This window comes from Panthera pardus, unplaced genomic scaffold (genome assembly GCF_024362965.1).
Source record: "Panthera pardus isolate Hobbes unplaced genomic scaffold, ASM2436296v1 HiC_scaffold_24, whole genome shotgun sequence".
In the NCBI taxonomy this organism is placed as follows: Eukaryota; Metazoa; Chordata; class Mammalia; order Carnivora; family Felidae; genus Panthera; species Panthera pardus.
This window is the reverse complement of record NW_026526810.1, coordinates 12021467-12128135: the sequence shown is the minus strand read 5'-3', so window position 1 is coordinate 12128135 and position 106669 is coordinate 12021467. Positions and strand designations below refer to the sequence as shown.

The window sequence follows — 106669 nt, the reverse complement described above, 5'->3', positions numbered from 1 at the left end:
GTTGGCTGGCTCTCAGCTGGCGGCAGGTGAGGGAGGCCATGTGTTTCTCAATCTCCAACAGCCTGGCTGGGCTTGTTCACATGGTGATTCAGCTCCAGGAAGAGTGTGCCAAAACTTTCCAAGTCTGTTTGCTTCACATTTGCCACCATCCCATCAGCCTAACCAATTCCTAAGTCCAGGCCCGATGCAAAGGTGGGGGAAGACCTCTCAATGGAAGAAACAAAAACCATGTAGAAGGGTGTGGAAGCAGGGAAGGGAAAGAAACTGGCCATTTGCAGTGGGAGTATGGTAAATCCTCATGGGTTTTCTAATACCAGTCTTTCAGTCTTTGAAATACCCAATCTGGATCAAGGTTCCCCCACTTGATCCTTGAGGACCATCCCCAAGATTTGTAATCAAGAGAATTGCCTAACAAATAGGAAGAATGCTGCTCTGGTAAATATGTCACACCCTGATCCCAAAAGGAGCCTAGAAAATACCCTGTTAATGGTTAGGGTCCAGCAGGAAACATGGCTTACTCAAACCAGTTGATGGAGTAAGTACTCAGTAGAGAAGCTAACTGCATAGGTGTAGTAGGGGTTTAGGGAAACCAGTGAGAGAGGGTACAATACCAGGGGCAGCCAGCACCACTGGGGAGGCATTGATGCTTTCCTCCCCACCCCACAAGCTAAAGATCTGCAAAGAGACCAGTCACCAGAACCTGTAGAGAGGGCCTATGTGGGAGAAATCCACCTGACAAAGACGGCCTGCGGTAGAGAGAGCCAACCCGTGCTTCCCAGTGAGAAGGAACCAGAATAAGTACTCTGACCCCACTTTCCCACCCACCAGTCTGCCAGTGCCTCACTGGCTGAACTCAGCTGAAAGCTAGAGCTCGTGGGGTCAACATAATACCAGCTAAACTGGTCACCTGATGCCCTGGTGGCTGTTACGGGTTGAAATCTATCCCCCAAAAGATATGTTGGAAGACCTAACCCCTGGTACCTGTGAACGTGACCTCATTTGGAAATAGCATCTTTGTAGACGTTATCAAATTAAAATGAGTTCATTCGAGGTCATGCTGAATTAGGGTAGGCCTTAATCCAGTGTGATTAGTGTATTTGTCTGCTGGGGCTGCCATAACAAAGCACCATAGACCAGGTAGCTTAAACAACAGAATTTCTTATCGCAAGATTCTGGAGGCTGGAAGTCGAAGTCTGCAGGCTTGCTTTCCTCTGAGGTCCCTCTCTGTCTTGCAGATGGCCACCCTCTTGGTGCCTCTTCCCGTGGTCTTTTCTCCTTTCTCTGCATGTCCCAATCTCCTCTTTTAAAAAGATCCTTTGGGGCAACTAGGTGGCTCAGTGGGTTGGACGTCCGACTTCAGCTCAGGTCATGTTCTCATGGTTCGTGGTTCGAGCCCCGTGTCAGGCTCCGTGCTGACAACTCAGAGTCTGGAGCCTGCTTCAGATTTTGTGTCTCCCTCTCTCTGGCCCTCCCCTGCTCACGCTCTGTCTCACCCTCTCTCAAAAATAAATAAAACATTTAAAAAAATTTAAAAAGACCCCTCAGTTTGGATTAGGGCCCACCCTGAAGGCTTCCTTTTAACATAATTATGTCTTTAAGACCCTATCTCCAAATGCAGTCACATTCTGAGGTACTGGAGGCTAAGGCTCCAACATGTGACTTCTGGGGGAACAGGATTCAGCCCATAACAATCGGTGTCCTTACAAGAAGACGAGACACACAGACTGAAGACAACCCTGTGAAGATAGAGGCAGAGACTGGAGTGATGCAGCCACAAGCAGAGGACTGCCTGGGGCTACTAGGACCAAAAAAGACAAGGAAGGATCGTCCCCTAGAGGCAGGGAAAGAGCACGGCCATGCCAACACTTTAACTTTGGACTCTCCTTTAGAACTATAAGAGAATAAATTTCTGTTGTTATAAGTCACCCAGTTTGTTGTAATTTGTTACAACAGCCAGAAGAAGCTAATACAGTGGCCTACAGTGTACCCCTTAATGATACCGTCCAGAAGTGGCCTTGAGGACATCCCTTTATCAATGCACTAAAAATGGTGCTGGTGAGGAGGCATCAGTGTTCATTATCACTATCAAGGATAGTGACAGTGACAGTGCTGGGTAATTTCTGTTTACTCCTCCACATCCACTCTCCACTCCATTCTTGCCCCAAGAAGCTGACCTGTATGAACTGCAGGGAGCCATATTTGGCAGTCCATTCAAGCCAGCATCATGGGGAGCTGACTCTAGGCCACTTTGACCACAGGCTTCAGATAAGGAATCTAGTGGACCTGAACACCATTCCCCAGCCAACACATTAAACCCTGAATTCCATTTTGAGAAGTTCAGCTCCAGTAAGCCTTTTATAATTCATTGTCCTTCTGGGAGCCTTGGAGTCCATTACTATGATTCTTCCCAGACTCCTGCCAGCACAGATGGATGAGGCCCTGCCAGGGCCTGTTCAGCTCTGCCCTTCCACTACCGGCATGGTACTTTTCCATCTGGCATTTGTTGGGATCAAACTCTTCCTGTGGCCTGGAGGCACTAAGGAGGAGAATGGGTGAGTCCTTGAGGTTGTAATTGGCGTCAGCAGGAGAGGTAGCTGCCCCAGGTGTGTTCATGGAAAGGTGTTCCTGCAGGGGGAGGCTGGCTGGGCTGAGGCAAAGGGATTTAGAGGTCAAAGTTTTCAGCCTCCTCTGCATCAACCCATAGCTCAAAGTCCCACTCTTTCCCATCAGTGCCCTTAGCGTGCAAGACTGGATAGGGCCAAGCATTTCATTGGCAATGCAACTCTGTAACCCTTACAGTCCAGCCCTGGACAGCCATTTCTCCCCTGCAGCCATAACGAATACAGGAATTCCATCAGAGCTTTCTGGTTTTCCACTTAGGTTCTACATTGACCATAAATAACTACCTTCAGTTTGTCCTTCTCCCTGTCCTCCCTATACACTTGGGAGCCCATCAGAAGTAGCTAGGTGACCTCACTGTCTTTCCAGTTCCCTTTGTTGCCACAAGTACTGTTACTCAGACCTTTGATCTCCCATTGCTTTGCTCTCCTAGGATGTCACCAGTGATACTTTGAATGCCTGAGATGCCACTGCATGCTATGTATTACCAGTGTCCCATTGCTCGCTTCTTAAATATGTGAGCAACACAGTCCCCTATCCCATTTTGAGGGTCTGTTTCCCAGACCCACTGCCCAGACATTCACTGTATGTAGCAGACGGGGTCCTGGCTAGAAATAGATGGCCTGCATGAACTGGGTAATCAAGAAGAGCCTAATAAAGGCCTACAAAGGCAAGGTTTAGGTGGATGAAGGGTGGGGTTCAGTGGCCCAGGGCTGGCAGCTCCAGGGAGGTGATAGCCACCACCAGACCTGAGGCAGCAAGGGAGAGTAGAAAGCTAGAGCCTTCCATAGAGGTAGGGGGGCACCCCATGGTACCCTGGCAGGGGACCCAGATAGTGAGGCCTGTACCATGTGCTGCAAATGCTCTGACTTTGAGGTGGCTTATAGGAAAGGATATGTGTACAGTGAGGTTAATAAAAGAGCAATATAAAATGAGGACAAAGAGAGGAGGGAAAAGACATCATACAGTTCCTGTTATCAAGCATTTAATTTTGTTCTGAGTTTCTTTTTTTAATTTTTTTTAACATTTATTTATTTTTGAGACAGAGAGCATGAACGGGGGAGGGGCAGAGAGAGAGGGAGACACAGAATCGGAAGCAGGCTCCAGGCTCCGAGCCATCAGCCCAGAGCCTGATGCGGGGCTCGAACTCACGGACCGTGAGATTGTGACCTGAGCTGAAGTCAGATGTTCAACCGACTGAGCCACCTAGGCGCCCCTGTTCTGAGTTTCTTAGTAGCCAAGGCAAACAGGGGGAACCACAAATTGTTTGCTTCTCATTGCTAGAAAAAAGAAAGATGTCAAACATTTTGGGAGGAGAGAGTTTATCCTGGCACTAAAGTTTAAGACAAAATTCAGACATAGGACTTTAACAGAGGAGAAACAAATACTAGAAGGCATAATAAATGTGCCCCAAAACAAGTTTATAGTAAATTCAAATGTAGTTTTGAAAAACAAACCAAGGACGCTGGTCTTTCTTGCAAAGACAAACAGTATAAGTTAAGGGTATCGCACCATTGCACAAATCAGTGGAGACAATACTTGTAATGGGTCAAGCCCAGAATTCCCAGTAGGTTTCATCTATTATTGGTAGGTTCTGGCTGCCTCAACTTTTTTGTATTGAGAATCACCTGGCTCAGAGGGCTATGATGGATTAGATGCTGCTGTAGGCAGGGATTGGAGAATGGAGGTATGCCTGGAGGAAACATGTCAACCTTGACCTAAGCTGATATAGGCCACTGGTCATATTAAATCTTTGAATCTACAGTACCCAGCAGAGTGATGGATAGGTTATCTTTTTTTTTTTTAAGTTTATGTATTTATTTTGAAAGAGTGTGTGTGCATGCACAAGGGGGAGGGTCAGAGAGAGAGAGAGAGAGAGAGAGAGAATCCCAAGCAGGCTCTGCATTGTCAGTGCAGGGCCAACGTGGGGCTGGATCTCATGAACCATGAAATCATGACCTGAGCTGAGATCAAGAGTTCGATGCTTAACCAACTGAGTCACCCAGGTGGCTCCAGATAGCTTATCTTTAACTTTTTTTAATGTTTATTTTTGAGAGGGAGAGAGAGAGAGAGAGAGAGAGAGAGCAGGGGAGGGGCAGAGAGGGAGGGGGACACAGAATCCAAAGCAGGCTCCAGGCTCTGAGCTGTCAGCACAGAGTCCAACATGGGGTTCAAACTCACGAACCGTGAGATCATGACCTGAGCTGAAAGAAGTTGGACACTTAACTGACTGAGCCTCCCAGGCACCCCCTCCCCATTTTTAAAAAATTTCTTAATGTTTACTTTAAGATAGCTTATCTTTATCAGAGATTTTCAATCTTCTAAGGCTTCACCTCAACATTGCTTGCCAGCACCCAGGAGCACACCCAGCATTACCCACAGTCCCCCAAATAGCAACTGTAACTACACACCTTCTTCACTCACCCCAGAAGCCATAAGGGAGTGGAAGCAATGTCACAGCAGGGATAATGTCATATCTATTTTAATTTCTAGTTTTAGAAGTAAATTTGTAGATTCTGGGCTTTAGGTCATGTTTAGAAAGACTTTTTCTACTTTCAGATTCTCTCATTCTACCAGTACTTTCTTCATTTAAACCTTTGATCAAAGGTTTGTTATTTAGAATTTACCTTGGTATCAAGAAGAAGAATGTGATCCAACTTCCTTTTTTTTTTTCCCCAAACTGCTATACAGTTGTTCCATCTTTCCTTCATTTTAATAATACACCAAATCCCCAAATATATTTAGGCTTATTTTTGATCTCCATTCTATTCTCTTGACATCTATCTATACATTCAAATTATGGGTTGAATTGTGTCCATTCCCTTCTACGCTGCCAAAAGATATGTTAGAGGGGCACCTGGGTGGCTCAGTTGGTTGAGCGTCCGACTTTGGCTCAGGTCATGATCTTGCAGTCTGTGAGTTCCAGCCCCAAGTCAGGCTCTGTGCTGACAGCTCAGAGCCTGGAGCCTGCTTTGGATTCTGTGTCTCCCTCTCTCTCTGCCCCTCCCCTGCTCATGCTCTCTCTCTCTCTCTCTGTCAAAAATAAATAAACATTTTTAAAAATTTTTAAAAAAACAAAAAACAAAACAAAACAAAAGATATGTTAGAGTTGTAACCCCCAGTACCTCAGAATATGACCTTAGTTTTACAGAGGGTCATTGCATATGTAATTCGTTAAGATGAGATCATACTGGAGTAGGGTGGGCCCTTAATTCAATGTCACAGGTATCCTCATAAGAAGGAAACATAAGGACACCTGGGTGGCTCAGTCAGTTAGGTGACCAATTCTTGATTTTGGCTCAGGTCATGATCTCATGGTTTGTGAGTTCAAGACCCACTTTGGGCTCTCTGCTGCCACACTGCAGAGCCTGCTTGGGATTCTCTCTCTCTTTTTCTCTCCCTCTCTCTCTGCCCCTTCTGTGTACTCTGTCTCAAAAATAAATAAATAAAATTTAACAAAAGAGGTAAATTTGGATACACACACAAGACACACAGGGATAGTGCCATGTGATGATGGGTGGAGATAGGAAGGAGTAATGTACCTGCAAAATCAAGGAACATCAACGATTGATGGCCACCACCAGAAGCTAGGAGGAGGCAAGAAAGGATCCTCTCCAGAGTCTCAGAGTGAGCATGGCCTGTTCACACCTTGATTTCAGGCTTCTAGTCTTTAGAACTGGAAATGAATAGATTTCTCTTGTTTTGAGCCACCCACTTTGGGGTACTTTATTATAGCAGCCCTAAGAGACTAATACAATACATCAACACCACATTGCTTTAATTGATGTAGCTTTGTAATACTTTTTTAATGTGTAATGGATACAGTCACCCTCATTATTCTTTTATGGAATTTTTCTATGCATTTTTAATTTTTCCATGCAAACTTTAGAAATGCTTATTTCAAAAAAAAAGAGAGAGAGGGAGGGAGGGAAGGAAGGAAGGAAGGAGACCCACTGGTATTTTTTATTGGGTTTATATTCATTTTTTAAAAGTAATTTTCTGAGAACCAACATCTTTATACTATGGAATCTTTATGTCTAAGGGCAAGATTAATAAATATGGCCACATAAGAATAAAACATTTCTGCCCGGCTAAAACAACCACAAATATAAAGGACAAATTAACAAAGAATATTTGCAAACCACAAACTAATAAAAAGAAGAATAACACATCAATAGAAAATGTACTAAGGGGGCACCTGGGTGGCTCAGTTGGTTAAGGGTCCAGCTCTTGATCTCAGCTCAGATCATGATCTTATGGTTGTGAGTTTAAGCCCTGAGTTGGGCTCCACACTGGGCATGAAGCCTACTTTAGAAAACAAAACAAAACGTACTAAAAACACAAATGGTAAGCTTCACTGAAAAGAAAATTAAAATTTTTTCTAAACATATGAAAAGATGCTCAACCTCATCCATATAAAAGGAATACAATGAGATATCTTTGTTTTCCTTTCTTTACTCTTATCAAATTGGCAAATGGAAATACACTTAATATATTTGCAAGAGTGTGGGATACCAGGCATTCTCAAATCTCATACATTGTTGACAGGAGTGTATAACCTTTACAGAAAGCAATCTGAATATATGAGAATTTTAAATGCATACACTCTTTAACTAAGCATTTCCTCTTCTAGAAATTTACCCTAAAATACGTTCACACAAAAGGTGTGTAAATAATATTCTTGGGTACATAATACAAAAGAGTGGCATATCTAATATTAGTACACAAATTACAGAATATCCATACATCAGAATACTAAGTAACTGTAACTATACACGAGTTCATAAGTATGGCTACAGAATGATTTATATTTAGTGAAAAAAGTGGGTTGCAGAACAACATGTATAGGATGCTGACATTGAGTTTAAAAGAGGAGTGACCATGTAGGTACAGACACCTACATATACACACGTGCTTCAATATGCATAGAATAATCTCTGGAACAATACAAAAGAAACCAACAATGGTGGTTGCTGAGGAAGGAAAGTGAAAGGTTGAAGAGCAGGATGAAAAGAAAAAATGTTTCCACCCCTTTCTACTTTTTAAATTTTATCCTACATGCATATAATACCCATTCAAATAAAATATAAATTTGGGGGGGCGTGCCTGGGTGGCTCAGTCGGTTGAGTCTCCGACTTTGGCTCAGGTCATGATCTCGCAGTCTGTGAGTTCGAGCCCTGTGTCGGGCTCTGTGCTGACAGCTCAGAGCTTGGAGCCTGCTTCAGATTCTGTGTCTCCCTCTCTCTCTGCCCCTCCCCCGCTCATGCTCTGTTTCTCTCTGTCTGTCAAAAATAAATAAACATTAAAAAAATTTAAAAAATATACATATATAAATTTTGGGGTTTTATCTTTTTCAGTTTTTTTTAAATGTTTATTTATTTTTGAGAGAGAGACAGAGAAAGTGCATGTGCATGGGAGTGAGTGGGGGAGGGGCAGTGAGAGAGGGAGAGAATCCCAAGAGAATTTCAAGCCCCGATGTGGGGCTGGAAATCATGAGACATGAGCTCATGACCTGAATTGAAGTTGGATTCTTAACCACCCAAGCCATGCAGGCACCCTCAAATTTTTGGTTTTTAAACAGATTTCATTGAAATATAAAATCATAGACATAAAAATGCACACACTGTGAATATACAGCTCAATAAATTTTTAGAAGCCGATCACATCCAAGTAACCAAGAATCCCAAACTATTTCAAGTATAGATTTAAACTATTCACAAACTTCAAGAAATTGACTATTACTAGAAAACATTTTATTTATTTGAAAGATATATTTCAACCACTTACAAACTTCTGGAGCTTGGCTCTTATTAGTAAAAAGCAAAATTACATTTGGAAAGTGCCAAAATAATAACATTCAATTTTTTGCCTTTGTCACAAAGCAATTTCACATCCATCATCTGCTCTAACCCTGTGAAAGAGATGATTCCTGCCATTTGATCCATGAGGAAACCGAGACTCAGAAAAGCAAAGTGACTTGCTAATAAGTGGCAGAGTCACTTGAATTAAAAAAAAAAATTTACACTGTACATGCCTCACAATTAGAATTGGCTACTGTGACTTTCAAGTGGTGAACAGGTGCCTTAGACTAGACTCTTGCAAGAGCACCCTATCCCTTTTCTTAAATGTATTCATGTAATGGTAGACTGGGTGGTTCATGCCAGCCATCCTTCTTAAAATAACTTAAAAAAACCGTACAAAATAGGTTAACATATTTTTTTTAATCATGCAGTTATAAAGCCAAGATCTTGGAATAAGGGGCAGTAACACCTGGGACATTTGTCAGTTCAAAAGGTATCTGACAGTCTTTCCTGGCCTCTCAAGGCTAGAGAACATTGAATCTGGGGTCTGGCAAGGTTGGGAACCTTCGTAAATCCCTCACCCTAACTTTAAAGGCCTAAACAGACTTTGCAGCCTGGCTTCCAGTCATCTTGGTGGCTCACAAAAATCTCAGCCTGGCACCAGAATTAAGGTAGTCATGGACTATAACTGTTCCCAGATGCCTGACAGAAGCACTCACAATCTTCTCTGAAGGAAGATAAACCCATCCTAGACTTCAAATTATTTCCACACATAATTTTGTAAGTACTTTCCAGCACATAATCAAAGATAATTAGACACATGAGGGGACAAGACCACATAAGGGAGAACTGAAAAAACAACAGGCAATGGACTCTCAGGAATCCATGACTTTAAAACTTCCAGTAAAACTACCATAAAATATGCTGTAAACAGGGATGTTTATCTTGTACAAGCAAATGAAAAGCAAGATTGAAACATTTAAAAATGACATAGGATATTTTTTTAAAAATAAATTTTAAGGTTGAAAACAAATTGGTAACTAAAAATAATAGTTTATGGACAGGTTTAATAGCTGGGTAGTCAAAACGGAAGAAAGAAATAGCTGGGAAATGGGTGAAAATAAACAATCTGGAATGAAACAAAGAGAAATAAAATGTTGAATAATACAGAAGACAAGGTAAAGATTATAGTAGATACATAGTAGATATAGAGAGAAGGTCTAACATAGTTGGAATTATAGTCACAGTAGAAGAGGAGAGAGAAAATCAGACAGAAGTATTATTTGAGAAAATAATGGTAGACATTTTTTCTGGACCTGATGAAAGACATCAATCCACAGATTCAAAAACCCAACATATCCCAATCAGAATCAATACAAAGAATACATGCAGGCATACTATGGTAAAACTACTGAAAACCAAAGACAAAGAACTTAAAAATCAGCCATAGGAAAAAACAAATCTTTATAGGAGCTCATCCTTGATGGAGTAGTTAGACTGATAGCTGGCTTCTATCAGAACGACTACTGGAAACCAGGATGCTAGAATGAGATCTATAGTGACTCAAAAGAAGATAACTCCCATCCTATAATTCTCTACCCAGGAGAACTATTTTTCAATGATTAAGGCAAAATAAAGATATTTTTAGGGGCGCCTGGGTGGCTTAGTTGGTTGAGTGTCTGACTTTGGCTCAGATCATGATCTCGCAGTCCGTGAGTTCAAGCCCTGTGTTGGGCTCTTGCTGACTGGAGCCTGGATCCTGCTTGGGATTCTATGTCTCCCTCTTTCTGCCCCTCCCCCACTCACACGGTCTCTCTCTGCCTCTGAAAAATGAATAAAGATTAAAAAATTAAAAAAAAAATAAAGACATTTTTAGACAAAAACTGAGGAAGTTTACAATCAGCAGACGTATACCAAGGGAAATCCTGAAAGGTATTCTTTTTTTTTTTTTTTTTTTTTTAATTTTTTTTATTTTTGGGACAGAGAGAGACAGAGCATGAACAGGGGAGGGGCAGAGAGAGAGGGAGACACAGAATCGGAAACAGGCTCCAGGCTCCAAGCCATCAGCCCAGAGCCTGACGCGGGGCTCGAACTCACAGACCACGAGATCGTGACCTGGCTGAAGTCGGATGCTTAACCGACTGCGCCACCCAGGCGCCCAGGTATTCTTTAATACAAAGGAAAATGATCCTGGTTGGAAGGTGGAGAAGCAGGGTGGAAGGTCAACAAAAGAGGTTAAAATGTGAACAAATTCATGACTGTAAAAACAATGTATCACAACATAATATATAATATATTTTAAAATAATATAATAGTATCTCATTGTTCATCTAGACCACAATTTAATCATTCCCCTATTATTGGGTATCTAGGTTGTTTCCAACTTCTTGCAGTTATAATCAGGCCATGATATATCTTTGCAGTAAATCTAGCCAAGCTTTGGCCAGCCAAGGCTTGTGGATAATTTTATTACATATTCTGATAATGCCTGCAGTGCAGTATAATATGTTAACATTAAAGGCTGATTCATACTCTAGAAACTATACAAGTATATACAAGGGTTGGCATTCTCCAACAAGTTGAGAGGTCTACTCACTATTTTCTTGATTGACATGCCAGTTATTAATTTTCTCTTAGCTTCAGTCCCACTCTCTTGTGGGTGGTGCTTGTGATGTGTGCATTGGGACTTGACTAACTTTCTGCTTAGCTAGCAGCTCCTTGTCAGTCACTGCCAATGGTAGGGGTGCTAGAGGGAGGCTGCATGGCTGAAGGAGGGTGAAGGGACTTTCTGCCTCTTTTTCCTAGAAGCATTAACCCAGCCATGCTTCTTCACCCCAGCAGAAGCAAATCCTTCCTATAGCAGCAGCTCATGTGATTCAGTTTTCCCTGATGCCAGAGAGACCAGCCCTTACTGCCCAGGGTCCCCTCCTCAGATATCTGAGTTTCAGCTCTGTAGGGTCCCTCCTCTTAAGATTCTAAGTTTTAAGAATTCCAGCTCTCCCCCATTGTTCTGTCAGTTCTAGGAATAGTAGCTACTTGTGTAGCTGCCACTTCCATGATATCTTAATGTTTCCCCTTACCCTTTGGTTAGCTAGTTAACAATTCTTTGTATTAAGGTCTCTCCTTTTGGATTTCCCCTTCCAGCCAAGATGGGATAGCAGTGTCTGCTTTTACCCACCCATCTGAAACAACCCAATCAAATAGATAACGGTTTCAACATACTGGTCATCAGATCATGAAAGACAGTGATCCTAGAGAAATGGGAACACGCAAGGTGGTCATATGGTTGCTCCAGTTACTGCTTCCAGAGAGTTTCCAAGATACAATATAGAACAGTGAGGCCTTGCTGACTCCCAGCATTGAAGAAGCTGAACTGAAAGTTGGGAGGAGACCCAGGTAGCTGGAGTTTGCAAGACAGAGTACCAGAAAAAAGAACTGTAGATAGAACTCTGGAAATCTGCAGAAGTTCATCCTCAAATATTAACAGAAGGCCATGGGACACCTGGGTGGCTCAGTCAGTTAAGCATCTGACTTTGGCTCAGGTCATGATCTCACATTTTGTGAGTTTGAGCCCCTCATCAGGCTCTGTGCTGACAGCTCAGAGCCTGGGGCCTGCTTCAGATTCTCTGTCTCCCTCTCTATCACCCCTCCCCTGCTTGCTCTCTGTCTCTCTCTCAAAAATAAAACATTAAAAAATATATATATTAACAGAAGGCCAGGAAAAGTGCCTGTTTCTACCAGCCAGAGTGGAAAATGTAGTAATTAATAGGACATTGGGTAAATTACTCAGGAAAGTCTTGCCTCAGTAGCAGAAAATAATTAGTCTGGACTGAGCATTGCCTCAGACCTGGCTAACAAACCATAAAAGCAAGACCCAAAAGGATCACATTACTTCCAAGGCACTTAACCGCTTCCCAGACCAAAACTCAAGATTTACAGGAACACAAAAACATTCAGGATCTAATGAGGCAAATTTCATAATCTCTGCCATCCAAAGATTACCAGGCATGCAAAGAAGCAGGGAAACATGACCCATAATGAGGAAAAAAGCAGTTGAAACTGACCTATAATTGACAGAGATGTTAGGATTAACAGGGAAGGACATTAAAACAGTTATTATAACTATAGTTTATATATTCAAAAAAGTGGAGACATGGAAGATTTTATATATGTGAGTCATATACATAGGACTCAAATAGAACTTCTAGAAATGAAAACTACAATGTCTGAGAAGAAACAAACACTGGATGGGATGAACACTGGGTGGGATTAGACATTTCAGAAGACAAGATAGTTGACTTGAAGGCAGGGCCATAGAAACAATCCAAAATAAAACCCAGAGGACAAAAACATTTTGGAAGGATGAAAAGGGCATAGATCTTTGGGGTAATTTCAGGCAGCCATATTAATATGCATAATTGGAGTCCTGGGGTTGGGGGAGGACAGAAAAAAATAGTTGAAGAAATAAATGGCCAAAAATTTCTAAATTTTATGAAAACTATAAAGTCATAGGTCCAACAAAAGCATGAAGAAAGCTGTTCCAGCACACAGCATAAATAAATTGATGAACACAAGTATTAAACATAAAATAAAATATAAAAATGAGAAAATCTTAAAAGCAGCTGGAGACAGAAAGAAGACAGTACATGCAGAAGAACAGAGATAGGGAGGATGACAGATTTGTAATCAGAGCTGTCAATACTTTTTCTCAATAATTGATTGAACAAGTAAAATCAGTAAAGGATATTTTAGACAACACTATCAACCCATTTGACATAACTGACATGTATAGAACACTCTACCAAAATTAGCAGGACAAACACTATGTTCTTCAGGTGCACAGAGAACATTCACCAAGATAGACACTATTCTGTCCATAAAATAAATCTCAAAAATGTTAGGGTCAGGCGTAAGGCAGGGTAAAGATAGGAGTCAGAGGCTAAAAAATTTTAGCAGTCAAAGGCTTTATTTGGGAACTAAGGTCTCAGGGGAGGTTCTGTGACTCAGAGAGAGAGAGAAAGGAGTCAGGGAAGTCGCCCCCAGGTGTGGTGGGGTGGGGTTTTTAAGCTGCAGCGGTTCTGAGTTTAGGTCCGGTGGGCCTTTTCCGCGTCAGGTCGTGCTGTTGCTCCCTGATTGGTTGACCTCCAATTCGTTCTGGCAGCTACTAGGGGCTTTTCATTGGGTTGCACTGGCAAGATGGCCGTCCCCTCTACTGTGGTTCCAAGGACATCCTAACAAAAAAATGTTTAAAGATTCAAGTCATACAATGTATATTCTCTGACTGCAATAGAATTAAATTAGAAATTGATAACAGAAAGATATTTGGAATCCACCTCCAAATATTTGAAAACTAAATAGCACATGTAAATAATCAATTGTCAAAAAAGAAATCAAAGGGGAAATTAAGATTTTTAACTAAGCAAAAATGAAAACACATCATTGAAAATTTGTAGAATGCTGCTAAAATTTATGGGAAAATTTATAGCATTAAGCACCTATATTAGGAAAGAAAAAGGTCTTAAAGTGGCTACTTCTCCTAGCTTAAAAAACTAGATTAAGATTAAACTCAAATAGAACAAAGGAAATAATAATAGATTAGAGCAGAAATCAATGGAAAAAACAAAAATAGAAAAAAAATCAATAGAATAAAAAGCTGGTTCTTTGAAAAAAAAAATCAATAAAATTGAAAAATATCTAGCCAGACTAATTAGGGAGGAAAAAAAGAAGACATGAACTACCAGTATCAGGAATGAGGAAGATAATAACACTAAAAATTCTATAGATATTAAAAAGGACAAAAAGAAAATATTATGGGGGCACCTGGGTGGCTCAGTCGGTTGTGTCCAACTTCAGGTCAGGTCATGATCTTGCAGTTTGTGGACTCGAGCCCCACATCAGGCTCTGTGCTGACAGCTCAGAGCCTGGAGCCTGCCTTGGATTCTGTCTCTCTCTCTCTCTCTCTCTCTCTCTAAAATAAACATTAAAAAATTTAAAACAAGAAGATATTATGAACTTTATGCCAATAAATTTGACAATTTAGGAAATGGACGAATTTCTTGAAAGACACAAACTACCAAAGTTCACTCAGGAAGAAATAGATACTCTGAATAGTTCTATGTCTAGTAAGGAAATTGAATCTGTAGTTTAAAACTTTCCCACAAAGCAAACCCCGGTCTCAGATGACTTAATTGGTGAATTCTATCAAGTATTTAAGGAAGAAATAATACAAATTCTACACACGCTCTTCCAGAAAACTGAAGAGGAGGGAATATTTTTTAAACTCATTCTGTGAGGATAGCATTACCCTGATATGAAAATTACAAAGACACAAAGAAACACACATAGATGCAGAAATTCTAAACAAAATTTTATGAAGCTGAATTTAATAAAAATCTTAAAATTAAAAAAAAGTAGAGTATTCATGATGTCATGACCAAGTGGGGTTGCTTTAACATTTGAAAATCAGCCACTATAATTCACTATATTGAGAAACTAAGGAAGAAAAATCATGTGATCATTTCAGTAGGCACAGAGAAAGCACTTACCAAATTTAACAAGCCAACTCCTTCCTTTACTTAGGGAGGAGTCTGTCAGCACGTCAGTGACTTCCAGGAGTTGGGCTGGGTCAATGTAAAATGATTGGCTTTAGTAACCAGTAACCAGTGCAGTTCATGAGACAGCAGTCTGGTATTGTAGGCGCTCCTCTGCTGTAGGTAAGTGTGCCTTTTCTATAAGGTGCTTACCTGGGCACGGGCACCCTGAGGTTTGCTGAACATGTCCTAATGCCATCCTTCTACTGGCAGGGAGGTTTGCATCATCACAGGCAAGTTAGCAGTCAGTCTTTCTGTCTATTGATGTGCAAGACAGCTCATAGCTGTTTCTCGATAGAACTGATGGGGTTTTGGAGTGGTGGTGGGGTGTTGGAGCTGAGGGCCAAGAAATAATTATTTGGTGCAAAAAAGGTGATTTTATTAAAGCACGGGGACAGGACCCATGGGCAGAAAGAGCTGCACTGGGTTTGTGAAGAGTGACTTCTCCTATACTATGGAGTTGGGGGAGGCAAAGCCAGAGGAAGTTTCTTAAGAGGATTTCCATACGTTAAAGAAGACTCAGATTACTGGAGGCCTAGCTATTGTCAAGCTGTTTTTCCCTCTGGCAAAACATTATCATTAAAAGAAAAGTTCCTGGAGATGAGGCTATTGATAAGATATTTATAAAAGATGGAGACTCTATCAGTTTAACCATTTGTTTTCTGTCCTTTCCTTTGTTCTTGGGCAGATAGGAGTGCCTGAGGAATGTATCCTACCTGGGGCTGGGGTGGGGGGAGGGGGGTATGCTAGCTTGTGCTTTGCCCTTAGCTTGTCTTATGCTCCCACATCAGGACCATACCTGGTTTCTGTTACCTTCCATAATTGAGACCAGAATCCTAACGGACTTGTTTCCAGTTTTGTCATTGCCACAGGCCCCAGCCAAACCCTTCTGGATTTGAGTTTAAGTCTAATTCACAACTCACATCTGGTGTCAATACCCCCAGGGCCTCTACTTGTTTGACTACCATTTTGCTCCCAAGAAATCTTTTTGGTTAGCACTCTAATCCCATGGGCTTCTCTTTTTAACCAAGACATATAAAGGTCTTAGTATCTGTGCAAATGGGGAATAAAAGGTCTCCAGTAACCCAATAAACCAAAAAAGCCTGTAATTCCTTTACTGTTTTGGGATTGTGAAGGCCTGATTTTATCAATGACTGTCTCTGGCATCACTTTTGTCTTGCCCACCCAGATGACAACCTGAATTTTACTGACTGACCTAGCCCTCAGATCTTGTCAGTTCTTATCTCCCATCCTGGTGATATAATGACGCAGTTGCTTGAGCAGGGAGGATAAATCATCATGAGTTAACATATCAGCATCTATATAATGATAAAGCACCTTCTCCTCTGGCATTTTCCCAATTTACCATGTAGTGACAAATTGTGGGACTATGGAGATGCCGTTGGGGCAACACCTTGTGTAGGCTGAGCAAGACCCAGTTGGGTTGTTTGTCCGTATTTTCTCTTGGTGTCCCAGATAATACTAGATCTTGCCACAACTTCCCACCATTCTGTCATTGGCAGGATCTTTTGTTTTTCTCTGTTTTTCAACCCATCTTTTCCCCTTATGACAAAGTCTTTCCATTTCACTTAAATCAGCCATCATAGTGGCTACTATAGCAATGGGTTAATTTAACGATAGGGGCAAGGACAGATACTAAAGTACATGCTTTAACTGAAAAACAGACATGCTGACTGTAAAACACAGTCTTTCATATGAGAGGAAAATAATTCTTCATTTGGGCCTCTAAAATGCTGGGTGTAAATGACATGTTTTATTCCCAGTTCACATATAATTCTTATAGTTCTTACATAGATAGAGGTCCAGTGTAATAGGGACTGGGGGGGGGGGGGTGGAGGGGGAGAAGGAGGGGAAGGGAACATCCCCTTTGTTTCACCAGGTCATCTTAATGCTAACATTTATTCAATCAAATTAGTTAACTGCCCACCATTCTTACTAATGCCTGCAGCATATTTCCTTTGCTGCAAGGTAGGTAGGTTGAACTTGATTGAGGCCATTAAAAAAAAAGTTTATTTATTCTGAGAGAGAGAGAGAGAGAGCGCGCGCACAGGGGAGGGGCAGAGAGAGTGAAAGAGAATCCCAAGCAGGCTCCACACTGTCAGTGCAGAGCCCTACAGGGGACTTGATTCCACAAACCATGAGATCGTGACCTGAGCTGAAATCAAGAGTCAAACACAGGGTGCCTGGGTGGCTCAATCTGTTAAATGTCTGCTGTGCTGTCTGTGCTGTCAGCATAGAGCCTGCTTGGGATTCTCTCTGTCCCTCCTTCTCTGCCCCTCCCCTGCTTGAGCTCAAAATAAATAAATAAATAAACATTAAAAAAAAGAGACTAAAAAGCTTAACTGATTCAGCCACCCAGGTGCCCTGAGGCCATTTTTGACATCTCAAACCCATTTAATACTATACCACCTTCCCCAGTATTCCACATATAACACCCAAGCTGCCAACCTTCTTGGCCTTTTTGCTTAAAGAGGCTGGTTAGTCACTAATTCAGTGGCAGAATATTCCCTCATAGTCATTTTCTGACTAGCAGAAATTTTTTCTCTGTCATCCCCAGGCTTAAGCATGGACTGGGTCTTTGAATCAAAGGGCATGCCCGTTAATCATTTTCCTCCTGTATAATGTCCTCCTCATCTGAGGATTCCTTATCTTGGGGCTCCCATGCTTTAGGGTTCCATTCTCTTGAGATACAATAGTTCTCACTTTAGTGCACAGTGAACCGTACCCATTACACACTATCTTTGCCATCTTACATGCTGTAATTTCTAAGTGTTCCTCTTGCTGCTGGATTCTTTTGGACATAATGCCTGTATTAGAGAACATGCAGCTCATACATCCTTTCCTAAAGCCAATGCTTCTCTGGTCTGTTCCAGTTCTCTCCTTACTGGTAATTCCCTTTTGCAGTATCTTCTATCACATAGATCAGTGGCCAAGCTACAGCTGCAATAGCTTGTCCACTTTCCCTTCTGTTTCCTTTCCCCATCTTGTTGGATAGGCTATCTAACAATCCCTTGGGAGTTTTTGAGACATTCCCGTACTCACACACTGGTCCAAGATGCTCAAAAAACCTGGCCGAGTCTTCCTACATGGAGGTGGTTGGCCAAACCTGGAATCTCCCCATTGGACACAGGGCTTTCCCTCCCACCCAGTCTCTTTACCCAGGCTTGTTTCATTTCTGGTCTCCTGCAGGCTTACCAATTATTAGAGGGCAGAGGAGGGAAAGTAAAGGATCTTCCAGACTGGACAGGCACTTTAAGACTGAAAAATGAATCAAATCATTCCATACTGTTTACACAGAATTTTAGTCAGGTAACTTACTGACAGGGGGTGATCAGGTGGATGATGATCCAGACACTAAACAGCTATTTTTCACCCCCATCTGGACCTTTACCCACTGTTTTTGTAGTGAGGGGATCATGGTGGGGATGTCAAAGGGTAGTTATCCAAAGTGGTGCCTTCTGTGTGCCACTTTAGGGAAGATCAGAACAAGCCTTCCCGCATTCTGGTCAGGGTATACATTAATCTGTAAGGGGCCTGAAGGACATAGCCCCAAGGGTAGTCGTTGTGTGGGAATGAACAAGATGGAGGGCTAAAGATGGAGTCGGTGTTGTCAGCCCTCCTACAAGTTGTTCAGTATTCACACATCAATCAACATGATGCATCGCATTAATAAGAGAAAGGATAAAAACCATATGATCATCTCAATGAATGCAGAAAAAGCATTTGACAAAGTACAACATTCATTCATGATAAAAACTCTCACCAAAATAGGTTTAGAGGGAAAATACCTCAACATAATAAAGGCCATATATGAAAAACCCACAGCTAACATCATCCTTAATGGGGAAAAACTGAGAGCTTTTCCTCTAAAATCAGGAACAAGGATGTCTACTCTTACCACTTTTATTCAACATAGTACTGGAAGTCCTCTCTGCATCAATCAGGCAAGAAAAAGAAAGAAAAAGCATCAAAATTGGTAAGGAAGAAGTCAAATTCTCGCTATTTGCAGATGACATGATACTACATATAGAAAACCCTAGACTCCACCCAAACACTACTAGAACTGATAAATGAATTCAGTAAAGTCAAGGGATTCAAAATCAATATGTACAAATCAGTTACATTTTTAACACTAATAATGAAGTTGCAAAAAGAGAAATTAATGATCCCATTTGCAACTGCATCAACACAAATAAGATACCTAGGAATAAACTTAACCAGGGAGGTGGAAGAAGAAGAAGAAGAAGGAGGAGGAGGAGGAGGAGGAGGAGGAGGGAGGAGGAAGAGGAGGAGGAAGGAGAAGAAGAGGGGAGGAGAGGAGGAGGTGGTGGAGGAAGAGAAGGAAGAGAAGGGGAAGAGGAGGAGGAGGAAGGAGAAGAAGAAGGGGATGAGAGAGGGAGGTGGTGGAGGAGGAGGAGGATGACGAGGGGAAGAAAGAAAGAAAGAAAGAAAGAAAGAAAGAAAGAAAGAAAGAAAGGAAAAGAAAACAAACATTTTAATAGGCACAAACTATATAAACAATTCACCCAGAAGACATATGGATGGCCAAAAAGCATATGAAAATATGCTCACCATCATTAGTCATGAAGAAAATATAAATTAAAACCACCATGACATTCTACTACACACTTAGTAGAAAGGTTAAAATGACTCACTATTCCAAGTATTGGCACAAATATGGAAGAACTGAAATTCTCACACAATGCTGGTAGGAATATAAAATGGAAAATGGTTTGGAGCTTCCTTAAAAAGTTAAATCACACCTATCATATGATCCAGCCATTCCACTCATATGTATTTGCCCAAGGAAAATGAAAGCATATGCAAAGATTTGCATATGAATGTTCATAACTGCTTTACATGTAATAGTCCAAATCACAATCAATGCAAATGTCCACCGACAGTTGGATGGATAAATTGCAGTATGTCCATGAAATAGAATGCTACTCAGCAATAAAATGGAATGAACTATTGATATGCACAACATGGATAGATTTTAAAATAACTAATGTGTGTGAAAAGAGCCAGATGAAAAAGTACATACTGTATGATTCCATTTGTACAAAACTCTAGAAAATGCACACTAGCCTGAGGGTAGATCAGTGGTTGCCTGAGATGGAAGCTGGAGACAGGGAAGGAGTAAATTTGAGGGTGATAGGTCTATATCTTGATTGTGGTTGTCTCAGTCCCTTTAGGCTGTTATAACAAAATATCACAGAATGTGTGGTTTAGAAACAACAGAAGTTTGTCTGTCATAATTCTGGAGGCTGGAAGTCTGAGATCAAGGTGCTAGAATGGCTAGATGAGGGTCCATTCCACATCTTAGCCCTCTCGGTATGTGCTCACATGTCCTCATTTGGATGCCAGGGAGATTTGTGGTGTCCCTATTATAAAGGTACTGATTCCATCCAAGAGGGCTCCACTCTTAGGACCTAATCACCTCCCAAAGGCCCCACCTCCTAATACCATCATCTTGGAGATTAGGATTTCAACATACAAATTTGGTGGTGGCAGGGACATAATCATTCAGACCATAGCAGTGATTGATACATTTAATACATATATCAAAACTTATCACATTGTACATTTAGAACCAGTGCAGTTTATTATATACCAATTAGACCTCAATAAAACTTTTTAAAAATTATTTTTGTTCAGGGGCATCTGGCTGGTTCAGTTGGTAGAGCATGTGACTCTTGATTTCAGGGTTGTAAGTTTGATCCCCACACTGGGCATGGAACCTACTTAAAAAGACATAAAAAATTTGTTTTGTTCAAATAACTGGCAAGATTTCTGTCCTCTGACTGGACTCTGATAGCACAGGTTGTTCTGGTGCAGGATCAGAGCTCTCTGCGGGATCTTTGAGTTTTTGTCAGCTTTGCTCTCTTGATATCACAAAATTTCACAAAGGAGTAAAACAGTGGTGGTTTGGGCCTGGTACATGTTCCAGGCAAGTGTCATGGGAAGCTCCTGTCTGAGCCTAAGTTACACAGCTTCTCACCCTTGCTTCTGATATCCACCCTCTTGTAACCAAAGCACTTGGCTCTATTACTATGAAATATTTAGAACTAAAATGGATTTAGCAATGGCAGAGATATTTTTCTCATGTAATCAAATAAAATATTTATCGGAAAATGTTGGGAAACCCAGAAAATGTAGACAAGAAAACAAATTATACTAGTTCAGTAGAATTTCTCCATTATTTTCTACTTCATTGAAATGATTAAATTATTCTGTCTTGCAGCAGGGCCAGATGAAACTTAAGACCACTTCTATCCTATAAGAGACTCATTTCAGACCAAAAGACACCTGCATATTGAGAGTGACTGCATGGAGGAGTGCTTGGGTGGCTCAGATGGTTAAGTGTCTGACTTTGGCTCAGGTCATGATCTCATGGTTCATGAGTTCAAGCCCACATCGGGCTCTGAGCTAACAGCTTGGAGCTTGCTTGGGATTCTCTCTCTTTCCCTCTCTCTCTGCCTCCTCCCCCACCCCACACACTCTCTCTCTCTCAAAATAAATAAATAAACTTAAAAAATAAATGAAAGTGAGGGGAAGGAGAAACATTTATTATACAAATGGATGCCAAAAGAAAGCTAGGGTAGCAATACTTAATTGGACAAAATAGACTTTAAAACAAAGACTGTAGCAAGAGACAAAGAAGGACACTATATAATAATAAAGGGGGAAATCCTTTAGCAATTGTAAATATTTATGTACTCAACATGAAAGCACCAAAACACATAGAACAGCTAATAATAAACATAACAGAAATAATTGATAGCAGTACAATAATAATAGGGACTTTAACGCCCCACTTACATTGATGGAAAGGTCATTCATATGAAAAAAAATGAAACAGTGACTTTGAATGACACACTGGACCAAATGGATTTAACAGACATATTTAGAATATTCCATCCTAAAACAGCAGAATACACATTCTTTTCAAGGGCACATGGAACATTTTCCAGAACAGATCACATATTAGGCCACAACCCAAGTCTTAACAAATTCAAAAACACTGAAGTCATACCCTGTATCTTTTCAGTCCACAACATTATGAAGCTAGAAATCAATCATAAGAAAAAACCTGGAAAGACCACAAAGACACTGAAGTTAAATAACATGCTATTAAACAATGAATGGGCCAACCAAGAAATCAAAGAAGAAATAAAAAACATGGAAACAAATGAAAATGGAAACACAGTGCCCCCCCCTCCCCCAACTCGTTGAGATGCAGCAAATGTGGTTCTAAGAAAGAAGCTTATAGCAACACAGGCTTACCTCAAAAAGCAAGAAAAATCTCAAATAAACAACCTAACCTAACACCTAAAGGAGATAGAAAAAGAGCAAACAAAACCCAAACACAGCAAAAGGAAAGAAATAACAAAACGAGAGCAGAAACAAATTATAGAGAAACTGAAACAAAACAAAACAACAATAACAAAAACCCCACAACAGAATGAATCAAGAAACCAGGAGCTGGTTCTTTGAAAAGATCAACAAAATCAATAAACCTCTAGCAAGATTCATTAAAAAAAATGACAGAGGACTCAAATAAACAACATTACTAATGGAAGAGAAGAAATAAAAAACAACACCACAGAATTACAAACAATTGTAAGAGAACATTATGAAAACCTATATACCAACAAATTGGACAGCTTAGAAGATATGAATAAATTCCTAGAGACATATAACCTACCAAAACTAAAGCAGGAAGAAATAGAAAATTTGAGCAGACCAATCACCAGCAATGATATTGAATCAGTAATCAAAAATCTCCCAAAAAGCAAAAGTCCAGGACCAGACAACTTCACAGATGAATTCTACCAAACATTTAAAGAAGAGTTAATACCCATTCTTCTCAAGCTATTCCAAAAAAATAAAAAAGGAAGGAAAACTTGCAAATTCATTCTGTGAGGCCAGTATCACCCTGATACCAAAAACAGATAAGGGCACACACAAAAAGAGAATTACAAGCCAATATCTCATGAATATAGATGCAAAAATCCTCAACAAAATATTAGCAAACCAAATCCAACAATATATTTTAAAAAATCATACACCACCATCAAGTGGGATTTATTCCTGAAATGCAAGGTGGTTTAATATTTGCAAAACAATCAACATGATGTATCACATCAGGGAGAGAAAGGATAAAAACTGTATGATCATCTCCATACATGCAGAAAAGGCATTTGACAAAGTACATCCATTCATAATAAAAATCCTCAACAGGGTTAGAGAAAACATGACTCAACATAATAAAGGCCATCTATGACAAACCCACAGCTAACATCATACTCAAAGGTGAAAACCTCAGAGCCTTTCCCTTACAGTCAGGAATAAGACAAGGATGTCCACTCTCACCACTTTTATTCAACATAGTACTGGAAGTCCTAGCTGCAGCAATCAGATAAGAAAAATAAAGAAAAGGCATCCAAATTGGTAAGAAAGAAGTCAAATTCTTGCTATTTGCAGATGACATGATACTCTATACACAGAAAGCCCTGAAGAGTCCACCAAAACTACTAGAACTGATAAATGAATTCACTGAAGTCACAGGATACAAAATCAATGTGCAGAAATCTGTTGTATTACTATACACTATACATAATTCCTATACACTAATAATGAAGCAGGCAGAAAGTGATATTAAAAAAACAATCCCAATTAGAATTGCACCAAAACAATAAAACATCTAGGAATAAACAACCAAAGAGGTGAAAGATCTGTACTCTGAAAACTGTAACACTGATAAAAGAAACTCAAGGAGACACAAGGAAATGGAAAGACATTCCATGTTCATGGGTTGCAAGAACAAATATTGTTAAAATATCTATACTACCCAAAGTAATCTATAGATTTAATGCAATCCTTACCAAAATACCAGCAGCATTTTTCACAGAACTAGAACGAACAATCCTAAAATTTGTATGGAACCACAAAAAGCCTTGAGTAGCCAAAACAATCTTGAAAAAGAAAAACACAATTTCAGATTTCAAATTATATTAACAAAACAGTATGGTACTGTCATAAAAATAGACACATAGATAATAGACTAGAACAGAAAACCCAGAAATAAGCCCATGATTATATGGTCAGTTAATCTTTGACAAAGGGAATGAATATACAATGGGAAAAGGACAGTCCCTTCAGCAAATTGTGTTAGGAGAACTGGACAGGCACATGAAAAAGAATGAAGCTGTACCATTTTTTTTTTCACCAGACAGAAAATAAACTCAAAATAGATTAAAGACTTAAATATGAGACCTGAAACCATAAAAATCCTTGAAGAGAACATAGGAAGTAATCTCTCTGAATTGGCTGTAGCAACATTTTTCTAAATACGACTCCTGAGGCAAGGGAAACAAAAGCAAAAATAAACTATTGGGACTACATCAAAATAAAAAGCTTTTTTGCACAGTGAGGGAAACAATTAACAAAACTAAAAAAATGACAAAGCTAAAAAGCAAACTGCAGAATGGGAGAAGATATTTGCAAATGACATGTCCGATAAAAGGGTAGTATCCAAAATATATAAAGAACTGATACAAGTCAATACCCCAAAACCAAATAATCCAATTAAAAAACGGGCAGAAGTCATGAACAGACATTTCTCCAAAGAAGTCACACAGATGGCCAACAGACACATGAAAAGATGCTCAACATCACTCATCATCAGGGAAATGCACATCAAAGCTCAAAAGAGATCACCTCACACTTGTCAAAATGCCTAAAATAAAAAACACAAGAAACAACAAGTGTTCGTGAGAAATAGGCACCCTCTTGCACTGTTGGTGGGAATGCAAATTGGTATAGCCACTGTGGAAAACAGTATGGGGGGGGGGGTCCTCAAAAAATTAAAAATAGAACTAACCTACGATCTAGCAATCACACTATGAGTATTTATTTACCCAAAGACTTCAAAAACACTAACTCAAAGGAATATATGCACCCTTATGTTTATAGAAGCATTACCTACAGTAGCCAAATTATGGAAACAGCCCAAGTGTCCATTGATAGATGGATGGATAAAGATGGATGAATATAAAGAAGTTATATATATATATATATATATATATATATATACACACACACACACATATATGTGTGTACACATATTGTGTACACATTATATATATAATGGAATATTATATATATATATATATATATAACTTTATATGTGTATAAAATGGAATATTATTCAGCCAAGTGTCCATTTGCAATGACATGGATGGAACTAGAGAGTATTATGCTAGGCAAAACCAGTCAGTCAGAAAAGGACAAATACCATATGATTTCACTCATATGTGGAATTTAAGAAACAAAACAACCAGGGGCGCCTGGGTAGCTCAGTTGGTTAAGCGTCCGACTCTTGATTTCGGCTCAGGTCATGATCTCACAGGTTGTGGGTTCAAGCCCCACATTGGGCTCTGTTCTGGCAGCATGGAGCCTGCTTGAGATTCTCTCTCTCTCTCTCTCTCTCTCTCTGACCCACTCCTCCTCGCACTCTCTCTCTCTCTCTCTCAAAATAAATAAACATTAAAGAAATTTAAAAAAAAGAAACAAAACAACCGAGCATAGGGGAAGAGAGAGAGAGAGAGAGGAAAACCAAGAAACAGACTCAATTATAGAGAACAAATTGATGGTTACCAGAGGGGAGGTGGGTGGGGAGATGGGGGAACTGGATGGGATTAAAGAGAATACTTGTCATGATGAAAAAAATTAAAATAAAATGATTTTAAAAAAGACCACTTCTAGTTTGTGATATTAAAGTGTGTTATCTTTGAGTCTTCTTTTCCATTTGGCCAGCAGGAGGGCACATTTTCAGAGTGCCCCCTGAGTTTAGGTGTAGCTGGGGACCTGGGCCCTTCTTGGGGGACACAACAAAGGCAAACGCCATGTACAGATGACCATGTCACTGACAGTTCGTATGAGTGCAAATGTGTTAAAGGTGGCATCTTAAGGAGAATTGCAAAGAAAATATTTTTACTTCCAACAGCTGCTTCAAGGGCTGGCAGACACCCTCTCCGGTGTGAATTCTGTAGCTGTGATCTCCAGGACATGCAGGAAGCTAAAGATTCTCCCTGAGCATCTACTACCACACGCAATCCATTTACACTGGCTGGTAGTCTTCACTGATGGGGGATATGACCCATTTCTCCCATGAAAGCAGAGATCCATGGCTCTCAAAACTATCTGGGTATCAGAGTCTCACCAGCGCTTGTTAAAATTACAGACACTTACCACACTTCCTGAATTTCTCATTCAGCTTCAAGAAGCAAGGGGTAGATTCTAACTGGAGCTTTTTAAGCTCAACTCCTCTCATTTTACAGTTTTACAAACCGGTTAGCCACAAATCCAAGACCGGGTTATCTCCTTGGAAAATTCTGGTAAGGCAGTGATTAGAAACAGAGTCTCCTTCTCCTTCTCCTTCTCCCCCTTCTCCTCCTCCTCCTCCTCCTCCTCCTCCTTCTTCTCCTTCTCCTCCTCCTCCTTCTTCTCCTCCTTCTCCTCCTTCTCCACCTTCTCCTCCTCCTCCTTCTGCTTCTTCTTCTTGTTTTATTTGAGAGACAAAGCGAGAGAGAGAGAGAGAGAGAGAGAGAGAGAGAGAGAGAGCGCAAACAGGGGAGAGGGGCAGAGGGAGAGAGAAAATCCCAAAGAAGCTCCACATTCACCACACACAGAGCCTGATGCGGGGCTTGATCCCATGACTGTGCGATCACGACCTGAGCCAAAATCAAGAGTCTGATGCTCAACTGACTGTGCCACCCATGTGCCCCTAGAAACAGGTTATTATAAACCGTAAAATTAAAAAAAATCTAACCATTATTCTGAGTCCAAGATTATAGATGTCAATTTAACAGGAATAGTTATATACCACAAGAGGGCGCCATCGTCACAATGTTCTGGCACTGCCCTTGATCGCTTTGGTGTATTTAATACTGTTAGCATAAGAAAATTTTAAAAGATTGATATTTTTTATACGTTTAACGTTACAAAAAAATAAAAGACATGGCATGAGGTCCTGAGATTATGGTGGGGCCAAAAATAAAGTACGAGGAGGAACCAGGATAAAACAAGTAGAGAAATAAATTCTTAAAGTAGCATAGGGATTTTGATGGTTTGAGAGGACTCTTAATGGCATCTCCACGCTGGTAGAACACTTACAATGATGTATTAGGGAAATTAGAAAGTAAAAGCTTGATTATATCTCTGAAATTTTCATTTTAGCTGCTTGCTGAGGGGTGAGAGCCAAAACTTGAAAGAAAATATTTGGGGGATTCTTGCTTAGAATCTGAGGCATTCTGGGCTGAGGTATTGGCTAATTAGTTGGTGGCAGCACCCACGTGGCCAACTGGTTTCATTTCTCTGGGTCCAGGTTTCCACTTGCATCAAACAGGAGCAGTTGCACCAAATAAATGGTCCGGGAGAATTCGTGGTCTTAGTGATCAATACTCTGTTACTATCATCTTTGGGCTTCAATTTGTGGGAAATTGGTATCATTTTTTGGAGGGTTAGATACATAATACAATCATGTAACAAAAAATCAGACAAATATTTAAGTCTCTACTGGGAAATCTCACTCACATTTTCCCTTAACTGCCAAGCCCCACACCTGGGGCTTTTCTTCTCTTATTTCTTGTGCATCCTTCTAGTGTTTTGTTATAAAAACACTAGCAAGATTCTTATTCTCTCTGCTCTTTGTTCTGTACCACATCATGCTCTTTCCATCTCAGTAGGAGGTGAATGCTTCCTTGCTCTGTTTTCCATCTGCAGACTATTTCCTTCTCTGATGGATGCACCATTGTTTATTTCTCTATTCCTCATGAAATGGACACTCGGGTCTAATCATTTAGTGTCACGAACAATGTGGCAGAGAATAACCATGTACAAGTGTCATTTTGTACTGGTATTGCTGGGGAACAAATTCTCAGAAGTGGCATTGCTGGGTTAAAAGTCAATGCAATTGTATTTTGCAATTTTGACCAAATTGCCTTCTCAGTGGGTTGCATGATTTTGCCCCCAGACTGTTGGAGAGCCTCTTTCTCCAGACTCTCCAACAGAGTGCATCATCATACTATTTTTATTTTGAACTCCTGTAGAGGCCTTAATATCACTTCTGGATAATCATCCTTATAACGCATCAGATGGGTAATGATGTATTTATGACCCTAGCATGGGCATGATAACACAACAAGGCATGTGAAAGATTAATGACATGGGGTCGTTTGAGCAGGTTTTATGTCACTGATGTTTTCTTAAAATTTTTTAATGTTTATTTATTCTTTGAGAGAGACACAGAGAGAGAACACGAGCAGAGGTGGCGCAGAGAGAGACAGAATTTGAAGCAGGCTCTGAGCTATCAGCATGGAGCTCAACGCGGGGCTCAAACTCTCTAACTGCGAGATCATGACCTGAGCCAAAGTCAGATGCTTAACCCAGGTGCCCTGTTGTTGATGTTTTCTTATTCTTGCTTTGCACTCTATGTGTTTGTGGATATGAATTTCTGTTGCCTCAATTTGTAGCTTAAAACTTCTTCTGCAACTTGCATATTTTTTTCTCCAAGCAATTTTATGCTTCATTAGGCTGTGAGTAAAACAGAGAGAGTCTGAGCTGCATATATGTCTGGAGCGTTTCCACGAGGTGACCAGGTCTGACCACCATATGGACCCCTGAAGGTGGCCATGCTGCCGACTAGTGCTTGTGTTCTGATGGGGGGGGGGGGCACTCCTCCCCCCCCTCCTGTGGAATGGAAGCTTTGTCTTTGTGCAAACTTTCCAGCTGTGGAAACTCTGGCACTGCTCTAAAGATTAATGGCATTTCTTGGCAAAGGATGGGAAAAGCAAACTTCTCTGCTCTACAAGGATTAAGTCTTAGCCTAGAAGCAAACTGTCCCCGGCCTCCGCAGTGAGGTTATCTTGCAGAGAACATTCAGGCTGTTTCTCAATAGCGCCTGTGCTGGCGTCAGCCAATGTTTCCTAGTTAGTAAGATTACATCCCATCCGCCCAGCATGCAGAGTGGTGCTGAGTTTCTTCTGTCTGTCAAACACACACACTTGTGTGAGAAGCACACCCATAATGACTCAGTATCTGACAGAAAGAATGGACAGAGCTGATAAGCAGAGACCAAAGAAGCATGAAGATCATTCTAGCACAACCAGTGTCAGATCCACTCATGTCTGGAAGCCAGAACATAAGCCACAGTAGCTTGTCCTTTCCTGCATCTGCCTGGAAATGCTGCAAATAGAAGGAAATATTGAGCAAAAGTAATTAGCTAATGAGGACCTTAAATGCCAGTTTAATAGCATCATTAATAATAAAGCAAAGTTTTATTGGGTTAAAAGAGGTTAAGTGGCAATCTTAGTAAAATGGTCATTATAGATTTTCTTCTTTGCAGGCAACGAACAGAACCTTCTGAAAAGACCAATTATTATAACTGCCTCTTCTGAATTTGCTGTTTCTCAAAAGAGGTGTTTCTAAAGGTTTTAAAAAATGATTACCACTTTTTGCAGGGCCCCTTGTCTAAGGCTGGAGTCTAGGAGCTGTGTCTTTAAAGAAGCCCTTACAGGGAACTCTGTCGGTTGCTCAAGGCTTGCTGCCAACAAACAATTGAGGTATTTACCAAGGGTTTCCAAGAAATTGCTGCAAATTATATGAAATGTTATACCTGTTACAGGCATTCAATGTATTAGCAACAGAAAAAATAAATGTAACGTGGGTGGGAAGAGGATTGCAATTTGTGAGAAAATGTTCAGTAATGTAGGTAGAGATGAATTTTAGGTACATGACATAGATAATCACACTGCATGAAGACAGAAATGAAGTTAGATAGCATGGCATTTTTGAACACATTTCTAAATATCAGTCTAGAATCACGGAGAAGGGACTTTAATATGACGTGTGGAAAGACCCATTTGGGGATGAGGAAACTGAGCCCCTGAGGGGGGTGTGCAGCTTGTTCCTGGTGGGACTTCGTCGTGTAGAGGGATGACCAGAACCCGAATGCTGCACCCGAGCCAGCCGGGGGCCCCCATCTTAGGTGGTGTGTGTGCCATTAGGAACTTTCATTCTTAAATAACTCTCTAGTTTGGGGCTTCCCTTGCAAGTTTTTCTGAGTGTGGCTAACTCCACTCTTTTTTTTTTTTTTTTTAGTTTATTTATTTTGAGAGAAGGACACACACACACACACACACACACACACACACACACAGCATGAGTTGGGGAGGGGTAGAGAGAGAAGGAGAGAGAGAATCCCAAGCAGGCTCTGCACTGTCAGCGCAGAGCCCAGTGTGGGGCTCCAACTCATGCACCGCGAGATCACGACCTGAGCCGAAATCAAGAGTTGGATGTTCAACCCACAGAGCCGCCCAGGTGTCCCAAACACCACTCCTTGTTTAAGATGGGAAAAATAGTCAACGAGTCCCTCAACCTAAGAGGGAGGGCTCCTAGTGCAGCGAAATCGAGAAATAGTTCTTTCCTCCGTTTACTAAGGTGCAATGCAATGCCTACGAAATCTGATCAACCTGACTTCTCCTCACCTTTAAAAATAAATCAGGGGGAGGGAGACATAGGGAGTGAGGAGCTGCCTGGCCTGGAGCAGGTTTTGAGGAGGGTGCTGTGTGTGCATTGGTAGGCTGGGGTCTCAGATGCACGCCATCCTCCCAAGATCCTTGCTGGTAATGGCTGTGCAGGAGCTGGTGGGGCTGGTGTCCAGACAGGCAGGCCTCCACAGTGGAGTTACCGATTCGGCCCTTTGGGCTGTCACTGAAATCCTGGCATTTGCCTTCAGCTATGAAATCCCCTCCTGATTCAGGCCTCTGCAGGGGCCCTTGATGGGACATCTTTAGATCCTTCCCAGGGAGAACTATCTCAGCTTGAAGATGGAGCTGCTGCTTCCAGCTGTGTTGAAGCTTCCCCTCCCTATCCCCAGGCTGCACTCGGGAAGCGGCCCTTTCACCAGTGTAGAGGCTCCGGGAGCCCCTGGCTGACTTCTATAGGTCCCTGGCTCTCCTCCCTTCCCACCATCCTGTGGGCAGGCATCACCCTGCTTTTCCTGGGAGGACTTCACCTATGTCACATTCTCTTTGTACTGGGCGTTCTAAATGGTCAGACTCAGGCTTTATGGAGAATAGGGAATCCTCTCTACATCATGAAAGACACACTTCATGAGTCTGCAGATGAGGCAGGTGAGGCTATGGATCTAGGAAGCAAGAAATTGAGGAGGACAAAATGTTTACCAGCCACAAAATGTTAAGTTCCAACACATGTTTATATGCTTTTCATTGGATTTCAGTCTAGAAGAGGAAATATACAGGGTTTTAGGCAGGTTAGAAAATACTGAACTCATTAAGTATGTCACCAGATTGAACATCTGTGTCTTGCCAGATTCGTGCTTTATGGAAATCATTGTGAATTATGGGGCTGTTGCTGAATTTGGGGCATCTGGTGACTACTTGGCATTTGTGGCTTATGGTCTTACTGGAAACCCCTTTGGATGGTTTTCAAGCCTGTAATTCATGGTTATATGTTCTGTATTTTGCCCAAGACCACTGCTGGAATCCTGTGTTCACTGTATAATGAGCATTTTATTTTTAGATGTGGATCACCTCTTCGGGAGGGAGTCTGTGGGGAAGGTGGGTAATGAACTATTTTTGACATAAATCACAAGTGCCAAAGAAAGTGGTAATATCTGAAGAATAACAACAGTGACCACCATTCAATTGCAGAGACTGTGTCTGTATCTCCCACAACTTGCCACTTCAAATTGTGTAATATTTCAAATATTTGGTCATATTAACAATGAAGAAAGATCCAAAGGATTGCCCCAAGCATGCTTACTTTCTGTCCCTAATTCATTTGATGACATGAAGGGGACCTGTCAGGCCCAGGGAAACACTTTGCTCTCCAGGAGTTTCATTAGAAAACCCCAATATATTGGCGACTAAGTAACAAGACTAATATTTACTCTATGCAAACATAAGTTGTATGGACACTTTCTTGGCTTTTGTAGCCTTACTAAGTTTCTTTTTAAAAAGAGGAAATGTATAAAATTTAAAATCCATCCTAGAGAGGCTGTTATTCAAAACCTGTCTCTAGAAATACACGGCACTTTTATGGATGAACTATGTAGAAATATTGACAAAGATTCAGGTAGATTGGGGGTACTAGTCGACTATCTGCCCAAAAAGAATGTAGATAAAAGTAGTGTTTACCATCCAGAGTATTAACATCACCTACCATTTCTTCAAATCCATTAAAGACTAGCAGTGTTAGGACCTTGGGCATTAAATACGGGTTTTTTTGTTTTTTGTTTTTTTTTTTTTTTTTTAAGCTTAGAAACTAGGGGCAGGGAACAAGGTAAGTGAATTCACGGTTCACTCTCTAAGCTTGCACGTCTCAAACGGCTCCTGCACTGTTTATTCTATATGTGCTCGTTCCTGCCCACATAACGGCGGGAACAAAGGTGCAGTGTGAATCGGGAAGACGCGGGGAAGGTAGACGGTCAGGTCCGCCTGCTGGAGGGCAGGGCGTGGGCAGTGGGGTTTATGTGAGGACAGTCTCAACAGATGGAACGAGCGGTTCGTGCAGAGTTTGGGGACCAAGAAGCCCCTTCTTTAAAAATCCCTCCTCAGCTTCACGCCAGCAGTGCATCTAGCAGGATGGGCCGCCTGGAGGACACGGTCCCGGGGAGAGGACGCCCCGGGGCCAGAGCTGGGCGCCGCCGCCAAGAGTCCGAGCACGGACCGGAGGGGGCGTGGTCGCCGGGCGGATAACGGGCTGCAGGGCGCCGCGGCCCGGGCCCCTGCCGGCGCCGAGCCGGCCCCACGCCCCCTCCGCCCCGGCAGCCCAGCCGCAGACCGCGCGGGCGGGGCGGGCGCCTAGCGCGCGCCGGGAGGGTTTTTTTTTTTTTTTTTTTTTTTTTTGTTAAACTTTGGCCACGTGAACCGCCCCCCATTCACTTTTGCGCCAATCCGGCGGCGCGGACGGATCCCGAGAGGGGCCAGGCTCCACCGCCGCCGGGGCCGCTTCATAACGCGCCGTGCGTGACGTGAGGGGCTCCTGTTGCAATGGCGAGCTAAGCCGGAGGATGTGCAGCCGCAGCGGCGGCGCCGGCCACGAAGAGGACAGGGGCGGGTGCCACGCGAGCCTAGCCGAGCCAGCCGAGAGACGCGGGCAGGGCGGGACTGGGGTGCGGACTCCGCTGCCACAGCCGTCGCCGTCGCGCTGGCCCCGCGCCCCCGTGCGCCAGCGGGAGGAGCCGCCGCCGCCTCGCGCTCTAGCCGCTGCCGGCGCGCGCCGGGCATGGTCCCCTCTTAAAGGCGCAGGCCGCGGCGGTGGGGGTGGGCGTGCGGAACAAAGCGGCGGCGTCGGGCCTGCGGGCGGCTCGGGGGCCGCGATGGGCGCGGCGGGCCCGCGGCGGCCGCGGCGCTGCCCGGGCCGGGCCTCGCGGCGCTAGGGCGGGCTGGCCTCCGCGGGCGGGGGCGGCGGGCTGAGGGCGCGCGGAGCCTGCGGCGGCGGCGGCGGCGGCCCGGCGGGCGGAGCGGCGCGGGCATGGCCGCGCGCGGCCGGCGCGCCTGGCTCAGCGTGCTGCTCGGGCTCGTGTTGGGCTTCGTGCTGGCCTCACGGCTCGTCCTGCCCCGCGCCTCTGAGCTGAAGCGAGCGGGTCCTCGGCGCCGCGCCAGCCTCGAGGGCTGCCGGCCAGGGCAGGCGGCGGCTTCCCAGGCCGGCGGGGCGCGCGGCGATGCGCGCGGGGCGCAGCTCTGGCCGCACGGCCCGGCCTCGGATGGCGGTCCGCGCGACAGGAACTTTCTCTTCGTGGGAGTCATGACTGCCCAGAAATACCTGCAGACCCGCGCCGTGGCCGCCTACAGGTGAGTCCCTGCTCCCCGGGAGCTGCCTCCTGTATCCAGCATCCCGGCGGGCGGCCCTGCCGGTATTCCGTTGGCTTGAGCATTTACCTGCTTCCCAGACCCGAAGCTCCCCGGTAGTGTCGGGCGTTGGAAGCAGAGGTCAGTGGTGGGGCGGAGAACGCAACGCACAAGAGCACGGGCTTTGGGGTCAGGCGGACCAGGGTGGCCCCCGTGGGTGTGGTCCTCAGCCCGAATTTGTGCAAGGCACTTTAGCTTTCCACGTCCAAGTCTTCTGCTAAATGGGTGTGATTGACCATCGCTCTCTCATAAGGTTGTTTGCACCATACCTGTGATAGTAGTGACAGTAACGGTTATCGTTTGATTCTCTGAAATACGCACCTTTGCTTTTGCAGAGCTAGAGCCGAGGTCAGTTAATCTGGTTAGAACCCTTCCATAGCATACTTACAGATTTCCCTGGTGGAGGCTCTCCTGTAAATGAAAAGGGCTGCCCACTGCACTCTTGACCACACCAGTCTGTTGAGTTAATGGAAAGAGAACCTTGGGAAAAGTAGTTCTTAGCCCGTGGTAGATTCGGGGTTAACTAGCTCAGTTTAGGGATGTGTGTGTGCGTGTGTGTGTGTGTGTGTGTGTGTGTGTGTGTGTGTGTTATCCAGTATCTGGGTCCTCATTGGCCATATGAGTCATAAAAGTGGCTGGAATCATGTTCAGGATTAACAAAGGGATTAACCAAAGTAATCTTTAGAAGGGCGATGATTTTGGAATGACAGACTTGTAGTGGAGTGAATTTGAGGTAGAAGAGGAATGTCGACTCAGTAAAGGGATTTAATGGGGCAGCGTATGTGTGAAGTACAGAAATGCTTACTGTGTGGGTAAGATTTGGGATTCATCCAGCCACAGAACAAACCAATGCAGGGAGGTCCCCTGAGAATGAACTTTTAGAGGAGTCAGTGCTGAGCAAGGCCAAGCTGGTTACTGTTGGTTTTTAATTTGTAACCAATACCTTTGAAACTTTGGCTTTTAAATCTAGTGCTGGTCTAAATGTTCAAGCATTACATGTGAGGGGAAAACATATATGGATACTTGTTCCTCTAAGGGAGGAAGTACAGGATTGGGAAAGAAGATAAAACAGCAGTTGAGAATGTCAGTGCTTTCAGCGCATTGATCCCGCGTTCCTATGTGTTTCCATTAGGATCTTGTTTAAATCCAGAGCCCAGCTTCTGCCAGGAAGGGTCCTGAGTGTCTGAAAAGCTTAGAGGATAGCCACTTAGAACAAATTTAAACTATGGTAGTGATTTAGGAACCCGCAGATAAAAATTTTCTCCCGATCTCCCATGAATTACCTGGAATTTTATGCAAATTGTGCTTTTGGACAAGAGAAGTGTCCACATCTGAAATTGAGGATGAGCTGTATAAATTGTTTACAGAATGGTTTTGAAAGTAAGTCCACATGACTGCCATTGGGTGAAATCACACCTTTGGAGATGATTACCAAAGTAGTTCAAATGCTAGATTGCCCACCAAACAAATACATTTTTCACGGATTCAGAATCAATATATACAAACCAGTAGGGGTCCTGGTACGCCAGAAAATGTAGTGCAAACTTGACCTACCCTTCTTACACTTGGAGAGTCCTTTCCCTAAGCCCATGCTTGACCCTCTTACTTTTGGTCTCCTTTAGCAAATCTCCTACCTCATCTTTTTTGGATGTAGGACTTGTATCTCACTGTTTATTAACTTTCAGACAGTTGAGGTAAAGTAGAAATCCAGTTTGCCCTCTGGCGCCAGTTCTTCCTTTTTTTGACCACTCTGCCTTTCTGGTCAGGGAAACCTTTCCGGGCAAACAGTGTACCTGCTCAGGCATTCTGTCAGCTTCCTGCAGCTCTTTTCTGTCTTGGATCCTAAGAAGTCCCATTACTTGAAGCTTTGGAGTGGACTTACCTTTCCGGTTCCGGTCCTCTGCTTCTCAACCTGTCAACCCTCTGTTTAGACTGGCTGCAGGAGATGGCACAAGACGATTTTAGTCTTAAAGAACTTTTGGGGAAGGCCTGAATTGGGGCCGAGGTTACAGTGTGTAACTTATGATTATGGCTTTTGCTGTGCTTTGCAGCCCAGGCTGAAACTCCATACTCGGCTCTTAAAATGGAAATTTCACACACAGTTTGGCATAAAAGTCGGCCTGAATCGTAACAGCACTAGGTAGAACTCTAGTTTGGCAGCGGGTGTGCTCAGTTTTACATCTCCCCTAAAAGGCACACTCGTTCTTTATCTTAAGAAATACTCTAATGATTTTAGTTTTTTTGTTTGTTTGTTTGTTTTTTTAATGAAATTATTGTTTGGCTTATGGCTTGAAGGAGATGCCAGCATTTTTAGTAAGATGGCTATATGGTGTACTTTTATCCTAGGATATTGAAAATGTCAGAATTTAGGTGTAGGGACTAGTAACTGTCTGAGATCCAGAAAGGAGCTTAAAAAGCCTTTTGGAAAGTCAGTGAGATCTGCCTTTCTGCACTAACGTTAGTGGACTTTAATGATGGAACAGCCCCATCGTTATAGACTTTTATTTTCCCATCCTGCTAAATGGTTGAAGTGGGGAGAGGGGCCACCAAGGGATGTTAGCAGTGCAGTGACAGCTGATGGCAGGCAAGAAACAAATTTTAAAAAGGAGGCAGAACAAAACTCAAAGTGTAGTTGATCAGAGACTGAACAGGGCTAACTTCTTCCTTAGGCCCTGAGCAGACACCATAGCTGTTAAGTCAAGGAGTAAAAATATGGTTCGTAAAAATATTCAGTTACAGGGGTGCCTGGGTGGCTCAGTCAGTTAAGTGTCCGACTTCAGCTCAGGTTATGATCTTGTGATGATTTATGAATTCAAGCTCCACATCAGGCTCTGTGCTACTCGTTCTCTCTTTCAAAAAGAAACATTATTATTATTTTTTTTAATATTTAGTTCTAGGGGCGCCTGGGCAGCTCAGTTGGCTAAGTGTCTGACTCATGATTTTGGCCCAGGTCCTGATCCCACAGTTCTTGGGATTGAGCCCTGGGTTGGGCTCTGCACTGGGTGGTGCGGAGCCTGCTTGGGATTCTCTCTCTCTCTGTCTCTCCCTGCCCCTCCCATGCTTGCTTTCTCTCTCTCTCAAAATAAACATTAAAAAAAATTATTCAGTTGCACTTAAGATTCATTCCTTTGTTTAACAAATACATGCATGGCTCCTCTGGGTTCAGACTCTAAGTATTAAGGACACAGTAGTGAAGATGTTTGTTCTCATGGTGCTTTGCTTCTGTTCTAATGGAAGGGAAGACACTGAAAAGAGGGTTAATGATGGGTACTATGGAGAAAACAAAACAAGGTAAGGAAAGGGTGGGGTGGCATCTGGAGAATTTGGTATTTTGGGTGCAGTCTTAACCGTGGTTGTGTGAATATCACTGATGAGCAAGGGAGGAGAGGGAAGAGCTGGTAAGTTATAAGGCAGGAACCAACTTGGAATCAAAGAAGGCCGATAAAAGAAAGCAGATGAGGCCTGATAGTGTCTGGTCTCTTATTCTCAGTGAATTAGAAAGCCTTTGGAGGGTTTAGACAGGAAGGGGAGGTGATTGCATTATGTCCTAAATTGTGAGTTCTGCCCGTTGTGTGGAGCATGGACTGGAGATAAGCAAGGAGATGTTAGGAGGTGGTCAGGGTGGATGTGTGGGTGGCAGGGACTGGTGTAGCAGTGGAGGTGGAAGTGGATGGTTCTGGGATATATGCTGGGGCCAAGGTAAAGTGGTGCTGATGGAATGCTAGTGAGGGGTGAGGCAGAGAGGAATCACAGTGCCTCCTGGGGTCTTGCTTGAGACACAGTGTGAGTGGTTGTATCATTTATTGAGATGGGGAAAATGAGTCAACAGGTCTGGTTTTGCATAAGAAGTTTGAAGAAGGCTTTTAGACACACAGGCAGAAGTATCCTTAGCTTCATAAATATAATGAATTTACAAAGAAGTTAAGAAAAGGGACACCTGAGTGTCTCAGTCAGTTAAGTGTCCAGCATCAGTTCAGGCCATGATCTCACAGTCGGTGAGTTCAAGTCCTGCATCGGGCTGTTTGCTGACAGTGTGGAGCCTGTTTGGGATTCTCTGTCTCTACCCCTCTCCCATTCGCTCGCCCGCTCTCTCCCTCTCTCTCCCGCTCTCTCTCCAAATGAACTTAGAATTAAAAAAAAATTTTTTAAAAGTAAAAAACAAGAAATTAAGAAAAGATTTATATCTGAGGTGGTTACAGTGCTAGAGCTCTGAAGCTGTCTTAAACTAAAATTGCCTAAGGGTTCTGCATAGCTGGGGTTTTACAAATATATAAAGAAATTCATTTTGACTCATATTCTAGAGTATTTGTTTTCTCTGCAATTTCACTTCAGAATGGTACCTTGATTCCTCCGAGTGATTTGTTAGGTCATTTAGTGACTGATCATCAGAACCCTGTGTTCTTTGGGTCTTTTGTTACTAGCTACTGTTCATATTATTTCCATATTTTATTCTTTGTTCTTAGTTATGGTGTTTGATACACAGAAGTTCATGTAGTTCTGTCTTTCCCTTTCTCATTTTAGGGTCTCCCCCCCCCCCCCCCCAAGCTCAAGCTCAGAAGGTTATTGCCCTGGAGAGATTGTTAAAAGCAACATTTTTTTGCTGATTCTAGAAGGGGTAGAAATAATCTCAATCTCATTTTTTCCCCCAAATAGTACATTGTCTCAGTACCATCTGTTGAATAATCTCCCATTTCCCTACCAATATGAAATGCCATCGTCATCATACTCAGAATTCCTGGGTATGTTTTTGGACTTCTTATTCTGTTCACTGATCTTTCTCTCTGTTCTTGTGCCAGTACCACCCATTGAAATGATTGGAAGTTGAATAATTTTTTAATATCCGGTAGACAAGTTCTTCTTTGTTCCTCTTCTGTTTCAAGCATTTCTTGGCTACACTTACCTGTTCTTGCTGGGAGAGTTTTGATACCTTTTGGGTTTTCTTTTTAATTAATGGTTTGATAAAAAAAGAAAAAAAAAAACATACATACTTTGCTTTTTAGTCCTTTCTTATGCCCAGAACGCTAAGCTAATCCAACACCTTTCATTTGTCTTGATTCTTACCTCCCCTGGGCTGAAGATGGGGAACTGTTTTGTTCTTTCTTTACTTTCTCAGAGGAAAGAGGTGGATGGTTTCCCTTCTTTGCCCTGGGAGTGATAAAGGGCACCATTAAAGATTAGCATCAGTCTGTAGGGAACTGTGGGAAGAAAGTTTGAGAAACACTAGCTGGAGATATAGGAATCTTGTTGCAAGATGTTGTTATACCAGTTAATGGCCTCTTCCTAATGCTTTCAGTGAAGGCACACTGTTCTTTTACCAACCTTAATGAGCAAACCTCAAGGTTCCTTTCCTTATTCTTGAACCCAGTAAACCGTGCTTATCTCGAGACAGTTTAGAGCAATACTTTCTTTCTCAGATAGAATTCGGTTTGGCAAAAATTTACCGACTGCCTTCTATAATCCGAATAATCAACCTGTAAATGAACTTACGGAGCACAACCCATTTCACATTGTGAATTGCCTGTATAAGATGACCGCTGGAATATGTGATCCTGATAAAGAGTTTAGTTTTCTATGCCATGCTTTCAGAGCTTGATGCCCTCAAATAGTCAGAATGTTCCAAGTAGGGATAGCTGTGGCTGTCGACAGAAGATGATACAAGGTTGTATTTTCACTTCCCCTGTCCATTCATTAAGGTGGTCTTTATTGGAAACGAATTAATAATTCTATCCTTGCAGGGTTTGTCATCCAGGGAAGGAAAGAAATGGAAATACTTCATGATAAGGGCTCACTGGGTGCCTGGGCTCACTGGGGTGGGAACACAGGAGAAAGAGGCCTGTGCTGATTTATGAAGGCGATCAGGAAAGGCCTCACCCACACTCTCCTGCCCCCTTTCCCTCACTTGGTCTTGAAGGATGAATAGGAGTTTTTGAGGCAGAGACAACAGATTCCCAGAAATGTGGAATAGCAGGAAGTAGTGAAGGAACGAGATTGTTCATTTTGAGGCTGGGACCTGAAATCTAGCATTTCCTCTAGAATTTTTCAAAGGGATTTAAAGATGTGCTTGAAGATGTATGTAAGGAGTGGAAATTTCAAGTGTCTTTGGTGTCCTGCGTGAGGAACTATGGACCATAATTGATTTCCCAAGTTTATCTATACTGTGATGTCTCTCTAGCCACAAAAAATCAAGTGGCTCAAATACGTTGACTGAAATGAAGAGAGATTCACAATATACTTAAATTTAAGAGTAGTTTATAAAATTGTATGCCCAGTATGGGTTCCATTTTTGCTTAAAATCAAAATAATCTTATGTTTGTGTAGCGTAGAAAAGAAAGTGTGAAAGCATCTATACACAATGATGCTGAGGATTTTTCATACTCTTCTTGGCCCTCTTCTGTACTTTTGTGTTTTACTATAGTGAGCAATTATTTTGTAATACATCTACAGAACTACAGTTAAAAAAAAAAAAAAGAGGAAGGGGGGAGGAGGAGGGAGGAGGGGGATGAGGGGGAGGAGGAAAGAGCCCTTGGAAGGAAATGAGTGCAGTTTCCAGCGAGTTAGGTTGTAGGTGCCTGTAACTTGGGCACAGCAGGCTCCCTGGGGCTGGGGTCAGAGGTCATTCTTTTTTGCAAGTAACAGTTAATCCTGCACTGAAAAGTATTTATTTGGTTACTGTAACTATATTTTCCTCACTCTAACTTCCCAGTCCCCCCCCCCCCCCCTTCCATATGTGGATGTCAATATCAGTGTTTCCATCTGCCAGTGTCTTTTTGTGGATGTGGGTGGAATTGGGAGGAATAAAAAATTTAGTTATGATTTATAAATCCTGAAACTGTCCATCTACTTACCTTAATTCAGTGTCCTTTCTGAAGCATTTATAGCGATGGTATTTGTTGTGTAGCTGAGGACCTTGGTTTGTGGATGATTAAAAATATAAGGTGTCCACTGCTCTGATTTGATGCAGTCCTAGGCTTGCAAACCCAAAGCCTGAAGATGAATGGAAATGTAGTTATTAATGCCATTAAAACGATTGCTTTGTAAGTAGAACCCAGGTGTGAAGGCGGCTTTTGTGTTGGGGTTTTCTGTGTTTCCAACCTGCTGTGGGGAAAATGATTGGGCAGGATTTACAGTAGCGAAGGGACCCACACGGAAGGAGGGTTTCGGAAGCTACCATTTGAGTAGAGTCTTCTGAACTTCAGTTAAATCCAGCTTAGACTCTGAAGAGGTGTCCTCAACAGGCAGGTTTCTGCCAGGCAGACACAGTGGAAGTGGCTTAAGTGGTTGTAAGTATGCTCCCCGTGTCTGTGATGACTCTGTTTTCTCAGCCTTATCAGTGGAGTATGGCCTGCAAAGGAAATGTGGGTGCTAACCTGGAAATAACTGCGCGGGATGAAAAAGCCAGAAGCTGGCCAGCAGAGCCTTTAGAGTCAGACCCCATTTGCATTCTGGCTTCGACTTTCATTAGCCTTGTGACCTTGGGCAAATTACTTACCTGGCCCTGAGCCTCCATCCCCTCATCTGGAATATGTGGGTGGCAATACCTCAACACACCCCATTGAACTATCACAGACTGAGTTACTTTGTTTTGCTTAAAGTGTATTTATTTTGAGAGAGAGAGAGCGCGAGCATGTGTATGCAAGTGGGGGAGGGGCAGAGAGAGCCCAAGCAGGCTCTGCACTAACAGTGTGGACTTGAACCCATGAACTATGAGATCATGACCCAAGCTGAAGCCGACTTGGACACCTAACCAACTGAGCCACCCAGGTGCCCCCATAGGCTGAGTTTCAAATGCCCTTAGCATGGTACACCACACTAGGTAACTGCTTGGTTGCTGGGTGGCCGTGGGCTGCTGTTCAGTGGTTCGATACCAGGAAGTGCCTTGATAACAGGAACACTGACTTGTAAGGAGGTGGGCCAAAATAGGTTCGGGGTGGTTTTATTGTTTGCATTAAGCAACACTTTTTGCTGTTGTTGTTTGGGTTTTTTTGCTTAGAATTAAATTTGAAAACGAATTTTGTTCATGCGATTAAGAATTAGTTGCATATTTAGGGGCGCCTGGGTGGCGCAGTCGGTTAAGCGTCCGACTTCAGCCAGGTCACGATCTCGCGGTCCGTGAGTTCGAGCCCCGTGTCGGGCTCTGGGCTGATGGCTCAGAGCCTGGAGCCTGTTTCTGATTCTGTGTCTCCCTCTCTCTGCCCCTCCCCCGTTCATGCTCTGTCTGTCTCTCTCTGTCCCAAAAATAAATAAAAAACGTTGAAAAAAAAAATTAAAAAAAGAATTAGTTGCATATTTATACTTTTAAGTGCACAGCAGCAAAATACAAACTATATAAGGTAGCTTTCCAACATTTGAAGCTTTGGAAATGTATCATTAGGTTAGAATTTGCCTTCTGTTATTAACACTCCAAATTTTGATTCTTAGGTTCCAAAGAGGGCGTTTTTTGTGGTCTGTACTGATGAGTATTCCCATTGTTTGCTGTGAGCCTGGGCTCAAAGGGCAGGTTGCTGTTAGCTCTTAATACCTTGGAGCTGCCTCCTGGGCTAGTGGCCAGGCCATTGTGGAGGTGGGAAGCTGTAATCCACCCGCCAACAGCTTTATTGAACGGAAAAAAAAAAGTCTCCTTAATGCTTGCTTTCACCTTTAGTGTGCTTTTTAAGGATTAATGGTAAAGAGTATAATTTGATTTCTTTTAAAAAATATTTTCCCACCATTTGTGATTTCTTTTCTATTTCCCCATGTAATTCTAAAAAGAATTGAGATTGCTCACGTCGTAAGGTGTTGCAATAAGACGGTTAAAGACTTTACAAGAGGAAGCCGTGTATCCGGAAGGCAGACAGAGGAAGGGAAACCTACGGCTAAGGGTGCTGGCTGCAGGGCTGGTCCCTCATCCTAGGACAGGGCAGAGGTAATGGACTGAGTAATGCTTGCAGCCTCCTGCCAGAGGGCACTCCTTCAGGGCCAGGAGAGGCCTTGAGCCTTCACTTGGTAGCCTTGGAAGACCTCTGAGTTTTCAGTAGGCCTGGTCAAGTTCAAGTGCATGGCTGCTCTGCCTGCTCAAGTGCATGCTGTCCTCCACATATTTTTTGGGAGGGTGAGCTGAGACTACTTGCTGCTTCATCAAGCTTGCGCTTCCTGTGACGATGCTCACCACGTTTGCCCTTCTCTCTCTACCGTGACCCCGCGGAGAAGTTTCTGTCAGGTTTCCCTGTCTGGAATAGTTACTTCACTTAACCCTGAGCAGTGGGACACAGTCCTGTGACTTCTCTTGGTTGCCTGCTGGAAGGCGTGCTGCCGATTTGGGCCACTGTTAGCGGACGTAGAGACCACGTGATGGCAGTTGGTCTCATCACGCGGGCTCCCTTGTTCTAGTTGGCATCTTTTCAGAGGACTCCCCTTGGTAGAGTGTTTCCTGTGGGCACAGCGCTGAGCAGGCAGCCCCTCCCAGGCAGGGTTTTGCCTTCCCTGGTATAGGTACCACTTTCCTGCCTTGCTCCCACGACCCTACTTTTATTTTTCTTCAGCCTCGTTTTCTCGCTTCTGTTATTGTACTGTATGCCTTTTGGTTAGGTTAGCTGAAATCTTTTCTGTATTGCAAGAATAGAAATACATACATTCAATTCCTATTATCTATCAGTTCTACGAGGGGAAAAACTATATTCTCCCTTCCTTCCGTGACTCCAGGTTCTGAGATGATTTGATCCGTGAGTCCTTTCAAATGTATCACTGTAACTGTCTGACAATGTATCTATCTATTTATTTATTTATTTATTTATTTTTATTTTTAAAATTTACATCCAAATTAGTTAGCATATAGTGCAACAATGATTTCAGGAGTAGGTTCCTTAATGCCCCTTACCCATTTAGCCCATCCCCCCTCCCCACAACCCCTCCAGTAACCTTCTGTTTGTTCTCCATATTTAAGAGTCTCTTATGTTTTTAAATGTATTTAATCGTGATTTTGGGGAAATCACAGAAGAGCTCCTCTTTTTATAAGAATTACTATAGCTATTCAAATTCAGAAAATGTGCAGGAAAAGTACTCAGTCTTACTGAGTTTTTGTCCACTGGATAGAATAGAAAAATGTTTATTATAAAAGTAGAATTTTCTGTTGTCCTATCTTTTCATTTCTTGGGATGCTTTTTAGCTTAAAGCTTTTCTCCAGATTAAAAATTTTTTTTCCCAGTTCTAAATACACCTTTCTGTTGCAGAAAATTTAGAAATGTAGAAAACATGAAGAAAATTAAATGCCTTCTGATCCTCCAACCACAAATAACCATAGTAAGCACTTTGGGGCAAAGTTGTAAAATATTTTATTTTTGTATATGTACTTTTGTTCCCTTAATAATCCACATCACAAGTATATACTCTTGCCTGCTTTTTGCCCATGGATTACGAATGTGTACTTAGGACAGGAGTCCTGCTATAGATGCAGTTTTATACAGAAATGTATTTTATGTAGTTTTTCTTAAAATGGTAACTGAATGGGAAGGGGGACTATATGAAGTCTTAAGTCAGCAAAGGCATCCCTTAGCGAAGCTAATTATCGTCTAGCTGCATTACTTAACTGTGATTTAACTTGGTGGAGGGATAGCGTTTAGAAGCCCTGAGGAAGGGCTCATAGCTTTCTTGGCTCTCTCAGATTTCAGTTGTCTTATCTGTGCCTTTAGCTAGCGTTGGTTATCGGTCCACTGAAACTTGAGCTAGCTGGCGAGGGCCTCTGCAAACGTTCTGTGGTTTCAATCAAGTGAGAGCTCTTTGCTCCCGGTAACAGACGTGTCAGTGGCAAGGTTGACGTTTGCTTATGAAAATTAAGGAAATGGACCTGGTTCTCTCAGGGAAGGAGGGCCAGCCTGCTGCTTGAGCAGTGTGCTTCCTTCACTTCTTAGCCATTATTACAGGCCCCCCTCCCCCCGCCCCGTTCCCCCAGGATGGTGAATCATGATCTCTGTTCCAGAAGCCTTTAACTGGATGGAGCTCTTGAAGCCAAAGGCACCCTAAGTGAAAACGGTCATCATTTCTTAAGATTGGAGGATTTACAGAAATTCGTTCTGAGAGATTTCCCTCAAACTGCCAGTCACTTAGAACAGAAAAGGGCAGCTTGAGGTTTTTCCCTGGGTTACCTAAAAAGGAAAAGATAATAATTGGGTGGAGTTGCCATAAAACTGCAGAGAGGCTTTAAAGGATGGTTTGAGGTTGGATTGTCTGTTTTTAAAATTAATTGGCTTCTCTTCTTAGACAAATTACACCATTTCAAGTCACAGCGCGGGCATTAATCGCCTGGGTGCCGGTTGTACCGTCGGCACTTTCTCTGCCTGCTCTGTCCGCGGGGGCGCGGGCGCTGTGGGCCCGGACCGGGAGGGGTTTCCATCCTCAGTCTCCTACAAAGGATTCCAGCATTCAGAAGTGGAAACACTTTTAAAAGTCGAAGTCTCCTTAGACTTATACCCTGATGTTGTCTGAGATTGACAGCAAAACGGAATTCTAATAGCTGGCTTGAGTGTCAGGTTTTCAGCCAGCAACGTGAGAAGCAGCATCTTCCACAGCGCCTCCGCGCTGGCGTGTGATCCTGTGACGGGCTGTCCCGGGTCCAGCCCACGCTCCCTTGTGTCCTTCATTTTCTCTTTCACCGTCTTATTTGCAAACTGCCGTCTTCCCCAGTAAGTCACCCTTCTGTTATGCTTACTGCGTGCCAGGCCGACGTCTGAGCACTTGAGATAGAAGGGTCCATCTGACCCTCACAACAGCCCTATTAAGGTAGGTGCCATTATTATCCCAGCCCCCAGCTTGCAGATAAGGAAAGGGAGGCACAGAGTGGCTCACCCAAAGTGGGGCCAGGACGGTCACCCCACAAGCCTGATTCCAGAGCCTGTCCTCCTAACTGTGACACAGTGTGTTGTGTCTTGAGTAGGTTATTCTTTTGAAGGCGGACGTTGTCTTACTCATCCCATGTCTCAATATCATGGTGCTTTAATATCTTAACGGCTTCTGAGCTCACCCAACCCCTGTACTTTAGTACTTACCGGTTTGAACTTGGTCTGTTTTATTAATCACATTTTAGTTCAGAAGCAGTTGGGTAGAAGCTGAAGTTAGGTTGATTTTATTCACTATCCATGTGTAATCAGTTATGAGATAATGCAGACTCTTTAGCTTTAAACTACATTTCAGAGGGACCATGGATGGTAGTATATTTGAACTCCAGCAGGCCTGTGAATTTTACCTCTTAATTGTTTTCTGGTTGGGTCTGATTAAGTCCGGTTCTTCATGTAGGAATGGCAGGAAATGGTAGAGTGTTATGGAAAGTGATTAGAAACTCACTTGGAGGTGTCTCAGAGACAGAAATGGTTTCTGCTCTTTTCTGCATGGAGGTATGCTCACACTTGCACACACACACACACACACACACACACGCACACAGCACTTTAAGTCACTTTTTTTAATGCAAGTGAGCAGGATTTATTGACTTGTTATGTGCCAACCACTGAAATTATTTACTTTTTCAAATAATTGATATGACTCCCAAACAAAAATCATTTCTCTTAGAGGAAGGAATCAGAGGCTCCTTGACCTGGATGGCGGTCCTCTTAGTACATCTTCATTGTCACCCACCTCCTGGGGCTGGGAAGTCATCTCCCCTCTAGATTACCACGTCAGAAGGGTGTCTTTCAGTTATTATACATTCTGTGTAGACTGTGGTTCATTCTCATGCTTAGAATTTTTTTTTTAATGTTTATTTATTTTTGGGGGGAGGGAGGGAGGGACAATGAACGGGGGAAGGGCAGACAGGGAGACACAGAATCCGAAGCAGACTCCAGGCTCTGAGCTGTCAGCATAGAGCCCGATGCAGGGCTTGAACCTGCAAACCATGAGATCATGACCTGAGCCAAAGCTGGACGCCCAGCTGACTGAGCCACCCAGGTGCCCCCAGTTCATTCTCATTTTTAAATAGACTTATCTCTTTATGGAAAGGGTTGGTTTCTCCTTAAATTAGTTGCTCCATTCCTGCCATGTTTACTTTTCATCCATTCTTTTGGGAGCTTATCCTTTGTGAAAATGGGAGTACAGCATCTGTAGTCCCATCAGGTACCATATATGCTGAGTTTTGTAAATGGCATAAGACTCCATAGGTCCATTTTAAATCCACAGGCATTAAGGGAAAAACATTACTACGACTGTCTTACATCATTCTAAGATGCACATTTCCCCCCACATTTTAACATCGCTGAAACAGGATGCGTTTTACAGTTGCTGGCATCATGTGATTATGATTGGCACTGTTTTTTCCTTGTTATTGGCACAAAAAACAATGGTTTGTCTTACAGTCGACTTCCTAGCTTTGACGAAAAACGATATGTATTTAATCCTTGGATTTTTTTGAGAAGCATGTTTGACAAGTTCATCGAATTCCTCTTCTGCTTGAATGAGAGAAATTTGAAGTCATTTTGTATTCCTTATATTTGGGTTAGGAGAAGAATTAAAAGCCAGTAATTGGTTTTTTAAGTAATTCATTGTAGATCATTTAAAAATTACAAAAATAATACTGCACTTTAGAAATTTAGTTTTGCAGATGAAAACGTTCTGGAGATGCATGGTGGTGATGTTGAAGAACAATATGAATATGTTCAATGCCACTGAACAGTAGTACTTAAAAAATGGTTAAAATGGTAAATTTCAAGTTACATATATTTTAGCACAGTTAACCCCCCCCCCCCCCCAATAATATCCTGCTTATAAAAACTTTCCTTCATTTGAAGATACACAGGATAAAAAGAGAAAGCTCTTTATCCCCTTTTTAGTCCCTCCCCACTCCCCTACTTCTGTACCTCTCCTCTGGGGGTTGGTATATGTCTTTTACAAGAATTTCTCTCCCTAAGACCTTTCATGTAAGATGTGTGGTTTTCATTGACCCTTCAAGTTCACTTTTCACTATAATACATATGATTGTAATGGATAAGCAAAATAAAAATATATTGGAGAGAATATCACCTGGGAACAGACCTTTTTTGATCTGCTTCATTTATGTTCTGTTCATTGACTGCTTCATTTATGTTCTGCGATGTTTTTCCTAGAAGTAGTCTGTATAAATGCATATTTGTAGCTGGACTGCTTCAGCTCTTACTACATTAAATGAGGAAGGCATAAGGAAAGTTGGAACACGATGGCCTTAAATCAGTTGTGCAGGTGCAGGATTCTTTGTTTCCTTTTCGTTCATTTCTAATCTCTCCTCTGACAATGGGACGTGCAGTTACCCTTGGCACCCCCCGTCCAGGCTGCTGTGGCAGTTCCCACCCAGTGGCCCCAACCCTCTCCTCCACCCCTGAAGACCGTGGAATACTCAGCGTTCACCCGTTTCTGTGCCATCCCTTTCCTCTGCTGCATCCTGGGTCTGTATCTCATCCTTCACATTCACCCTGTCTCCAGGAAGCATTCTCTGCACTGTGTGTCTAGTTTGTGATCTTTCTGTGTGTTTGCTCTTGAAGGCTGTGTGCCTTTCAGAGCACTTGTTTTAATTCATAATAGTATGTACATTTGCGTGTGACTCCTTTGATAAACGTCTGTCTCTCCTGATGACTGCTCTATAAGTTGGCATCTGTGTTTTGTTCACCCTGCATCCCCTGGCTTAGCACATACTTGGCATTGATATGCATCCAAAGAAACTTTGCTGAATGAAGAATTTGATTTTTAATTGTCTTCTGGAGTGGAGGAGTTTATAGGTAGGGGGTTGATAGTATCAGAAAATTAACCTGGGTGTTGAAACCTTGGTGCCCCGGCAATTTGGTTTTCAGCCACAGCTTAAAACTTAGTTATCCCGGAAATATTTTAACACTTCATTAATCTTTTTTTGGTGAGATTCTTTTGAAAATGAACTTGGGCCTTGCAATACCCCATAGCCTGGACTTCTGTTAAGGGGAAGCAAGCAGATCAGGTAGCTTTTTATCATTCCTTCTGAACACACAGTGCTTCAACATGAGTAGATCTGTGGATTTCTGGAAATGAGAAGCTTGAAATAAACTGTTCTCTCACTGATGCTTATTTTAATTCCAGAACATGGTCCAAGACAATTCCTGGGAAAGTCGAATTCTTCTCTAGTGAGGGTTCAGACACCTCGATACCAATTCCGATAGTGCCACTACGGGGCGTGGACGACTCCTACCCACCCCAGAAGAAGTCTTTCATGATGCTCAAGTACATGCATGACCACTACCTGGACAAGTATGAATGGTTTATGAGAGCAGATGATGACGTGTATATCAAAGGAGACCGTCTGGAGAATTTTCTGAGGAGTTTGAATAGCAGTGAGCCCCTCTTTCTCGGGCAGACAGGACTGGGCACCACGGAAGAGATGGGGAAACTGGCCCTGGAACCCGGTGAGAACTTCTGCATGGGGGGGCCCGGTGTGATCATGAGCCGGGAGGTTCTCCGGAGAATGGTGCCGCACATTGGAAAGTGTCTCCGGGAAATGTACACGACTCACGAGGACGTGGAGGTGGGAAGATGTGTCCGGAGGTTTGCGGGGGTGCAGTGTGTCTGGTCTTATGAGGTAAGAACAGAAGAAAAAAAACCGGTTAATTTCATCATCAGTTATGAGCCAATTGCAGGAAACTAGTGATGATACCTTCTCTAAGGCTCGAAGTTGGTATTAAGTTATTACACATTCTTACCTTAGTTTTTTAAATTTGAATTCTCTTTTAGTATCTTTCAGCCTTCATTTGCAGGACATACCTTCTATACTTTTGTCCTCATGCCTTAGTTAATAAATCATGGCATTTGGAGCCCAAAGAAATGATACGTTTCACTGTAGGTCACAGTGATATTTTCACAGTTATCTGGAAAATTCATCTAATCTGAGTATTGCTGAATCTGTAGATGTGATTACAGTTGTATCAACTTTCGCTGTCCCTGTTCTCCCAAAGGCCTGACTTCTCTCATGTCGCTTGTTGACCCACACAGTATTGAAACTTAACATGTTTAGAATTGATAAAATGAGTAATGATATTTTAAAAAAAGCCATTAGCATTTGGTTTTGCATTTATTTTAAACCTTGACATTTTAGACCTTTATTTGTAGTCTGTAAGTTTGCAGTAAGGTTGTTCCTTTGAGGATAGTGGGTAGGCAATCTCTGACTTATCTGGACACACAAATGCAATTTTTTGTAGGAAGTCTACTTGTAGATGTTTTCTCTTTAAATGCTCTCGAGAACATGAGTTAGCTTTTGACTTTTCTCTGTTTTTATTGGCAGATGTGCACCTCTTGCCTGCAGTTACAGGATCTGATATTAGTCAGAATGGAAAAAATTATTTAGGTTGTTGTTGTGTTTAAATTGATAAACACTACTGATAGTTGTGATGAACAGAGGGAATTTCTAGACCTCTGCCCAAGAAAAAGAAACCTACTTTCTGATGTGAACTGTTAGCTTTTGTTATGAGTTAATTTTCTCAAGGGCTTGAGTGAAGAAATTGTATTCCTGCCAGTACTTGCCTTCTGCCCCCAAGACTTGCTTTTAAAGGTTTCCTAATAACTGTTTCTTTCATTTGAACTGTTAGGGAAGTGGACATTTTCAAGAATACCGGAAGTAGTTTTCATGTTGTTTCTAATTATAAAAGGTACATTCAGATGTCATTTGAGCGAAACCTCTGATCTCTGTGTGTGTCCCCCCCCCCCCCCCCCCCCGACCTCCTCACTGGATCTAGGGGGGATTTCTGTTGCATTGGATTTTTGCAGCAAGGAAACTATTTGGGGATGTCATGCAGTTTTAAGAATACAGCTGGCAGTGTTTCTGCATTTCCTCCCATCCTTAATATAGTAGTTATAACCTTAACATGCTTCATTATAGTTAAAACATGCAGTGCCTTGTGTATTTTGGAATGTTTTACCCTCTCTCTCCCTGATCTCTGAGAAGCTAGCCGTCCTGCTGAATTGTAGACAATAGGCCTACCTTTGAGAGTGAATTTTTAACAATCTGTGTCTTAGTGTTGTGGCGCTGTTATATCTTACATCCTGCTAGATAGATGTCGCTGGGGCCAGCGTCTTGTTTATCCAGAACTCTCAGCTAGCGTTAGTGCCAGGATGTTGTTAGAAAGTATTGTCCTAGGGCTGCAGGGGCTGGGAGGTAGTTTTAGGGCTGTCCTCTCGTAATCGCCAAAGTTCTCTAAGGCCTGAAGCTGGGTGCTGAGGATCCTCCTTTCTGGACACTAGAGGCCACCTCTTTGCCTGGAGGCACCTGGTGAATGATTTTATTAGTTAAAGGGATCTGGTGGAGAGGAGGCTCCCTCCCTGGCCAGTTCCCTGTCCCTAGGATCTCTGGGGGGTGTGGAGGACATGTGGGCAGCCAGGGGACAGTCAGCTCTGGGTGGTGTCGCTGCTGCTCTCCATGTGTTTACAGGCCTGATGACGACAGAGCTTTTCCTGGGTGCTGCCAGTTTGCGAGCTCCTTTTGCAGGGGCCTGTCCTCTCCCCAAAAGTGACTCGTCCTTTCCCTTTAAATGTGGCTTTACTTCACATGCAAATCGTGAGTTTTGAGTGTAGTTTAATTTCTCATTCTTCTCCTGTATGGCTTGTGCTTTTTTGTGTAAGAAATTTTTCCTTCCTGGAGGGATGGGAATTGTCTCCCGTATGTTTTTCTGTAAATTTAAAGTTTTGACTTTCATGTGTAGTCCTTCATCATTGTCATTTCTAAGAATTAGATCTATTGGGACATGTACCATTTTATTAGACCTTTGATTTCTGTTTTCTTTTTTGGTAGGGCTTTAAGTGCTCTTAACCTACATCGTTAGCTAGGATTTATCATTGTGTTTGCCACTCAAGCGAGATTAATCCCTCATGTGGATGAGAACTTTTATTAAACTTCCTGTAAATCTAGTTTCTCCATTAAGGTTCACATTATGAGAAATTACTGAGGTGGAGTCTTATGTTAAAGACAATTATGTTAAGCTTTAGGTCTTGGAAGGTACTTATTTAGCTCTTATAAATCTAGCCAGAAGGTGTAATTTTTACTTTTTTTTTTTTTTTTTTTTTTGCAAATTGAAATAGTGCCTTGGCATTAAAATGCCTCATGAGAGGCAACTGTCATAATCAAAATCCAGATTCATTTCTAAGCTTGTTTTGATTCTTATTGGTAGTAATTTATTAATACATGGTTTTAAAAGACTTTATTTGGAAGTAATTTTAATTTCACAGAAAAAAAAACAACACAAAGCACATCCACACACCCTGGACTCAAATTAACCTGTTAACATTTTACCCTATTCGCATGATCATTTGCCACTGCTGCTGAGTCTCCCCCTGTCCCCGCATACAGGGACATAGACCTGTCCCTCATTTAAGAGTAACTTAACATTGTGGCCCTTTACTTTAACTAACATCAATTGTATTTTGACTAAGAGTGGGGAAATGCTCTCATATGACCATAGTATAGCCTAAGTTCAGTTCAACACGGAGACTTCAACCTGCCGTTTATATTCCGATTTTACCTGTTGATGCAGCAAAGTCCTGGGTAACAGTTCTCCCTTCTCCATCACAGAAGCACCCTCAGGTCAGGTGTTGGATTTGACGGTCATGCCTCTGTAGGTAGCCGCCTCCTGTCTGGACTGTTTGCACAGCCTCCATCTGCATCTTTTGTGACTTTGTCATTTTTGATAAGTGGCTTTAAAGACTTTCATTTTCATAATTTAAAAATGTAATTGCAATGCAGCAAACCATAAGGTGGTTTTTAGTAATGCTCCTCAGTGCTTACTGAACCCTCCCAGCCCAGAGTCAGAATGTGGGACTGGAGGCCGTTACTACTGATGGAGAAGCAGAGCAGGCAGACCTGAGCCCCCTTGTCACACGGGCTCGGCATGACATCTCAGTCATAGGAGGTTGCTTTTGAGAAACATTGCTGAACAATTTGAAACAATTTTTTAGGCAAATAAATGAAATGTACTGGCCTTTTAATAAGGGAACAAAAAGACAGTTGACCTAAGTAACCTTTTCATTTTATGTTTGACTTTTTATTGAGGTATATTATACCTGTGGAAAAGTATACAGATCATAATTAAGTGTAGAGCTCAGTGGATTTTCACAAAGAGAACACAGCTGGGTAACCAGCAACCAGATCTTGCTTTTCTTATTTTAACTCAACATTTGACTTAGTCATAAAGGTGTTTTGCATAGAAAATAGTCATTACTAGGCATAGGTGGATTTGGCAACTTTAAAAAGTTTATTGGGGGTGCCTGGGTGGCTCAGTCGGTTAAACGTCTGACTTCGGCTCAGGTCATGATCACACAGTTCATGAGTTTGAGCCTTGCATCGGGGCTGCTGACAGCTCAGAGCCTGGAGCCTGCTTTGAATTCTGTGTCTCCCTCTCTGTCTGCCCCTTCCCTGCTCACACTCTGTCTTTCTTTTTCTCAAAAATAAATAAACATTAAAAAAAATTATTGGGGGGGCCTGGGTGGCTTAGTCGGGTTGAGTGTCAACTCTTGATTTCGGCTCATGTCATGATCCCAGGGTTGTAGGATCGAGCCCCACGTCAAGCCCTGCACTGAGTGGAACCTGCTTGAGACTGTCTCTCTCTCTCTCCCTCTCTCCCTCTCTCCCTTCCCTTTCCCCTTCCCCTCCCTGCCTCCCTTACCCACTCTCTCTCCCCCTTTAAAATAGAATTCGTCACATGCTTTAAAATTCAGAAGTTCAGTGGGTTCATTGGGATAAGTTTTCCCATCTCCATCTCTACCTCCTGGGTTCCCTTCAGGGCCAGCCACTGTGGTGTACCCGTAAAGGCGTACCGTATGCATAGGTAATCCGTGAAGTGTGTGTATCCTCCTTATTACGTGGATGGTAGCATGTTTTACATACTGCCTGGATCTTGCTGGCTTTCACTTACGTGTCTTGGAAGATTTTCTAGTTGGTACATGAGGAGCTTCATCTTTTTTATGGACATTCAGTCTCTTTCTAGTTCTTTTCAGCAGTGTTTCTAATTAGTCCTTTAACCCAGGGTTTTTTTGTTGTTGTGTGTTTGTTTCTGAGAGAGAGAGAGCACACGTGTGCAAGTGGGGGGAGAGGGGCAGAGAGAGAGAGAGAGAGAGAGAGAGTCTTAAGCATCGATGCTGTGCTCAATCCCATGATCCCACGACCCTGGGATCAAGACCTGAGCCGAAGTCAAGAGTTGGATGCTCAACTGACTGCCACTCAGGTGCCCCTCAGCAGTGTTTCTAATTAGTCCCTTAACTCAGTGTTTCCCAGCCTTTTTCACATGGTGATGCACACATTGAGGTGCTCCTGCTACCCCAACCTCTAACCACTGCACCCCCTGCCCCAGACCCAAAGGGGTTGTTATCTTGGCACACCTAGAAGTTGTTTGGGACACACCAGTATATTAGGACACACCCGTATGACCCTCTGAGTTAACCAGTTTTTGTTAAGGGAGCATTAATGAGCCCAGCACTGCTCTCTGAGCGGGTAGGGAACTACAAAAAGGAGAATGAAACATGAATGGCCTTTTTTTCCCCTCAAGGGCTTTAAGTCTGGTTAAGGAGACAAAAACATGTTCATGAAGTAGTTTAGAAAAATGTGAGAGCGTAAAACCCTGTGATAGTGATTTTAAGTATAAAACAGTACAGGGAAGGGTAAGATTGATGATGTTCTTTTTATGGGAAGGCATATCCTCAAAGGAAATTGGAATTTAGAGCAAAATATGTAAAAAGAGAAGGTCTTCCTTTTGTTAGTCTGACTGGCTTATAAAGGAATGTTGAACATCTTTATATCAGAAGGCTGGGAATTTTTTTTCCTTAATAATGGAAGAAGTAATGTTTCTTAACCGCTGGTTGTCATGGAACTGATTTGCATTATACTGGTGCCTTCCTGGGCCTTTAGGCTGCCCGTTAACCTTGCCTGCCTAAGAACTAGGCTGGCTCCTAGGTGGCTAGCATAAGATGCTCCAAATACTGATCCCTAATGCTTCCTGATTCTTCAAGGCAGAGCCCCTTGTGGTTTTATACTGAGCCTTATTCTTTTGTTCTGCAAGTTCGATGGTTCCATCTCCAAACTTCTAATAGATTATAAGGGCAAATTAGCATCTACAACAGTTGGGGGGGGGGGTTACTATACAAAGACACTATCAGCAGTGAGTGGGAAGGATATGAAGAAGTGAAACACAAGAGGAAATGAGACTGAACAGCACAGCAGTCTAAGACCCACCATTGTGTTATTGATTTTTAATTTCATTCCGTATGGTTGGAGAACATACTTTGTATTATTTCAGTTCTTTTAAATTTATTGAGACTTTTTAACGGCCTAACATATGGTTTACTTTGGAGAATGTTTTGTATGTGCTGGAGAAGAATGTGTATTCTGGGGGTGCCTGGGTGGCTCAGTCGGTTGAGCGTCCAACTTCGGCTCAGGTCATGATTTCATGGTCTGAGTTCAAGCCCCACATCAGACTCTGTGCTGACAGCTCAGAGCCTGGAGTCTGCTTTGGATTCTCTGTCTCCCTCTCTCTCTGCCCTTCCCTTGCTCATGCTCTGTCTCTGTCAAAAATAAATAAATATTAAAAAAATAAAAAAAATGTATATTCTGCTATTGAGTATTCTGTGGGTATCTCTTAGGTCTAGTTGATTTGTATGTTGATTAAGTCTTTTTCCTTGTGTGTTTAGTTATTCTATGCATTATTGAAAGTGGGATATTGAAGTCTCCAATATTGTTGAATTGTGTATTTCTCTCTTCTGTTGTGTCGGTTTTTGCTTCATGTATTTTGGGGCTCTGTTGTTAAGTGCGTATATGCAATTATGGGTGGACGAGCCCTTTTATCATTATAAAATTCATTCTTTGTCTTTAGTGACAAATTTTGTCTTAAAGTCTGTTTTGTCTGATAGTATAATCATTCCAGCACTCTTTTGGTTACCAGTGCATGCTATATCTTTTTCCAGCCTTTCACTTTTAGCCTTTTTTTTTCAATGTTTATTTATTTTTGAGAGAGAGAGAGAGAGAGAGAAAGAGCGCACGTGTACGCGCACAAGTGGGGGAGGGGCAGAAAGAGGGAGACACAGATCAGAAGTGGGCTCTGGGCTAACAGCAGCGGGCCTGATGCAGGGCTCGAACTCCCAACTGTGAGATCATGACCTGAGTGGACGTCAGACACTCAACTGACTAAGCCACCCAGGCACCCCTGGTCTGTTTGTCTTTGAATCTAAAATGTTTCTCTTGTAGAGAGCATGTAATTGGACCAGTTTTTAATTGGAGTGTTTAATCCATTTACATTTAATGTCATTACTGATAGGGTAGGATTTATGTCTGTCATTTTGCTCTTGGTTTCCTAGGTCATGTCGGTTTTGTTTCTTTGTTCCTACAGTGCTGCCTTATTTTGTGTTAGATAGTTTTTATACATTTTCACTCTCTTGTCATTTCTTTTACTTTATTTTTTCTGAGTTATTTTTTTAGAAGCTACCCTAAGTGTTAACAGTTAACATCTTAACTGATAATAACATAGTTTGGGTTAACACCAACTTTGCAACTAGTATACACAATCTTTGCTTTGATATAAAGCTTTATTTCTCCCTGTTCCCTCCTGCTATTATTGTCACACAAATTAACATCTTTTTCCATGATATGCCTATCAACACAGATTTATAATTACTGCTTAATGCAGTTGTTTTTTAAATCAGATTAGAGAAAAAAGTGTTACAACCTATTTATACCGTCTTTTATATTTACCTATGTAGTTACCTTTTTTGGGCTCTTTATTCACGTGTATTTGAGTTAATGTTTAGTGTGCTTTCATTTCAGTCTGAAAGGCCTCCTTTAATATTTCTCATAGGGTAGGTTTGTTAGTGACAGATTCTTCCAGTTTTTGTTTATCTGGGAATGCCCTAATTTCTTCCTCACTTTTGAAGGACAGTTTTGTTGGTAGAGAATTCTTGGTTGACAGTCTTTTTCTTTCAGCAATTTGAATGGAGGCTTTCTGGTATCCGTGGTTTCTTTGGATGAGAAACCAGTTGTTAATCTTACCGAGGATCCCTCCAATGCGATGAGTCTCTTTCTTCTCTTGCTGCTTTTGAGGCTCTGGCTTTCGGTAGTTTGATTATGACGAGTCTAGGTGTGGCTCTCTGAGTTTATTATACTTGGAGTTCCTTGAGCTTCTTGGGCATGTAGATTGTTTTTCATCACATTTGGTAAGTTTTCAGCCATTATTTCTTCAAACATTTTTGCCCTTCTCTCTTTCTCGCTCCTCTCCTTCTGCCGCTGCCCTATGCATATGCTTGGGCTCTTTCTTTTCCTTTTTTCTTTCAATTCCTCAGACTGGATAATCTCAATTGGCCTATCTTCAAGTTTACTGATCCTTTCTTTTGTCTGTTCAGATTGGTTGTGGATTTTTTGTTTTGGTTATTATGACTTTCAATTCCAGAATTTCTGTTTGCCTCTTTTCTTTATAATTTCCACCTCTTTATTGGCTGCTTCCTTCCTGCCCTACCTACCCCCCTCCCCACATTAATGGGCCGTACCTTCTTGTTTCTTTGAATGTCTCATAATTTCTTGTAGACAACAGAACATTTAAAATAATACAGCAACCCTGAAAATCAGATTCTGCACATTCCCCAGGGGTTGATGATGTTACTATTGTTTTAGTGACTTTGGAAAATTTTGTAAAGTCTGTAGTGTGTGTGTGTGTGTGTGTGTGTAGCCACTTAAATCTCTGCTTGGTTTGCTTAGCGGTTAGCTAATGAATGGACGAAGATTTCCTTAGATGCCTGGAACTAAGTCTCCCAGTCTTTGCTTAGGGGCTCTGTGTACTCATTGGTGCTTGCCTTTAATACTCACCATGCAGTTTTCAGCTCTTCCTTAGCCTCACCTCCTGCCTGTACACAGCCTTACGGTCAACCAGAGATGAGAGCTTAGGGCCTTCTCAGGTCTTCCCTGGGCATGTGCACAGCCTGATGCATGTTCATGGCCTTCTAGGTTCCCAGATATATATATAAAAGCTTTTCAAAGTGCCGTATGGACATGTCATACCCCTACTTTTCTTTTTAAGCTGTTTGGTTAGCCTGTGTTTTGCTCATACTGTTAGCCACATCCTCAGGCAGCATGATATTCAACAATTACCTGTGATTATTTTTAACAAATACTTCCTCCCCTCCCCACCAAGAGACTTTTTGCAATAGGAGGGCTCTGAGTCAGGTTAAATAAAGACAGCCTTACAAGTAGGGTCTTCTAGGAAACCACCAGGCAGGTCAGATAATGACAGTTCTCTGGGAATGGGGCTTTGAAGGAGCTCCAGCCCTGCCTGCTCTGTCTCCTTCCAGTGGCTGCCAGTTTGCTGGTTTTCGGCATGGTTGTGGATGTTGGTTTTCAAGGTTACCACCACATTGCTGGGGAATAGGGAATGGGAATGGACAGTTAACATGCCACAAAATTCACTCTTCTTACCAAAATTTCACTGTTTTTCTTGCATAAATGCTTCCTGGGTTACTCTAAGCCTTTGGTTAATATCCAGAGTCCTGAATAGGTGCCGGAAACTATTTTGGCCCATGTTCTCTTTGCTTTTATGGAGGAGAGAATTTTTGGAGGTCTTTACTCCACTATTTTCATTTGGTATCACCTAAGACCATCAATTATGGAGCCTTAGCTTCACAGCTTAAATTTTGCTTTCTCCAATTAGATAAATCACTCTGAATATCCTCTTATCCTCTGCATAAGAGGTCAGGGAATTGTGCCCTAAAAATTAGAAAGATTTTCAGCGAGTCAGTTACAATATTCACACATACTTACTTTTCAAATAAATTGTGAACGTCTGCTATGATTCTAGTTGGGGACACAGCAGTGCAGGGAGCAGAGGTCCTGCTCTCTCCTGTTCTTGTGGGGCTGGGCTGGGGTGCAAAGAGACAGTAGAGTAATGTATGAGGTGTTTAACACATCACAAAGGGACCAATGTTTTTGGTGTGGGGTGAGCAAGAGGAGAGAGGTGTAAGCTGAGGCCAAGTGGCACAAAGGTTGAGGGGAGCAGGGGAGTGAGTGGTGAGGACATGCTTTAGGACACAGTGGGCTGGAATCTCCCAGTTCATTCGGCATTCTTCACTAGCAGTGTCATCCTGGGCAGCGAGTAGCCTAACTTCTCTGGACTGTTAGCTCCTTAAAAGATGGCATAAGACATTGCCTACCTTGTAGGATTGTCTCAAGCATTGAGATGCTGCATATTATCGTAGCTCATGCTTGGCACAGAGTGAGTGCTTATGAAATACCCAAGTATCTGGAAAACTAAGCCCTTCAGAACTCATTCCCTGAGGACTTTGCATAGGTTTTGACCTGCATAAACAAGTACTTGGATATGACTTGTAGGAACACTGTGGTGTTAGAATCCTTGGTTTTTGCTGTTAAAATTTAGAGAAGACTGTTCTGACAGAACACATCAGAGTTGACCTAAAATGGAGAAGTTAGTTGCTTTGGACCTGTAATTATTTTACTGTCAAAACCTTCTGTAAGTATACAAACATCTCTGAAATGGTGTCCCCATTTGTTATATCAGAGTCTTGTGCTTGTGAGGGAGGGGGTGTGGTCTCAAGGCAAAGTGCTTTGTTCAAGTTTGGTAGGAGTGTGTTAAAGATGTTTGAGACTTTACATGTTCATCATCTTTCTTATTATAAGGTCATCACTAGACATACCTAATTTAGGTTGAGTTGACAGAAAAGGGCTCCTTAGCAACATTATCAAGAAGTGAGATCAGAATATCATTTTCCTTATCTTAAGCTAATAGCTGAAGAGTATTTTCTGTGTAGATGAAAAGATTGAGATTACATGTGCCATCAACTGAATTCCTATAATAAACTGACAGTTTATTTGAAGTGTTAGATGAGACATTTTCAGGTAACACGAGTGAAATGAGCTCTGAGAACTTATTTTCACTATGTGAAAAGGGACTAATCTTTATGAAAAAAAAATACCTCACTGCCTAATTATAATAAACCAACAATAAACCAGGGAAAAATAGTGTGAGCTGCACAGTAAAGTGTGGAGGGCTGTGGGACTACTGGCGCAGGGTGGAATGGTTTGGGAGGGTAGCGTTGAGGAGGCTTGCATTGTGTGGGTCACTCCTTTCTCTAATCGATTTCTGGACTGTTTTCCACTGTCAGGATGGTATCCATTCATAGTTTTAAGAGATCTCGGGATGGCAACAGCAAAGCTTTATAAAGTTTGTAATTCCAGTATTTAATCATCCTTTCTGACCTGAACTGGTAAGACTATCTGGCACCTGAAAAATAACAAGTGAGGGAACAAAGGCAGGAATGAACTTCATGGTAGCAGTGTTGTGTGGGTCAGAAAGAGACCTTTGGAGGTAAAGCTTTGTAAGGTGTAACGGTGTGTTGTAAGTCAGTTTTCCAAGCCTTTTTCAGCGGGAAAATTGTGTGTGTGTGTGTGTGCGCGCGCGCGTGTACTTCAAGTATTAGCATTGTCCATAGGTCTTACACTAAGTTGCTCTTTCTCAAAGGGAAGCTATTTAAAAGAGAATCACTTGAGGTGTTTGTTACAGAGCAAATTTCCAGACCCAACCCAGAACCAGACTCTTGGTAGGTGGAGTCCAATGATCTGCACTATTTATAGGCTTCTCTGATCATTCTACTTGCTCACGTGTAAGAACCCTAGATGCCGTTAATACTCTTACAACATTGCTTATCATCTAATGAGGTTTTGGAACTAGGTGGAGACTGACATTATGTTTTGATTAATTGGCATCATCTTATTTAGCCCCTGTTCAGTGCAGAGCATTTTGTTGGTGGTGGAGAAGACAAAAAAAGGAGTTTGGACTTTGGTCTTTCCAGTAAATGACTTACAGTCCAGTTGCAGGGAAGCCATACTTGGCATACGGTGTCGCCCCATCATACATGTTTGACAGACTACTGCTTTATCATTTTTCCCCTTTCTTCTCTCCTTTGAGCCGTGTTAATTGCCATGAGTTGCATAGCCGGATAAAAGTCAGTAAGGATGAGAGCTGATCAGCAGTAAGTCTTGAGTAATGACAAGGGTAGAAGCTCTATTTGATGTGATGACGAAAACAAAGAACTTTTGGCCAGAGATAAAACTGACAAATGCTCTAAAGCTAAAATCAAATGATATTTTTAAAAATCTTTTTGTCTCTGCAGTTGATGATTTCACAAATGTCTGCCTATGTGGTCTAGTTATAAATCTTCTTTGAGCCTTAGCCTTTTTTATTTCTTTTTTGCCTCAACTTTTGTTGCCATGAACCATAAGCTGAGATTTGTTTAGCTAAACAAATTTCATTTAAAAAAAAAAACAAAAGAGGGACTTACAAAGTATTCATTAATTGCCATGGTGGTTTTAACATTCACAGATTTTTGAATAATCTTCCCTCCTGGTGGTGGAGTTTGATTTCCTTCCCCTTGACTGTGGGTTGGATTCATTTGTAATGGATGGAGTAGGGAATAGGAAAAATAGTAACTTCACAGTAGAAAACCTGGCAGACACCACCTTAACATGAGCAGTATAAAGTCATATTTATATCATGTACTCTCAGGTATGATGGGATGAGATGGCTCTTCACCTGTGCCTTAGTCCTCTCAAAGCCGTAATTCCAGTCTGGTCATGAGAAAACATCAGACAAACCCAACATGAGGGACATTCTACAAAATACCTGACCATTGTTCTTCCAGGTGCCAAGGTCATGAAAAGCAAGGAAAGACTGAGGGATTGTTCCAGATTGGCAGTGACCAAAGATACGACAGCTGAATGCATTGTGGGGTCCTGGACTGAAGAAAAGAGACATTAGTGGAAAAACTGATGAAATCTGAATAGAGCCTGTGGTTTAGTTAATAGTGTTGTAGGAGTGTCAATTTCTTAGTTTTAATATGCATAGGATATAGTTACATAAGATGTTGACATTAGAGGAAGTGGGGTCAAGAGATGGGATCTCTCTCTACTGTCTTTACAGCTCTGCTATAAACCTGAAGTTATTTCAAAATAAAAAGTAGTTAGACCCCAGAGATGATCTGATTGGACACATAGAAGTGGAGTGTATGGTGTTGACTGCCCAGTGCCCTGGGAAGCTGGGGTGAAGCCACAGAAGACTAGATCTTCTGTGAGTCTAAGTGGATATTGTGCAGGATGTGATTTTTAGCTTATTGACTTCTAGGAAATCTAAGACAGAAAGGCCTTTGTTTGAGAGGGCTGCAGACTTCTAACCCTCATAAAGAGCTTATCATTTGAGCAAGCTTATAATGTACCGTGTTATTACTGTAAGAAATTTGTAATGGTACCATTACAGCAAAACTTCTCCCTGGCTAAAAAGAGTCCTTCAGCGTTCACTCAGCAATTTTATGCTAGCGCTCCTACCAACGTCATCCTGGTTAACCCTGTAGTGTTTCGTTTCTGGGTTTTCTCCCAGTGAGCCTTGTGAGGATAAAGAAATCAGTACAGAGTTTTTTTCTTTGCTGCCTGGCACTTATTTTTGAAGATTTTTTCTTTTGAAAAATACTGCACTACTTTTCTTTTTGTACATGTTCACACCTGTGCATTCCTCTTTGGCAGGAATATTCAGTTTAAGGGCAGAAGCCATATTTTTATTTATAATGATGTGGTCCATTTAAGGCAGAAAGAGGAGTACATTCTTATTTTGTACCACCCGAGGAATGCCTGTTTGCTTTTTATGTTGCTATGAACAGATTCTGCAATAATTTAGAATTCTGGTAGTTTTATGAGGGGAAGATGGGCATGGAAATTGAAATATCCCAGATGACACAAACAAATCTTTAATGGTTAACTCACTAAATAAACTTTCTTCTTGCCTGCTCTGTGACAGGCCCTGCTCAAGACACTGGGGCTACAGCAGTGAGCACAGCAAAGCCTGCTCTCCTGGAGCATTTACTTCTTTATGGGGACGTCAGAGGAGACAAATATATACTGGCAGGTGGTGCCAATACCTGGTTGAAGAAGTACAAGCATGGTGAGGTGACAGAGGGGTCACCTCTGGGGAGGTGGTCGGGGAGTGCCAGCCCAGCTGAGAGAGTGAAAGTGAACTTTGCTTACATCCAGGGAGGACCATCTCCAGCCAGAGGAAATGGGGCATGCAAAGGCCCAGAGGCAGAGATTGTGTGTGTGATTAGGACAGCAAGGAATCTGCATGGCTGGAGCACATGAGTGGGAGGGTCCGGATTGTGGAAGGCCTGTCCCTGATAAAGTCTCTGTGTTCTATGCCCAGTGAGCTGGGCAAGCACTGGGGGTTCGGGGCAGAGGAGTACAGGGAGCTGTTTCAATAGGACCCCACCAGTTGGTGTTTGAAGAAGAAACTGCAGGGGAGCAAGAGTGGGAGCAGGGAGATCCATGAGCAAGCACTTCTGGTGACTCAGAGAACGGAAAATGGTAGCGCTTGGTGCAGGTGGCAGCAGTGGGAGTGGGAAGAAGTGGTTGCTTGTGATGAATTTCGAAGGTACAGCTGATAGGACTTGTTGAGGGATGAGATGAGGGAGAGAGGAGAGTTTTCTGAGCAGCTAGAGGGATGGGGAAGACTTGGAAGGTCAGGCTAGAGATACCAATGTGAGTCCTCTGCATCTTGACAGTATTTAAAACCGGAGGATGAATGACATCCATGAAGATAGAGAAAACTCTAGGGCTGAGCCCAGGGGCTTCCAGGGGCTGAAAGTCTGAAATGAGGAGGATCTGGCAGAGGAGACTGAGCCAGGGAGGCCAGTGAAAGAGGAAGAAACCTTCACCTTTGATTTACATTTAGTTTGAACTTGAAGTGTTGGAACACTCACCATTTAGACTTTTTAATCTATTGATGACTCATGGGGTGAATAGTTCCTAAAACTGATAAACCTTAGGGGACAGCTGAGAACCAGTGGACCACAGATGGCTGGTGGTCAGCATCCAGGCAGAAACTGGAATGTTGTTTGCTTGGAGTAAGAAGCAGTGGGGCTTGTGTCCCAGTGATACAGAGGTCTTATTTGTCATGGAATTTGATGTTCATGGAATTTGATGTTCATGAAAACTACATGGTTTTACTTATTAAAAAAAAAAAAAAGAAAAGCCACTCCATAGAATTGCGTATGTCATCACAAAGTTGGTCCACATCCTTAACTAATTAATAATAGAAATGTAACAGGGGCTTAGCCTTTCTGTTATAATCTTTGGCCTATAATACTACTACTAATAGACAAAGGGTTTACTGATCATCAAGTGATCTAAGTCACTTTGTAATAGTTACAGTAGATCAATGAAGTTTCCAAGTGGGCACTTACCATGGAAGGCAGAAATCCCTGTTAATTTCAGGAGACAGTTATAATTGAACATTGATTCAGTTAAGCCTTTGTATTAAAGAATTTGTTTTTGGAGGGATAAGGTTTAAAGGACATCTTACACTTTTGGTGTGGTGAGAAAGTGTGTCTAAACTCTGCTTTCCCAAGTCTCAGTTTCCTCTTACCTGAAATGGGAGATCAGTTAACGCATCCTGGATTGGACAGATGGTAAAGTGCTCAATTCAGAATTTGAATCCAGGCAATCTGGCTGCCGAGCCTACAATTCTAACTCTAATGAAATAAATTTTCTTTTTCTGTATCACACTGTGCTGCACACTACCTTTTTATTGTAACTATTGCTGGTATTTGTTTGAAAAGAATCAATTTAAACTTTAGACTAAGGGAAAATTTTCATGCTCCTTACATTTCTTTGGTGCAGTATTTTCAGTATACTCATAATGTTTAAGATAATAGTCAGCTGAGAGCAATTAGACCACATAGTACTCTGTCACTTTTATTTGTTAGACCCTTGCCAAGCTAGTGTAAATGTCTAGCTGAAAAGCAGTGGTTTAAATGGGTTTAAAGTGGTGGACCTCAACCCAAGAACAAAAGAGGTATTTGATCTCCAATCCCTAGATTTACTCTTAGGAAGTTTTTAATGTAAGAGAGAGCAGCAGAACAAACATTCCTGGATCAGTTTGCAAGAGATCTTTAAGCTAAATCTTCAATTCTCAAGAAATCTTTAAACTAAAAATCTTTCATTTTAGTCTTAAAATTTCTCAAAAGTCACTTTAAAGATCCTGGTTGGTCACAGTCATCTAAAACAAGCCCTCTGAAAACTCTGCCCTTGATGAAGGTGTTTATTAACTGTGTAATTGAATTTTAGGTAGTTTAGAAGATGGTAATACTCTACATCCACAGTTGATTTTATGTAGTATTCTGTGGTCATCCCTGCAGGAAGGAAACAACTGCCAGATCCTTGGTCAGAAATCTTCATTCTCTGCTATAATTTTGTAGGGGAAATCCATTGATGTCTTCTTGACTTACAGTGTGTGTAGTAGGTTGAATAATGACCTCCCACAGGTATCAGGTCCTAATCCCTTAAATTGGTAAATATTATCTTATTTGGAAAAAGGGTCTTTGCAAATGTATTTAAGGAGATGAGATTACCCTGGATTATCCAGTTGGGTCCTAAATGCCATCATGAGAGTCCTTATAAGAGAGAAGCAAAGAAAAATAACACAGACACAGAGAAGACAGACAGAGACTGGAGTGATGTGGCCGGAAGCCCAGAGTGCCAGGGCCACCAGAAGCTAGAAGAGGTGAGGGGTAGAATCTTCTTGGAGAGAGCATGGCCCTGTTGGATTTCAGACTTCCAGCCTCCAGAACATTGAGAGAGTAACTTCTTGTTGTTCTAAGCCACCTAGTTTGTGGTAATTTGTTAGAGCCACCTCAGGAGATGAATACATTACCCAGAAATGAGGCCCCTCAAGAGGACAGGACAGAGGCTCCACAGTCCAGTCATGTAGCTGTGGCCTGAGGAAAACCACTCTCTTTCTCTAATATGGGGGTGTTTCTTGTGGTTATGTTGTGGTAAGTACCTGACACATGGTAAGCATTCACTAAAGGCCTTTCTTATTGCTTGGCTGGCCTAAAGCAGTGATTCTCAAAATGTGGTCCCCAGACCAGCAGCCTGAGCATCACCTGATTCTGAAGTCCCACCCCCATCCTGTATCAGAAATCAGAGCGTCTGTGCGTGCAAACGTTATCGTGTGTCAGAGTCACGGAAGGGGCTTTTTAAAAACACAGATTGCTGAGCCCTATCCCTGGACCTGATTCAGCAGGTCTGGGGCAGGGCCTGAAAACTGGCATTTCTAACAAGCTGCCAGGTGGGTCTGATGCTGCTAGTCCAGGGACCACACTTCGAGAATCACTAGTTTGGTGGTTTAGAGAACAGTGGTTGGAGTGAAGGAGGTTTTGGTTTGTTTATTTTGTTTTAAAATAAACTTTTGACTTTAGGAGAGTTTTGGATTTACAGAAAAATCATGAAGATAAAGTAAGTCCATACTTTATTCAGATGTTTTTAGTTTTTACCTGCTGTCCTTTTTATCATTATATCTCCTGAGGCTCCTATGGTCTGTGACGGTTTCTTAAGCTTTCCTTGTTTTTGATGACCTTGATGGTTTTGAGGAGTATTGGTTAGGTATTTTGTAAAATGTCCCTCTTTAGGATTTAACTGATGTTTTTCTTTTTCTCATGATTAGACGGGGGTTATGGAATTTGAGAGGAAGACCACAGAGGTGAAGTGCCCTTCTTTTCACATCATGTCGGGAGTAATATTGTCAACATGACGTATCACTGTACGTTGACTCCCAGCTGAGGGAGTGTTACGTTTCTCCTCTGTAAACAAAACTCTTTCCTTCCCTTTCCAGAGTGTGCTTTTTGGAAGGAAGGCATTAAACACAGCCTACACTTAAGGAGTGACAGGTTATGCTCCCCCAACTTGAGGTTGGACTGTCTGCAAATATTATTTAGAATTCTGCACAGGGGATTTGTCTCTTCTTTCCCATTTATGTATTCAGTTGTGAATTTGTATCAGTATGGACTCATGGATATTTATTCTATATTTTGGGTTATATACTACTTTATTTAGTTGCTAAAATTGTTCCAGCTCTGGTCATTGGAAATTCTTTCAGCTGGATTTCTCCCTTCCCCTGTCCTCCCCTCTCCTCCCCCACCACTTCCTCCTCCACCTGCCTCTACCTCTCCTCTCTCTTGAGCACTTCCCTTACTCTCTGGCACTAGAAGATACTGCAGGCTCATCTTGTAAATTTTCTGCCAAAGTCCTAGAATCAGCCATTTCTTCAAGGAGCCCACGTTCTTTCTATTGGAAAATGGCATTAGAAACCAAGACCTGGGTGCTCGGTGTGCTTGTTGCTATTGGGGTGTCCATTGCTTCTAGGCCCCCCTCATATGACAGAACAGGGAAGCTATATGTGTATACTGGCCCATGCATATATACAAGCGTATAAATATTTTTGTGTGTAACCACCTGTGTCTGTATGAAACTAGACGTGTGTTGATACTGACATCTCCAGGTCAGATCGTCAGCACACGGGTCATTTTAGCCTCCTCCCTTTGCTTAACTGTCACCTCCCACCTCAGCACTGAGAGAGCTGTCGCTGTCACCGTCCACCATCCCTTTAGTATATTTTTCAATCCCTGTGTACACATACAGTGGTTTCTGAATCTTTACCACGTATCCCCGTGAGAAACTTTATCAATGATATGGCACTCTCGTCCGGTTTCATTTGCCTGTAGCCTTCATTTCTGCTTCGTTATACTTAGGTCAGCAACCTTTTCCCCACTCCCTTTGTGTCACTGTTCCATATATTTGTAAAACTGTTTTTGTCATTGGCTGCATTCCGTCCTGGGATCCCCTGACCTCTTTAAAAGACTTTCTTTGGGGCGCCTGGGTGGCGCAGTCGGTTAAGCGTCCGACTTCAGCCAGGTCACGATCTCGCGGTCCGTGAGTTCGAGCCCCGCGTCGGGCTCTGGGCTGATGGCTCGGAGCCTGGAGCCTGTTTCCGATTCTGTGTCTCCCTCTCTCTCTGCCCCTTCCCCGTTCATGCTCTGTCTCTCTCTGTCCCAAAAATAAATAAAAAAAAACGTTGAAAAAAAAAGAAAAAAAATAAAAGACTTTCTTTAAAAAATTTGTATACGTTAAGGTTCACTCTTTGTGTTATATCTAAAGTTCCATGGGTTTTGATGAATATGTGTCATGTGTCTGTCATTACAGTTGAATACAGAAGAGTTTCACTGCCCTAAAAAATCCATGTGCTTCACCTGTTCAGGGTTCCTCCCCCCACTAAGCCCTCGGCAGCCACGGATCCTTTTATTGTCTCTATAGTTTTACCTTTTCCAGAATTGGAATAATACAGTTTTTTCAAATTGCCTTCTTTAGTTAGGAGTATGCATTTAAGGTTCATCCATGACTTCTACCAACTAATACTCCATTGTCTGGATGTACCACAGTAGATTCATTTGTTGCAGGACATTTTGACTGCTTCTAGTTTTTGGCAATTATGCACAAAGCTGTTATAAAACATATGCGTGTATGAGTTTGTGTGGACATACGTTATTAATTGGGTAAATATGTAGAAGTGTGATTGCTGGATGTATGGTCATAGTCTGTTTAGCTTTGTAAGAAAGGGCCAAACTGTCTTCCAGAGTGGTTGTACCACTTTGCCTTCCCACCAGCAGTGAATGAGAGTTCCTGTTGTTCTTACCCTCTCAAGCGCCTGGTGTTGTCATTGTTCTGGATTTTAGCCATTTTAATAGGTGTGTAGTGGTGTTTCGTTGTTTTAGGAAGAGGTTTTTAGTACCCTATTTATGGTTTAGTCTAGGCAGACATGCTTTTATTTGGTACTCTTCTAACTGTGTATAATTTGGGCAGGTGGCTCTTTCCATTTTTGTATTTTAATAATATTAAGCTTGGACAGGTTTGTGCTTGACTATAATGAGGATATGGAAAATTGTTGAATTGATCTTCCCAGAGGTTGGGTTTGATTTTCCCCCGTCCCTGTTCTTTTTTTTTTTCTTTTTTTTTTTTTTGGGTATTCATGCGCCTTAGGCATGTGGAATATTAATGCAGAGAACTCAACCTAAACGGTAATGGCAAAAGTTTTTAGAACAAGTCTGAACAACTTATAGAAGATGATCACATTGTGCGTTTCATACCTAGGTGAATATTAACAAAAGCTGAGAGTGATTCTGAAGAGATGAACATGAATTGCTTATTCAACAGGCAGTTAATAAATGTGTACCATGAAATAGTGGGGTTGTGTGGCAGGGGTACTAAGGTGGTAAACTTGTACCCATCCTTGCCATTGTGGAAATTTTCTAAAGGGAGAGACGGGATATATAAACTTCTGTGATTCATTCAGCACTCAGCAAAATCAGTACTTAGCAAAATGTTGTGTGCTTGCCATGTGCCTGGTACTGAGGAGTCGGGTGAGCAGCGGGGAAGTCCCTGAGCTCTGGCGCGTACGTACGTCTGTGCAAAGGCACTACTTCATTCTTTACAGCGTTGCTGCTCTGTACTGCGAAGACAAGAGTACAGAGAGCTGTTAGCAGGCTCTGTAGAGCAGGCAGGCCTGACCTGGGCTGGTGGGGCAGGGCGGCCTCCGTGAGGAAGCATCTAAAGGAGGAAGTAATGAGTTCAGTGGGTTCAGGTAGGGAGAGGGGAGATGAGGAATGTAAGGAGTAGAAGGAGCCAAGTTCAAGTTAGATAGTAGCGCCTGGTAGTGTTCTATAATCAACTTGCTTTCAGTTTGGTGTTTTCCCCCATTAAAGGCTGTTTTAGTGCTTCAAATCCCAACCCTTTCCCATTTATAGGTAAATAGAGTGCCAGTGGTATAATTGAACATACTTCTTGCAGACTGAATTTTTACTGTCTAATAGAAACAGTACAGACTAATGTTAAGAGTAAAAAGCATTCCCCTCTTTTTAGCCAGAGGATCAAAGATGAGTGGGACAAGAACCTTACTTTGAAGTAGCCCATCGTCCTGCATGGGAGAGATTGTGTTGTAATCACACGTATCAGAGAGAAGTAGTACTGACATAGCCAGGAACAGGGTGTTCCAGGAAACCAGCGGCAGACTGCTTAGGGTGGAGGAGAGGGTGGCAGGGAGAAGTCCATGTGGGGGGCTCTTAACCCAGAACCTTGTTGACTGACCCCAGGGGCTGTCCCAACCTTACAAGGATGGGGCATCCTGTCAAAGGAACAGTGAGTATGAAGTCACAGGGATCTGGGACAGTCCAGCCTGCTGTGAAAACCACACATGGCTTAGTATGACTGGAGTGGTGAGAAATTAGACTGGAGAGATGGGTGGACGAAAGTAGTTAGTTTTTATTTTAGGGGCTGAGGGCATCCACCATGAAACATGCTGTATGCAGACTGCCTTGATGTTTTAACAAAACTTACCTGATTCTTGTAACAAATAAACCAACAGATCTTTGTATGGAAAAACTGAGCCTTCTATAAACTGCAGTAAGGTCATTACAGTGAAGAGATTAAAGATTCCCATAGTTTATTTGCTAAGGGACGTGTATGTGCCCAGCATACATTGCCTGATCCATCCAAGTGAATTTGTAATAAAAATCATCCCATGGTGTGATACAGGAAATAAGGACTGTGCATTTTCTTCGGCAGTTACAAAACTATGTGGAAAAAGCCAGTGCAGAATAAAGTATATTTTAGTGGAATTGAAAGGTTATGCTGTAGTCTTACCAAAGATGTTCATTGAGCTGCTTCTGCTCAAAGACAGGAGGACCCTAAAATCTACATCTTAACCACCCCCCACCAAAACGAGTGGATCACAAAATTATTTTTTTATCAGAACTCAAAATTTGAAAAACCTGTGGAAAAGTAAGCAGACTTATGATTTGTTTAGCAAAGTACAAGAATTCAGACTCAAAGAGAGCAAATGAATCAAGCAGTTGGCACCTGAGAGTGGAACTGAACCATATTTCATTGATTCTAAGATGCCAACCATTATAGGACACCATGCTGTTCTGTGTACCAGTGAGAAAGAAGACACTACTGCACGGTAACTGTTCTGGAGTGCTTTCTTACGGGTGATAGGACACATCCTAACCTCAGAGATGCTGAGATGTGGGAAACTTGAAATGGGGGCAGTTCTCTATTCCCTATGCATACTAGCCTACTGGATTATCAGAGTGATTAACTATAGTCTGTGGATACCACGTTTTGTTCCCCTTGCCCTCAATGCTTAGTACAGTCCCTGGCACATAGTAGGTGTCCGATAACTGAGTAAGTACATAAGCAGAAGGAAGGATGGATGGGTGGATGGATGGACAGACAGATGGACAGACACATGAGGTAGGGTTGAATGTGGATAGGTAGAGAAAGTATGTGGGGAAAGGTGTTCCAAGCAGCTTGAATTCTTAGAAAAATTACTAAAGTAGCAAATTTGACAGAAAGATTGAATACTTAAATAAGTGCTTGGCCCTTAGAACTTGATGTTTACTAATTCATTTTATCATCATAACAGTTCAAGGAGATAGGTGCTATTATTCCCCATTTGACAGACAAGAACACTGAAGCCCAAGATCATAGAGCATTGACTTAGAAGCATGTAATAAGAATGCTGGCATAGAAATACTGTAAATCTGTTTACAGTTGGAAATTATTTTGATTTTAAAAAATCATTTTGAAAGAATTTACTTTTCTCTGTATTTTATAATTATGTCAGTCTGTGCCATGGCAACTCCTTGAAGGGCTTACTCAGTAGCTGCTAAACATTAATATACTTACCCTTTCGTTTTTTAATGTCCTCTCAAACTTAAGTTTGCTTGTGCTATCTGACATTGTAAGCTTTTATTGATATTATACTCCAGAACACCCTTTAAATTACTGGCTCCATGAGTTACAGTCTTTACCAAGTATTTGCAGCTCTTTGTACATCATTTAATATACATCATTTAAGGGGCCTTGGGTGGCTCAGTTGGTTGACCGTCTGACTTCAGCTCAGGTCATGACCTCATGGCTTGTGGGTTCGAGCCCCGTGTCAGGCTCTGTGCTGACAGCTCAGAGCCTGGAGCCTGCTACAGATCCTGTGTCTCCCTCTCTCTCTGCCCCTCTCCCACTTGCACTCTGTCTCTCTGTCCCTCAAAAATAAATAAACATTAAACAAAAATTTAATGTACATCATTTAATGTACATCATTTATTAAAGTATATAACATTTGTTAAAATTACAGAGGATGTACCTTATTGAAATTGTTACTGTTTTGTGTTTTGTTTTTTTTAAGATGGCAGATGGAGACACAACTTGTAGGGTGAGGTTGATGCAGACCTTCCTTGGTATATACTCAGTGGTCTCCCTAAAAAAGGGACATAAAAATTATATTGCTTTTAAGATATAAACAGGCCCTGGTAAGTCTGTGTTGAATGCATGTGGGGGTGAGGGAAATAAGAGGTGCCCAGGGACATGAAGTTGCTGTTCTCCACTGCACCCCTACACTTGAGATGCAGTTCTCCCTAATCTCTCCACTTGCTTCTGTTCTGCAGTCTACTTAATTGTTATGACTTTTTAACTTTATTTTAAGAGAGCGAGTGTGTGTGTGTGAGATGAGGGGAGGGGCAGAGAGAGGGAGGGAGAATCCCAAGAAAGCTCCATGCTGTCCATCCCAATTTGGGGCTTGATCTCATGAACACTGAGATGCTTAACCGACTGAGCCGCCCAGGTGCCCCTGGTGTTTTTTATTACAGCTTAGGTCCCAGTTTCTCTCGACTCCCAGAAGTTATTTCTAATTTGAAAACTTAAGAAAACTTAAGAAAAACTTGAGATTCAATGCAGTATCTTTCCAGCACCCATGTAGGTATCTTTGTATGTATCACTTCTAAATTGTTACTTAGAGTGAATTTTTCTGTCAAATGCAGTGTTTTTGTAGTGACAAGAATATGATTTCAAGAGGCTAATGTTCAAGCTGTGGTAGAGCCTTCAGCCTCGCTTCCTCCTGAGCAGTTCCACTACGTGTGCTGTGCAGAATTACGGCTCTTAGTATGCCATACTGACAGCTGCCTGTGGCCACAGGTTTAACAAACCTGACCAGTAAAAGGTCCTGCCTAATTGCAAGCTGTTTAATGAGTAATTACAGTCAAATCTTTTAAACCAGTGTAAAAAACAGGGATCTTGTTTTTGGAGCTTTCTTTTGTTTTTTTGGCTTTTTTTCTTTTTCAATGCTTTTTACTAGAAGCTTTCAGAAAGTTTTCCCAGGGCTAGTGGGTAGATGGGAAGAGAAATTATAATTTTTTTTTTTTAACATTTATTCATTTTTGAGAGATGGAGAGAGACGGAGCATGAGTGGGGGAGGGGCAAAGAGAGAGGGGGACACAGAATCTGAAACAGGTTCTAGGCTTTGAGCTGTCAGCACAGAGCCCGATGTGGGGCTCCAACCCACGGACTGACTGCGAGATCATGACCTGAGCTGAAGTTGGATGCTTAACCGACTGAGCCACCCAGTTGCTCCTGGGAAGAGAAATAACTAGACCAAAAGTCAAAAACAAGTACTTGGAGAAGCTTGATCAGTATTTTAACAGCACTACCTTGTAGGAATCTTAAAGAGTCGATATTACAAAGTTGAAGGCACTTTTTATATTTTATGTGTTGAACTTAGCCGTTTAAATGATCTTTTAAGACAGCTTGATCACATGCCAATAGATTTGTCTTTAACATAACCCTATATCCACCCTCACCTTCCAGGAGGCTGAAGTGTGCTACTGTGTGTGTTCTAAACAAATAACATTTGTCTGTTGGAGTGGTTTCTGATTTGTTTACAGCCTATCCTGGAAATTTAGCATAGAAGATATAGAAAGATTTATTTTTACTGCCTTTTCTCCTCCTCTGTTGACTTCATGCAAACATATCTCATTATTGTTGCATAGCAACTGACTTTGTGTTTGTGATTTTTGTTTAGCAGTTTTTTTTCCTATGGAACATTGAATTTGTATAACAATTTCCAGTCTCTGAAGCATCAGTGATGAAGATTTGTAAGTTAACTCTTTTTCCTTAAAATAGAAAAAGCTACATGGCATTCTAGGTATAGATCCCTTTGTTCCTTTTCTAAAATCTGTATAAATTGAGATTCTGTTTAAGTGTTTGACGTTTCTCTTTAGTCACCTTCAATCTGAAATAGCGGCTGGCTTTCTTTCCTTGATGTTTAGACCTTGACACTTCAGGGGATTACAAGCTGGTGGAATGTTTAGCATTTGGATTTGTTTATTGTTTCCTCATGATTAGATCCAAGTTCTACGTTTTGGGCAGGAATGTTACAGAAATAATGCTGTGTTCTTTTTTTCCAACAAGTCATGATTTTGATTTGTTTTCTCATTGGTGGTATTAACACTGATCACTTGATAAAGGTGGTATCTGGCAGCTTTCTTCACGGTGAAATAACTTTCTTTTTATAATTAAGAAGTGTAATTGTGGAGAGATGCTTTAAGATGGTGTAAATATCCTGTCCCTCATCAGACTTCCAACTGCTGTTTTTAGCAACCATTGATGTCTCTCAGCTGAATAAAGTATTGCTGTAATGATTGTCAAAAGGCACTTTTCTAATTCCATTCTTTCTTTCTGCTTTTATAATTAAAAGTAAGGAAAGCTTGTTCTTCCCATTTACCTATTCATACATATGTTTGTCTGAGTGTAGGCTCTGTATTCCTGTTTTATTTGATGGGTTATCATTTTTTTTTCCCCTCTATTTCATGCCTCCTCTCTGCTCTGGCAGTCACCAATTTGTTCTTTGTATTTAAGAGTCTGTTCTTTTGTGTGTGTGTTTTTTTCTGTGTTTTCTTTCTTAAATTATATATATGTATGTCATGGTATTTGTCTTACTCTGGCTGATTTGTTTCACTCAGCATAATACCCTTTAGGTCCATCAGTGTTGTCACAAATGGCAAGATCTCATGCTTTTTTATGGCTGAGTAATATTCCAGTGTGTGTGTGTGTGTGTGTGTGTGTGTGTGTGTGTGTGTGTGTGTGATGTGTATCCACGAGTTCACAGTGATAGCCCAAATCCCATTTCAACACTAAAGAATTTATTCTTGTCATCTCCCTTTTCATATTTTTATCTCCTTTCTTTGAGAGTTGAGGAATCTTAACTCCCATTATTTATAGATATATTGGTAAATTTAGCAAAACAGCATTTCTGTTTTGATAGTATGTTCTTTGAAGATAGATTTTCTTTGAGTCTTTGCACCAAATGTTTGTCTTGGTCTTTTTCCTACTAGATTGGGTCTTGTCTTAACCATTTCTGTATTCCTTTTAAAGGCTAATATATCAGACACTTAAATGTTTGATAATTAGCATATATAGGCAATACAATAAAGGTACATTGAGGCTTAAGAAAAAAGTATTCTGTTAACATTGAAATCAAATATTGTGTATAGCTGTGACAACTAGCCAGCATCATGACTTGTACTCTCAAAATTGGAATGGATAATTTTAAAAATACTGTTGCTAGTTGGCAAACTTGAGAAGCACTTGGTGATACTAATTCTTCCCATTCTGAAGTTTCATATGGGTGTAACTCTTTCCTCTTATTTTAGCCAAAAAAAAAATTTTTTTTTTGTTTCCAAAAAATGAGGTATAGAAGAAAAGCCTTTTATTCCCATTTTAGGTAGTGAGTGGTTTCTTTTTCTTTTTACCATAAATGCTATGTTAATATAAAAAATATTTTTCAGGAGTGGACTTTTTCCGAGAAGTGGACTAGACAAGATTTGTTTCAGAATGCCTACTGAGATTTACCCCCCTTCCAGTTTTGTTTCTTTGCTTTTGGTTTTGTTTTGTTTTGTTTTGTCTAGCCTTGTTGGTTTTAGATAAATTTTACTGTTAGAATCAGGTTTCTCCAAAAGGGCATTCAGGTGTGTGCTGATATGCCAGGGCCAGAGGATAAACATAGCTTACATCCCTAGAACCCTAATGTTATATCAAGTTGGGGAGCAAGAGAGACATTTTTACAGTGAGACAGACATGGATATCATAGAGCATAATGCAAATTTGTATGAGATTTTAAGAGTTAAAATATGAAAAATGGAATTTAATGTTTACTGGAGGACTGCTTTAGCTATGTGCCCCCAGACTGTGGAATGTGCAGTCATTCTTCCCTGCCCTTTGAGTACTTCTGTGTGCAGAAAGTGAAAAAGCTGCATTTATTTTCTCATAGGTTATATTTTAGTCCTTTCTTCTTTTCTGTAGCCAGTTTAGTGATGTGGTCTAATGCCTCTGTCTTTTCTAGCTTCCATAGTACACTACCTTACATAGGACACCATATTCTTTCAGTGAATGACGTGAGAGCTGTTTATTTTCTGAAGTGTTACTTCTGTGTAGTTAGCTCACATAAATGCTTCTGTCCCAGACCATTTTCAGAGGAAACAAATCTCTGTTGTGACCGTAGCACTTAGCCCAGTTCCGTCTTCAGAGCCCAGGGAATTAAACCAGCTGAGGAGTTTCTTACTCCCTGTCCAGGGTATTATGAGGTATCCTGTACCGCACGGCCGTCCCCCCACCCTGTCCCCGTGGCTTAGTTGCTTTCTTTCAGGGACCACATGACTCTTTAAAAACAAACATCTGGGAGTTGGTTGTCCTGCAGCTTGGAGACCTGTTGAGTTTTCCGTCGTCTATCTAATCTCACGCCTGGCACGTGGGTCTGACTGTGCTCGTGTGGCCTCGGTCTGTTTCCTGGATTTTACCTCTTTGCCCAGAGACTGCCTGTAGGAGAGAAAGGAGAAAGGATTTGAAACTAAGCTTCTCATTTAGTCATGCAAACACTGTGTAACATCCACCAAAAATCAAATGCCCTTAAATACTATTATTTTAAGAATGGGACATGTTACTAGCTGTACGTACTTGAACTAGAAAACTCTGCCATACTGTTACAAAACATCTTCAAAATTAAAGTTCTCTTTGAGCGGAATAAGTGTATGTGGGTTTGTGTATCTAGATATCAGAGCGGCTGATACTAATAGTCATCAACAGACACGTCAGATTCCTAACGTTTTGTTATCACAATACCCTTTAGGTGTGAATATGGATCTTTCAGCGAATAGCTCAAATAGTAGCTGGTAGAGCTATTTTTTTCTACTTACCAGGAAGCTTTGTAGGCTCCGTGTAGGTTGATGGCTGCTTTATATTAAGGGGAAGTACAAGAACCAGTCTTTTTCTTGAACAGCTGATGGGTATGCCGGTTCCAGTAGTACATACTGGCTTCCCCCCCCCTCTGAATCATCAGCGTGTATGGTGGTAATTTAGTGACTAGGAGGCACTGTAAATTATTGGTTATAATAAATTGATGTCATGCTCACAACATAGCAGGCAAAAAAGGATGAATTAGAGACAGAAATAGTAACAGGTTTTTGTCCAGGAAACCTCAAAGAATATAATGAAGTATTGCCATGTTGGTTATTTTAAAAAAAGAAAAAGGGAAAGAAAGATCCAGAAGACAAAATGTCGAAACCTTAGGTTTAATAAAACAGATTATAAATCAAAGGCTTCTTGCTTTACACTTCTGAAAATCTCTTTGAGCAGCTAAAGAACATTTAAGAAATCTCTTACCAGAAGTTCATGATTAATTTGTGGGTGGGTGGAGTATACAGTATTACAGAAAGCCATCACTGTCATTTTTAACCTCTCTTTTTGGTAACTTTTTTAGATTTTGAAATACTTTTAGAACAGTTTCAAGAATATTACAAAGAACTCCCACATGCCCTTCACCCAGATTCCCTTATTGTTAACTTTTTCTACATTTGCTTTATCATTTTTTTCTATACGTATATATTATTTTTTCTTGAGAACCATTTGAGAGTAATTTATGGACATAATACTCTTTTTTGACCCTAAATACTTCAGCATGTATCTCCTAAGAAGGATATTCACCTATATAGATACAGTGCAATAATCAAAATCAGGAAATTAATATTGACATAATACTGTTATCTAATCCACAGACTTTATTTATATATCACCAGTGTGCTAATAACATCCTTGATCACCAGTGTTCTAATAACATCCTTGATAGGAAAAATAAAAAACAAACTAAAGCAAAACTGAAAAAAACCATCCAGACTGCAGTTCAGGGTCACATGTAGCATTTACTCAACATGTCCCTTAAGTGTGATTTAATTTTGACCTTGACATTGTCAAAAAGTACTGACCAGTTATCTTGCAGTATCCCTTAGTTTGGAATTATCTGTTGGGTCCCTGGCTAAGTGAGGAGTGTCCTCCTCGATGTGTCATCTCAGGAGACCCACAATGCCATTGTGACTCCAATGGGCAGGATTAACTGATCTCTTACTTACTGTAAAATTGCCGTTTTCCTCTGTTAATTAATATATACATTATAGGGACATATTTTGAGACCTATTCCTATTTGATTCCTCCTCTAGCTGCCATCCACTAATTTTAGCATCCATTGATGATTCGTACCTGAATTGATTACTCTATTTGTCAAATGATGGTATGCTTCACTCCACCAGATGGTAGTTTTTTAGGCCCAGCAGCTTTATAATGGGGGCTTTTGGAAATTATTTGCTTTCCTAGAAGTAGTTTGAGTGACTATAAATTTGGGAAGGCTTTGTATTGAATTAAGTAGTGTCTCTCTTGTCCTCTGTTGTCCTGTTCCCTTGGGCATATCTCTGGCTATGGAACGGGTGGAGATGGTGTGTGGCCTGGGGGGACGGTGGACAGGATCTGCCGAGTGCCCTCTGGGTACCTGCTCTGCTCTTCTATAGTCTGCACCCCTCATTTCCCTCTTTCAGGGGTTTAGGGCTCTGGAACTCAGTGCATTCCACGTTAAAGCCTGCTTTTAGGTGTTTGGTTCTTAACACAGTTGATCTGTGGTTGCTTTCTTGTTACCTTTAATTATTGGTCCTTACTTTATAGTCTTTAGCCTTTGGTCTTAACTACCTCTCCAGAATTCCTCAACATGCAAACTATTTATTAATCAACCTTTTTAAAGTAAAAAAAAAAAACAAAAAAAAAAAACAGCCAACATCCTAAATTGGGGTCACCTTGTCCCATCTGTACCAGTGAGTGCTGCCAGTGGTCACAGATGCCCTGGTCTTTTACTGCAGACTGTACCCCTGAACTTCAGACCCCACTGCCCCTTCCAGGCTGGTGCATCCTTCCTCTCTGGGGCCAGGTAGGAAGAGAACTTGTCATAAGCAGTGTCTGAAGTTGCTAAAGCTCATGGAAATGCAGTCTGACCCATCACATTAGCTCACATTGAAAGCTAGAGTGCGGGCGGAGGGCTGAGGGTTGTCTTCAGCTGTGGTGTTGGGCCCTGGCTGGCTTGAAGCTGACCTGAGATCACTTCTAACCCCTCCTGTCCCAGCTCCGTGGGCATGAAGGCAGCCTCCAGTTCTCACTCGGGCTCAGCTCAGGAAAGGTAGAAGGTGACAGTCTTCCTTTCCTTCCTTTTCAACTGGTTAGCCTGGTCTCCCTGAGAGAATACGTCCCTCAAATCAAAAGAAAAGGCCAGTCCCTACCAGCCCAGGGCCACCAGAGCTGCCAGGGAACGCCTGTCTGTATTTCTTTCCTGCCGCTGGTCATTGTAACCTTTTGTAATCTCTCCATTCCGTGACTCACAGCTGTAGCCTTCAGCTGAGACTTAGCTCCTTTGACTTGGTGCCTTCCTGCTGCCCTCCCCACTTGTCCAGCGTTCTAGGAAGGAGCCCTCTTCTCCACTCCCTGAGTGTAGCAGGTTAGCCTCCAAGGACATTAAGAGTGGAGGCTGGAGATCAACTTTGAACCCTTTCTTAGGCATGTTTCTTATGCAGTGCTTCCTAGTCTGTCCATTTGTCCTCCCTTGTTCCGTAGGATTTGAGAGGTGGTCCTTTCTGCGAGAGCCCCTCTATGTTGATATTCATAGAAGGGGACAAAGGGGGAAGAATAGGCAACTCTTCCCAAGGTCCCTTTGTGCAGACACTTGTCTCCTTATATTCTTTATGTGGTGGGTTTTGCCAGGGATGTGCATTAGAATCCCACATGGTGCTGCCATGTGCCCCTGTTGGAGAATCACTGCTCTGTAAGAAGAATAAAGGAGATTGGTCTCCTATATCTCACTGGCTCTCCCGACACACACACAGCCTTGTAGGCACATCTGGGAGATCCTGGGAGAGCAGTGGGGTATTGTGACAGAAAGTACACAGGCCCTTTGGGGCCCACAGCCCCGGGCTCAGGGAAAGATGAGTCCTGGGGAGGCTGACCAGGCCTGGAGATTGGCTTGCATAGAGAGTGGAAACCTGCTGGCCCAGCCACAGGCTGCCACAGAATTGGGCCTGTTGGACGTAGCTGGAATGTGAGGGGACCTAGGGATTACGCAGAGAAGTTCTTTTGATGGAGTCAGTTATTCCCAACAAGCAGTTCAGCAAGCAGGCAACAGGACCAGAGTTCTGTATTTGAAAGACCACCCAGCAGGCTTAGAGGAAGGTAGGGCAGGGGGCAGGGAAGACAGGAGGTTTCTACTGCAGCCAGTTGAGGAAAGAGGAGGGTCAGAGCTTAGCTGATGGGCTGCACGAGGGCTGCACGAGGGTGGATGCAACGGTAAGACCCAGGGGCTGCATTTCCCAGAGTTTGGTCACCTGCAGCTTGTCCGTTTTTATTGGACTGGAGAGCAGGCTTCGCATGATCCTTCTTAAGCTTGTCCATACTATTAATTTGCCCTAAATTGTAACCCGGAAAGGGACTTTCATGTTTAGCCCCCTCATTTCACAGTTAAACTGAGATTTGCTTAAGGTCAACCAGTCTGTGACACAGAGCAGGCCCTGGCTTCTCAGCGCCTCGTGGGCATCATACCGAACATTGAGTATTACAGCACGGTAGACCCTGATTTTGTTTATAGCTAGTATTCGTTCTTTGGTCAATGCCTCTCCCTTCCTCCCTCTCTGTCTCTCTCTCTCTCTTTTTTTACCTTGAAACTCGTAAAAATGAAAAAAAAGAATTTTCAAGGTAAGCTGGCTCATGAAATAACTCCAACTGGTGAAAATATGTTGTTTTACTCATCCTAGGTTGTCACCTGAGTGGTGATGATGAGTAGTTGAAATTAAAAATATTTACTCGTGCTGTAGAGTATCGGATAACAGTACAGCTTTGCCTGGCATACAGTGGGCATTCACAAGATATTTGTCGTGTGAAATGAATTGTGTGTGAAGCACTTTCTTGTACCTTATTCACAGTGATGCTTCCGAGAGCTTTTGTGACTCATTCATATCCAGTTGCTGACGCAGCTGGAAAGCTGGTCAGAAGTAGGCATAAAATGAGCACACTCTGCTGGTTCGTGGTCTTTGAGGGTTCTATTTTGAGGAGCGCTGTGTCTGTTTTTAGTTTCTTGAAACTGCCTTTTATGCACAAAACCGAAGTAGAATGAATGTATACCACAAAGTATAAGGCATGCAGAATTTGATTCATTGTGTTTTCTGCTTCTGGTGCTGTTGCTTTCAGGTTTTTAATTTAGCTTGAATCAAATGTTTGTTTTTGAACAACTCTTATAAGATTTTGACTTCGAAAGTACTTTTTTGGAATGAGTTCTGTTAGCACTGAAAAAGTAGGAACACAGAGGCGTTGACTTGCACGGGCGTGACATGGTGTGTTGGCGAGATACAGCCTGACACCGGTCAAGACAGGTGGGCGTGGGGTCAGGGAGCAGAGAGCAAGGAGACGGGACGGTGAACCACGTGGGGAGAACAGCACAGGTGGGAACAGGCGTGTTGTTTAGGCCAAGTCTGCACGTGCTGGCCCACCTCTACTCAAGGAGGCGCAGTGGTGGTGAGTGGCCCCAGATCGGGGGTCAGCGGGCTTTTTCTGTCAAGGGCCAGACAGTAAGTATTTTGGGTGTTGGTGGCACATAAGGTCTCAGTCTCGACAGAAGCAGCCAGAGACAGCTGCTAAGCAAATGCACATAGCGTGTTCCAGTAAAACTTCCAACAAGCGGCAGGCCACTTTGAGATGGTGGCCCCGGGGCCACGTTGGCCAACCTCTGCTCTGGTTGCAGACCTGAGTGTTTGGGTGTTTGACTCTGCTGTTACTCTGTTGCCTTGTCGGTTTGGCCCGTTTCTCAAAGTTCTTTTTCTGCTCTGTAAAATGGGAATAATCTAGTTGACCCTTGAACGGTGCTGGAGGTTAGGAGTGCCCTAACAGTTAGAAATCCACCTTCAGTCAGAAACCTGTGTATAACTTTTAACTCCCCCAGAACTTAACTGTTAATACCCTGTTTTTGACCAGAAGCTTTACCAGTAACAAAGTCAATTAACACATTTTGTATATATATTATGTACTGTATTCATAACAGTAAGGTAAGCTAGAAGACAGAAAATGTTAGGAAAATCATAAGGAAGAGAAAATACATTTGCAGGACTGTTCTATACTGATCGAAAAAAATCAGTGTGTCAGTAGACCTATGCTGCTCATGGGTCACCTGTACTGAAGGCTGGCATGAAATTATGTGAAATAATATGTAAAATACTACTCAGAAAATAATAGTTGTCCTGCTTTTTTTGTGAGGTGTCATTTTGCAGAGTTGGATTTAAATTGTAGTTTGTTCATCGGCCCATGTATTTAATATGTAGGCAAATTTATAACTTCTATGACTTACAAAAGGGCTAAACACTGTAACAGACACCTGAGGAATGCAGTGGAGCTGGGAGGTAGGCATTCCAGGATACTGGGACTCTGTTCCTTACGGTCATTTAGGGACCCAGGTTCTCCTTTTGCTTCCCTGCCATCGCCTGCGGCATCCTCCTCAACCGTGTGGTTACGAGGCTGAGGCTGTGGGTACAAGAGCCACAGGAGGGGACAAGAGCCTGGGGACACAGAGCCAGGCCCTGAGGAGGCACCAGCTGGAAGGGCAGCACATCGGATCCATTCACACTTGCGGGAGAGAACTCGGGTGTGTGGCCACACCTAACTAGATGGGGCAGGCGGCTGGAGCCAGGCCACCGTCTGTCCCCACGGAGGAAGGGAGGACAGATGCTGGCAGTCAGGTCACAGTCATTGCCATACAACTGAAAGCAGTCTTTACATCCTGTAGTGAATCTTTACATCCAGAGTAGCCTTTCCTCTCTGGTGGATTTGTGGATTGAGTTTCTCAGGTTGCAAGTGCAAGGCGTCTGAATATCACTTTTAGAAAAATCATGGCAGTGTACCCAGGTCAGACGTTGAAGAAATACAATTGTGTAGTACAATTTAATTTTTAACTTTTAGGTGAAAAAGCACCTAATCATGAGGTCTAAATAGGAAATATGCTTCTCCCAAGGATTTCCATTGGCAAGAATCATTGCCTGTTAGGAACTGTTTGTTTTATATGACGCTCTTATAATTTAACTCTGTATAAATGCCACCATTTGGGATGTCCATAGATACTTTGCCTAAATTTTTCTCTTCTAGAAAATCATTCTGGCTGTAATAGTAAGGGTATAAAGACCTGGGAATATTTTCAAAATATAGAATGAAACCATCAAATCAGTCCAAATGGGAAAGTTTCCCTTAAGGTGTGTTCTTTTAAATTTATATAATGTCGCTTTTAGCTTTATCCTTTCCATAACATGGAGACTGGGGATGCATTCGTGATTAAATTTGCATCTGGGGAATGTGGAAATGCCTTCCTGGTAGTTATCAAAGCTTAACCTGATGTTTAAAGAAGGAATGTAATTAATGGGCTTGCAGTCAAATTCGTCAATAATTTAAGGAAAATCTCTAATTGGATTAACACTACCTTCTTTAGGAAGAAAATAAAGTTTATGATTCTTCAGTATTTACTTAGTTATATACTTTTAAGGTAAAACAAAGAATAAAATAATTAAACGTAAACATGAATTGCTCCTTTGTATTCTAGGAGTATGCCTATAGTGCGTTGTGAACTGCTAAGCTTTCATACACCCAGTGTAACATTTTAACATGTTAGACCAATGCATTTGAAGAAACCAGGGCATTCACATTTAAATTTATTTTGACATCAATTGGACCCTAAGATAGTAACAGTGGTTATGGCCGGGTAGTAAGAATAGAATTCTTGTTTTATTTTACCTCTCTTGAGTTTTCCTGGTTTCGACCAGTGAACAGGGGTTGTATATTAAACCTCTCCCCACTTTGCAATGGCACAGTAATGTCTGACACCCGGACTTCACATCAGTATGGGACACCAGAAAATTCCTGACCAGGAGGCTTGTAAAGAAAGAGGTTTTCATTTCTTCCAGTGCAGTTCATACTTACAGGGTTTGATGAGTGATACATTGTTTATTTAGAGTATGCTTATTTCACAGACACATCTACTTTGTATATTTATAGATGATTTATGTCGACTTACTTGGGTCAAGATAATGTGCAACTAGAGGTGCCTGGGTGGCTCAGATGGTTGTGTTGGACTCTTGATCTCACCTCAGGTCTTGATCTTAAGGTCATGAGTTCAGGCCCCTCATTGGGCTCCACACTAGGCCTGGAGCCTACTTAAAAAAAAAAAAAAAAAAAAAAAAAAAAAAAAAAAAAAAAAAAAAAAGATAATGTGCACTGTCCCTTACCGCTTTTGCAAAAAAAAATTTGTACTTCTACCCTTCGTTTGACATTTGATTTATTCCTTTACGTTACCCTATAAGTTTGCTCACGTCTATGAAATGTTTGCTTTTCTTGTAGCTTATAATTTTAGTGTTTCTTTTTCTTTGGTTCAAAGGTCCTGATTTGACAAATAGCAGAATCGCTTGATTTTAGTTAGGAGTTAGTGTTGTTAACTATATCAGGAAAATAAATGTTCAGAAGTAGAATTACTACTCCAATAGAATGTACTTATAAATATATACATACTGTATAGTTTGCAGAATGTATTTGGTTTTGTTACCTTATATGTGAGTATGTACATTAGAATGAATATTTGTCAGATGTCCCCAGAGTAGGTTTGTGATTCTCCCTCTTTTCAGCATTTTATAATGAATGCATATTGTTTCATAACAATAAAAAAAGATTTAAAAATAGTAATCGTGTGATTTGAGTATTTCTACAAGGTGGCATTTTAAAAATCACATGGCTTTCAGTGTAGACAGTAAATGCTTTTTGTAAGACTACACTTCATTTGTGAAATCCTCCTTTATTTCGTTGTACTGATCTTTGTTATAACATACATGTTGTAGAATCTGATCGAAACTTTGAGCAAAGAAGTAGATGAGATCTTAGCTTTTTGTCATCCTTTTCAGAAGTGTCGTTTTGAAAATAGAAATTTGAGGGGTGCCTGGTGCCTCCGTAAGTTAAACGTCCTACTTCGGCTCAGGTCAAGATCTCATGGTGGGTTTGAGCCCCGCATCGGACTCTGCTGACAGCTCGGAGCCTGGAGCCTGCTTCGGATTCTGTGTCTCCCACTGTCTCAGCCCCTCGCCCTCTCACACTCTTTCTCTCTCTCAAAAATAAATAAACATTAAAAAAAATTAAGAAAATAGAATTTTGACTTTTCAGAGCAACCAGTGGTTATCTCCCACCCCTACCTGTCACAGCTCTCACGGTCTCGCCTTTCCCCCAGCCAACACATGTGCACACAGGGTCAGAGGTTGCTGTTTGATTTAGAAATAGAGGCAAAATTTGAAAGTCTGAGTGTGCAGGGACTTGGAGACGGTGCGTGTGCAGTGTTTCTAGCAGGAGTGGAAAGTTCTGGGTGTGACTGACGAAACACCGCTGCCTTTGGCGTGTAGAATCAAATCTCCCCTTCTCTTCCTAGCACCGGATTGTTAGTTATTTAATGGTGCAGAATATTAGATAGGAAACAAGGACTCACTCTAAGGGCAAGAATGATGGCTAGATAGTTGTATTGGCCACAGAATTCAAAGCACAGTTAAGACATTCATTCTCATCTAAAGTGCTGTAGCGAAAATGTTTCATTTCAAAATAGAGTACTTTAAAGTGTTACCCTGCTCCACTGTTTCTTGCTGAGGTACCCCTGTAAAATGTGTCCACATGAACAGGGCAAGGAAGAAGCAGGCGAGTAAATCGTTGAATTAGTTGAGATAGCGTTACCTTGAATGAACTTCTTCATTCTGTTTGCCTTCAGCCTAGAGTGCTGGAGGCCCATGTGTAAATAAATGTCAGTAATAAAACCAGTTGCCCGTTCTTATCTTTAGGAATGGCTTTCTTTTCTTTTTTTCTATGGTAAAGATCACTTCACTACTATTACCAGTAATGGCTTTACTGCTGAACACTACCACGGGGCACGGGGCGGGTGCAGCTGCTTAGTCCTTTTGAGTCACTTCCACTTTAAAAGACAGCTGGGCTGGCATTGGGAACCCACTTTGTTCTGGTGCTGGGCCAGGGCAGGGCGGTGGGCGGCTGCCCATAAGTGAGGGAGGAAGTGGGTGGAGAGAGAGAGGTGTGGAAATCCGTGCTGAATGGTTCCTCCTCCTCTGCCCCCCCCCCCACCCCAACACCCCCATTGTGGAGACTCAGTCTGTCTGCTCACCCCCATTGTGGAGACTCAGTCTGTCTGCTCACAGAGTGAAAATGATCCTACCTTTGCCTAGAGAGCGGGTTTTCTTAGAAAGTGAAGGTCCCCGTCATCTTGGTGTAGGAGATTGGTACTGTCGTCACCAGATCTTCCTTTGCCCCAGGAATGTTTGTGTTGTGTGCACATTAAATAGGGGACTTTTCGACTCTTGCTTGCTTTGATGCTTCATCTGGCCAAAATTTGGTTCCATGGAGTTTACATACTTGTTCAGAAAGTTCGGGGTAGCTTTTAAGCCTTCCTTATTGATTATACCATTAAGATACCTCCCCCCGACACTCACTCCGTTACCTAAACCCCAGACTTCTGCTTGGCCCCACTGCACACATGCACGAGCCTTGCCTTGAGCATGGAAGGGCTGGCACAGAGGGACGGGCAGGTTGGGAGGGGACTTGGCACCGTGTCTGGAGAGCTCCTGGGTGGACCTTCAGGCCGGTGTCCTGGCCACGGTTCCTGCTATTTGCCCCTAAGTGTGGCCCTTGCACAGAGTATGTGAGTCATACTTGCCGAAGAAATGAATGTTCTAGAGGGAGTACCACATATTGTCTAGTCTTTGACCCACGGTGCCTTTGGAACTCTTCCCTCCCCCTCGCTTCTGTCAGGTCACTGCTCAGATTTCCCCCTGCCACAGAGGCCTGCCCCTACCCACCACTCCCCTGTCCCCTGCCTCCCCACCCTCTGTATTTCCTCAGGGCTCCAGTCTCCTCTCTTGAGTTACCTGCCTGCCCCAGCCCTGGAGTGTGAGCTGCAGGACAGGACCTGCCTGGCCTTTGTGTGTGCCCTGTGCCCAGAGCAGTGCCTGCAGGAGAGCCCCCGTGCTGTCATGAAATAGCCCTCCGGGCAGCTGGGACAGTGGGGCACTGGGCAGCTCGAATCTCCTGATTTGAAAATGTGGATAATAATCGCACCACCTCATAGGCTTGAACGAGTGAGTGCGTGGGAAGTGCCCGTGGAGCTTCTGAGAGGTGTTGCTTATCCATGTTCTAAAATCATAAACTGTTCAACTTCCATTAGGTTATAAGGATTAAAAAAAAAAAAATCAAGTACCTCTGAAGGGTCAAAGGACACGCTTTCAGTTCAAATGTGTTGCCTAACATGTAACTAACAGAAAGGTTCTATTGATGGTTTTGGAAGTCGGGTAGGTTATTTTAGAAGTGTAGGATGATTATGTGCTCAGTACACTAAAATTCTCTGCTGTTTACCTTTTCTCCTTTGTGTCAGTGTTTATTAAGGGATTGTGGCCCCTGCCGGGCTCTGCTCTGTGCTGGAGCTGCAGAAATAGTGGGCGAGGTCTGCCTTCAAGGAACTTCAGTCTGGCGGAGCAGCTAGGGGGCCCTAAGTGAGATTTTTGAAAATTCTAGATCCATCTTTTTTTTTTTTTTTTTTTTTTGAGAGAGAGAGAGAGAGAGAGAGAGCAGGGGAGGGGCAGAGAGAGAGAAGGGAACAGAGGACCCATAGCAGGTTGAGCCCCGATGAGGGGCTCAAACTCTCAAACCGTGAGATGACGACCTGAGCCAAAGTCAGACGCTTAACTGACTGAAGCCCCCAGGTGCCCCTAGAAGATCCTCTTTCAAGGATGCTTTTCCTCTTTCATGTCTCTGAGGACAGAATCTACATGTTCAGGGGCTGTCTTCTGAGGTCCTGTTGCCGTATCTGTTGGGAGTTGGGGAAGCGGGGGCCAGGGAGGGGCAGGGGTGGGCTGAGTGTGTGTCTCGCCTTTGACTGGTCTGCCCACCGAGCCCTGGACGGTCTGCCTGGGAATGTGAGGGGCAGGGTTGGCTTGAGGACAGGGGTAGCTTTGCCTGGCACATGTGGTACGATGTGGCTTCTCTTTCCTAAAGTGTCACCTCTTCCGTTGGGTAAGGTGCTTGTCTGTCATTGTGATGTTGAAATATCGCCTGGAGCCACTTACAGTGTTAAGTGATTAATCTTTTTTGTCCTCATTTGTAAAGTAGGAGAAGTAACATCCACCCATTCATTTATTCAGCCAGTGCTTATTGCGCAACTGCTTGTGCTAGGCACCTAGAGCAAAAGTAGGTTTTGCCCTTAAGGGGTTTAAAATTGTAAGGATTAAAATGAGTGTGTGCGTGTGGGGGGAGGAAGGGAGGGAAGGAGGTACACTAATGAGATGTTCAAATACTCACAAAAAAAAAAAAGTCTCTTCTTTTTATATAGGGCTTTCTATTTTGCTGTCTTCAAAGACCAAAAAATCTTAACTCATTGTGAATTGTTAATCGCGTGGATTTTGTTTCCACATATCTCTTTCCACAAGGATCTGAATCCTAGAGTATTTTATATATTCCTCTAAAGGGTTTGTTTTGCTTAGAGCAGGGAGTAGACTAATGAGTGGAAGGGAAGAACAAAAGAATTGATTATAAATAACAAGTCAGAGAAAACGGATTGACTATCTTCTCCTGGAATCTACTTTTATTAACATAAAACATTAACATAAAACATAATTTGAGGATTTTTTTTTCCTACTAGGTTGCCTGTGAGTTTTTATTTTTTTTATTTTTTTTTATTTATGTTTTTAACGTTTATTTATTTTTGAGACAGAGAGAGACAGAGCATGAACGGGGGAGGGGCAGAGAGAGAGGGAGGCACAGAATCGGAAGCAGGCTCCAGGCTCTGAGCCATCAGCCCAGAGCCCCACGCGGGGCTCGAACTCGCAGACCGCGAGATCGTGACCTGAGCTGAAGTCGGACACTTAACCGACTGAGCCACCTAGGCGCCCCAAGTTTTTAAAAAATTAAGTCACTATTTTTTAGAGCAGTTGAGGTTTAAAGGGAAGTTGAGCAGGCTATAGTGTTCCCATATACCCGTCTCTCCCCCAACCCCGCGATCACATCATCAGCACCCCCACAGAATGGTACATTTGTTACAGTCGGTGGGCCTGCACTGACACATCATAATCACCCAGTCCCTAGTTTACATTAGAGTTCCCTCTCGATGTTGTGCATTCTCTCACCATTGTAGTATTATACTGAGTAGTGTCACTTCCCTAAAAATCCTCTGTGCACCCCCTCTCCCCTAACTCTTGGCAACCACTGATCCTTATATTGTATCCATGGTTTTGCCTTTTCCAGGATGTCCTATAGTTGGAATTGTACAGTATGTAGTGGCCTTTTCAGATTGGCTTCTTTCACTTAATGATACACGTTAGAGGTTCCTCTGTGTCTTTTCGTGGCTTGATAGCTCATTTCTTTTTATTGCTGAATAATTTTCCGTTGTCTGGATGTACCACAGTTTATTCATTCACCTGCTTGAAGGACACACTGGTTGACTACAGGTTTGGGAATTTATGACTAAAGCTGCTACACCTGTGTGCAGCTTTTTGTGTGGACGTAAGTTTTCGATTCAGTTGGTTAAATACCAAGGAATGTAATTGCTAGATCTAACAGTTAAGGGTACGTTTAATTTTGTAAGAAACTGCCAAATGTCTTTAGAGGCTGTGCCATTTTGTGTTCCCACTATCCATGAACGAGAGATCCTATATTTTTTTATTTTTTATTTTTTTAAGTTTTATTTATTTATTTTGAGAGAGACAAAGACAGCATGAGCAGGGGAGGGGGGTGGAGAGTGAGGGAGAGAGAGAATTCTAAGAGGGTCCGCATCGTCAGCACAGAGCCTAATGTGGGGCTCAAACTCACGAAACCATGAGATCATGACCTGAGCCAAAACCTGAGCCACCGAGACGCCCCATGAGAGGGTCTGTTGATCCATATGCTTGCCAAGCAGTTGATGTTACCAGTATTTTGGATTTTGTCCATTTTAATAGGTCTGTGGTGGTATCTCATTTTATTTTGCATTTCTCTAATGTCATACGATGTTAAACATCTTTTCACATGCTTATTGGTCATCTGCATATCTTCTTTGGGGAGTTTTGAAAGTTCTTTGTGTATTTTGGACACTTGTCCTTTATCAGATATGTTTTTTGCAAACATTTTCTCCCAGCCTCTGGATTTTCTTCTCATTCTTTTGACATTGTCTTTTGCAGAGAAGTTTTTTAATTTTGATGAAGTCTGGCTCCTCAGTTATTCCTCTCATGGATCACCTTTGGTGCTGTATTAAAACGTCGTCTCCATACCCAGGGTTCTCTGTGTTGCCTCCTGTTATCTCCAAAGACTTTTATAGTTTTGTGTTTTTACATTCAGGTCTGTGGTCTGTCTTGAGTTAATTTCTGTGAAGGGTGTAAAATCGATGTCCAGATTGATTTTTGTTTGTTTGTTTTTTCTTGTGAGTGTTCAGTTGCTCTGGCAACATTTGCTGAAAAGACTATCTTTGCTTCAGCTTATATTGCCTTTGCTCCTTTGTTGGTTGCCTATGTTTAGAAAATGTTTATTTGTATCACTTCTCTAGAAATCTGATACTATAGAATTTAAGAGCTCCCCCCTTCCCCCGGAAACACTCCCTTTCCTTCCCCTTTCCCTGTTTCTTAAAGACAACTGTAGGAACTCAACCCTTTGTAATTGCAGAGTGAGAGCCCCTTCTCAGATTTACATGGGGTTAATTGCAGGATTATTAAGCCTGGGAGTCCCTATGCAGACTCCCTCACCACCGTGTGACAGAAATACTGACTTGAATGTGTGAAACAAAGCCATGATATCTACCATCAGGTTCTCAAGCAGAAGCTGTACTTTCAAAAGGCTGGAGTGAACAGGAATTGGGCTGTGCTCTTGCTCCCCCTCCACTGGCCTTGCTGCCCTCCTCTGGTGGCCTCGTCTTGTGACTGCAACTCCACTGGGTTGTCCTAACTCATTAGACTTTCATCATTAAAAAAAAAATTTTTTTAATCTTTATTTTTGAGAGAGAGAGAGAGAGAGAGAGTGTGAGTTCATACCTGAGCCGAAGTCAGATGCTTAACCGACTGTGCCACCCAGGTGCTCCTGGACCTTCATCATTCAAAGCCTGCTTGGATCTTTAGGTGTGTGTGTGTGTGTGTAAGATATTACTTGATAAATGTGGCAAGTTAAAATGGTTTAAAATGTCTTTATTTAGAATGAGATTCCACAACAAATCAGGAATCTTGACTTCAAAAAATCCTAGAAGGAAATGAACTTGTATGCCACATTTGGCCCACAGGTTCATTTGGGCTCATATTTCTCTGTCTCTCATTCTAAAATTTGAATTGGTGGCTAACATTTAAAAATTAGGAAACTTTATGGGCACCTAAGTGGCTCAGTTGGTTGAGCATCCGGCTTCAGCTCCAGTCATGATCTCACATTTCGTGAGTTTGAGTCTCATGTCAGGCTCTGTGCTGACAGCTCAGAGCCTGGAGCCTGCTTCGGATTCTGTCTCTCTCTCTCTGCCTCTCCCCTACTCACACTCTTTCTCTCTCTCTTTCAAAAATAAATAAACATAAAAAAATAAAAAGTAGGAAACTTATACAAAAATAGCCATATTTCTAGCTTTTCTGTAAAAAAAATCAGATCTGAACCCACTGGGCCTGTGTTCCTATGTGTCCCTGTCCTCCAACTTCCCTAACCTGGTGCACTTCCCCAATATTGCCCCGTAAGATTGTTTTTAGTTTTATTTCTGTTTTTGTTTGTTTTTTGGCGATCCCTTAGGCTATAGCTTAAGTTGCTTTTCCTATGGTTATTTGCTCCAGGGTGAGAGCTGTATGTGGCCACATACGGACTAGGGTTAGGAAGGAGCACTGTGAGGGGACGCATATGTGGTGGCCAGCTGGTGGCCAACGGTGACTGGACCCAGGCACCTGCTGTGAGTCAGGCTTTAGAGAAACACCTATACAGAGGGAGAGCCCTTCGTACACTTCCCTTAAGAGCAGGCTGAGGGCCCAGGTGGTAGTGCTGCCCACTGTGTGCTTTATCTTTGTGTGCAAGCTTATCTTTTCTTTGTACTTGACCTTTTAGATTTTCCCTGCCTCGTAGGGTGCCTTTAATGTGTTCAGTAAGTATTTGGTGCCACATTTGCGCAAGACTTTGTTCTTTTGAAGATAATTGTGCGTACATTCATTCTTCATAATGCTGCCACATTTGCTTCTTTATCTATGGTGGGCGCTGGGGGGGGGGGGGGTGGGGAAAGGCAGTGCCCGGAAAGCTTAATTGACTCCCACAAGGTCAAACGTTAGTAAAGAGCAGAGATGGAAGTTTAGATAGTTTTCTGACTGCAGATAAGGGCGTTCTCTTTCCACTGCCGCTGTTGACTATTCAAACCACGAAATGTTCACCCGCAGACTCTATTGATTTCAGTGTGATCACTTTGCTTATTGTTTTATGTAGAAGTATTACCTTACTACCAACAGTTTTCATAATAGTTTGCCAAGCTGAGTTCTCAGGTCTTTAGAACTGCGTCAGACTTCTCAAAAAGGTATTTAGATTTCAGATTTTGGCACTAATGGATCAAGACACAAACATACAGCTCTTATTATTTTTCTTTCTTTCTTTTTTTTTTTTTTTTACCACTAGAGGCCCAGCATAATTCCCATGAAAAAATTTGCTTTTTTAAATGAACTCTTTAAAATACAAAGCACCTAATCCTTGAACTTACTAATTGAATGCAAATTGGCAAAGCCTATACAAACGCATTAGGAGAGAGACCTAATAGGGGCATGTGGAGTGACCATATGTCCCGAGAGCCACGGACAGGCCAGTTTACGCCAGTGATCTTGGCCTAATTTATTAACAGATTTTCTCTTTCATCTCTAAAGGTCCTGCTTCAGCCAGTAAATTCTCTGGAAAAACCCTACCTATAGGTATATGAGAATGTTAATTTAAATATATAAAACTGTGAGATGATTTTGAAACTATTACCAGTTATGATCTCCTGACATTTAGGCAACCCATATTTTCTTTGAAACATTTTTCAGCAGAAAAGGATAAGAAAAATTCTCTGCAAAGAATTGAAATGCTGCATAAATCAGAATGAAGAAATATCCATCGATCTGGAGCAGTGATAGTCTGTTGATGCAGCTGAAATACATATTTAATGATGGACACTAATGTAAACAGCTAATGGGGAGAACCGTGACTTAATGAGAATGTTGGCCTTCCTTGCAGAGGATGCCAAGGACATTTGCTAATGAAGACTGTAGCAGTCGGTATTTGTTAACTGAAGATTAGATGTGGGTAGTTGATGGGTGTTCCCAGCTGGGCTAGAAGTTCCTGGGAATAGCGTGACCTTGATATTTGTTAGCCCCTCTCAGATTTACCATAGAATGAGTCACAGTTCTGAAACATCTCACAGTACAGGAGATGGCTTTTCCGGAGTCCAAGGTTATGGGGACACTTTTTAGAACAAAGCTTAAGAGCTGTATTATGGACACTGGAAATTAAACCATCAGTGGTGCTGTATGTGTTTTAAAAAGGCTTTCTTCCACGTTTTTTATGCAAGAAATGACCTTGTGATTATAAAAGAAACCTGTATGCACAGATTTGTGTTTTCTCCTGCAGTACTTTTTAACTTCCCATTATGTAATATTCTTGGAAGGAATGTGCCAAGTGACAGATTATTGAACTATACTACATAATAATGAAGTTTTCTTAAAATTTAAATTTGAATGCTTTGTAACAAACAAACTACATATTTGTTGCCGCATGGAATTACTACAATGACCTGTTATGAATCTCCTATCCTTAACTATTTTTATAGCAGAATTGGAGGTTTGCAGGGCCCCTGGATGGCTCAGTCAGTTAAGCCTCTGACTCTTGATTTCGGCTCATGGCATGATCTCATGGTTGTAAGACTGAGTCCCATGTTGGGCTTTGCGCTGAGCGTGGAGACTGCTTAAGATTCTCTGTCTCTTTAACACTGCCCCTTCCCCGTACCCCCATCCCCCCCCAAATAAATAAGTAAGTAAGTAACCGTTAAAAAAAAAGAATTGGAGGTTTGCTTTTATAAGACGGAAGCAGTTAACTGGGATGTAGTGGTATCTTTTAATGCTCCAAACAGTTTGACTCAGTGAAGGTAGAATCTTGTAACGTTCTAATGCTGTATCTTCAACCATATCAGGATGGATGGGTAGAACATCACAGCATGACTTTAGAATCCTATGTGATTGGTTATGAAACTAGCACGTAGATCCCATCTTAGAATTCTTCACACTGAAGGAACCTTTAGTACGATACAGACATTCTATAAACGAGAGAACTTTGAGACCCAACAAATTCAAGTGACTCCTCCAAGGTCTTACAGCTCACTAGTAGCATAAAAGCGATAAATGTCTCCATATAGTCTTACTTCTGAATGTTTATTTTAAATTGTTACATTCTGAACTTTCTCACAGAGAAATAGTAGTTTATTTCTATTACCACTAAATTGCTAAACACTTACTTTAGTCACGTAATTATACCTCTTAAAGGTAGAGGACTTCATTCCTGTTGAATCTAGGCAATTGCCTGGAGTCCAGAAATTAAATGGCACCTGCCTCTTATCTGCTTAGTGGGGAACATTGTAGTGAACAGCATGTTAGCCATAATTTGAGGAAAAGAGGGACAATGCATAATAGAAGGTACAGATGTTCACCTTAATGATCCAACTGTTCCTCATTCCAGTGCCCCAGAGCAAAATGGCTTGATTTCATCTCACCCGCAGCATTCTTAAATGCAACCAGGCATCTTTAAAGGCAAAACCCAAATGACAGCAGGAAACTAGGAACTAGTGAAGATAAAAACAAAGATAATTTGAGGAGAACTTCGCAAGGGATCCCCAGAGCAAAAGCAAATGCCTAAAATACTACAAAGGCAGACAGGAGATCCAAAAGCACTAAGATCACTTGATGTGAACAGGTGGAAAAGGTGACGGGGTAAAAGTGGAAGGGGATAGATGGAGGGGGGTGGTGTTGCACACTCACAACCTTTTTCCTTACCTTTCCTCCGAAGCCATTTTGTAATAAGGCTTTGTATAGAAGTTGATGGCATTTGTTAAATGTGCTGAATGAACAAAAGGTGCCACTAGAAGCCGATTTGGGCAGGGTCTTAGTATCAGCATCAGTACCCTTCAGTGGAGGTGCATGGCCTCACCTGTAGACATTCTGTCTGCTCACCTGTAAAGTACTTATGTCCACATTTGCTCTTTTAGACAAGGAGCTATTTATTTAGATTTTTCTTAGGATCATAGCAGGTGTCTTTTCCATCCAGTCTGTCAGGTGGGTGGCTTCTTTGTCTAAATGTTTATTTTGTAGTAATATTAGTGTACTAAGTAAATCCTTTGGGGGTGATACAGGAGGGGAGAGCACGAGCTAGTCTGGGCATAGACTTGGCCTCATTTGTAACAGAATAAGTGCTGTTCCCCCGAACACACACGCTCACGCCATCTCTGTCTTGCAAAAGATTTCTTCATTTAAAAAAAAAAAAAAAAAGAAAAGAAAAAAGGATATAACATAACGTTCCTTTCATTTAGATTTTTAGAGGTTAGTCAGAAGATACCTACAACTTTCCTCTAAGTTCACATTCTCAGTCTGTAATCATTCCTGGGGATTTTAAGGCTTCCATAAGCCCGTTAGTCAAATGTCAAGAATTAATTTTCTTTGTGTTTATGCCTTTAGCACACATGCTCTGTTTTGGGTGAAGCTTGCCGAGACGTCCGACACTATGAAAGTCATAGCCTCAGACGGCCTCTAAAAGATGTTGAGAAATGTAGTCCTGAAAGTGTTCGGGGATGTGATGTCCTGGTGAGCCTGTAAGAAGCAGCAGTCATGTGCAGCAGACCATGCACTGCACAGAGGACTCCCTTTGGAGATCACTCTCCATGCATAGGGTTTTGATAGCCAAGAATAAAATGTGTAGTCATGGACTCAGTTTTCTAGGGAGTAAAGGACAAATAACAACTACATCCTTTGTCTGGAAGGGTACTTATTTTTCCTCAAAATACACTGCTGATTTTTACATTCCAAAATATATTCTAGCCAGAGTGACCTCAGGCTTATCCCTCATCGTTAGTTACTGAGGATCTCATGTCTGTCAGCCTTCGTCATCTGTGTTCTTCTGCATTAAATCATGCCACAGTATCTTGATACCTGCTGTGCGTAAAGACTTTCCTGTTTATCATAAATTCACCAAATAACTGCTGAGCGTCTTGTGTCCGGCATGAGCCAGACTCTGGAGATGTAGTGAATGTCTGGATACCAGTTCCCCCAGTCTGCTCTAGAACTCTTTGTCTCAAGTCTGTCCTGGCTGCCAGAGCAAAAACACTGTCAACTGGGTGGTTTAAACAGCAGAAATGTATTTCTCACAGTTCTGGAGGCTGGAGGTCTGAGATGAAGGTATCTGCATGGTCAGGTTCTGGTGACGATCGTCTCCCTGGTTTACAGACCTGCTTTCTTGTGTACCGTCTTGGTGGGGACTGAGTGCTCTGGTCCCTTCACCCCCTTATACAGGCCTTCATCCCACCGCAGGGGCCTCACCCTCATGACTTCATCTAAACTCAGTCACCTTCCAGAGGCGCCACCTCCAGATAACCTCACGTTGAGAGCACTTCAGCGTGTCAGTTGGGGTGAATTGGGAGTCCGCAGACATCCAGTCCGTTGCACTCTTCTTATGGGGCTTACCTGCACTGACTTTCTGGGGCTGTCTTTGCTTTCTTCTCTGTTGTACCTTTTGTTTCCAGGATCCTATGTGATCATCTTTCTAGATGTATTCCTTCACTCTAGAAGGGCACATCCTTTCATAGCTGGGATGGAATGAGTACGAGGTAAAACCGTCCTTGAATGTCTGAAAATCTCTCTTCTACCCTCCTACTCGATGGGTCGTTTGGTTGGGAAGAGAATTCTCCATTGAGAATAACTTTCACTCCCCCCCTGCTTTTAACAAGGCATTGGTCTTTCTCTTCCAGTCAGGACAGAGCACTCTAGTTTCTGGTTAATTTATACATGGCCCTTTTCCTCCTCTTTGGAAGTTTTTCAGATTGCTTTATCTGTGGTGTTCCGAGTTTGTACTCTTAGTACTAGGTAGTTGGGGTTTAATTCAGCAACTGTGTCTTTAATTCTGAGCCCATTTTCTGTATTGTTACTCTCTCCCTCATGTGCTTTTCTCTTTTTGGAATGAATACTTTTCTGTTTCCTGGTTTTGTTTTCATCTCTCTTTTCTGGGATGTCCTTCAGCTTTATCCTCAAACTCTCCTTTTTTTCTTTGGCTATTTTATGTTTATTTTCAAGAGCGTTTTTGGTTTTTTTGATTTTTGTTTTTTTACAGTATTCAGTTTTTGTTGCACGAGTGCTTTGTCTTCTGTGTTAATGTGCTACAGGTTTGTTTTTTGTTTCCGTTGTTTTCTCTTCTGTTCACTGCATTGTTTCTCTTTTGGCAATCTTTTGTTTCTGTGTTCTGTCTCCATCTTTCCTGTTGGAACCCTCCTTCGGCTGCCTGATGGTCCCTGGCTGTTGATGATCAAGGAAGACTCAGGCATTGAAGAAGCTAACTGAAAGCCCTGTAGGCAAGATTCCTTAAACTAGTGTCATAGCTGTAGTGATCTGGCCTTGGGCGATCCCTTTTGCAGGAGGACTCCAGATAATCAATGGGAATGTTTAATTGATGCAGAAAAGACTCTTCCAGTCTCCTACTGGGAATGGAGAGTGGAGGGTGAGTGCTCTGAGACCCAGTTGAGGAAAGGGCTGGGAGCCCTGCTCTTTAGATGTTCATTTCCCTCCAGCTATCAGCCTTGCTTTCATCCCTGCCCAGCTGTTCAGTGAACTAAGTCCTAGAGGAGTGAGGGAAGGAGCCTATAGACAGATCTCTTCTGGAACAACTACTGTAAATGATGACCGTGTTAAGAAACCTCCAATACTTGCTCCTCGTGCATCCTGATTCTGTTACAGTTGGTGGGCAGTCCTACATGAATTTGGGCAACACCCCCATCATCTAAATGGCAGAGTAACCTGGAGCATGTCTTTGAAGATGCTGGACATCTGCCAGCGCTCTCCTCCCTCCATGTGCCTATGGTTTCGCTGAGTCCAGCACTGGGCCTCACCCCTGCCTTTCACAGCACCTTTCCTGGGGTTCTGAAGGGCACATTGGCTTACTGTTTAGAGCAGGCTGTTAGCTGCCATCTTCCTTGGCTCCCTTTTCATGTCCTCAGCATTTGGGGGCATCTCTTCCCTACTGTGTTTCCTCTCCCATTCTCTTGGTCCTTGTGGGTTTATTCCTTTCTTACTTCTTTCTTCTCTTTGAAGAGATAATTTGGAAAGAATCATATGGGTTCTAGGACTTCATTTTTAGCCATAAGCCTCTGATTTGTATTTTAAGACCATTTTTGCTACTGTGTCAAAATGGCCCTGAGGGAAGGAGAACAGAATTCTGCAGGGAGCCCCATTGGGAAGCCCTGAGGAGGCATAGTCCAGCCTGGAGAGAGAAGAGAAGGCCTGAGACCCCGGGGAGGTGGGCTGGGCACTAGCTGTCTGCAGGGGGCAAGGGCCGGAGGGGGGAGGAACACCACCGGCTTCAGGCTCTTCTGACCTAATTTTGGAAAGCAGCTTGTATGGTTCATTGTGTTTATATTCTTGCAAATGGAGAGACCTTTAAAACAAGCCATGGTTCTTCATGCCCACTGTTAAAAATTTTAAATGGACAAAATGAAAATACTATGTCATCATAACAAATACATATAAATTATTACATAGCCTTCCGTCTCTCATACAGTAGTTGTTTTACTAGTCCGCAGGCATGGAGCCCTGGGCCATTGCTGATTCCTTTGCCGTGGTGGTGGGGGCACTGCTGTGTCCTTTCCGGAGCTCCCCCACACCCAGGTGGCATCCTCAGGGGAGGGGGGAGGGGGCAGGACTCAGATAACTGGAGGAAGGGCCTCTGGGCTGCTGTTGGGGCCCGCAGGGGTAAGGGGAGTCCAGGCGCCCTGCTTTCCCTAAGCACATCCCGGACTGCAGCCTTGCTTCTGGCCGTTTGAGTCCAGCATTAGAGTTTTGCTCTCCCGCATTGCCTGGTAAATGACAGAAGACGTGTGTAAAGTCGCACATCAGTGAGTGCCTGTGTTGTATGCTATCCCCTGGGAGCAGAAACTACGAGGGGCCCTGCAGGCCGGTCAGGGAGCACCCTGCGTGTGCCCAGCGCCTCCTGGCACACCACAACGGCGGGGATGCTCTCCCAGGTTCGGGATGCTCTGCCTGCCTTCTAGCTTCTTTGACACCTGACTGCTTTTTCTAATTAATTTAGAATTTGGGAACTACCTCAGTGGCTGATCCCATGCACCCAGGTCACATGTTGATCACAGACCTTGTGGGAAGAAAGTTGGAAACAGGGCACTTCCGAGATGTTGTCTTATTCCAGGCTAAGTCCTGCTCTGCGAATGGACCTCACAGGCGTCCAGGAGAGCAAAGGGCCGAGTTTGAGAAGGTCAGCATTTGCCAGACTCGTGGCTCCCTGAGAATTGAGTGAGGGAGTGAATGTGGGTGGAGGCCTTGCTCAGAACCTGGCCTGTATTCTTTGCCCCCTCTTCCTCTCTGTCTTTCTGTCTCTGTTTCTATCTCTCTCACCATTCTGTGGAAGTATTTCCCCTTTTTTTCTTTCTTATTGGCTTTATTTATTGGTAGTTTGTAGTATCATATCGAAGAAGAAAACTGGATGTAAAAATGCTAACCCATATATTTTACTGTTACATTGATTGCCATGTCTTAGAAAAAAAAAAAAAAAAGACTTTCCAAAGGCACATAAACTGCTTGGTTCACATACATATCACCCTATCAAGCGTTAGTATTTAGCAATATGAACAAAACCCCAAAATGACCCACAAATGAAACAGGACTAATTTATCACATACCAACTTCAATATTATTGAATGGTTTTTGCAGATTTTTATTCTTCGTTCCAGAAGGCTTTGTAGATACTCATCATCTCACCGCTCGGATGTTCAGGGGAATTAAGTATACTCTCTATCTGACTTAAGGAACATGCCGCATTTGGGCTGATGGACCTCAAACCTTTGTCCCCCCTGCTCCCCCCAAGCCAGTGTCCCAGGACAGGGGACGAGTTGGTGGAATAATGGGCCCGTTTGGGTTGCCTGCCTTTTAGCTGGACATTCTGAGCCCGCCGTGTGCTGCCCTGTGCCAGTGCTGGAGCCCCGGTGCTGAGTGAGCAGACCCTCTCCTGCCTGCACAGAGGCTGTGGGGAGGTGCACTTGACACTAGGAACAAGCAAGTCAAAGTGCTCACTTCCAGTGACCTTGCAGAACCTTGGCTTCGCCTGCAGCATGCCCTTCCAGATGGCAGGTCTCCTCCCCTTTCCTTGTCTTCAGCTCCCTGGAAGCAGTGTTAGTCCTGCGTCAGGTCCCGCTCCTGGAGTTTTTCTCTTTACACCATCCTGTGTAGGGGTAGCTGTAGGGTCTGTTCTTCCAGCTGGGCAGCAGCTCTCACTGGGGGCCAGTCTGCAGGAGGGGGGACCTCGGCTCTTGGGTCCCTTACATGGGCTTGGTGGGGACCCAGGGTGACATTCTCTTGCAGGTATGCTGACTGTGATCTGAAGATTACACCTTTTCTATAGGAAAACTTTCTTAAAATTGTTTTCTATAGGAAAACAATTCTTAAAATTGCCTTCAGAATTATATTGGCCAACTCTGGTTATTGATGAAGGCGTATTTCTTGATGCAGTTCATATTTCTTACTCATTTCATCCCATCGGACTGCTGGAGATTGGGCTTTACCTAAGGCTTCTGGTATGCTTTGGTGGCTCATTTGGAAAGATTTCAAATATTTAGATTTTTTTGAAGACTTTGCAGGTGTGTAAGGAAATGCGAGACTAGAGGGACAGAGTCACGTGATACTAACCTAGCCATCTTTTTTTTTTTTTCCTTAACAGATGCAGCAGCTTTTTTATGAGAATTACGAACAGAACAAAAAGGGGTACATTAGAGATCTCCATAATAGTAAAATTCACCGAGCCATCACCCTGCACCCCAACAAAAACCCACCCTACCAGTACCGGCTCCACAGCTACATGCTCAGCCGCAAGATAGCCGAGCTTCGCCACCGCACCATCCAGCTCCACCGAGAGATCGTCCTGATGGGCAGATACAGCAACACAGAGATTCACAAAGAAGACCTCCAGCTGGGAATCCCACCTTCCTTCATGAGGTTTCAGCCCCGCCAGCGAGAGGAGATCCTGGAGTGGGAGTTTCTGACTGGGAAATACTTGTATTCTGCAGCTGAGGGCCAGCCGCCTCGGAGAGGGATGGACTCCGCTCAGAGGGAGGCCCTGGATGACATTGTCATGCAGGTCATGGAGATGATCAACGCCAATGCCAAGACCAGAGGACGCATTATTGACTTCAAGGAGATACAGTATGGCTACCGCCGGGTGAACCCCATGTATGGGGCCGAATACATCCTGGACCTGCTCCTTCTGTACAAAAAGCACAAAGGGAAAAAAATGACTGTTCCCGTCCGGCGACATGCATATTTACAGCAGACCTTCAGCAAGATCCAGTTTGTGGAGCACGAGGAACTGGATGCAAAGGAATTGGCCAACAAAATCAATCAGGAATCCGGATCCTTGTCCTTTCTCTCAAATTCCCTGAAGAAACTTGTTCCCTTTCAGCTCCCTGGATCAAAGAACGAGCACAAAGAACCCAAAGAGAAAAAGATAAATATATTGATTCCATTGTCTGGGCGTTTCGACATGTTTGTGAGATTCATGGGAAACTTCGAGAAGACGTGTCTCATTCCCAATCAGAACGTCAAGCTCGTGGTTCTGCTTTTCAATTCTGACTCGAACCCTGACAAGGCCAAACAAGTTGAACTCATGAGAGATTATCGCATTAAGTACCCTAAAGCTGACATGCAGATTTTGCCTGTGTCTGGAGAGTTTTCAAGAGCTCTGGCCCTTGAAGTAGGGTCTTCCCAGTTCAGTAACGAGTCTCTGCTCTTTTTCTGTGACGTTGACCTCGTGTTTACTACAGAATTCCTTCAACGATGTCGAGCAAATACAGTTCTGGGCCAACAGATATATTTTCCAATCATCTTTAGCCAGTACGATCCAAAGATTGTTTATAGTGGGAAAGTTCCCAGTGATAACCATTTTGCCTTCACTCAGAAAACTGGCTTCTGGAGAAACTATGGGTTTGGCATTACTTGCATTTACAAGGGAGATCTTGTCCGAGTAGGCGGCTTTGATGTTTCCATCCAGGGCTGGGGGCTCGAGGATGTGGACCTTTTCAACAAGGTTGTCCAGGCAGGTTTGAAGACATTTAGGAGCCAAGAAGTGGGAGTAGTCCACGTCCACCATCCTGTCTTTTGTGATCCCAATCTCGATCCCAAACAGTACAAAATGTGCTTGGGGTCCAAAGCATCCACATATGGGTCCACACAGCAGCTGGCTGAAATGTGGCTGGAAAAAAACGACCCAAGTTACAGTAAAAACAGCAATAACAGTGGCTCAGTGAGGACAGCCTAAGGTCCAGCTTTGCTGGAAGAGACGTTTTTAATTATCTAATTTATTTTTCAAAAATTTTTTGTATGATCCGTTTTCGAAGTCCATACAAGGATATATTTTACACATGATTTTCTTACAAAGGACTCCTTAATGATTGAGCTTTTTGAACAAAAATGTGATCATGTTTGCCTTTGAGCACATTTTCTTGCTGAACGTCATGTAGCAGGCCCGCTTGATAATGACTTGAAATGTACCTGATGGACAGAACTTTCTTGTCGTGTTTCGTTGTGTTTTATGCGTTTCTTTTCAGACCCCTTTGCTGTGGTCCTATGGTAGAAAACATGAACGTTCCTGCAAAGTATTAATGTAACAGAACACTGTAACTCTGGTACATGTTTTGTTGTAACTGGTAACGTTGCACAGATTCGACCTTTTGTCTTTTTTTTTCAATGGCGATTTTTTTTTTTTAAAGCCATTTCATGTTCTAATTGTAAAATAAGGAAATGTGATAATAAGCTGTATCATCATTGTCGGGAGAGCTTTCCAAAGTTGATTCTTTCCCCCAACTTGTGCTCATTGTGGTCACGGAGTTGTTTTAAAAGCAAGGGGAGAAAGGCACAGTAAGATGAATGGCTGTCGTCGTAATTCGTGTGGCTTAATGGACCTGGCATTAAATTCCAAGAAGGATTTGGTTTTTTGTTTTTTTTTTTTCTCCTCATCTTTAAAGGGTACACTATTAATATTTGGAATGGCAAAGAAGAATTATTGTAATAAATCTAATGTACACAAGCTAAAACAGAAACAAAAACCCGCCCTAATGAAAGCATTGGGGGAAAATGTATTTTGGTTTTGTTCATCCTGTCTGTGTTACATTGGTGGAGTTGGCTGTTTCAATCTTTAATTACTGTTTTGTTTTATTCTTTGTATCTGAAATACCTTTAATTTATTTAATATCCATTGTTTAGAGCTCGGCCATTTCTCAAGTACCTGTTAGGCTATTAGTATTTATGTGTATCAGGAGTGTGTTTTAGTGTTATTTTATTTGCAGTAAACTGATCTCCAAAGATTTCCTTTTGAAAATGCTTTTCCCTCCTCAATTTTTACATTCCTTACTGTTTTACTAAATATTAAGTGTTCTTTGACAATTTTGGTGCTCACATGTTTTGGGGACAAAAGTGAAATCTGTCATTACACCAGAAAGTTCGTTTGTTTTAAAAACTCACAGATCAAATGTGCCTTAATAAATTTTCTTTTTCATTTAGATTTCAAACAGTAATAGACTTGCCATTTTAATACACATCGTTGGAGATCTGCTTATTTGTAAATAGTCTGTTGCTCATTCGGGAAAATAAACCAGTCAACAGTATTTTTCTATTGTACTTTTCAGGACCATTTTGTCTCATTACTCCTGTTTTAGCTAAAGAATTGTATAACATTTGGAGAGTAAAAAACTGAAACACTGATTTATAAAGTTTTTCAAGTTATTTCAGGGGGAATATTTATGTAGAATGCAGTTTGGGAGTGAAATGAAACTTTCAAGCGCCTCTTCCTCTCCCCCGCACCCCCCTCCAGTGAACCTGTCCTTTGTTCCTCTTCAGCTTGTCCATTCTCTGTTCTCTAGAACAAGGGTCTTCAAACCCACTCCATGCCCCATCTGGCTTCCTGGTACGGATGCACCTTCCTGGCCCCATATTGGACTGACTGCGCCCATTGGAATCTGCATTTTAACCAGTGCCCACGTGCTATTGTGTGCACGAACATTCTCGGGGTTTTAGGCTAGATCTTAACTACAGGATAAATTGTGTATGGTTGCTCTATAATCCAAGAATCAAAAAAAGTTTAGATCTTTGATGCCAAGGGAGCAAGCTTTGTGGATGCCAGTTCCAGTCCGGGACAGGTACTTACCGTGTAATGACAGTTAAGACCCAGTATAATAACATTGTGCTCTCGGGAGGGATTGCTGCCATTCAGCCTAATTGTCATTTACTTTGTGGGGATGTTTAGTTTTCCTTTGGAAAAAAAGCACAGATGTTTTTATTCTTCAGTAAGGAAGAGCACAGTATGCGTCCTGATGACAAAGTTAAGTTCTCCATCATACTAGCTAACTAGAGGGATTTAGGACAGGGTATGAGCAGTTTCCTTCTCAAGCTTGAATGTCCATCCAGTGTCTTGGTGACGCTTTGTTCAAGTTCACCGTTTCCTTCCTCCTCCCACTCGTGCTCGTCTATTCCACTTCCTGATGTCCCTGTGGATGTTTACGGAGGTGCTGCCCTCCCTTCCTCGAGATTCAGTCTTTAGGAATGCTGCTGGACCCCTTCCTTCTGGTTCCCTCTTTGGTGGTGCCACGCCCAGACTCTGTGCTCACTGGCCTCCTGGTTCACTCTCCTCCTGGCCTCTCCTCGTGTGTCCCGCCAGGATCCCTCTTCTCAATCAGCAGCTTTAGTGTCTTCCTGCCTAGGAGAAGACTCTGTGAGCCCCCTCCTTAGGAGTCTCCAGCCAAACTGGGCTCTAAGTTTGTGGGGTCATCAGTCTCTTTCCTGCTCTGGCCTCTGTCTGGAGCTCTCTGCACACCACTCCGCTGGCCACCCGGACTCATTCTCCAGGAGCCAACTGAAACTCTCGCCCTGACCACTCTGGGTTCATCCCGGACCCTTCCAGCATAGATGTGACACAGCTGGACTTCATTCCATGGTCATGTGATAATGTCTCCCTCACTCCAGCCCCTCGAGTGCATCTGGATCTCTTCCCAGCGGTACCCTGGCACGTTGAGCCCTCTTGTCTGTGTCCTACGCTGTCCCCAGCCTTGCTGTTAGTGCATGGTGCCCCGTCTGTATGCGTTCCTCCCAGTGGAATGTCCAGCTGGCCTGCCTGCCTGTCACTGCATTGGCTGTGACCTTGTGGCCCATCCATACCCATCCATGACCTGGAAGTAATTGCTTCTTCCCTTAAACCTCTGAAGGCCTTCTAGTTGAGATATGCTTTGTTTCATTGTTACTTTATTTATACTTAGTATGCGTTGCTTTATTTTAAATATAGAGAAGTATTGAAATGGCCCATAACCCCACAAACCAGATAGCCCTTGTTAACAGTATCTAGAAATGAAGAATACGTGGAGATGGTTGGAAGGGGGAAGAGATCACAATGCTGCACAAAGGGGGGAAATAGAGCCTTCCTCCTCCTCTAACCGTCCTGCCCTGAGGTCCCTCCCACAAAGAACCACCGGCTTTGTGTGTCCTGGTGGGGAATGGGCGGTGCGAAACGTGTGTGAACTAGATTGGTAGCATTTGAAACAATTCATTTACACAAATGAGAACCACATGCTTGCTTGGGCACCTGGGCCTGTGTGAGCCTCTTCTTGCCGCACGACAGAGGTGGACCTGGTCCGCTCGTGACTGGTGGACATATTTCTGGAGGGCAGGGCGGGACCGGTGGGCTTTTGGGCGTTGTGGGGACATGTGTGGGAGCCCTGTCCGGAGTGGGAGTGGGAGAGTCTTGTCTTGTGGGGCAGACGCTCATGGCACCTCACCTCTGGAAGGTGGGATTGCTTTCCCAGTCCTGCTATTCTGGGCCAACATGAGGCCATAGTATGCATGTGGACCATAGCATTCCAGGACTTTGGTGTTTGGAGACAGGGCCACGTGTCACAAACTATAGGTCACACGACTCCGTCCCTCTTGGCTGCAGAGTGACAGCTGGGAGTGAAGGGGATGCATTCCCTTTCACAGGGTGCTGAGGGGAGAAGGGGCAGGTGCTGCTGGTGCACTCACAGCTGGGGGGACACAAAAGTAGCCCTGACCTTTCCCTAGTCTCCCCAAACTCCCAACAACCCAGCGGGATCAAGCTCTTGATCTCTGTGGGCCAATACTGTGCTCCCTTCCTGCCCAGCCTTTTGACACATCCCATTCACAAAGCTCGCCCAGCCTCACCCCCAATTCAGCAGGCGTGTGCTTCCTCCGCTGCTCAGACAGTAGGTGCAGGGATGCGGCTAACGCACATCTTCACTCCCAGCAGGCTAGAGACGCTTACCATTGTCATGTGCGATTGAGCAAAATGACAGTCACATTTTGCCTCAATCCTATGCCCTTGAAGGGTCACGTGGAGGAGGACGACAGT

General features: G+C 42.6%; 1 protein-coding gene across 1 annotated transcript; it reads left to right on the top strand.

Moving 5' to 3' along the window:
- The first annotated feature begins 33480 nt into the window (after positions 1 to 33480).
- On the top strand, positions 33481 to 104019 carry CHSY1 (chondroitin sulfate synthase 1). The gene is made up of 3 exons (XM_019460084.2): positions 33481 to 33915; positions 49012 to 49507; positions 100985 to 104019. The coding sequence occupies exons 1-3, from the start codon at positions 33596 to 33598 to the stop codon at positions 102575 to 102577; spliced, it is 2409 nt and encodes an 802-aa protein (XP_019315629.2). The 5' UTR covers positions 33481 to 33595; the 3' UTR covers positions 102578 to 104019.
- The last annotated feature ends 2650 nt before the right edge of the window (positions 104020 to 106669 follow it).

What these genes read in the sequence shown, in the direction of transcription:
- CHSY1 (XM_019460084.2), top strand. Translation starts at nt 33,596, where the DNA reads ATGGCCGCGCGCGGCCGGCGCGCCTGGCTCAGCGTGCTGCTCGGGCTC. An exon ending in CGCGCCGTGGCCGCCTACAG is followed by an intron (nt 33,916 to 49,011) that starts GTGAGTCCCTGC and finishes TTTTAATTCCAG; the next exon opens with AACATGGTCCAAGACAATTC. An exon ending in AGTGTGTCTGGTCTTATGAG is followed by an intron (nt 49,508 to 100,984) that starts GTAAGAACAGAA and finishes TTTCCTTAACAG; the next exon opens with ATGCAGCAGCTTTTTTATGA.